This window comes from Mustela nivalis (assembly GCF_964662115.1).
Source record: "Mustela nivalis genome assembly, chromosome: 17".
Lineage (NCBI taxonomy): Eukaryota > Metazoa > Chordata > Mammalia > Carnivora > Mustelidae > Mustela > Mustela nivalis.
In genome coordinates, this window is record NC_139036.1 from 43,517,592 (window position 1) to 43,646,902 (window position 129,311).

Sequence of the window (129,311 nt, forward strand, 5' to 3'; positions counted from 1 at the left end):
ATGTCACACCTTCGAGGCTGCCCTTATAGAAATGCCTTTCTTTGCCAGTTGTTGGGCCTGACAGCCTCGCACCGCACCCACGTGCGAAATCCACAAGAATGAAAGTGGGTTCCTCCAGGCCGCTTGGGGGTGGGGGTGGGGGGCTTTTCCCTGGAGAAAACAGACCTAACCAGAGCAGACCAAAATGCCCCTTATCTCACATGCAGCACCTGGGGGCAGAAATAGATTCTGAAGTCTAACAAAGCAGAGAGGTGAGAGGTGGTTGGTGCTTGCATGCTGGACAAATCTATTATAATCATTACAGCACTTGTTGGGGTGCCTCCACTCCCTCCAGCAAGGGAGGTACGCATCTGGCAGAGGGAGGAGCCTCATGGAGAGGGTGACTGGCTCCTGCCCAGTGGGTGTTGGCCCAGCAGTGTTTCCTCACCGGAACTCTTACTTCCTTGGGAGTTCAGATTAGAAAGCTGGATGAGTCGCTTTCAGGATTCTGTTCCAGGTACAGGAAGATGCGCAAGTGGAAGAACAAAGTGAAAACCTTCCCATCCTCCAAACCCATTCTCAGGACTCCCCTGCCCACCTGTAGTTCTGAGTTTGGAAACTTGTGGACTTTTCCATCCAGTGTCAGTTCCCTCCTGCTTTGCTTCAGCTCCCCTTACCTCTTTTCTGTTCCTGGAAGCTGCCTTCCTGCCTCAGGGCCTTTGCACCTGCTGTTCTTCTGCAAGGTTCTTGGAGAGACTTCCTCTTCAAATCCAAAGTCTCTTCCTTAAAGAGGCTTCTCCTGACCAGTGCTTCTAACATAGGATCCCTCCTTTTATCTCCCACTCTATCCTCTATGAGCTGGAACAGAAGGTCCAGTGGGCAGGGATCTCCATCCGGTTTTGCTCATGGACATATCTCCAGCACCTGGGAATGCCCATCCCATCCCAGATGCTCCTACATCTTGTTCGAATTGAACACTGAAGGAATTTATCCTTGTTTTATATTTCCCCTAGTCCTTATTTCTACCAAATATCATCCTGTTTACTTATTTATCTATTTGCTTGTTTGTTGAGACTGACCTGGGGCTTGATCTCACAACCTTGAGATCATGACCTCAACATGATCCCACTTCACAGATGACAAAGTTGAGGCTCAAAGAAGTTAGGAGGAGAACAGTTGCAACAGCAAAGGAAGCAGCTGGCCTCTGGGTGGGAATGGGGATGTAGACCTATGCCTTTTCTTGGCTCAAAAGATTTTTCAAAATATTTCCTATTTATAATTCTTCTGGAATCTCTGAGGACAAAGCATTTTTTCTAGACCTTTAGTCTGTTCAGATTCAAATTGGAAATCAGGATCAGGACTGAGAGCCAGCCTTCCCCTTTCATTCACCCAACAGATTACTAGCCTGCCCTTAGTAAGCTTCTCTCAAATGCAGAACTTGCCATATGTCCCCAGTTTTCCCAAGTTGGCTGGAGTCAGGCATCTCCTATGTGCTGAGGCCAGGCCATTGGATGTTAACAGTGACAGTTGGGCACACGGGGAAACAATTACCTGCAGCAGGAGCTGTGGGCATGTCTATGCTTCAGCCCCTCTGTTAGGGCCATGGTTTCATTTCAGGCCCCTTGGTTCATTCATTATTCGCCTGTCACCTTCAAGGGCTCCCAATTAATTTTCATCTGCCCCGGTGCTCTACAAGAATGGCTCCCTTCCTGGTGTCCCGCAAAAATCTTTCCTTTTTAAAATAGTGCTCTGTCATAGAGAGAATGGATCTCTTTGGAGCTGAGTGATAGATGATGACATTTTTGTTCTGTTTTGAGGAGAGAGTGGGTCTGATTTGCCAAAATTCCAATGGCTGGCATTGACTCTGTTTTCAGATAGAATGCATTCAAAGGGGGGGCATTTGCTTTTATTTTCTTGTTACCCTGTAAAAAATAAACCGTGATCTAATGGTTGTGTGAGGTGTAATTTAGTAACCTGTGGTACAACACACATGAAATCGACCAACTTAACCATTCTGAAGTATACGGTTCAGCGGCAGTAAGTACGTTCGTTCCTCATTGTGTAACCAGCATCACCAGCCACAAACTCTCTTCATCTTGCAGAACTGAAACTCTCTACCTTTTAAAAAGTTACTCCCCATCCTGCCCCCAACCTTTCTTTTTCTTTTTCCTTTTTTAAGATTTATTTGTTTCAGAGAAAGAGCAGGGGATTTATTTGTTTCAGAGAGAGAGCAGGGGGAGGCGGGGTAGAGGGAGAGAAGCAAACTCCCCGCTAGGCTGGAGACTGACCTGGGGCTTGATCTCACAACCTGAGATCATGACCTCAACATCATGACCTGAGCAGAAATCAATGGTCAGATGCTTCACTGACGGAGCCACCCAGGCACCCACCCTCACTCTTTCTTTTGATAGTATGTTTTAAGATGGTCAGAAAGAGGCTTCACAATACAGATTGGTCCCTCTTAACTGATTCAGGTCTCTATTTGTCACTGTTTCTGGGACGAAATGCTTGTACAACCACACGAATCACCCACCTCTCTGAGGTCAGATGATTGACTCTTTTCCCCTTACTCATGTAGGCAGGGGAGGGACCTTGCAGTCACTATTCACAGAAGCCCTATCAAGTTCAATGGCAAGCTCACTGGGTAATTAATAGTTCAGACAATGGTCAGGTGGGACAGGTGCTGGGCTGACATCATTCTGAAAAAAGATTGAGGAATAGAATTAAAGACACAGAGAGAGTTTAAAAAGATTAAAGATAATGGGATGGGGTAACTAGATGACAGGGGCATTGAGAGTGTGTGATGTGCTGAGCAGCTGGGGAATAATGGAACTCCCCATCTGAAACTAATGATGTACGGTATGTTGGATAATTGAAATGAAATTAAAAAAATTTAAAGATAACACTCCACTGTAAATATTTAAACTGAATATAAGGATGTAGAGAAAATGAATCGTCCTTTCTTAGTTCTCTCTTCTGTCTCTTGTGCTTCTTTCCAGATTAGATATGTATAAAAACATGTTTCTAAGTGTGTTTATATCCATCTGTATCATCTATGCTTTAAGAAAGAAGAAAATAACAGTATCAAGGCACTGTGCCCGTTCACGGCCACTCACCCTATGGCTGTCCTGAAATTCATTTAACCATTTCCCTGGTGACGGGTTAGGGTGATCTTTGCTATTATACGCAGGGGAACAATGAACATCTTTGTGCTCCTGGACACATAGTCTTGCGCGTTTCTGTGCACATGTCTGTAGCATACATTCCTCGAAACAAGATTTAAAAATCAGATGGATGTTGGGGTGCCTGGGTGGCTCAGTCGGTTAAGCGTCTGCCTTCTGCTCAGGTCATGATCCTGCCAAATACTGAAACATACAATTTTTAGGACAGCGGCTGATCTCTTGAGAAGCCTTACTCAGGGCTTCATGACTCTCTAAACCTGAGAGATCCTCCTCCAGTAAGTTCGTTAGGACCGTCCAACTGACAGAAGGGCTGTGTGGTCCAGGCACCTGCATGATTTCAGAGAGAATCTTAGCACTGGGAAGGCGTGTGCTCATTGTCAAAGGTCAATGTGGCCTGATGAAGTCCGTCTCTTGGTGACTTTGACATATTTTTTTTAAAAGATTTTATCTATTTATTTGATAGAGAGAGACACAGTGAGAAAGGGAACACAGGCAGGGGGAGTGGGAGAGGGAGAAGCAGGCTTCCCTGCAGGGAGCCCCATGCAGGGCTCCATCCCAGGACCCTGAGATCATGACCTGAGCCAAAGGCAGTTGCTTAAGGACTGAGCCACCCAATCTTTTAAAAAGATTTTATTTATTTATTTGAGAGAGAGAGAGAGAACAGGAGCTGTGGGGTAGGGTGGGGTGGGGTGGGGAGGGACAGAGGGAGAGGGAGAGGCAGACTCCTCTCTGAGCAGGGAGCCTGATATGGAGCTCCACCCCAGGACCCCGGGATCATGACCTGAGCTGAAGGTAGACGCTTAACCCACTGAGTTCCCCAGGTGTCCCGCCCTACTTTGGTATTAATAAATTCTCTGAATACTGCTCATTAACTTAGCTGAAACACTAAGCACGGATCCTGCCTCGCTCAGGCGCTCTGCTGCATTACTGGCTTGAATTACCAAGTTCCTGGAGCCGTCCTGGGACCTGGGATAAGTCCGAGCGCTCATTTTCTCTGGAGCCCAACAGGATGCTGAGTTGACTGTGGCTGACTGACCCCAAAGAGGCTGCCCTAAGAAACAAACCATCTTCCCTTGGGACTTACTCTATTCATTTCCTCGGGATCAGGTCTGGCTGGAATCTAGCCAGGAGCTCGGATTGTCCAAGAGAGATCTGAGTTGGAGATTCACACCCAGCTGAGTCTGCCTGCCCAGGGAACAGAAGCATCTGTTGGGTGCTGGGGGAGTCAGTGACAGATGGCTCCCAGGGGGTACAGGAAGAGCTTCTGCAACTTCAGCTGGGGGAGATTCCCCAAGTGACAGTAACGCCTTCATCCCCATTTAAATTTTGATCTAATTTCAGCATGTAATTTCTGAACTGATACTCTTCTGGTGACGAGGGAATAAAACAATGACAGGTCTCAATCATCTTCACACCGTCAGTGGGAGAAATCACGTTTTCTGCCACTGGGATTGCCTGATATAGAAGGGCAGGTTTTCCACTTTCCTTTTACACAACTTGGGCAGTGGAATGTCCTGCCTCTTCGAATTAGCTCCGCATGCCACGGAGAGTGGTAAAAAGGGAATTGGGACTGCACGTCCGATCCATAAATCACTCACTAGCTCCTTATAGGAATAATTCTTCTTCTTCTTTTTTTTTTTTTTTTTTTTCCTTGAGCGTTTTTGTGCCGGAGTCCTCGGTTTCTGAAACAGCTTGCTTGGGAAGCAAGACTTTTTAGGGCTAAATGGTTTAATATTGTCTACAGCCGGCAAGCATTTATTTGAAGGACTTGTGTCTGGCAAGCCTGGGAAGTGGCAAAGGGTACTTCCTCTCTCATGTGGTGGAGAATTAAGGTCTCTGAACTTGTCCTCCATGAATTCATGGAGGGGTTAGAAAATGCTCACAGCAGCTCGTAGTTGGGTGCAGAGCAAGGCAACCCAAGTTTCAGTGCCTCCTCTGCCCTTAATCAGTCATGTCACATGGGATAAGTCACTTCATGCCTTTGCCCCACATTTTTCATTCATCCAATGGTCACCAAACATCTGAATATCGGTAATGCAGGAAGTGAAGGGATGAATTTAATGAGCACCTACTATGTTCATTAAACTCTGGCACTGGGGTATATCTTTTCTCAGTCTTCTCTGTAAAATATAGGTTAATACAGCACCTGCTCTCTATCCTTCTTGGGTTGCCATGGGACCCAAAATAAGATGATGCGTGGGAAGGGACTTCGGGAGCAGCAAAGCATATAACCATGGAGAGGCCTGTTATCTTTGCCTTTAGCTCACATTTTCTACTTGTTGTATTTCCCCTTCCCATCCTTCCAAGCCTGCATGAGTTTATCTGGGTGTGGTTTCAGAGGGCTGACTACGCACCAGCCAACCCAAGTCCAGTGCAGACACATAGCTAGGAGTGTAACATTTCCTTCCGAGCCCATGCCCTAAGGTGTGCGTGTCACTTTTAAATATACATCAGTGGGAACATCAGCTTCCCACACACCGTGGGAAACTGAAGCTGAATATGTGTGCGAATCACACGAGGCTGAAGGGCTGGGTTTGGTGCCTTTGTGCTGTTCTTCTCACGTTGTCAGGAACAAGATCTGAGCCATCCTGTGATCTTGATCTACTGGGGCCAAAGGAACTCAGGCTCAGGAATCACCTCCTCCAGTCTGGGCCTTTTTTCTCCCGTTACCAGTTGCATAAAGATCACTTGACTCAGCTTAGGCGAAAAGGGGAATTTAGTGGAAGGATCCCAGAGCATCTAGAATCAGAGATAACTGGAGTCAGGGACTTAAATGCCTCCAGGACACTCTCTTGCAGTGGATTTATTTCCCCCCCTCTCTGTTGTGTTTGGCTTTATTCTTTTAGTTTGCCTTTCTCTCCAGAGAGGGGATCATGCCTTCTGGTAGCTCTTGGGTCTCATGGATCATAACTTTACTATTAGAGAAGGCCTGGTCTCTTTCCTCTATTCCAATACCAAATATCCTAGAAAAGAAGTCTGATTGGCCTGGCATCGGTCTGGTGTGGCTCTAGACCAATAAAATGTGGCAGAGTTAGGGAGGGAGGGTGTCAGGCAGCAGAGACAAAACTATTCCCAGAGATCGGGGAGATTCACGATGAGCTTGGCTGATAACCCAATGATACAGTTACTTCATCTCTGAGACTCACTTTGACTGTATGTAAAATGAAACTGATCCCACCACCTAGTGCCATGGTGACATTTTGACACTTCCATCCTGCCCCTAGATCTAGCTAGTACTGGGGGCTGGAAAATAATGAGACAAACCAGGAAATCTTTAATGTATTAATACAAAGAAATTTGGTGACACGCAGTATTTACTTTCACATACCAAAAGTATGCAAAGCAGTTACTTAAAAAAAAAAAATTATGTCCCAGGCAAGACCTAAATTCTGGAATTCAGTATTTAATTAAATAATACCTTTTAAAATGGTGAATGAAATTGTGTATTAAAAAATGCAAACTGGTGGGGCGCCTGGGTGGCTCAGTGGGTTAAGCTGCTGCCTTCGGCTCAGGTCATGATCCCAGGGTCCTGGGATCGAGTCCCACATCAGGCTCTCTGCTCGGCAGGGAGCCTGCTTCTTCCTCTCTCTCTTTCAGCCTGCCTCTCTGCCTACTTGTGATCTCTGTCTGTCAAATAAATAAATAAAATCTTAAAAAAAAAAAATGCAAACTGGGATGCTTGGGTGGCTCAGTTGGTTAAGCCGCTGCCTTCGGCTTAGGTCATGCTCCCATGATCCTATGATCCTGGGATCAAGTCCCAAATTGGGCTCCTTGCTCCATGGGAAGCCTGCTTCTTCCTCTGCCTTGCCTGCCATTCTGCCTGCCTGTACTCTATCTCTCTGACAAATAAATAAATAAAATCTTTGAAAAAAAATGCAAACTGATCTGAAGCGTATTATTACAGAATGGGCGAAAAGACAAAAAGCATGGTGTAGTAGACTTCAAAGAACATAACTGAATGTGAAGTCTTTCTGTTTTATGTAAACCAGATTTAAAATTAATAAAGGGAAGGGCAAAACATAGAAAATGATAAGGAATAGCTTTTTTTATGAATCAGCAATTTTAAATTATAATAAACAAGTATATTGCTAATACGGATTATTATATTCAAATTTTATAATTTACAAGAGTATGTGTCATTAATCGATCTTTCTATTATATTCACAGAAATAGCTAGGTGAGACCCAAAGAGGATCTTCCCTTGTGCTCTGGAGGAAGAAATTGCCGGAGTGATAGTAACATGAGCCCTGTCTCCTAAGTGGCCAGGGGAAGAGTTTCTTGATCACAAACTCAGATGGAATTTACACATAGCTGTGAATGACTAGTCCAGCCCAAGGCAACGGGGGCAAATGGCTTTTAGAAAGAGTTGGAGGATATAGTTCAAGGCTTAAACCAGCCATGCTCAGATCTGCTTCTGAAAAGCAGAGAAAATTGGAAGCCCCATCATCTGAGGCCTGGCCAAATGGTCCTGTTTCCCATATCTTGCAGTCCCTACTTACCTCCTCGGGCTGTGATGATAAACCACTAGAGCATTTAGCCACATGCTTACATAGATACTCAATGGATATTGATTCTTTTTTTCTATAGCTCAAAAATCTAAAAAAAAAAAAAAAATTATGGGCACATAAACAAGATGGGCTACAGACATTCAATTCTTAATTTCAAAAATATCTCAGTATTCTAAATACTTCCTGGCCCTCCAGTCTGGGCCTTTTTTCTCCAGTTACCAGTTGCATAAAGATCACTTGACTCAGCTTAGGTGAAAAGGCAGGCTTAAGCATGTTGGGGGGAAGAGTCACATCTACTCCATGAAAATACATAAAATGCTCATATTGTATCTTGTATTAGATAGAGACATGGGTATAATTACAGTACACAGTATGCCAAAGGCTCAAAATGGCAGAACACTTATTTAAATTGTAGTTTAGAATTTCTCAAACCACTACCCTTTCCTAAGAAGCCGGTGTCCTCATGACGTTGTCAGCCCCATTAAAAAAAAAACAACAACAGGAAGTTGTCTGTCATCTGAATGTGCAGTCTCCATCATCTAGCAAAACACTTCTAACTAGACGTGTGGCTTTGGGCAAAGCTGCTTGAGCCCTTCAACTTGAGGAACATTTTTGTGCCTACCACAGGGAAGGCTTCGGGATGGATTTCTGTGGGATGACTCAGACGTGCCCTTAAGATTTGGAGCCTGAGTAACTTGGAGAATAGGGATGCCTTTTAAGCCGCACCAGGGAAAATAGCAGGATGGTTAGTGGGGAGCTTAGACATACAAAGTTAAAGATCTTAGTTGGGTCCCCAACTGCCGCTCCCAATAGGTAACTAAAATGTGGGCTCAGAGCTTGGGAAAGTTGCAGCGGCTGGAGACAGAGCTGAGAATTTCTGGAAGTGATAGTTGAACTTGACTGACTCTTTATTTTTTTTTTTTAAAGATTTTATTTATTTATTTGACAGAGAGAAATCACAAGTAGATGGATAGGCAGGCAGAGAGAGAGAGAGGGAAGCAGGCTCCCTGCCGAGCAGAGAGCCTGATGCGGGACTCGATCCCAGGACCCTGAGATCATGACCTGAGCCGAAGGCAGCGGCTTAACCCACTGAGCCACCCAGGTGCCCCAAGACTGACTCTTTATTAATGAGGTTGTAGGTTCAGCTGATTTAATAGTGACACCCACATAATGGTACCTTAAACCAGACAGAAGTGTATTTCAGTTTTTGTTTTTTTGCAAGATTTTATTTTCAAGTAATCTCTATGCCCACCATAGTGTTCCAACTCACAACACTGAGATCAAGAGTTGTATACTCAAGAGTGGCCAGCCGGTCTCCCTGGAAGTATATTTCTTTCTCCGTTACATAACAGTTCAGGAGTAAGCCGTCTTGGGCTTGTATAGTGGCTCTGGGAGGTCAAAGACTTAAGGTCCTTCGGTCATTTTGCTTCAACGACCCCAGAGTCATGACCTTGTTCACATGGTCCAAGATGACTCACTCAATACCACCACATCTGCACATCCAGTCAGTGGGAAGGGGGGAAAGTGGGAAACAGACAGGAGCTGAAAGTACTGGAGGACCAGAGCCCCAGTCTTTAGCGAGACATGGCTGCCACAAGGAAGGTCACATTTCTTGTCTTCCTTGAAGGTAATTGGTTAAGGGGAGGTGAGCAAAAGACTTGTGAGCAACTTCTAGGTCTACTCTGTAAACATGTTTTGAATATGAATATGTCCTTCCCTACTGAGTCAGAGGGCAGTGCTGAGAAGGCCACGGTAAGGAGGGTCTCCTTAAGGAAGGTTTTTACAATGCTACCCACAGGTCAAGGAGGATGGGAACTGAGGACATTAGGGCAGTGGCTCTTAACCAGACTGATTTTGCTCCCCAGGGGATATTTGGCAATTTTTGGAGACTTTTTATTTTTTTTTTAAAAGATTGTATGTATGTATGTATGTATGTATTTATTTTTTAAGATTTTATTTATTTATTTGACAGAGATCACAGGTAGGCAGAGAGGCATGCAGAGAGAGAGGAGGAAGCAGGCTCCCCACAGAGCAGAGATCCCGATGTGGGGCTCGATCCCAGGACTCTGGGATCACGACCTGAGCCAAAGGCAGAGGCTTTAACCCACTGAGCCCCTGTATTTATTTATTTGACAGCAAAAAAGAGAAAGAGAGAGTACAAGCAGGGGGAGAGGGAGAAGCAGGCTCTCCACTGAGCAGGGTGCCCAATGCAGGGTTCAAACTCAGGACCCCAGGATCGTGCTCATCTGAAGGCAGAATCTTAACCGCTGAGCCGCCCTCATGCTCCTTTGGAGACATTTTTGACATTTGTGACTGTTGGGGGCGGGGGATGCTATTGGCATCTACTAGGCAGAGGCCAGGGGTGCTGCCAACCATTCTACAATGCAGAGGAAAACCCCTAAAAACAGGTGATCTGACCCTACATGTCAGTAGTGCTGAGATTGAGAAACCTTGCATTTGGGGATTAGGGGAGTGGTTCCCAAACTTTGCTGCAAAGTAGACTCGTCTGGGACCTTTTCCAAGTCCTGATGCTCCCGTCACACTCAGACCAATTAACTCAGTATCTCAGAGTGAGTTTGATTACATTATTTCTTAAATCCCTTCCAACTCGAACATTTCACGAGTAATACAAATGATTGAATACTGCCTTTTTTTTTTTTTTTTTAAATTATTTATTGGGGTGGGTGGCTCAGTCGGTTAAGCATCTGGCTTCAACTCAGGTCGTGACCCCAGGGTTCTGGGATCCAGCCCTATGTTGAGTCTGCTTCTCTCTCTCTCTCTGTTTTCCTGCGCCTGCTCTCTCACTTGCCCTCTCTTTCTCAAATAAATAAGTAAAATTTTAAAAAATTCTTAAAAAATGATTTTATCTTTTTTGAGAGAGGGAGAGAGAGAGAGCACGAGTGAAGTGAGAGGCAGAAGGAGAAGCAGAGTCTCTGACGAGCAGGGAGACCGATGTGGGGCTCAGTCCCTGGACTCTGGGATTGTGCCCTGAGCTGAACCGAAGGCAGATTAGCTGACTGAGCCACCCAGGTGCCCCTGAATACTGCATTTATGATTTTATTTATTTATTTGACAGAGAGCTAGACAGAGCCAGAGAGCACAAGTGGAGGGAATGGCAGAGGGAGAGGGAGAAGCTGGCTCTGCACTGAGCAGGGAGCCCGACCCAGGGCTTGATCTCACGATGCTGGACTCATGACCTGAGCTGAAGGCAGATGCTTAACCATCTGAGCCACCCAGGCACCCCTGGACTTTTTTTTTTCCCTTAAGTATGCTCCAGACCCAGCATGAAGCCCAACACAGTGCTTGAACTCATGACCCTGAGACCAACACCTGAACTGTGATCAAGAGTCAGACACCCAGGCGTGCCTGGGTGGCTCAGCGGTTTCAGCCTCTGCCTTCTGCTCAGGTCATGGTCTCAGGGTCTTGGGATCGAGACCTGCATCGGGCTCTCTGTCAGTGGGGAGCCTGCTCCCTCCCCACCCCGCTGTCTCTCTGCTGCTCTGCCTACTTGTGATCTCTTTCTCTGTCAAATTAATAAATAAAATTTAAAAAACAACAACAACAGTCAGATGCCCAACTGACTGAGCCGAGCCACCCAGGTGCCCCCTCACACCAATCTTTGAGTGTGGGCTGTGGAAATTAGGGAAGATCAGTCTTCCTGAGTCATGTAAAGGCAAGTATATAACTAGGGAGAAAAAAATGTCTTTGCCTCACACATACCCACGTGATAGAGGTTTATCCTTACTTCCCCACTTCCCTCTCTCAGCCCAGTTTGCAACAAAAGAGGGTAAAATAGCCATCCGGGAACAAAGAACTTGGAAAGGTGGACCCCCAGGCTTGTGTTTACAAGAGGACCAGGGGCACTAAAGAGGCACAGAGGGGATGCTTGTTAGAACCTGTGATCATTATTGGACCAGGCAGGGGCCCCTGAACTTTGCCTCCTTCTGCTGAGCCCTGAAAGCAGGAGCTGGGTTCTCTAATTGCCACATATGCTGGTTTTATTGGGTGGCTCAGCTGGGTGGAGTGAACTCCAGGAAGGGACACATTCATTTTTAGTTACCTCACCAGATTGCTAATTTTCACTCTGGAGGCATAAATCACCATAATTGTTGTAAACCCAAAATGGAGGGGCAGCTCTTCTGGGCATGGGGGGCGGGGCGGGTGCGGGCAGGAGCAGCAGCTCCTGTTACCACCAAAGCTCTGTTCCTTGCAGCTCAGGGCCTGGAGAGCCGGAGAAGACGTCTTGTGTGGCTCTGCGGGGCACTCCAGATTTTGGATGGAGGCCATCCTGGAAACTCATCTTCCTTCTGTTGGGGGAAGAAGCGGAGTTTCCAGAGGACCAGTTCCTTTTGAGTTAGTGGCAAGAAGATGACCCCAGATCTTTGGTCCGCGACTAACTAGATGGCTGTTGACATGCTTGGTTTGCAAATGGAACATTGTCCCTCTTTTATTTCTGGTCTCTTCCCATCAACACTCTTCTTGGTTGGGCTTATTTTTTGCATCTCTCCTGAGGAAAGCCTTAAAAGTTCCCAAAGAATTACCTCGAATAGAAACCAGAGGCTACACAAATCACTAGAGGAAAAAGAAGTCGAATGTATCTTGTCACTTTGTTGCCCATGCTTGCAATATTGACTTCTAAAAAATTTGTTTTTTAAAGAAAACCAGCCTAGGGGCGCCTGGCTGGCTCAGTCGGAAGAGCATGTGACTTTTAATCTCCAGGTCATGAGTTCAAACCCCATGCTGGTCGTAGAGATTACTAAAAAATAAATAAATACACTTAAAAAAGATAAACTTAAATCAAGTTTAAGAAGCAGGGTCATTTAAAGGATGATTAACTCATAAATAAATATGTGAAAATTCCTTACTATTCTCACAGAAGATGAGGAAGTAGAAAGTGGAGATGGGAGAATAATTTTTTTTTTTTAAAGATTTTATTTATTTGTTTGACAGAGAGACAGAGATCACAAGTAGGCAGAAAGGGGGAAGCAGGCTCCCTGGTGAGCAGAGAGCCTGACATGGGGTTTGACCCTGAGATCATGACCAGAGCTGAAGGCAGAGGCTCAACCCTGAAGGCAGAGGCTCAACCCACTGAGCCACCTAGGCACCCCTATTTTTTTTTTTTTAACAAAGTTCATCTTGAAAGCATGTCTGGGGGCGCCTGGGTGGCTCAGTGGGTTAAGCCGCTGCCTTCGGCTCAGGTCATGATCTCAGGGTCCGGGGATCAAGTCCCGCATAGGGCTCTCTGCTCAGCAGGGAGCCTGCTTCCCTCTCTCTCTCTCTCTGCCTGCCTCTCCATCTACTTGTGATTTCTCTCTGTCAAATAAATAAATAAAATCTTTAAAAAAAAAAAAAAAGCATGTCTGGGTGTCTGAATTTTTCCCCCCCTTTTCCTGGTATTTTTAAGATGGCCCTGAAAGTGAGGAAGGAGGAAACTTGATTGTGACCCCAAAAAGAGGCCCTGTTGAGGAGGAATATGTTTTTTAAATTATTTTTTAAAGATTTTATTTTATTTATTTATTTGAGAGAGAAAGAGAGCATGAGAGGGAAGAGGTCAGAGGGAGAAGCAGATTCCCTGCCAAGCAGGGAACCCGATGCAGGCCTCGATCCTGGGACTCCAGGATCATGACCTGAGCCAAAGGCAGTCGCCCAACCAACCGAGCCACCTAGGCGCCCCATGGGAGGAATGTTTTTTGCCTAATACTATAAAGCTTTGGAGAATTTGCAGCCCAAACATCCATTATTACTTATGGTAGGTTGTTGGCCTAACATGAGAGGGAATTTTACATCAGGGACATTTAGGGCAAAATCGAGGCTGTGCCTGGGTTTAAAAAGATAAGGCTGACAAATAATGGATTGCAACTGGAGAAACTGTCCTGTGAGATGGCCTGGCCCTGGTCTGTCCCCTCCCCTCCTCCAGCTGCCCCCAGATGACAGGGGGCAGCCCTGCTTTGTTTTTTGTCTTCCAATCACCTGCCCTCATGTTTAGGAAGCAGAGAGAGCAGAATTAATAAACACAGCTCTGCCTCCAGCCACCAGTGCAGTATTTATAGTTTTCTAATTCTTCCTTGACAGCTTCCCACCACCTCTCAGATCCCTAAGTGTCCTTTTCAGAACTTATCAAAGTGCCCGGGTCCAAAGTAGATGTTCCATAGGAGTTTGATGAATTCATTCAGATTTGGAGAAGAATTGGGGGAAAAGTCAAAGAGGTATTTTTACTGCTTCATTGTCTCTGGGGCCCTGCCCCTATCAGGGAGGACCTCAGATGAAAGGATTTAGGGCATCTTTGTCAACGTCTCTAGGTTGGGTCAGGGCTCCAGTGGAGCAGTGAAGGAGGTCCCATTTTTTCTAAAGTTCCCTGTCATTAATAACAATCATAGCCGAGGGGCGCCTGGGTGGCTCAGTGGATTAAGCCACTGCCTTTGGCTCATGTCATGATCTCAGTGTCCTGGGATCGAGCCCTGCATCGGGCTCTCTGCTCGGCGGGGAGCCTGCTTCCCCTTCTCTCTCTGCCTGGCTCTCTGCCTACTTGTGATCTCTCTCTTCAAATAAATAAATAAAATCTTAAAAAAAAAAAACAAAAAACAATCATAGCCGAGTGGCAGTTATATACTTAGAAGCAAATCTTTCTGATTTTTGTTTCCCCCAGGAGCTGAGATTCCCCCCAACAGAAAAAGCTAGGCCTGTCTTGGCTGCAGCAATTCCTTCTTGTTTCAGTGGCGGGAAGTCTTGTGATTTTTCTCACCAACTTCTCTGAGGATGCCACCTTTTGGCTACACACACTTGGGTGATTTCTGCCACCCCCCATCCAATCTAGGGTTGCAAAGAGCTTCAGTACTTTCTTCTCTGCTTCCTACCTTCCCCAACTTCTTACCAGAATGCCAGCAGCTGTGACTAGTCTCTGAGACAGAATAGAAATAATGAGGGGATTGTGGTTAGGGCCGAACACATATATGAGTCTAGGAATAGGCATCAAAGCGAAGTCCTTGTTACTACAAAGAGGATGGTGGGAAATCATTTCTTACCCATAATGGGTGGTAGTGTGGGTGGTGATGAGGCCTAGGGTATTTGTTTTAATGTATTTTTTGGTGAAGGTAAATTATTTACTGCAAACTGTCAATGGCTGTGTTGTAAGGGCCACATGGAAGCTGTCCAAGGAAAGCAATATAGTTATAATGGGCAATTAGAAGTATCTGATATATTTAATAAAGTATTACAATATTATTATAATATTACTAACATAATATTACATATATATTAACCAAAGGGCAATAGGAATATATTCATTTTTGGATTGCATTTGATTCAGTGTCTCTTAGGGGAGAAGAGGATTTCATGGGCATCTGCATTTGGGCTGTCAAGTTATCCACTATCTTTGCTTTTCTTTCTTTTCCTTTGGCTTAAAAAAATTCCTTGGTGTTACAGGAAATATGTGTATTGTGTAACAAACTTGCACTCTTGAAAACATGTATATGTAAATAAAATTTGGTAAGTTTTGCTGTTAATATTTACTACTGAGATGCGTGTTCAATAATTTCCAAATAATCCTAAGAGCGCTTAAAGTTAAACTTTATTTTTAAAATTTTTTTGAGAGAGAGAGCATGTGGGGGTGCAGGCAGAGGGAGAGAGAGAGAATCTTTTTAAAAATTATTTTATTTTATTTATGTATTTATTATTTATGTATTTGAGAGAGAGAGGGAGAGAGCACGAACAGAGGTAGGGGGAGCAGTAGGCCTCCCACCTAGCAGGAACCCCCCCCCCCCCCAACTAGAGGCTTGATCCCAGGATACTGGGATCAAGACCCAAGGTGAAGGCAGGCACTTAACCAACTGAGCCACCCAGGCTCCCCATCTCTAAGAGATCTTACAGTATTTACTGCTACTACTACTACTACTACCACCAACTACTACCCACTGTGGTTCTATATCCCTTTCCCCCACAGCGCTTTGAAGACAAAACAAACTCCATGTTCCCCCCTCCTTCCAGGTAAATAAAGCAGAATATAAATTTAAAATTTCTAAAGGCAGAGAAAGGAAGTCAAATGGGTTAAGTCCCTAAACTGGCAAGTTGAGCACATTGACTGGAGAGCAGGATCTTCCTTTCCATTCACCAGGAAAAAGAATCCGAGCAGTACTGATTTCTTAGGAACCTGGAAACACGGAGCTTTTGGAGTTAGTGAGAGCTATTGCTCCTGGTTTTCTGTGTCATTTTTTCAGTCCGTGGTGAGATGTTGGAGGGACAGAGTCCAAAGGTGCAGCACTGTAATGTAGCCTGAAGCTAAAAACAAAAGGGTCTGACATCCTCCCTTTTGCTTGATTGGAGGGTCACTCACGCCAGGGTGCCTTCATTTCGTTATGCGTTACACAGAGCAGTGCGGTGTGGGAGAATCCTTACTTCACCTAGGATTGTTGCAAAGGAAAACGGAGACCAGAAATACAAGTTGGGAGACCCGAGCTTATGACCTTAGGTTCACAGCACGGCTGCTATCTGGGGGGCACAAGTTCTGAGGGTACTGGAAGGGGAAAATTCGGAGTTGAGAAGTGGTTTTCACAAGACAGCCGGGTGGCTCTCTGGGGTCTCAGACTGAGGGGACCTGTACCTGACAGATGAATTTGACACTGACCATTATCTCACCCTCAGGCTTAGAGTAACTGACATTCGTAGTGTGTTTACTATGTGTCAGACTCCTTGCACAATTGTCTTAGTTATCACCTGAGCCCATTTACAGCAACATTATCCCATTTTATAGATAAGAAAACGCAATCCCCTAAGATTAATTTGCCCAGTGTCACTTAGATTAGCGGAAGTGTCAGTTTCCTTATCTGTAAAATGAATTAATAACAGAATTAGACTATCGCCTAGTGGTTTGTTACAGAATCGCTCAAGATAGTAGTCACGAGCCATGAAGAGGTAAAGCTCCGGGGATAGAAGGAACAGCTATAAAGCAAGTTTTGCCTTTTCTAGGCTTGAATTCGGGTTCCTTTTTCAAAGCGCAGGCGCAGGCGCGGAGGAGGCGTGAGGGTCGTAACTTCCCGGCGCCCTTTGCGCAGGCTACGGTCGCCCTCTGCCGACGTCAAGTGGGAGAGCGCTGAGAGCGAGCGTTTCTGGGCCTGAGAGCCGCCTGAGAAGCTCGCTGGCCCTGTAGAGGGCGCTGCCGGCGTACAGAGTAACCCACTTGGCCGTCCCTTCCTTAAGCACTTCCTGTCTGATCTCTATGATTCGTAGGCTGCGTCACGGGAAATTTCATTCGTTTTCAATTTACTGTAAACAAAAGGGACGTGCGCCGACCCGGAAGTGAATACTGGAGCAGGCCGGGAGTAGCTCTGAAGGCCGGCTGTAAAGCTGGGCGGCGGCGGCCTTAGCCATGGCGGTGGCTGTGGCCCTGGCGGGAGCCGTAACCACCACAGAACTAGGCCCCGCGGAAGAACTCGCCAAACTCGAGTATCTGTCTTTAGTGTCCAAAGTTTGCACCGAGCTGGACAATCACCTGGGGATTAACGACAAGGATCTGGGTAAGTCGGAGGCGGCCCCCGCGGCCTCTGGGCTTGGGTCGAGGGAAGCGGAAGGAGAAATGGGGTTGATGGGCTGAGTATCTGTGTTCCTGTGAGTCTCTTTCCCTCTCTGTCGCAGATACTTGGGCCCAGGGAAGCAGCGGCCTTATCCCCCGCTTGAGAACCCTCCAGGCTGAGGTGTTAAGGAGACCATTGCCCAGAGCTATCAGTGAAACCCCGAGCGGCTATCGCTCCTGCTCCCTGCTCCCTCCCCAGCCCCAGCCTTAGTTAATTAAACAGCGTTAACAACAGCAGCAGCAGCAGCCGCTTCGTAATGATGATAATGATGGCCGACCTTTATTGACAGGGCAGATATTATGCAAAGGGCTTTACTTACATTATCTTACTTGGTCTTCACACGACCGTGTCAGATAATATTTGTTTTTCCATTAAGAAAACAAGGGTCTTGGGCTCCCGGATGATTCAGTCGGTTAAGCGTCTGCCTTCGGCTCAGGCAGGTCATGTTCCCAGGGACCTGGGATCAAGCCCCTGTGTGGTGCTCCGTGCTCACCTGCGTCTCCCCCTCCCACTACTTGCCGCTCTCCCTGCTTGTGCGCTCTCTTGCTCTGTCAAGTAAATAAATACAAACGTAAAAGAAACCCCAAAAACCTAAGGGTCGAGTAATTAAGTGATCCCCCTCAAAGTTACATATCAAAGGTGAGCCTAATCTGGAATCCCAAGTCTTTCGAAGTCTGCCTTTAATTGTTCTCAACCACTTATTAGGCGTTTACGGATAGAATGTACCAAAAGGTGGAACTGAAAAAGGCCGGGGGCCTAGAGCTAAGGCCACAGGCAGGTGGAGTCCTTATGAAAGCAAAGGGAGGAAGGGATCAAAAGCGTCAGTGGAGGTGTTCACCTTTGATAGGTACAGGGATGCTTGATCCATTTTAATAGGAAGGAGGACAGAGAATGTGGTTGTAGATGCAGATAGGTTTAGGGACTGGTGGTAGGAAGATGAGGGAGAGACTTCCATTTAATTGTTCTCTTTTCTAAATGAAGATGAAACCATCAACTGAAGAGATGGAGGGGAAAGGGCATGTGACAAAAGGGGTCAGGGAGGTTAGATGTGTGATCTTGATTAAGATACCTAATGTCTCTGAAGCTGTTTTCCTCATCTGTGAAATGGGGACAATAAGGTGTTTTTTCCGGGGTTATCATGTGACACCTAGGAAGATGCGTTGCCGCCAGTATGTTTTAGTTCACCTTTTTCTTGCTTCCCAGTCAAGATAAGCTTGTCCTGTATCATTTGTCTTCATTCTCCTTCTCTTTTAGATGGTAATGAGTGACACTCTTGTAGTTTGCAATTTGGGTTGTCTGTTCCTTCAGCAAACATTTAATGAGCCAGTGTTAAATCGTTTTGATGTTAACCTCATTATGTACAAAAATAGAATGAGGTATAAACGCCATAATTTTCTAGCCTATATATGACTGAAGACTCCATTTAATCTGCAGGTAGACTACAAATTTTTTCTGTTTGTAATTCTGACACCATTTTTTTATTTATTAAAAATATTTAAGTAATCTCTGTGGCCAGCATGGGGCTTGGACTCACGAACCTGAGATCAGGGGTCGCACCCTCTTCCAAATGAGCCAGCGAGGGTCCCCTGACGCCATTTGTAATGTGTGTTTTTTCCAGGACTGCTAAGCAGTTCTGTGACACTGGGTGGTAATCCTACATTGAACTGAGTTTTGATGCTGTCTGCCTGGAGATAGCATCAGATCCCACAGGTTATGGACTCAGACCTACAAGACTGCCCCACCCCAAACTTCAAATACCATTTGCAAGGTCAGGTTGTCAACTTGTGCCCACCAAGTCACTATATATAGATCAGAGGTTCCAATGACCCCCCTCCTTGGGTTTGATTAATTTGCTAGGGCGACTCCTAGAGAGAAACATTTTACTTACTAGATTACCCGTTTATTATAAAAGGATATAACTCAGGGATAACCAGATAAAAGAGATGTGTAGAGCATGTATATGGGAAAGGTTGACCAGTGTCCATGCTCTCTAAGTGCCCACTGTCCTCAAATCTCCATGTGTTCACGTTGCCATAAGCTCTCCAAACCCAGTCCTTTTGGGTGTTTGTGGAGGATTTATTATAATAGGCATAATTGAAAAAAAAAAGACATAATTGATTAAATTGTTGGCCATTGGTAAACAACTCAATCTCCAGCCTCTTTCCCCTCTCCAGAGGTCAGGGGTGGGACTGCAAGTTCCAGTCGGTAAACACACGGTTGGTTTCCCAGGCAGCTCCTCACCCTTTTTGAGGAGCTTTCCTAAAGTCATCTCCTTAATGTAACAAAAGACTTGTTTCACTCTCCACACCTCTGAAATTCCAAGGGCTTTTAGGAGTGCTGTGCTGGGAAAGGTGATGGAGACCAAGCATATATTTCTTCTTATAAATCTCAATATCACAGTGTTGTATACAGAATTATAAAACCAGTAACATTAAAGTTACTAAAGTTGGAAAAAATGAGATAGTATTTTTCATTTGAAACTAAATTGCCAGAGTGGGTTTAATATCTAAAAGGTGTATATTTGCTGCTCGTTTTTTTTCTTTTTAAAGATTTTTATTTATGTATTAGAGAGAGAGCGTAAGAGGAGAGAGGTCAGTGGGAGAAGCAGATTCCCTGCTGAGCAGGGACCCCGATGTGGGACTTGATCCTGGGACTCCAGGATCATGACCTGAGCTGAAGGCAGTTGTTTAACCAACTGAGCCACCCAGGCGCCCCTATATTTGCTACTCTTACATTTAAAAAAATTTTTTTTTCTAAAGATTTTATTTATTTGACAGAGATCACAAATAGGCAGAGAGGCAGGCAGAGAGAGAGGAAGGGAAACAGGCTCCCCACTGAGCAGAGAGCCCGAGGGGGCTTGATCCCAGGACCCTGGGATCATGACCTAAGGGGAAAGCAGAGGCTTTAACTCACTGAGCCACCCTATTTGCTACTCTTATGTTTATTTATTGACTTGATTCTTTTGATTTTGGCTTTAATGTTTTTTTTTTTTTTTAAGGGAGATGGTGGGGGAGGGACAGTGGAAGAGGGAGAGAAGTAGGCAGAGAGGCAGGCAGAAAGAGAGAGAGAGGAGCAAGCAGGCTCCCTGCCGAGCAGAGAGCCCGATGTGGGCTCTATCCCCAGGACCCTGGGATCATGACCTGAGAGGAAGGCAGAGGCTTTAACCCACTGAGCCACCCAGGTGCCCCAGGAGAGAGAGAATCTTAAGCGGCCTCCATGTTCAACTGGGAGCCTGATGCAGGGCTTGATCTTACCACCCTGATAGCATGACCTGAGCTGAAAGCTAAGAGTCAGATGGTTAACGGAATGAGCCACCCAAGCACCCTGATGTACTATTACTTAAATCAGTTTCATTATTTTTCCTGTTTTCACCACTTAACTTTTTTTTTTTTAAGATTTTTATTTATTTGACAGAGAGACAGCCAGAGAGGAGCACAAGTAGGGGGAATGGGAGAGGGAGAAACAGGCTTCCTGCAGAGCAGGGAGCTCCACGCGGAGCTTGATTCCAGGACCCCGGGATCATGACCTGAGCTGAAGGCAGATGCTTAATGACTGAGCCCCCCCCAGGCGCTCCAGCACCGACTTGTTTTTAATCACTAATTCATCTTTGAGATGCCTGGCTAAGTCATTTGGTAGAGCATGTGACTCGATCTCCAGGTCGTGAATTTGAGCCCCACATTGGGTGTAGAACTCACTTAAAAAAAAAAAAAAATTCTGGGTGCCTGGGTGGTTCAGTCCTTAAGTGTCAGCCTTCAGCTCAGGTCGTGATCCCAGAGTTCTGGGATCCAGCCCCGAGGGAAGCCTGCTTCTCCCTCTCCCCCTCCCCCTGCTTCTGATCACTCTCTCTCTCTCTCTTTCAAAAATCAATATATCTTGGGGCACCTGGGTGGCTCAGTGGGTTAAGCCTCTGCCTTCAGCTCAGGTCATGATCTCAGGGTCCTGGGATTGAGCCCCACATTGGGCTCTCTGCTCAGCGGGGAGCCTGCTTGCTTCCTCCTGCCTCTCTGCCTACCTATCATCTCTCTCTTTCTCTGTCAAATAAATAAAAAATTAAAAAAAAATCAATATATCTTTAAAAATTCTGACTCACTAGTTCATCTTTGATTGTTGACTTAATTTAATGATGTAATTTTGAAAATTAAGAAAAAGCCCCTGATTAATGACAGCTGCAGTGTGAATGTGCTGCTGATTGCTTCGGAGTAGTCTCTCGAGCACTGCGTGCCCAGCACCACGTGACTGACTTCTCTCTCCACATTTCTCTGCGGAATGTGGACCCAGAAGTCAGGTTGCCTCGGTTCCACTCTGGCTCCACCAGTTATTGTAGGGTAGGTCAGCATCTCAAACCCTTAGCCTCCTCATCTGAAAAAAAAAGGCGGGGGGGGGGGACAATATTGGCATCTGCCGATGGGGGCTGTTGTGAGACATGGGGATAACTCTGGTGAAGCACTTAGCATAGTGCTTGCTGGGCGCAACAGGGCGGTCACAAAGCCTTGACCATTGACATTGTTATGTGTAAGCTCTGTCCCTGTACTCTGATGGCATTTGGCTTTTACTTAATGGCATCAAAAAGGTAAAGGCATAGAAATGCCAGCTCGGAAATGGTATGAGAGCACTAGTTTATGCTAGTTATCCAGATCTCCCATGCTATTATTGTTACGTTTTAGCTTTAAAATCCAGATGAAACCATTACCGCTTTTCTGTGGGGTTCACAGCGTGAATGTTACTATCTCAATCCCTCAAAAAATGCACTTTGCTCCCGAAAGTCTCTTACTTAATAACTATCTCTAATATTAGAAATTTCCAACACTGGGCAGGTTTGTAGAGAAAAATCTGGGGGGCAAGTGAGTCTTTGATCAACTTGGAGATTGTATCACCCAGCAGCCGCCTGGCTGGCGTAGATGGATTGGGTCTGACCTTCCTGAAACTGTAGAAAGCTTCCTACTGTGTGCTTCCATGGGGGGAGATGGGAGGGGGAAGGAGGGCTCTTGCTTTTGGGTACAGTCACCTCTGGAGTCTCTGTGGCAATGTGGTCAGCTACTAGTCTTGTGAGAAGAGTGTGATGATCTGGGGGAGGAGAAATTTTCTCGCTTTGGTGCGTGAAGGGCCTGGCGAGCCATTCTGTAGTAATATCTTTGCATTTCTGAAAATGAACTGGAACATACCTGGATAATCTTGGTACTCTAAATTCTCTTTACTCTCACTGGATGGCGCTCTCTGGTTTTTATGACTCTTGGATAGGCTAATTGGTTTGGCTTTTAATGTACTTGAAAGTGATTTTTTACTGGTCTCCATTCCAGTTTTAATCCCTTTTCTCCTTTGCAGCTGAATTTGTGATCAGTCTCGCTGAGAAGAATACCACCTTTGATACTTTTAAGGCTTCCCTGGTCAAAAATGGCGCTGAATTCACGGTATGTGTATCTAGGGACCCTTGTTTTATTTTAATGTCACTACTGAAATTTTGATAGGATTTCACATAGGATTTCGGTGGAGAAAGGAGATAATTTGTACATACCAATCAAAGAAAGCCGTAAATGTGTAATGTTTTCATACCGCGCGGCAGCGGTGATATAACCGGATTTCCTGCGATGCCTTTCTAGGAAAGTGGGGCAGGATTTCCATCATTAAGTCTTTATGAGTATTTATAGTCTTGTTCTATGAATCCGAAGTCAAAAGCAAAAGAGTCTAGGTTTTGGAAGTAATTCTGAACAGTGGAAAATAAAAATGGTTGAATGGAACTGAATTACTTTTCCCCCCAAAGAGTCCTAAATAATCAGCTTTCTCTGAAGCCACTTTGCTAGGTTCATGCCCATCATATAGATACTCTGTGCTTTGTTTGTTCCAGCTAGCTCCATTCAGGTGTACAACCAGTTTTTCTTTTTTTTTTTAAGATGTGTTTTTTTATTTTTTTATTTTTATTTTTTTTTTAAGATTTTATTTATTAATTTGACAGAGAAAGATCACAAGTAGGCAGAGAGAGAGAGGGAAGCAGGCTCCCTGCTGAGCGGAGAGGCCAATGCGGGACTCCATCCCAGGACCCCAAGATCACGACCTGAGCTGAAGGCAGCGGCTTAACCCACTGAGCCACCCAGGCGCCCCAAGATGTGTTTTTTTTTAGAGAGGGTGAGAGAGAGTGCATGTGTGTGGGGGCGGAGTGGCAGAAGGAGAGAAAATCTTAAGCTCAAGCTGAGCATGGAGCCACACATGGAGCTCAATCTCATAACCTTGAGACCATGACCTACGCTGAAACCAGGAGTCAGACACTCAACTGACAGTTGCCACCTAAGTGCCCCTAAAACTAGTGGTTTTAAGCACTAATTCAGGGGCTGATAATTTTTGTTCTGTTTCTTTTCAAAGGATTCTCTTATTAGTAACTTGCTGCGCCTCATACAAACCATGCGGCCTCCAACAAAGCCTTCTACTAGCAAAGGTGAGTAGAGTGTCTGACTGTGCTTAGCTTCCAGAACGCTGTAGAGCATGAGCATCCTGTAAATTGTGTTCTTTTCCCTTGTGGCAGCTCTTGAGCCAAGTTCACAGTCTAGTAACATTTCCCAGATGACGTAAAATTAAACTCATTAGACATAACTAATCAAATGAATTCTTATGTATCTCTTTCCCCACCCTCACATCCTACCACATGCCCAGATAGTTTGTTGAGGGTTTTGTCATCAGTGTTATTATTAGGAAATCAGATTATGTTTATATTAATGTACATGAGTTACATGTAGAAAGAAAAATGCCATGTTCGGTTTTTAGTTTGATGCAAATCTGATATTGAGGTTCTTTGTTAAAAATATTAAATCTGTCTTTCTTTTTCTTTTTCTATACTTTTAACTCCTCGATGCTCTTTGATGAAACAAGATCCAGTTGTTAAACCCAAAACCGGAAAAGAAAAGCTGAAGGAACTCTTCCCAGTCCTTTGCCAACCAGACAACCCTTCTGTCCGGGTACTGATACTATTTTGAGAATGTCTACTAAACTGTGGTGTTTCCTCCATCCCTGTCCCTTTGCTTTTTGTCTCATTAGTTCCTAGTTTTAAGTTTGTGTTCCTTGTAATATATTTTTCAAATTGAAAGTGTTGGTCAACTCCCTGAATACGCACTATGCCTAGAATAGTGTTCCAGTTCAGAGAATGATGTTTGAGGGAAATGGGATTGACAGTTGTGGGGAGCAGTGATTAGGGATATGAAATAAGTATGGAATAGCTTAAGGTTCTAGAACATATACTGATATGTGAAATTAGATTTTTTTTGCTCTATTACATGTTAGAAGTGTTTTTGTTTTTATTTATTTTTTTGAAGATTTTGTTTATTTCTTTGAAAGAGGTTGAGAGAGAGTGTGCAAGAGTGCACAAGCAGGGGGAGGGGCAGAAGGAGAGGAGAAGCAGACTCTCTAGTGAGCAGGGAGCCTGATTCGATTTGGGGCTTGATCCCAGGACCCTGAGATCGTGACCTGAGCTGAGAAGCAGAGAGTTAACTGACTGAGGCACCCAGGAGCCCCCTTAACATCTATTTTCTATTTATAGTAATACCTTGGATGCTTTTGCAGGAGGGGTGGTAGCTAATTGCCCTCTGTAGGCTAGGCTTGTATGAAAGAGAAAGGGAATTTGCCAAACGTAGCAGTGATTTCTCAAGAGCCTCTGCTCATTCCTTCTGCTGGAAATCACCACCTGCCTCTCCTCTGCTTCCTTTGCATAAAGTGGTCAGTGATGTAGGGGCTGGAGTGATGTAGAGGGATCTGGAGTGCAGATGTTCACGATTTTCTCCCCCTCTCCTCCTAACTTCACCGGCCGCGGCTGTTACAGACCATGCTGGATGAGGATGACGTGAAAGTCGCTGTGGATGTGCTGAAGGAACTAGAGGCCTTAATGCCCAGTGCTGCGGGCCCGGACAAGCAGCGAGATGCCGAGCACCGGTTCGTTCTTAGTGTCTTAGCCTTTGGAGGTTTAGGATATCGTGATAGTTGAATTTCTTGGATCTGCTAAGCAGAATTTTGGGCAAGTTTACAGAATCTAGACCGGCCATGTCCCACATTGTTAGATCTCCTTCATTGCTCCCTACAAAGAGTATTTACACAGCGAATGCTAAGTCGTTCATAAGGTAGAAGTCTGGGTTGAAGGAGGCTGAATATGTTTGTGACCTCCTCTTTTATTGGCCTGCAGGGGTGTCACAGAGAAACTCTAATTCAATTCAGCACTCAGTAGGCACTTGATGTATGCAGCACTGTGCTGGGTGCTTTGGGATGCAGAGACATGAAATTGGGCTGGTCTCTTTTTTCAAACAGGTGTTTGTTGATTTGTTAGGGACAAGACGAAGAAGAAGAAGCGGAGCCGGAGCCGCGACCGGGACCGAGAACGGGACCGAGATCGGGAGCGAGACAGAGACCGTGATAGAGACCACAAAAGGAGACACCGGTCCCGCTCCCGGTCACGTTCCAGGACCCGGGAAAGGAATAAAGGGAAGTCTAGGTATCGGTCCAGGAGCAGAAGTCAGAGTCCCCCCAAAGATAGGAAGGACCGGGACAAGTATGGGGAGAGGAATCTGGACAGATGGCGGGATAAGCATGTGGACCGTCCTCCCCCAGAAGAGCCTGCCATCGGAGACATTTACAATGGCAAAGTCACCAGCATCATGCAGTTTGGATGCTTTGTGCAGCTGGAGGGATTAAGGTAATGGCCGGTACTCTTCTTTTACACCTGTGATGTGCAGAATTTCTCTTATCACTGGGGATTTTCACATTCTAAAAAGTTATGATTAATGTTGCCTTAATGAAGTCAACTATATTAGGTTGTTAGAATTTGACTTTTTTTTTTTTTTTTTTAAGATTTTATTTGTTTATTTGAGAGAGAGTGCATGGGGCTGGCGGGGATAGCAGAGGGAGAGGGACAAACAGACTCCATGCTCAGTGTTGAGCCTGATGTGGGGCTTGATCTCATAACCATAAGATCACAACCCTTAGTGGAATTGAAGAGGTCAGACACTTAAACTGACTGAGCCACCCAGGTGCCCCACTATTTTATTTTTTGACCACCTTCTTGGTATTTTCAAGTTTTGGAGTTTAAGACCATTTCCTTTTGTTGAGTTTCAACAATAAATCTGTTGGGGTAAAGGTATTTTAGGCATTCTCCAGATGTGTGTGACTCTCCCTTAGGAAGCGGTGGGAAGGCCTGGTGCACATCTCTGAGCTCCGGCGAGAAGGCCGTGTGGCCAATGTGGCAGATGTGGTGAGCAAAGGTCAGAGGGTGAAGGTCAAAGTACTGTCCTTCACTGGGACCAAGACCAGTCTGAGCATGAAGGTAGGTGAGATACCCAGTCAGTTTCTACATCTCATGGCCAGGGAAACATAAGAGGACAGAGAATGAGTGAGTTCCCTTTTTTTGTATGTGTTTTAGGATGTGGATCAAGAGACTGGAGAAGATCTAAACCCCAATCGACGACGGAATCTTGTTGGGGAGACCAATGAGGAGACTTCAATGAGGAATCCAGACAGACCAACTCACCTCTCCCTCGTCAGTGCCCCTGAAGTAGAGGATGATTCACTGGAGCGCAAACGCCTTACCCGCATCTCTGACCCGGAGAAGTGGGAGATCAAACAGGTTGGGGCCATTTGCCTTTATGGCCACGGAGTTATTCTGCATGTTACGGTAGTTAGGAGGACGGACCCTGGAGCCCAGTGGCCCAGGGTGACTTCTGGGCACTTACTAACTATGCGATTTTGAGCCAAGCTACTTGACTTCTTTGTGCCTCAGTGCCCTCATCTGTGAAACAGGGTAGTGGTGGCGTTGTGGGGGTTAAATGAGTCTGTAGAAGTGGAGGGCTTAGGTTCTTGTTTTCACCATTTGTCAGTGTATGTCAGCGCCATGGGATGCCAGGCCCTGAGTAGATGCTAGGGCTACAGAGATGGATGTATCATGGTTCCTTACCCTTGAGGAACTCAAAGTCCAGATGGAAACATCATTGTCACAGATGGATGTTATGTAACGGGGAATGTGCACAGGGCTGTGCTGGGAAAAGCAGGGAGGGAGCAGGTTACACTTCCTGGGGGTGAGACTCTTGAGCCCTCCTTAGGCACTGCCCAGGGGTGTGATAGATGGTGTTTGAGGCCCCACAGTCCTGGGTCAGAAGGGACAAAAAAACCCAGGCTTCCTATGGGAACTTCTGTGTTAACTCCTACGAAGGAAGAGTTGTGATCCTAGTGGGTTACAGACGTTGCCTTCTGTCCTTGCATTAGATGATTGCTGCCAATGTGCTTTCCAAAGAAGAGTTTCCGGACTTCGATGAAGAGACTGGCATTCTTCCTAAAGTGGATGATGAAGAAGGTAACTGGCTGCTTGGATTGAGCAGGATCATGGATCTGGAAAGACAGTGGGCAAGTTGAGCCGTTGGATGGGGGGCTTAGATGTTGTTTAACCTTCATCTACGTCTAAGGAGTGACTTAGCTCGTATTTTCCTTAGGTCTTACCACTCCTTATCTCTGAGAACCAGAGTGGTTCTCATCCCTGCATCCCCCCCCAGGATGGAAGCAGAAAATGCATTTTTCTGATAGACATTTATATATTGTACTTTTTGGTGATGATACTTTTTTTTTTTTTTTTTTAAAGATTTAATTTATTTATTTGACAGAGAGATCACAGGTAGGGAGAGAAGCAGGCAGAGAGAGAGGAGGAAGCAGGCTTCCTGCTGAGCAGAGAGCCTGATGCGGGGCTCGATCCCTGGACCCTGGGATCATGACCCGAGCCGAAGGCAGAGGCTTTAACCCACTGAGCCACCCAGGTGCCCCGATGATACTTTTTTAAAAAAAGATTTTATTTATTTTAGAGAGGGAGTGAAGAGCGGATCCGTACCAAGCAAGTTGGGGGAGGGGCAGAGGGAGAGGGAAAGAGAGGATCTAAGGCAGACCTGCTGAGCACAGAGATTGAGACCAACTCGGGGCTCAATCTCATGACCTGAAATCATGACTTGGACCAAAACCAAGAGTTAGACACAACCAATTGAGCTACCCAGCACCCCTGTGACACGTGTTCAGGCTATAAAAAGTTGTATTTTGGGTAGTAAATTTCATCTGATAGTCTTAGTAATTGTTCTGAAAATTGTGGGTCCAATTAGACTACCTCTGAGTTGCCATGGAAATAACTTTCAACTCAGCTTATTAACAGTTTTTTTAAAATTGTGAAATCCATCAGGGGGACATAAATTTATGTAACGGTAATAAGTGAACACTATGTACTTAACTACCCAGGTTACATAGAATTTTACCTGCACCTTTGAAATCCTTACATGTCCCCCACTGATTAGATGCTCTTCTTTGCTCTGCTGGATAACCACCATCCTAAATTTTGTGTTAATTATTTCCCTGCCTTTTTTTTTTTTTTTTTTTTTAAGCATTTTTCTATCTATATATCTGTCCCTAACCACTGCCTTACTTAGTCGGTTTGAACTTCCTTTCTTTTGATTATTCTTTTGATATTTATCTATGATGATTAAAAAAATATATATTTATTTATTTGACAGAGATCACAAGTAGGCAGAGAGGCAGGCAGAGAGAGAGAGGAGGAGGCAGGCTCCATGCGGGGCAGAGAGCCCGATGTGGGACTCAATCCCAGGACCCTGGGATCATGACCTGAGCTGAAGGCAGAGGCTTTTTAACCCACTGAGCCCCTGATTTTTATAGTTGTATTTCATTTTCATTTCTGTAGTGTTTTCTGTATGTAAATTTACCATAATTTTTCCATTTCACTTTCGATGGGTATATGTTTCTGATGGACATGTTTCGGTGTTTTTGCTTTTTATTTTTAATGATTTTATTTATTTTGAGGGCTCCTGGGTAGCTAAATAGGTTAAGCATCTACCTTCGGCTCAGGTCATGATCCCAGGATCCTGGGTTCGTGTCCCATATTAGGCTCCCTGCTCCAGGTCTGCTTCTCCCTCTGCCCTCCCCCGCCCACTCCTGCTCACGCTGTCTCAAATAGGATCTTAAAAAAAAATGTACTTACAGATTTATTTATTTTGAGAGAGAGAATGTGAGTGTGGAGATGGGCAGAGGGAGAATCTCAAGCAGACGCCATGCTGAGCATGGAGCCTGACACGGGATTCAATTTCATGACCCTGAGTAATTCAACTTATTTTTTTTTGCTAATCTTTTGTGGGTTAAGTTACTCCATAATGAAGTTGGGTGGCAAATACCTTAGGACCATTTAGAATGTTATACCACATTTTTCCCTAGGCTTAACTTTTCTTTTTTTTTTAAAGATTTTATTTGACAGAGATCACAAGTAGGCAGAGAGACAGGCAGAAAGAGAGGGGGAAGCAGGCTTCCTGCTGAGCAGAGAGCCCAATGCGGGGCTTGATCCCAGGACCCTGATATCATGACCTGAGCTGAAGGCAGAGGCTTTAACCCACTGAGTCACCCAAGGGCCCCTTAACTTCTTTTGACAGTAGCTTCTCTGATCAGTTCTTCTGTCAGAGTATAAATGCCAGAAGTACCTGGGGGCAGGGGAAACAGCCCTTTCTGTTAGAGTTTCACTTGAATTGCTGTCTTTTTGACCTTGTTAGCTGTCTTTGTTAAAGATCACTGGTGCCCATGGAAATCATCTGTTTTGGTAACAATGATTGATTATTTCTCTCTCTCTCTCTCCCTCCTTTTTTTTTTTTCCTTAATTTTTCTTTTGGGGGGATTTTTAGATGAAGATCTTGAGATCGAACTGGTTGAGGAAGAGCCTCCATTCTTGAGAGGGCACACCAAGCAAAGCATGGACATGAGCCCTATTAAAATCGTTAAGGTAAGAAATGCTGGGCCTCTAACCTGGGTGTGCCGAGCAAATTTCTTTTCTTGATATAACTGTTCAGTTAGTTTCTCAGAGCAGTCTATTACATATGCAAAAGCAGAAGTTAGGCTGAAGGTAATATTGACTGTTGGTCAGGGTCTAGAATGTTTTTGTTTTAAAGGGGGATTGATTTGGCTTTGTTACTTTTGCCTTTTTGCTTCTTTTGCTCTCATTCTGCTCTGTTTTGGGAACAAAGGAGGAAATAGGAGTGGTTGATCTACTATTACTGCCTTTGCCCTTGCAGATTCCAAGGCAGTTTCGAAGGGCCCACGTGACCAGTTGGGACTGGCCCTCAGTAGAAAGCTATAGTGCTGAGTGCTGCGGGTGGCAGGGCTGTGAAGAGAAGAACTCATGGAAAGTTATGATATGTTTTTAGGTTTGGAAAAGGATATTTTAAAGGTCTTTCAGCCCAGCCCAGTAATTCACTCACATAGCCTTTGCAGCAATTTCTCCCCTGTGGTTTTCTGTCTGCTTGACATTTTGGTGACAGGGAGTTTGCCAGCCCTTAAGGAGACCCACTCCCTTCTTTAGAGGGATCTGATCATTAGCTGTTCTTTAGAAGCTGAAATGTCTCTTACCAAGACAGCCATGTTAGTCCTCATTTTAGTTCCACATTCTGTAAATACAGAAGAAGTGTTACCCCCCTCCTGTGTGTCTCATCTCTCTTGGGGTTCTTATCTTCAAGCCAACAGCCCCATTGTAGTCTGGTACATTGAGATGAATGTCCTTCTTAGGTTCAGGGGGCTTAAACTCTACATTTTATTTCCCGGATATTTACTGCATGCTGAGATCTTACTGTGACGCTGCTTGTTCTCTGGTACATTAGAACCCGGATGGTTCCCTCTCCCAAGCAGCAATGATGCAAAGTGCCTTAGCCAAAGAAAGGCGGGAACTCAAGCAGGCCCAGAGGGAAGCGGAGATGGATTCTATTCCCATGGGGCTCAACAAGCACTGGGTTGATCCTCTGCCTGATGGTAAGACCCTGGGGCATGTGGACTGTTCAAAAATAATCCGATCCTTCAGTGGGTTAAGCATCCAACTCTTGATCTCGGCCCCCATTGGGTGTGGAGCTTACTGAAAAAACAAAACAAAACTTTTTTTTTTAAGTATTTTACTTTGTGATTTTATGATTTTTTTTTTTTTAAGATTTTGTTAATTTTTTTTGACAGACACAGCAAGAGAGGGAACACAAGCAGGGGGAGTGGGAGAGGGAGAAGCAGGCTTCCTGCTGAGCAGGGAGCCCAATGCAGGGGCTTGGTCCCAGGACCCTGGGATCATGACCTGGGCTGAAGACAGATGCTTAACGACTGAGCCACCCAGGTGCCCCAAGTATTTTATTTCTAAGCAGTCTCCACACCCAATGTGGGGTTTGAACTCACAAACTTAAAATCAAGAGTCGCACACTTTACCAACTGAGCCAGCCAGGTGCCCCAAGAATTTTCTGTGCTAAAGATAATACAGCTTTGAAGCTTCTTTTTTCACATAATTATTTGTGTAGTCAATGTTAAATAACTGCCAGATAGAGTCTTACTGATGTGAGGCAACTGGGGAGCTTGAGGTACGCTGTGAAGTAAGTAGACATGATCGCTTCTCTCACAAGGCTTACAGTTTAGTGGGGAAAATGAAGATTAATCACAGTTGCCAGGTAACTAACCATATCATCACCGGTGCCGTCTGAAGTACAGGTGATGTGAGTCACTTCCCTGAGAAAGTTGAGACCTGAGTATAAATAGGACTGTGTCCATCAGAGGGGATGAGGTGGGCTTGGGGCGTGTGTCCCAGGCAGAAGAGTAGCCTGGGCTGGGGCTACTCCTGTGAGGTGGGGCGGCTAGGACTTAGGAATTGGGGCTCAATTCTAGAGTCCAGTAGCAGGTGCTGCTGGGGTCTAAACAGGGGAAGGGTATAATCAGAGTTGCATTGCCAAGGGATTGTTGAGTCTGCCCGGCAGAATGGATTAGATGGGGTGAGTGTAGACACCTGAGGTAATCTAGTAGGCTTTTCTAACGGGAGAGGATGGTGGCTTGAACACAGAGGTAGCAGACAGGAGGGATCCACTGGAGAAATGGGATTTGTTGAATGTTGGGAGGGGGGCACCGAGGTAGCTTGAGGATGATACTAAGTTGTGTGCCTTCCCTTGCAGCGGAAGGCAGGCAGATTGCCGCCAATATGAGGGGTATTGGGATGATGCCCAATGACATTCCCGAGTGGAAGAAGCACGCCTTTGGGGGCAACAAAGCTTCTTATGGGAAGAAAACCCAGATGTCAATCATTGAGCAGAGAGAGAGCTTGCCCATCTACAAACTGAAGGAGCAGCTGGTCCAGGTGAGAAGCCCCTTTATGATGTGCGGGAGTAGCAAGGTTTTCTAAAAGAAGGATGACGTGTTTGAATTGAAATTAGTTGGACAGATATGTGTACCTTTGAGGTGGCTTTTCTAAAGAGGATAGGAAAAAACAGAACACACCCAAGTACTCTAAAAAACTACACACACACGCACACACACGTACATATAAAATATTTATTATATATATTATATACATTCTTATATACACATGTATATATACACATATATGTTATATACATATACATACATACATATTATATATATTGCATATATATACACATATGTAATATATATATTTATTAGTCTGTACATTTTTTTAGATTTATTTATGTAATCTCTACACCGGTATGGGCTTGAACTCACAACCCCGAGATCAAGAGTTGCATGTTCTGCTGACTGAGCCAGCCAGGCGCCCCTGCATTTTTCTTTTTCACAATGAGGAAATAAACCTGTTTGAACAAGGGGCCTCTGGAATGGTTCTGAGTGTTGTGTGGCACAGAGCAGTGTCTCCGGCCAGTAAGAGAGATGGGGATGCATAGCCAGGGATCCCATTTGGGCAAGACTTTGCTAGGGGAACTTTTTTCCATTTTTTTGGAGGTTGAATTTGAAGACCAGCAAACTCCCTAGGCAGCCGAGTTTACTGGTTCCTAGTGAATCCTTTCAGTGTTATCTCACACATACACAAGCAAGTACAAATACATAAGTACATGCATGAATGCTCTATGTTTTATGTCTGCTCTCTGTTTCTAGGTGGCAGCATATGGTGCATATGTTCTGCATCTTGCTTTTTCCCCTTCATGGTAATCATGATAAGCTCAGAAAAATTTTCTTTTTTTTTTTTTTTGGTGCTTTTTTTTTGTGGATGTGCTCTGGCTTATTTAGCTTGTCCTGTATTTTTTTTTTTTTTTAAGATTTTTTTTATTTGACAGAGACACAGTGAGATAGGGAACATAAGCAGGGGGAATGGGAGAGGGAGAAGCAGGCTTCCCGCTGATCAGGGAGCCTGATGCAGGGCTCCATCCCAGGACGCTGGGATCATGACCTGAGCGGAAGGCAGACACTGAGCCACTCAGGCGCCCCAACTCATCCTGTATAATAGACATATAGGTTGATGGCCATCCTTTACTGTTACAAATGGTGTAGAAATAAGACTTCTGGGCTAAGGTATTGGAGTTTTGGCAGTGGCAGTGAGTGGGGAGCCCGTTTTGGGGCTCGTTCCCAGAACCCCAGCATCATGACCTGAGTGGAAGGCAGATGCTTAACCCACTAAGCCACCCAGGTGCCCCAGGAACGCTTTATATACCTTTTTTATTTCCTGTTGAATTCTTCAACTGTGTGTGTGTAATACTTAAAAAAAAAAATATGTAAAATCAGGGCTATCTGGGTGGTAGTTTATGGTTTTAGCCTCAACTGTTATGTTCTTATGAATTTAAGAAAACCAATAAAATTTTAAAAAGTAGAGTTGAGGGCACCTGGGTGGCTCAGTGTGGGTTAAGCCGCTGCCTTCGGCTCAGGTCGTGATCTCGGGGTCCTGGGATCGAGTCCCGTATCGGGCTCTCTGCTCAGCGGGGAGCCTGCTTCCCTATCTCTCTCTCTCTGGCTGCCTCTCCGTCTACTTGTGATTTCTCTCTGTCAAGTTAATAAATAAAATCTTTAAAAAAAAAAAAAAATAGAGTTGAGTCAGTTACAAAAAGAATATCCATAAAGTTTCAAGTTTTTTTTTTAAAGATTTTATTTATTAACTTGACAGAGAGAAATCACAAGTAGACGGAGAGGCAGCCAGAGAGAGAGAGATAGGGAAGCAGGCTCCCCGCTGAGCAGAGAGCCCGATACGGGACTCGATCCCAGGACCCCGAGATCACGACCTGAGCCGAAGGCAGCGGCTTAACCCACTGAGCCACCCAGGCGCCCAAGTTTCAAGTTTTTAAGTTATACATGTAGTTCAAGTAAGAAAGAGCATTACCCATAGAAAATCACCATTGATTTTTTTTTTCTATGCATAACTTTAGACTCTGGTTATAATCCTATTGTATGTCTATTATCATATCCCCTTTTTCTTCTTTAGTGTTAGAATGTAAACATTGATTATTTTCCTCCAGAGTAATGTGTGGGAAATTTTAATGACTGTATTTATATTCTGTTGCTTTCAGGCTGTCCATGACAATCAAATCCTGATAGTTATTGGAGAGACAGGATCAGGGAAGACAACACAGATCACCCAGTACCTGGCGGAGGCAGGCTACACGTCCCGGGGCAAGATTGGATGTACCCAGCCCAGAAGAGTAGCGGCCATGTCAGTGGCCAAAAGAGTGTCAGAGGAGTTTGGTTGTTGCTTGGGCCAAGAGGTAAGTGGGTAGTGAAGCTGTTCTGGAAATGCCTGAAGAGAGTGTATAGGCCCAGATCTCTCTCTCTGAAATGGGAATGGTACTGTCTTCCTTCATGTTTCTCTTGTGGGGAAGAGGCTTCTCATGGTCATCATTGATCTGTTCAGGGTCAAATCCAAGGCAGATTTTACTGTGAGGAAGTCACTGCATGTCTTGGTTGAATTCTTACCTATTAAGATTGCAGGGAACATTCTCACCGGGCTGAAGTCTTGCCTGGTGATTGCAGAAAGGAGAGGTTTGTGTCTCAGGTTTTCAGCTTTGTTTCTGCTTTAGGTGGGCTACACCATTCGATTTGAGGACTGCACCAGCCCAGAGACAGTGATCAAGTACATGACAGACGGGATGTTGCTCCGAGAGTGCCTGATTGACCCTGACCTCACACAGTACGCGATCATCATGTTGGACGAGGCGCACGAGAGAACCATTCACACGGACGTGCTCTTCGGGTTGTTGAAGAAGGTAGCTAGGTGCTCTTTGGTGACCCTTCCACCTGTCAGGAACTCAGTTCTGGGAATCGGGTTTGAGTCCCTGTGCCTTTTTGCTTTAGTCCTTCTGAGCCACGTCGTGTTTCCCTTTAGACGGTTCAGAAACGGCAGGACATGAAGCTGATTGTCACCTCAGCCACGCTGGATGCAGTGAAGTTTTCTCAGTACTTCTACGAAGCGCCCATCTTCACCATCCCTGGTCGAACATACCCAGTGGAGATACTGTACACGAAGGAACCGGAGACAGATTATCTGGACGCCAGCTTGATCACTGTCATGCAGATCCACTTAACAGAACCACCAGGTGGGAGGAAAGAGAATTTTCCCCTCTTAGGCCAGAAGTCCCGACGTGGGTCGATTTTCTCTCATCTTATAAAACAGTGCCTTTTAAATATCAGTCTCTCTCTAAGCCAATGACTTATATGTTTGAAGGGGCGGTAGAGGTATAAATAATGGCCCTCAGGGTTTATTTATTTATTTGTTTTTTTAATTTTAATTTTTTTTAAAAGATTTTATTTATTTACTTGACACACAGAGAGAGAAATCACAAGTAGGCAGAGAGGCAGGCAGAGAGAGGGGGAAGCAAGCTCTCCACTGAGCAGAGAGCCCGATGAGGAACTCGATCCCAGGACCCTGAGATCATGACCCGAGCTGAAGGCAGAGGCTTAACCCTCTGAGCCACCCAGGCGCCCGGCCCGCAGGGTTTAAATGCATCTGTTTAAACATAGACATACACACACACACACACACACACACACAAATAAATGTAGACACAAAATTTTTAAAAAAATAAATATTAAAAACAAGAACACACTAAAAATGAAAAACCAGAATCAACATGGACAGATGAAAACCTCTTGGTTTGTTAGAGGTCAGAATAGGAGTGTATCTTCTATCATTTGGTGTTCTTTTCATGTCTGTCTTTTCTGTGGAGCACACACACAGGAAGTCAATGGTTTCTTCTTAGGTGATATCCTGGTCTTCCTGACTGGTCAGGAGGAGATCGACACCGCATGCGAGATCCTCTATGAAAGAATGAAGTCCCTGGGACCGGATGTTCCAGAGCTGATCATCCTGCCAGTGTATTCTGCTCTTCCCAGTGAGATGCAGACCCGAATCTTTGACCCGGCTCCACCTGGCAGCAGAAAGGTAACAGTGGGCAGAGGTGAAGCTCCTGTGTGCCCTGGAACCACGTAGCCTATGCACCTGGCCCTAATGGGGATTGCCTAAGGTGCACGCAAGCTTTGGTTTTTTTATGTCTTAGAAAACAGTCGGACCAGTTTGTTAAGGAATAAGGATCTTGTATGTGGCCTTAAGCTCCTCATCTTCTGCTGTATTCGACAGATATTTTTTGAGCGTCTGCCAGGCCTTAGGGTGTGCACCAGGGCTGCGGTGTGAGGCCAGGCCTCTCTGCTGTGGGGCACCCAGCTGTAGACAGGCCTTGAACGTATGGTGTGAAAGAGCTGCTGGGGCTGTGGATACCCCGAGGGGGAGGCCCTCGCCCAGAATTCTTAGAGGAAGTAAAGACCTAGGCTCATCCTGAAGAGCGCATGGCTGTTCCTCTAGCCGGGAAGGGTAGGAGGACAAGCATTCTGAGAGGACAGTCTGTTATAGCCTTGGGACAAGAAAGTGTGGCCATCTCAGGGGGCTGCGTCCTTCTAGCAGCTAGAACTCACTGTGTGGGTGTGCATAGGAGACAGTGAGAGAGGAGACAGATGGGTTTTTTAAAATAACAGCCTTCCTGAGATGTAATTTACATACCATACAATTCAAGCTTTTAAAACATACAATTTAGTGGCTTTTAGTATATTCATAGAATCGTTTGATCGTTAATTGCCATTACTGATGGTAATTAATCATAACTGTTGATCACTAGAGTTAATTTTAGAATAATTTCATGACTCTAAATGAAACCCGGTACCCCTTAACAATCACCCCCCCTTCACCCCTCTGCTTAGCCCCTGGAAACCACTAATCTGCTTTCTGTATTTCCGGATTTGATTATTCTGTACAGTTCATAGAATGGGGTCATATAATAAGAGGTTTCTGGTCACTGGGTTTCTTTCACTTAGTATGTTTCCAAGTTTCATCCACATTTGTAGTATGTGTCCAGTACTCATTTTTTTTAATTGCTGCACAATATCCTGTTGTAGAGTGATAGTCTACATCCAGAATGTGGATGTACCGCATTTTTATTTTTCCATTCACCAGTTTTTGGATATTCAGGTTGTCTCCCCATTTTAGCTATTATGAATAATGCTGCCGTGAGCATTTGTTTACAAGTTTCTGTGCGGACATATGTTTTCATTTCTCTTGAGTACATATCTAGGAATGGAAGACAGATGGATTCGAATCACACTGAAACATTAGAATGGATGCATCATTAGGGTGCATGGAGGTGTGGGGAGGAAGGGCAGAGAGAAGTCAGGAATGACTGACTCCTAGCTTTCTGGCTTGGACAGCTAGATGGAAGAAGGTGCCTGGGGAGGGGAAAGGTAGTGATTCCTCCTCTGTTCTGTTCCTGATGATTAGATTTACTCTTATATAAAAAAAAATTTTTTTTAAGATTTTTATTTATTTACTTATTTGACCACAAGTCAGAGACCACAGTAGGCAGAGAGGCAGGCAGAGAGAGAGAGGGAGAGAGGGAAGCATGCTCCCTGCTGAGCAGAGAGCCTGACTTAGGGCTTGATCCCAGGACCCTGAGATCATGAATTGAGTGGAAGGCAGAGGCTTAACCCACTGAGCCACTCAGGTGCCCCTTTTTAAAATAATTTTTAAAGATACGTTTGAGAGAAAGAGAAGAGTGCTTGGAGGGAGAGTGGGAGGGAGAAGCAGACTCCTTGCTGAGCAGAGAGCCTGATGTGGGGCTTGATCCCAGGACCACCAGAGATCGTGACCTGAGCTGAAGGCAGACACTCAACCAACTGAGCCACCTGGGCGCCCCATGGACTTCTTTTTAGGAGGGCTCTGCAGCTCAGTGGCAGGTGGAAGCCTTTCAGGGCCAGTGAGATCCTGGCACAATGTGGGATGTTGTGGTGCTTCCTCGCAATGATTTTTCCAAGCAATTGTGTTTTATTAGCTGAACCTCTGGGTGGAAGAACAGTGGCAGTGCCAAGCCGAGACCAATAATCTTCCAGATCACACATACGGCTGCACACACACAAACCATGAAATTCCTCTGCCGCCTCGTTCATTTTATGATCAGAAGAAAAAAAAATCTCTCTCTTGTTCCACATACACAAACAGCCCATTTTGTAGTCCAGATGTCCCCATGGGGGAAGAAAAATCTCATTTTGCACTGGCACATGTGATGCCAGGAAATCTCTGCTTTCCCAGGGTGTGAGAAAATTAAAATTGTAGTAATCAACATTGGATCTAGAAAATGAGATATGTAGCCATTTGCATCAAATGAAATTGGCTTTGATTGGCCTTTGCTTTTTCGTGTTCCACTTCTCCTTTCAGGTACCACCCCGTCCCCAACTTGACCTTTAAGATGAAGGCACTTCCCCTTCCACCCATTTGAGGCCAAACAGATTAAGTGCTGTGTAATCACATAGAGAGGCAGAGAGTGGCATATTCCTTCAGGAAAGTGTCTGAGGTCCGATGTCCTGATTCACACCTCAGGGCTGTGCCTGGGCAGCCTAATCCAGCGGTGTCCCTCTTATCTGCAGGTCGTGATTGCCACCAACATTGCAGAGACCTCACTGACTATTGACGGCATCTACTACGTGGTGGACCCTGGATTTGTGAAGCAGAAAGTTTACAATTCCAAGACCGGCATCGACCAGCTCGTGGTCACTCCGATTTCTCAGGTATAGCAGCTTCTACCCACAACAGTTCTGAAAATCCTCACTAGGGCTTGGTTTTATATTTTGAACTTTCCTTTTTTTTTTTTTTTTTTAAAGAGATACTCTTTTTTTTTTAAGATTTTATTTATTTTAGAGAGAGTGCACGCACCTGTGTACACACAAGCAGGAGGAAGGGGAAGGGATGGAGGGAGAGGGAGAAGCAGAAGCAGACTCCCTGCTGAGCAGAGAGCCCGACAGGGGTCTGATCCCAAGACTCTGGGATCGTGACCTGAGCTGAAGGCAGACGTTTAACCTGCTGTGCCACCCAGGCACCCATAAAGACATATTTTTAAAAAATACTGTACTTAGCCACAGACATCTGAGATAGTAGTAATTCATGAGATGTTATTGTGTTTCTTTGGTAATTGTGGAATAATTTCCTGTCCAAATTATATTTAAAAATGAAAAACCTGATCAGCTGTTTTTGGCTACAAGGCATCAAACATTTAAAAGGTCATTTTTTGGGGTGCCTGGGTTGCTCAGTGGGTTAAAGCCCCTGCCTTCGGCTCAGGTCACGATCCTAGGGTCCTGGGATTGAGCCCCACATTGGGCTCTGTGCTCAGCAGGGAGCCTGCTTCCCTTCCTCTCTCTCTGCCTACTTGTGATCTCTGTCTGTCAAATAAATAAAAAAAACTTAAAAAAAAAAAAAGTAAATAAAAGGTCATCTTTTGACTGGAATGGTTCCACTTGCAGGAATACATCTGAAAGTTTATAGTAAGCACACATCTGAAGGTAAGGGAAAAAGGATGTTCACCGAAGCATTATTTATATGAAAGGAAACCTGGGAAAATTCTAAATGAACTCCAAAAGGGAAGCTATTTAATAAAATATGGCATATCCCTGCCGTAAAATGTCTTGTGGTGTTAATGTGGTGGTGCGCATCTATGTTTAATGACATCAGCATATAATTATGATATATTATTTGAAAAAAGTGAGCTGAAACATAGCATGTAGACTCCAACTTTTGTTTAAAAATAAATGGTGTGCGCTTGTGTATGGGGTGTAGTAGCATTGGGCTTATTTGTTGGTGGAGCTGCTGGTTCCTGTGTTGGGTTTAAAGTGCATTTTTCCTCCTTATGCTTTTACATATTATCTTGATGTTCTATAAGAGGGATGTGTGACTTTCATCATGCATAGAAATCCAAAGGCTGTTGTCATTTTGACCCTTAAGGAATGCTAGCTACCGTCTGCAGAGTGCTTACTAAGTGCCAGGCACGAGGTACTTGCAGGTACACGAGCTCACTGCATCGTCGCATCTGTCCTTAGTGATAGATGTTGTTTGTACTGTCATTGCACAGATGAGAAGGAGGCACAGAGGGGTTAAGTGACTTGCCTAAGGTCACACAGCGGGTGGAGCCAGGATTTGAACGGGGGTGTTCTGCCCCCTGCACGTATGCTCTGTGCCGTGTCTTGGGGTGGTGCGTACAGCCTGCAGTGGTTGAGAAGTTAGCTACATGTGTCCTCTCTGTAGAATGCTGTACAATACGCGATTTCTTCCTGTCTTTCAGTGCTTCGTGACTTTTCATACTCTATCCTTTGCTTTGGGGCTAGAATAGGAATTTGTAAAATCCTGGTGCCATTTGTAAGACAGATGGTTTTGTCACCAAATGGCCCTCTTCAGATTGCCAGTCACTGTTGCCTAGCAACCTATGGCTAAACCACGTATATTTTTTTAACTTAAAAATTAGTGCCCCTCAGGGCACCTGGCTGGCCCAGTTGGATGTGACTCGTGCTCTCAAGGCCATGAGCTCGAGCCCGACACTGAGTGTAGCGATTACTTAGAAAAACACATACATGCTTTTTATTATTGATTAGTTATTATTTTTTAAAATTTTTATTTAATTTTTTTAAGATTTTATTTATGACAGAGAGAGAGAGAGGGAACACAAGCATGGGAGAGCTGGAGAGAGAGGAGCAGGCTCCCCACTGAGCAGGGAGCCCGATATATGGCTCAATCCCAGGATGCTGGGATCATGACCCAAGCCAAAGGCAGACGTTAACAACTGAGCTACCCAGGCACCCCCCAAAACCACTTTTTAAAAAAAAGATCTTATTTTTTTATTTGACAGATCACAAGTAGGCAGAGAGGCAGACTACAGAGAGGCAGTAGGGGGAGAGAGGGGGAAGCAGGCTCCCCGCTGAGCAGAGAGCCCGATGTGGGGTTCGATCCCAGGACCCTGAGATCATGACCTGAGCTGAAGGCAGAGGCTTAACCCACTGAGCCACCCAGGGGACCCCCCAAAAAAATACTTTAAAAATTAATGCCCCTCTCCCTTAAGTAGTGCAGAGAAGTATTACATTATTTTGGAGAAAGAGGAGAAAAAATTTTAAATTGCTCATAATCCTCGTACCAGAGCTGTCATCATTTTGATGCTTTTCCTGCCCATCATTTTTTGTTTCTTGTTTGCAAGTCTAGTCGTCTAAGTGTATGATTTTGTGTTTTTTTTTTTGTTTAAATATTTATTTTCTTGATTATTAATGTATAATAATGTTCAACATCAGATCTTTGATAAAAATCAGTAGAACTGGTCTGCAAGCCTACCATCAGAGTTATCCACAGTTTTAGGGCATTTTGTCCTAATTTTTCCTTCTGGTAGTATTTTTGTTTTGTTTACAAAATTAGTATTGTTCTATAACTTGCTTTTTCATGTGTGTGCATGAACATTTCCTTCTGTTATTGAGAGTCTCAAACCTGATTTGGGAGGGACTCCTGGCTGGCTTAGTGGGTTAAGCGTCCAACTCTTGGTCTCTGATCAGGTCTTGATCTCAGGGTCATGAGTTCAATCCCTGCGTTAGGCTCCATGCTGGGCCATGAAGTGGAGCTCAGAATTCTTTTGCAAGCGGAGCCTACACATATGCCTGAGCGTGTGCACGTGCACACACACACAGACACACCACACGCGTGCTGCAGAGTCATCACTGGTATGATTAATGTAACGTTTCTTTAGTTCACTTACATTTTTGGTCACGACTGTGGGGATGGTATTTTTCAGATTGTGTTATGCCTTTTCTTTTCTGTTGTGGCACACTATTTGGAACGTACATTTCTACAAACATAATCTACAATTATGATATTTCTTCCATTCATGTTGCTAATATTTGCCTCATTTGAACAAACTTTCCTGGCATGCCGAGTTTTAGAGAGGGGATGAGGAGAGCGTTGATAGTCTTGGAAATGGTCCTAAAGGAAGTGAAATAAACCCCATTTCAGGTTTTGCCAGCTGCTCAGTGCCCCCCTTTTAGCAGATTTCCTGGGTAAAACTGTTGAGCAACGTTTAACAGATATGTTACTTTTATATGCCCTCCCCTCTAGGCTCAGGCAAAGCAGCGAGCTGGCAGAGCTGGGAGAACAGGCCCAGGGAAATGTTACAGGCTGTACACCGAACGTGCCTACAGGGATGAAATGCTGACCACCAATGTGCCGGAAATCCAGAGGACCAACCTAGCAAGCACAGTGCTCTCACTCAAGGTAGAAATCACTGTCCTGTTAGAATGGGCTGGTGGAACAGTCCAGTCCTGTGTCCATCGTAAATGAATGTCGGTTTCACCAACCTTGTTAAATACTTCAGTAATTTCGGGGAACCAGTCCCTTTGAATGGAATGTAAATGGCTGTGATAACAGCCGCTCCACTGCCTTCTGAGGCTAAGTTGGCATGATGGCTGTGAGCGTGTGTTTTTATCTTACCATAATAACCAGCAGGATATTTGGTTATAAGAGATTTTAGTTTAGGAGCATTTTCTAAAAGGATATTAGAAAAATCTAATTGGTGCCAAACCATGGACAGACACACTTCCTTCAACCCTGATCCAATTCTCTTCTTTTAGAATGGAAGTGAAACTCCCAGTCTAAAAACTTTGTAAGGGAACTATCAGTACAGGTTTCACCATGACCCTGGGGGCTGGGTTTTCATTCTGAATCACTGCTCTTCCTTTGTCAGTCCCCAGTGAGGACCCTCATTCTCTTTTGGCAGGGAGAGCTGCATGAATAATTTCCCAGCTGATGGCATCCCCACCCCTGACACGGATGCTGCCCTGGGGCGCTGGCATTCTGCTGGTGTGGAGTGCTCTGTTGTAATTTATTATTCATCTGCTGTAAGAGGGGCTAAAACAGAGCTTCAGACAAAAAAAAAAAACCCTGCCCCAGTCCCTGGAGTGAGAACAGAGAGGCATATGTGGCTCAAACTTCAGCTCTGAGCTCTCTGTCCTTGGCAAATTTATTTGTTCAGCCCTCTGTTCTATATTCTCCTTTCCAGAAGTGGGCTATTAATAGTATCTGTTGTGAAAATAAATGAGATAATACAGGTAAAGGCCCTTGCCACAGTGCTTGCTGATTGCTAACATAATTTCTTGTAGTTATTCATACAATAAGCATTTATTGGACACCTGCTGTGTTTATGGTCACAGTCACTTTAGGGGAAAGAAACAGAAGGCTTAGGTCCCACCACATCTCCCTTATACTTACTTGGATAGTGCATCACTCTTCTGTTTCTTTGATTAATCAGTTTAGCTAACAGACACATCAAAGCCTGCTCTGCGCAGCACGCGGATTGTGCTGTGTTACTGTGGTTTTGTATCTATGAGTCTCACCATTGTGAACTCTGTGAGGGCCATGACGATATCTTAGTCATCTGCACAGCCCTGCCACAAGGCGCTTCCTTGATGCATAGCAGAAATTATGTATGCAAGAGACAGGACAAGCTGGTGTGTTATCCTTTTTTAAAAATTTTGGTAAAATATGCAATATACTACTCTTACAACCTTTTAAAGATGTACAGTTCAGTGGCATTAAGTGGCATTAACTTTCCCAAGTATGCAGCCATCACCACCGTCCTTTTCTGGAACTTTGTCATTATTCCAAACAGCAACTCTGTCCCCTTTACAACGAACCATCTCTTTTTTTCCTCTCCTCCAGCCCATGGTGACCATCAGGAGCATTTTCTAAAAGGACCATTAGTCCACTTTCTGGTCTCTGTGAACTTAATTTCCATGTAAATGGAATCATGCAGCATTTGTCCTTTTGTGTCTGGCTTCTTTTGCTTTGCATCATGTTTTCATGGTTCATTGTGTTATAGCCTGTGTTAGAATTTCCTTTTTAAGGGTCAGTAATACTCCTGGCGTACATACACTGTGTTTTGTTTGTTCCTTCATCTGTTGGTGGATAATCGGGTGGTTTCTGTCTTTTGGCTGGTGTGAAGAATAATGCTGCTATGAAAATGAGTGCAAAGGTATCTGCTTGTGTTCTCCTCTTGGTTCTTTTGGGCATATCTAGAAGTGGAATTGCTGGATCATAGTGTGATTGTATGTTTAACTCACTGAGAAATCACCTGTTTACATTGCCACTGGCAACACAAGCGTCCCTGTTTCTCCACATCTTTGCCAACCCTCCTTAGTGTGGCTGTCGTAGCAGGTGTGAAGTGGCATCTTCTTGTGCTTTTTTATTTTAAAGATTTTATATATTATTTGACAGAGACATAGCAAGAGAGGGAATACAAGCAGGGGGAGTGGGAGAGAGAGAAGCAGGAAACCCGCTGAGCAGGGAGCCTGACGCAGGGCTCGATCCCAGTACCCTGGAATCCTGACCTGAGCTGAAGGCAGATGCTCAACGACTGAGCCACCCAGTTGCCCTTCTTGTGCTTTTGATGTGCATTTCCCTAATTACCAGATCTGCTGAGCATATTTTCATGAGGTTTTTTGCCATCTTTATAACATATTCTTTGGAGAAATGTCTCTTCGTGTCCTCTGCCCATTTTTATTTGTATTTATTTATTTTTTAAATATATTTATTTGTTTATTTAAGTAATCTCCACACCCAGCGTGGGGCTTGAACTCACCACCGTGAGATCAAGAGTTGCAAGCTCTTCTGACTGAGCCTGCCAGGCACCTCCTTTTGCCCATATTTAAATTGTCATCTTTTTGGTGTTGAGTTGTATTTACATTTACAACAAACAGCAGTTTTTCAAGTTTCCAGAGAAAGTAGATGCTTCCTACTAGTCTGAGTGTTGTGTGTGGCCCAGCCTTGGAGATGACTGCTAAGTTTACTGAAGACTTTGTACCTGCAGCAGAAGAAATAGGAAAGAAGTGGACAAGGACTGTCCCTCCCCATTAACGCTGGTGGTACTGACCCTTTTGTCACACACTTTCTTCCTTTCTCTTCTAGGCCATGGGCATCAATGACCTGCTGTCCTTTGATTTCATGGATGCGCCTCCAATGGAAACCTTGATCACAGCCATGGAGCAGCTGTATACGCTGGGGGCCTTGGACGACGAGGGCCTGCTCACTCGCCTGGGCCGCAGGGTAGGAGCCAGACTGAACTTAACGGTGCCAGCCTTCTAGACGCTATGTTCTGTGCGAAATCAAACTCTGAGGCCCTGGGTCAACTTTGAGTAGAATTTTAGATGCCTGTTTTTAAACTGGATTTCCCCCTATCACTTAAAAATTCTTTTTCTTGGGACGCCTGGGTGGCTCAGTTGGTTAAGCAGCTGTCTTCGGCTCGGGTCATGATCCCAGGGTACTGGGATCGAGTCCCACATCGGGCTCCTTGCTCAGCGGGGAGCCTGCTTCTCCCTCTGCCTCTGCTGCCTCTCTGCCTGCCTGTGCTCGCTCTCTCCCTCTCTTTCTCTGATAAATAAATAAAATAAAAAAAAAAAAAGAAAAAATAATTCTTTTTTTTTTTTTTTTTTAAGATTTTATTTATTTGACAGAGAGATCACAGGTAGGCAGAGAGGCAGGCAGAGAGAGAGAGGGAAGCAGGCTTCCTGCTGAGAAGAGAGCCCGATGCGGGGCCTGATCCCAGGATCCTGGGATCATGACCTGAGCCGAAGGCAGAGGCTTAACCTGCTGAGCCACCCAAATGCCCCTAATAAATTATTTCTTTACCGCAAAAGGAATTCCGTCCATAGTCAGTTTTACTTCGGGATACATGATTAAGTCTAGACTTAATTTTGAAAGATGTCTGCAAAGTTTCCATCTACCCCAACAAGAGTTATGTTCTCGGTCACATGCATTTCGTTGAGGTTTATTTGGGAAATTTGAAAACAACATGCCCAGCTAACATCATGCCCAGGTAAAGGTCCTGTGGTCTGTTGCCCAGTGGGCTCTCTCAGGGTCTGCCACTGGCCAGTACAGATAGATGGGTCTTCTGCTTAGCAGCAGCTGTAGTCTCCACTTCTCCCTCTAGATGGCAGAATTCCCTCTGGAGCCAATGCTGTGCAAAATGCTGATCATGTCCGTGCATCTGGGCTGCAGTGAGGAGATGCTGACCATCGTGTCCATGCTGTCGGTGCAGAACGTCTTCTACAGGCCCAAGGTAGGGAGTTCAGACTCACGTTCAGGTACAGGGTGTGGTGATATTGGGTTACATCGGCCTGTTGCCACCGTAGTGCTTGATATGGACACTTGATGGGGCCGGGTAGGGCTCTGCAATTGCTGAGTGCTCACTTAGTAGCTGTTGGATGGAAACTGATCCTCTGTCCCACTTCTTGGCAGGATAAACAAGCCCTTGCCGACCAGAAGAAAGCCAAGTTCCACCAGACCGAAGGGGACCACCTTACCCTGCTGGCTGTGTACAACTCCTGGAAGAACAACAAGTTCTCCAACCCGTGGTGCTATGAGAACTTCATCCAGGCTCGCTCTCTGCGCCGGGCCCAGGATATTCGCAAGCAGATGTTAGGCATAATGGACAGGTGACGTCTGGGGACTTGCCCCGTGTCTGTGTGGACTAACCTATCTGTTCGTGTCTCCGTGCACCTGAGAGGTTACAGGCTTCTCACATATGCCTTTTCCTCCAGCTTTTCCATCTTTGTTGTACCCCTCCCCAGGTGGGTGCAGCTGAGAATCACTTCAGAAAGTTCCTAAGAAGCTTACTTCTCAGTAATGAAAAATGCTTTGTTTATAAGCATGTGGAACATTGTAGATTGAATCAAGTAGAATCTCTGGCTCTTCCTGCATCCATCTTGCCCACTGTAGAGCTGCCCCTTTGGTGCACTTAGGGCTGAAAGAGGGGAGCCGCCGACTCTGGGGGCCCACGGTGGGTGGGGGGGGTGTTTGACCCCTTCACTAGAATATAGAACCTCTGACCGCAGAGTAGTTATGCGTCTTTATCCTCTCTTGATCTCTTCTCCTGCTAGACACAAGCTGGATGTGGTCTCCTGTGGCAAGTCCACCGTGCGAGTGCAGAAGGCCATTTGCAGTGGATTCTTCCGGAACGCTGCCAAGAAAGACCCACAGGAGGGCTACCGGACACTGATCGATCAGCAGGTGGTCTACATCCACCCTTCCAGCGCTCTCTTCAACAGACAGCCCGAATGGTAGGTGGGCGGGACCCGGGTCTGGGGGGCAGTCGTGGGCAGAAAGGACCTGCAGTTCTCCTAGCACTGTGCATTTGGCTCTTTACCCAACCCAGCACTACCTCCTCTAGCATCGCTTCCATTTCTAAAGCGGCGGAAGCCAGAGGTGGGCACAGTGTCCGGCACATTTGAGAAATAAAGTCATCGGAGTGAGAACCAAAGAGGACCTTAGAGATTGTCTAGTGCGGCAGTTTAAGCAAGTTTTTTAAAGTAGCACTTAAAAATTGGACTCTTACCCACCCTAATACCAAACTACGATAAAACCACGGATTGTCGTGCTAGGAGGGGTTAGAGATGCAGAGCCTTGCTGCTCGGCCTTCCCTGGCCCTGTAGCAGTCCCCGGGACGCTGCCTCGAGGCCCCAGAATTCTGTGGAGACAGCCAGAAAAACCACCCTACCATCCCATAGAGCAGGAAACCCAGGTCCAGAGAAGGGGTGTGCTTGGCTTCATGTCACTTACCTAGTTAGAGCCAGGACTAGAACACCTCCCGACAGCACAGCTTTCTTACAGTGAGAGGCGTGCAGCAGCTCGGTATTGGAGCGTGGCTGTCATCCTCCCGAGGGGCCCCTCAGGGGAGGTAAGGGGGTGAAAGGTAAGCTCAGCTGAGGCCTGCCGGGGACCACGGGGACTGTGGAGCGGGGGCCTGCGTGGGAGGCTGCAGCCTTCTCTCTGTGTCCACTCAGGGTGGTGTACCATGAGCTGGTGCTGACCACAAAGGAGTACATGCGTGAGGTCACCACTATCGACCCCAGGTGGCTTGTGGAGTTTGCTCCAGCCTTTTTCAAGGTCTCCGACCCGACCAAGCTGAGCAAGCAGAAGAAGCAGCAGCGTCTTGAGCCCTTGTACAACCGCTATGAGGAGCCCAACGCGTGGAGAATATCCCGGGCCTTCCGCCGGCGCTGAGAGGCGAGACTGGTTCGTCTGTCTGGCCTGCAGCAGTGGCCCAGGGCTTGGACACACGTTACGGAGGAAGGGCTGGTCCTGAGGATACAGCCGTCCGGTGACCGAATGTCTTCCCTGGGCCTTTTCTAAACTTGACTCTTACTTCTTCCCTGGTGGTAAAATATGAACAGGGATTTCCGCCGGCTTTGACCAGAGCTTCCAGCCCCTGCCACGTTGAGGCACTGTGGCCAGCGGGGGCTCACTGCTGGCGTGGGAGCACAGGGCATCATCTCCACGAAGTGGGCAACTCCTCTCACTCCAGGATGGGAAAGGGAGTCGTGAGCACCTGACCCCAGACACGGTGAGGGCCTGATGCCCTAGCTGGGACTCTGGAGGAGGGAGCCACGCAGCTCACTGTCCATGTTGCCTTGTCTTCCTGCCCCTGTCCAGCCCTTGTACTTTGGCTTAATCTCCTAGAAATATTTATTTTCTTAAGAAAACAAACGGTTTTCCGTGGGTGTTTCTTCTGGCTGGAAGGTTAGGATACTGGCCCAGGGTCAGGGTGGGGAGATGGGCGACTTTGGTGTCCATGGTGGAGAGTCCCCTGTAACCAGAGCTCTGGGCCGCTTTGGGCTAGGAGGTGATGCATCGCCCAGGCCTGCAGTCGACACCCGAGTGAGCCTGGCTCTGCCGCCTGGCCCCAGGATTAACCACATCCCCTTGCCCTGGTCTGGGTGCCCGGGTGGTCACAGCCGCAGTGCGCTGGGTATGGAACGTGTCCTTTCTCCTTCGGAAACATGCAGGCGACGTCACAGATTTGATTTTATTTTGTTTTAATTTTTTTTCCCTGGGGTCCTCCATGGGCTTTAACAAAGGGTTTTTCTGGTCAAAACCTCTCATCCCCCACCACAAACAAAACCCACAGAACCCCTCTCAGAGCCAGTTTGTGCCGCTGTTGCTGAGTGGGTTTCTCGTAGCATTTAGTTGGGGAATAACCACTTCCCAGTGCCCCCCTCATGGTGCCTGAGGAAGCTCAGCTGGGAAGAACATCAGAAAGATGCTGCCAGGCTGGGTGGTGGAGCTTCTGGAAAGCAGGTCTAGGTGAGGAGCTGGTAGAAAAGCCCCTGGGGGACTGGGCCTGCACTGCCTCTCATCCCTATTCTAGTAAGTTCTGAAATGATGTGAATACTAGAACTGCTGAGTTGTATACCAGGTGGATGTGAAAGAATGTAGGCTTTGGGCAACAAACTGACCACCCTGAAGACAGTTCAGAGAGAATCCAGCAGGCCAGGGCGTCTGCCGGCGGAGGTCCCTGCCCCGTCCTGAGTGCTCCTCAGGAAGCCCCGGACCAGTCATGGGCGAGGCAGGGGTGGAATATGTGTGTTTACCTTTAAGGCCTTGTGGGGAGAGACAGGGAGGCGCCTGCAGAGGAAGCCACATGTGAAGCAGGGGCTGGGCACCCAGCTCCCTAGTCCCCACTGAGTGACCAGCCCCGGAGGCATTGGCACCTAGGAGATCCTTAAGCCCCTGGGGGGCATGTGGGGAGGTTTGGGATTTAAGCTGAGGTTGAGAAGGACATGTTTAAAAGGCCAAGGTGAGAGACAGCAGGCTAGTCATCTGTGGGTTAGGTGAGCAAAAAGGACCCTAGCTCTGTGGGTGTTTGAACATCTACTCCGAGAGCTACAGTTATTTCTCTGCTCTGTCTTTATGGCTAGGGGTCTGACCTTCAGACTGTCCGTCAGAAAACAACATGGAAGCAGCATTGTTGGGCCTGCTCAGAGGGAGAAAGGGGCCAGATTGGGAAGGAGGACTTGACGGCTGCTCCCACACAATGGGGCCCTTGTTTCTCTTCTTTGAAACAATATTTCCCCAAGATTGAGTGACAGGCCAGGAGAGGTTGTGGGTCTCCTACAGGGAGCTGGAATCTTCTAGGCCATTCACCCCACCCCTGCAGGAGCCTGACTCAGGGGTTCCCTGTCCCGGTGCACGTGCCATGTGTGTGCTTGTTTATGTGGCGGACAATACCAGTGCTGATCGTGTAAACTCAACTCCTCGGTCCAGAGTTCACCTTCATCCAGTCCAGAGCTTGCCTGCCTCCTCTGAGTAGTGGCCCTCCAAGTTGAGGGATTTGAACAAAGAGCTGCGAGGAGTGGCGTGTTAATAAACAATTAACAGGTAGAGGGTAGAGGTCACAGGTCTGGGGATGGGGGGGTGGATATCACTCCTCACCCAAATCTTGGTTACTCCTTTACGCACACTCAGGACTTCAGGGTTTCCACCGACGTCTAGTTTCCCACCCAGATGGTCAGGCTTTAATGTGGAGTTAAATTATGTATTTTTAAGAAAACGTGTATTCTTTAAAAATTATATTTTAAAATGTCCTGTTCCTTGCTCTCAATTATAAAAGTTAACTTGATGTTTTCAGTTTCTAGGAAAACAATAACGTTGCTTTTCATCTGTGGGTAGTGGTTGACAAGCATCCGTTCCTTTGAGGGCTTGGGCTGGGGACCCAAGCTGCTCCAGTCTTAATAAGGGCTGAGCCTGTGTAGGCTCCGACGGCAGCAATTCTGGTTTAACTGGAGAGTGCATGTTCACCAGAGCCTGAATCTAGAACCTTCCACTCTGCCCCTCCCACCTGCACTGCTACCCCTTGTCAGGTCTCTTCCCTCCCTAGGTGTTACCACTTTCTCAGCTTTGCCTTTCCCATCTACCCATAGAAAACAGCCCCAGCATTCTGGTCTCCCCTAAATCTGGGGAAGGAGCCAGTATTTCCTATTCCCCTCTCCCTGTAGACCCAGAAGACCAAGTGTCCTTCATCTTCACTGATGAGAACACAGAGCTCTTCCTGCACCCTCTTGCCCCGGGGGCCTTTTTTCTCTCCCCATTCTCCAGATCCTCTCCATATAAACTCTTGTCCCCAGCTTTAGCAAAAACAAACCTGGAGCCACAGCAGGAGGGTGGACACACAGCTAGGGAATAGACACAGACAGTGTGGTCATGGGAAGAGCATCATGGAAACCGCAGGCCAAACTCTGCCTGAGGAAGCCCCAGGAGGGCCTCCAAGCCAGCCCTGTCTGGCCCCTGCCTGGCTGGAACAGCCAGTGGCCTGGGGGCACCAGGCCAGATTATAAAGTACCCATCAAACATTATTTCCGGATCCTGACACAATAATCCTGGAGTGGGGATAGAACAGGGGAAAGAACAGGTATCACTGAGTCCATTTTTCAGAGGAAAAGTCAGAGATCAACGGTCTTTTCCCAAATCCATCTGGGAAGCTAAGCATCAAGGCCAGGCCCCAGACTCTGGTCATCACCCCAAGGCCAAGGCTCTTTCCAACCCCAGGTCCTTCCTTCTCCCACGGCAGCAAAGTAGACATGGGACAACTAACAGGAGAAGCAGGGGCCTTTATTGGGGTCTGGCAGATGTGATGGAGGTTGGAGGTAGAGGTGGAATCCCAGGCCTGGGCCTAGGAAAAGGCAGAGAAGAGGCAAAGGGCCCTAGGAGCAGGAACCCAGCCCTCCCTGCCTCCACTCTGCAGCCCCTCCCCCACCCCAGGTTCCTTACTCCAGCCTCCCCCTGCCTCTGGGAACACAGAGCACCAAGAATGGACAAGCAGGACCCTCCAGGGCCACAGCTTGGAGTGGGATGCAGGATCCAGGATTCTGTCTGCCTCTTCTGCCCACAGGGGGAGATCTGGGGAGCTCAATGCACCCCTCTCCACCAGGACAAAGTGAGAACGCTCCTTCTCTGTCCCCAGAACAGACCAAACTTTTGTTCCCTGTGTGGAGGGAGAGTAGTGTGGCTTGGGCCTCTAAGCAGGACCTGGAAAGAGGCTGAAGGTGACACCCCCGGAGGAGCTTCTAGAGCCCACCTTGACACTTGCAGTGTTCTCCATTTTTCCTTCCCATCAACTCTGGTGAGCAGCTCAGAGTCTGGGCAGGGGCGACCGATGGACCAGTGGGGATCTGCTCCAAAGACATCTGTGGGTTTCAGAGTGAGGGTTTCCCCAACACCAAATTCCTCTATATGTACACAGGGAAGCCCCCACCGGCGGCAGGGCTAGTAAGAGTAGCCACCCTTGGGGCCAAAGGGCTGGGTAGGGCCAGCTAGCTCTGGGAGGTAGGCAGGGCTTTCGTCCAAGTGGGACAAAGGGACTGTGTCCTCCTCACTGACCGGCCGGTCAAACTCAGCCTTGAGGGCTGGACGCTGATTGTCCGGGAAGGCCAGAGAGAAGAGGGCCTCAGGCTCGCACACAAACTTGTACACGTAGCGCTCGCCGGCCACCTGGGGGAAGAGAGGGGCTGGGTGGACCTAGCGCTCCCTCCAGGAGGGTTAGAGACACAGCCCAGCGTGTTTCTCTCCCGTGCTGGTCCCTTCCACAGGCCAGCTCCCCACACACTTCCTGTTCTCCAAACTTCAGGCTTTTCAGTTTCTATATGGCACTTTTCTGGGAGAGGGAAAATTGTCTGCAATTTCTCCTTTCCTCTGGTTCATTATCTGCTCTCATACACCTGTTGAGAAGTGCTCCGCTGCCCCCACCATCTTCCCCCAGCTGCTGCCCCTTCCCCTCCCATTCCTGGGCCCTTGGTCCCCCACCTTCTGCATGATGCCTTTCTCGTAGTAGTAGCGGAGCGAGCGGCTCAGTTTGTCGTAATTCATGGCCGGCCGGTTCTTCTGGATGCCCCAGAGCCTGGCAACCTGAACAAAGGACAGAGTTCTGGAATGGGGGTGCTAGCTCAGCACACAAAAAATGGTGGGGGGCAGGTCAGAAAGAGCACCCGAGATTCTCCGTACAAAATGGTAAGCTGGTCCTACAGGCTATGCAGCAGTCTGCAGACCCAGGTCTGACGAGAATTCAGCTCAGGTAAACTAACTGATGGGGGAGGCATCTGCTATGTTCCCACGTCCCAGTATCTCCAGGCCCCAAAGACACAGGGAGGAGAGGCACAGACTCTGACAGGCCCACCTCCTCAGGCTCTATGAGTTTGAATTCCATCCCCCGGCCGGTCCAGGCAATGAAGTGGGCGTTCGTCGGGTCATCCAGCAGGGCCACCAGGAACTGCCACAGCTGCAAGGCCCCCCGGCGCTGGTAGGGTGGTCCCTCTCGGAACACGCCCACCCCTTCCTGCTTGATGTCTCCTGGGGACACCGGAAGCAGGGCCCATTAGGTTTGTGCCTTCTGGTCCCCCAAGCAACCCCTTCTCCTCTCCCCAGGGGTAATGGGATTCCTGGGTTGGGGTGGGTAGAGAGGTGGGGACACAGAGGGCACAGCGAGGACCCTGACCCTCTCATGAACAGTCACTTCTCTGACCTTCAAATTTCTCAGGGACAACGCAGACATCATCTGGGAATGGTCGCAGAGGTTTCTCATAGCCATAACCTTGGGGAGGAATTGCGGGTCATTCAGATCTAGAGGGGATTCACCGCTAAGCCCCCAGCACCCGGAGGGACTCCTGGCCAGAGGACCCTACCCGACCTCAGGACTCCCCCCACCTCCAACGTGGGGAGCTTGGCAGAGAGGAGGGGGCTGCCTTACCCATGGTCCCATCACCTGGAGAGTGCCCAGAAAAACCCTCTGTGTGAAGGTACATGGACGCACACCCCGGGACATCTGGGAGGGGAAGAAAGGAAGGGGGATGTTACAGGTGGCTGCAGGGGGAGAGGGGTGGCAATCCTGTCCACATCCAAGAACGTCTTCCTGCCAGCCTGCATTCCGGTTCTTTCCCCGGCTGCCTGCCAACCACCAAATCCCAAGGCAAGTTCACCCAGAGGGAGCGCAAGGCTTGAACCTCTCAGCTTGAAGTCTGGGCCAGAGGGCATGGGCGGCAGCAGCTGGGCCAGGCAAAGCTGTTGCACAAGGCCCAGGATTCCAGGCAACAGCTGTTTCCTGTGAGTTCAGGAGGAGGAGGGAGGGGAGGGATGAACCTCCGGGGAAAGGGTTCAGTGTCCATGCCTAAGACTCCCTTGGAATGGGCTAACCTCCGGTCAGCAGGTCAGGTTCCTAGCCCCGAGAGGGAGAGGGGGAGAGAGAAAACGTGTAACAGTGAGTGTGTGTGTGTGTAGAAAGGGAGGAAACGGAGGAGGATGGGCGCTGCGGGAAGACCCATAGGGAGAGAGGTGGGAGGGAGTGCGAGAGCACACTAGAACTGGAACGTATCTGTGTCTGGGGAAGAGGCGGTGGGCACTGGGCCGTATTTTTTCAGGTCTGACAGCAAAGCCCATTTGCTCCCTTTCCCTTCCATTCCTTAGGATTGAAATAGCCCTACTCCACCTGGAGGAGGCGGGTTGTGTGAAGCCACCCATTCAAGCTCCAGCCCCTTCTCGCCCTACCCCCTCCACTCCCACCTATGAATGAGATGGTGAAACCCGACACCTCCGGGAGGAGGCGGGAGGGTGGGCTCATTCATGCCTCCATTTTGTGAATGGAATTCCTGACTCCATTGAGAGGAAGCCGAAGGGGGAGGGGCAGGAGTTCAAGGGCATGTAACAAGATCTCCTCCGGTCTACATCCTTTGAAGGTCAGCAGCAAGAGCGTTTCCCTCCTCCCTCCTCCACCTCACTGCCAGGCGCGGCTCAGCGTCTGCCCCACGTTGGAGGACAGGCACACCCTTGTGGTTCTCACTTGGGCAGCCTGGGGGTTTGTGGTTCATCCCCCTGCCCCTACAAGATGGCACATTAGGAAATGGGAAATCCGAAAGCTCTAGCCTGTCCTGAGCCTACTCTAACCTCAGTATTTCTTTTTCTCACACAAGCTTGCAGATAAACTCAAATTTGGGGATGGTGACAATGTAACAGAAGCCAAGGTTTTCCGGGTCTCTCCTAAAAGCCTGGGCAACAGAGGCTTTACATTCTTGCTGGCCAAGAATCTGGCTGAGTGCCCCTCACTCTTGTCAACGGTCAGGTGGAACTAGAGTTTGAAGCAGCCCTACTTCGTACTGGAGGCTGGGACAGAGGGTGGAAACCACTCAGTAATCCTGCGTTCCCGCTGGGAACGCGTTTCTCTTCATTCAAATCCGTTTACACATATATTAAGATTTTATTTGTTTGTCAGAGAATGAGAGAACACAAGCAGGGGGAGCCCAATGCGGGGCTCAATGCCAGGACTCTGGGTTCATGACCTGAACTGAAGGCAGATGCTTAACCAACTGAGCCACCCAGGTGCCCCCAAATTCATTAATATGTGTGAGTTTCTGTGGGGACTGGGCCCAGTGACTCATCCTACTCATCTTTGTGTCCTGCAGCTCCACACAACTCATGGTCCCGCCCAGCACTTGGGTCTCAGTAGGTAACCCCTATAACCACTTGCTGAGAGAAAAAAGACGCAATGCCTCAACTTTCCTATTAAACCACAAGCCATCCGAGGGCAAGGAGCTGCACACCCTCATCTTTCCTCTGAGTAGAAGTTTGCTGACTGAAAAATGACAATTCTTTGGAATCTATGACAAAAAGGGAGCGTCTGGGTGGGCTGGATGTAGGAAGCGGTATCCGGGTGGGAAGGTAAAAAACTTGTAGGGAGACCTCCTGGGTTTAATGGAATCTATGCCACCTTCCCCAGCAATCCCAGCAAAACTCCTCCAGCCCCCTTTCCCAGGAGCATCTCTTACCTGAGTCGTAGGCGAAGTCCGTCTGCTCCTGTTTGATCACCACCCCCGCCCCTGGGTACCTGTGCCCATTGACTCCACCCTGGCCCACCGCGGGCTGGCCCGCCTGTTCATACAGGGGGTCGAGGTATTCCTGCTTGAAGCTCTGGGGGGGATAGGGCGGGCAGGGCTCCGACAGCTGGTGTGGGTAGGGGGCCTGGAGGGGTTCCCGGCCCCCTCCCTGGGAGGAGGTGAAGGAGTGGCAAATATCCAAGGGCTGCTGGAAGACAGAGCTGGATGTGGTTGGAAGGAGAAAGAAGATTAATTTAAGCTGTCCCTGTGTCCCCCCCCCACTCCCCCCAGCCCCACGCCAGGTCTCTTAGGGGCCGCTGGAGAACACTCAGGGACTGAGGAAGAACTGGCCCACAGATCTGCGGGTCTCCTTACCTCTGCTCCCCGAGGTACCCGTGGCCAGGGTGGGGCTGGGAGGCGCCAGAGGATCTCAGGAAATTCCGTGGTTCTCCCCGGGGGAAGGGCTGCAGGGGCGACTGTCCGGGCGCACCGGGGGCGGGGGACTTGATAGCGATTTGTCTAGGGGGGTCATAGGCACTGGAGTTGAGGGGGAGACAGGGGTGAGGGGGCAGAGAAGCTGGGCGAGCATCTTTGAACGCTTTATCCCCAGAGGACGAGGAGCAGAGGGTGCTGGGAAAGGAATGGCCTGAGTGAACTATTTCTCCCTTCTCCTAAATCCTGAAAATGGGTGTAATCTTGAGAATGCCTCTCCGTAGCCAGAGCAAGTGGGCTGCGCGAGCAGATGGCTTCCTCCAGTGGAAAGGCTTTGCCCTCCCGTGGAAAGATGCCCTGCTGTCCCCCTCCTAACCACTCAGAGGAAATCCTGAGCCTGTGCGGCTCCCTTATAGGGGCTCAGAAATCCTTTTGTTGTCTTGTCTAACTTGCATCCCACTGTTGCCCAACTGCTCCCTCCTCTCCCCTCCCCCCTTCCCTGGGCCGGTCTGGGGCTCACCTGGAATAAAGGCACTGCTCGCCATGGTGGTAGGGGAGTGGCAGCTTCCTGCCGCAGGACAGGGCCGGCTCTGTGCGGGGACTCTGGGGTTCCTTCTTGATCCTGGTGGTGGGGCTGTGGAAAGCTACTGCAGGAGGGGGAGCAGGCAGAGCGAGGCCAGAGTGGGTCACAGAGGAGGCAAGGGGAGCTCCTGACACCTTCTGCTTTTTGACACCTTCTGGTCTTTGCGGACCAGCAGGGTGATTCCCTGGGGCTCCATTTTCAGAGACTCCCAGTCAGACACTTTTAAGGGCAGTTTGGCTATTTACACTATGTCTGGTTTTATACGTCGGGCTAATGTCCAATCCTAACCGAAGAGACTGTCTAAAATTCAACACTTAATGCAACCCCAAACCCCCAAAAACACCTTTGGAGGCGTGAGCACCTCCAACCTAGGGCCTGTGGTTTTCCTGCATGCCCTGGAAAATTCCAAGGGAGAGACATGTTTTCTTCTTTGGTGCTATAAAGGATCTTTCTTTCTCTGGCGCGGGTTGGATATGCGCCCGCTTGCATGTCAGCTGACTACCATTAAGCACATGCTCCTAATTATCTGTGAAGAACATTGGTCTTTCCTGTGGCCCCTTGCTGGGTCCGAAAACTCCAGCCACCGGACTGAGGCGGAGCTGGTTCTGAGCAAGCGTGAGGTCCTGTCCTACTGTGCTGAGTCCAACGCCAGTGATGGACTGTTCAGTTATGGGCTGTTTCCCATTATTTGTGCCCTAGTTCATTTCAACGACGAAGACGCTTGAGAACGGGGTATGTGACATTAAAGTGGGGTTTCTCAACAGTGCACCGAGAACCTTTGGGACAGATAATTTTTCTTGGGGGGGGGGGCTGTCCTGAGCATTATAGGGTGTTTGCAGCATCTCTCGTCTCTACCCCCTAAAAGCCTGTTGCACCCCGCCCTCAGTCGCAACCACCAAAAATGTCTACAGACGTTGCCACACGGTCTCCTGCGGGGCAAGATTGCTCCCGCACCCCCAAGTTGCACAAAAGTGACTTAAAAGGGTAGAACTGGGCCCTGCTCAACTGGTCCAAACCCCTCATTTCAGAAATCAGGAAATGGGGGAGCAAGGGGAGGAATGTCCACGCGGAGGGCACACAGCAAGGATGGTGCAAACCCTGATTTGAACCAAGGTCTCCAGTTCCCAGTTACTGCCTAGGTCTTGGCATCCAAATCCAAGAATGGGGAGCCCTGTTCTTCCCCTTTTCTTTAGGAGAGAACAAGTTGATCTTTTGTGATTCTCTATCCCTGTGACTCATTTCCTGCCCTCCCCCACTCCCTAGTCCCTCAATCCAGGGCCCTCCACTCACAGTTTTCTGAATGGAAATCAGGAACAAACTGCTCATCACTGTCGGGTACCTGGGCTGCAGAGAGAGGTCAGAGATGAGTCTGGGTGGGCCCCTCCCCCACGGCAGCCCCCCAGAGACACCATTAAGGCAGCCTTGCAGATTAGTACTGGCCCGAAGGGGGAAAACAGCCTTCCTAGGACTGAAAGCAGCCCCACCCCAGGTCCTAGTGCCCTCCATGTCTGGGCTCCACTAAGACCCTGGAGGCAACGCTGTAAGTTCCCAGAACCTGTCTGAGCAGATTCCAGAGTCTTTTCCTAGAGGCTTTGTCTTTATTCCCTCCATTTTTTGGAAGTGAAGGCAGCCCTGCCCCGCAGAGTTCACAAAGCTCCCGCTCTCAGCTCTCAGCAGAGTCACATCTGGGATGTCTAGGCATTACACGGACATCCTACGAAACCTAGAATAACCTGCTGGAGATTCTGAATCGGGCTGGGCCCAGGAACCGGCGTTTTACACAACCTCCTGGGTGAACTCTGGAAGTGGAGAACTTGGGAAAGAAGGGATGGAGAAAAGGGGGTGGCTCAGGAGAGGTGAATAGGACAGTGGGAGAGGAAAGTGGCTGGGGACATGGGCAGATCACCGTGCCTCATGTCTTCAGCGTTTAGCTAGGAGAAAGGGCAAGGTCTGAGAAACATTCCCAGGGTGCCAGTGTGGGCAGAGCTGGGTTTGGGGCTGAGGCAGCCATAGGACCTTCGGACTTTGATTTCTAGTTCTTACCCTGATTCTCCAACTCCTTCAGGTGGGCATACACACTCCTGACCTCAGAATCTTTGGCCCCTCTCTCCAGAATAGATCAAAGTAGGAAGGGGAAGGGTAGACACCAAGAAGGACTTCCTGAGAGTCCAGGAAGAGAGTGGCTTGAAGGTGAGGGGTGGAAGACAAGGGGAACACTCTTAGAGCGAACAGCGATGGAGAAACTGATGGCTAAAACAACCAGAGTTGAGAAAGGCCGGTAAGGATGAAGGACGCCATGCCTAGCTCTACCCAAACACACCCCAGCCTCTACGGCTTCCCCCATCAGCAGAGGCTCCAGTTTCTTCCTGGGATTTCAGCCAGAGCCTCTGTTGGAACTCCTTCCTTCCCTGCTCACCTCCTTCAGCAGGTGGTTCTCCACAGAGCTTTCTGCAAGGAGTCTACTCCCTTCTCTCCTTGCTCGAACCCCAACCTCTTCCTCTTGGTCAGCCACTGAAGCCCCCACATTGTCTGACCAGGTCACATCTCCTACTTGCCTCTCCAGAGCTCATCATTCCTCCTCCCCAGACCTTTGTCTGCCTGGGTTTTTTTTTTTGTTTTGTTTTGTTTTCTGGCCACTGAAGTCTTAGCTCACTTTGTCACTTCCTCAGACAACTCTAGCCACCCACACCAAAGCAGTCCCTCTCGGCTGCTATCTTTGCCCTAGCGTGTACCGCACCGCTACCTGGATGCCTCTTCCTAACTCATTTATGCATCTTCTTCTTTCTTTTAAAAATGATTTTATTTATTTATTTGACAGAGAGACAGCAAGAGAAGGACTACAAGCAGTGGGAGTAGGAGAGGGAGAAGCAGGTGTCCCAGGACCCTGGTATCATGACCTGAGCTGAAGGTAGAGGTTTAATGACCGAGCCACCCAGGCGCCCTATTTACATATCTTCTTGTTTATTTTTGCCCGAGCATATACTGCTACCTACGCATCTTCTTCATTTACTTACATTTATGTGTTTCTTGTCTACCTTCTCTGCATGAAAGTTAAGCTCCCTGAGGGCAGGGGCTTTATCTTCCCAGCACAGGGAAAACAGGTCTGGCTAAGAATAGCTGCTTTATTTGTTGGCTACGAGAATAAACATACAATGACCACAATGACCCGGTCCTCAGGCAGGTGGGTGTCCTCTCTGCACACCTGGGAGCAGGAGTGGAAGGGATCCTAACCAACCAGCTCTTCCCTCTCCCTGGGGGCTTCCCTGTCTCCCCCCCCCCCACACGGTAATTGTAGGGGCAGGTCCTCCCTCCAGAGAAATCACATCTCACAAGAGATACATTGGGCTGTGATCAGTTGCTTGGCAGGAACTCTTCCTCAACTTGCTTTGACTATCAGAAGGGCCAAGAGCTTTAAAATACACATTTAGGGGCGCCTGGGTGGTTCAGTGGGTTAAGCCTCTGCCTTCGGCTCAGGTCATGATTCCAGGGTCCTGGGATCAAGCCCCACATCTGGCTCTCTGCTCAGCAGGGAGCCTGCTTCCCTTCCTCTCTCTCTGCCTGCCTCTCTGCCGACTTGTGATCTCTGTCTGTCAAATAAATAAATAAAATCTTTTAAAAAATAAAATAAAATACACATTTAGAGAGAGTAGACTTCTTGACAGAGGGATGGGACTGAGGGGTTTAAGAATCAGAAGCCACTAGCAGCTAAAGAAGAACTCGAGAAAAACCAGCAGAAAACTATTCTAAAGTGATGGAATGAATGAGCAGGACACGAAGTCCCCGGGCAAAAACAGGCAGCGTGTTTTCTGTTCAGGAGCACAGCTGAGGCACAAAGGCAACCATCCCCAAACGGACCCAAATCCAGAATCCCCAAGATACCGTTAAAAATACACATTCCTGGGGTGCCTGGCTGGCTCTCAGACTATAGGTACAGCATATGTGACTCTTGATCTCAGGGTGATGAGTTCGAGCATCAAAGTTCCTTAAAAAGAACGCAGGCTTTCGCAGTCCCCACCCCTGCAGAGCCTCAGTCCATAAGCATGGGTTGGGCTCCAGGCCGAGGTATTCTTAACAAGTATCCCCAGTGGCCCTTCAGAATAGGCAGGTTTGGGAAACACTAGATAAGGAGGGGGGACACTCTTGGGGCACAAGGGCCAAGCTCATCCCTGATGTGCCCTCTGGTCCAGCCACAGGCAATACCCCTAAAGCTGGCAGGATGAACAACATTTCTATCCCTGCGACCTAGACAAGGAGGGTCCCGAGGGCAGGGGAGGTGGAGAACATGGGGGAGGCTGACGCATTCCGGGCCCCCTTTGGGGCTTCATTAACTGCCGGTTTCCACTGAGGTAATGGGCTGGGGGCATCTCCTGCTGGCGTCACAGGCCAGTCATCGGCTACAGAGCCCTAGGGGTCATCTTCCCTTTCCTCCTACCTCACACCTGAAGGTCTGACCTGAACCCCCACACCTCCAGTGGTCCCAGGGGAGGCTACCCCGGCACACAGACCATACCCCATAAGAGGCGCCATCTTCTTCCCAGGGCCAGGAGAAGGCAGTTAAGACAAAACCGGGCTGTGGTGTGAATCCCAGTCTCTGCTTGGCCCCTCCCCAGAATACTGGCTTCTCAAACCAAAGGGACAGGATAGGGCCTGGCTCAGAAACTGCCAACAAGAACAGAAACAGGAACAGTGACACTGAGCCCCGAGTTCCTGGAGAGCAGGAGAATTTCTAATTACCATGTTCCATCTTAAGAACACGCCACTCTACTTATTTGTGGACTTTGGCTGCCAAGCTTGTGTGCCAGGGGCTGCCCCCCAACTCCATCCGGGCATGAAGGTGGATTTTATCTGCCTAGGGACATGGTATGTGATGAAGGAGGAGATGAGAAAAGTGCCACGCCAGCATCGTGCCAGAGAGGAATTTTAGGGAAAGTCCCTCCAACAGGGGGTGGTCAGTAGAAGAGAAGGGGCTTGGGAGCCTCCCAAGTTGGGCTCCGAGAGAATTGGGAGGTTAAAGCAGCCAAGCAGTTAACTCCCGCCCCCCCGGGTTGGCCATCTACCTACACCCTCTGTGCCCCATCACACCTTCTCCCCTTCCTGGGGTCCGATCCCAGGGTGAAGGGGCCTCTTGAGGAGTTCCAGTGGAGGCAGGGGAGACATTCTCTGGAGTTTCTGCTCCATTGTGTCACCACTAGCCTTGTCTCTCACCCTAACCCTGCCCCACCCAGGCAGCCTCTTGTACTGGAAGGAACCAGTTCTCTATCTATGGAGGGACATTTGTCCCCAAGAGCCTTCTGGAAGGGGAGGAGACAGAAAGATGTAGAAGGAGGCATTGTAGCTAGGAGAAACTGGGGGAGGGGATTAACCCCATCTCGTCCCACAGACACACCGAGGCACCAGCATGCATACACACGGATTCACACATTCTACTTCCTTTTTATTACATGGCAGCACACGGGTAAAACGTATCCTCCATGCACAACCTTCACACACTGGCTTTCTTTCTGGACTTGCAAATGTGATGGTTAGTGGGGGAACCAAAGGGCAAAGGGACTGAAGACCATAGAGGAATATTTGAGAGCAGTAAACCTTTTGAAAAGGGGAGCACAGACCCACCCCTTTAAGAATCCCGTAAAACCTATGGACCTTCTCTTCCTAGAAAAATCCACATTCCTTTGTGCATGGTGCACCCCTAACAATTTTGCACAGGATATCGGAGGGCGTAAGGACCCCTGCAACGTACCGAGAGGCTCTGTGAATCCAGACTCTCCATTATAGACCCCAGCCTCATACAAAGGACATACGTGGCCCAGACTCAATGTTCCTTGCTACCAATTACACCCAAATCATTGTCCCTGAGAGCTCCCGAGGGCTCCCAACAAGCCCAGAAAGAAACCTTCGATCAGAAGCAGCACATTTTTGACCCTAGCCAGACACATCCCGAGCCCAGCCTGCCTGAGCCCGGGTCTCCCTACAGCAGACTGATTCTTTCTGTAGCAACTCAACAGATCCCAGGCACCCGAAACAGACAACCCCCCACCGCGACACACACACTATCTAGAAAAACCTTAAATTCAAAGATGTCTAAGCTGTCTCTACAGAGCCCCACTTATACCCATAAATAAGCCCAGACATCAGACTGACCCACAACCCCATCCTTGCAGACCTAACCTGGCATCCCCCAAATTCTTCACAGCCCCACCCACACTACAAGGAGCCACTGCTTCTCTCCAAATTGGGCCTTTAAAAAAAAAAAAATCAAACTTGTGGTGGGGAGGTTGGGTTCCAGCCCCCATTCCTCCTGATGTACCTACCCCACCACTGGCAAGTTTCCAAAGAAGCTAGTCCCCTCCCTACCACCCCAAAGCTCCCTCTGGGCTGTTGGGGTCACTGACCTGGTGGGAAGAGGCAGGAGAGGAGGCTGGGGTGCTGCTGGGATGGTGCAGGGGGACAGGGCCCCGGCAGCTGCATCTGTCTCCGCAGAGAGAATGAGAAGGAGCGAGTGGGCTCAGCATCCCCCTCTCAGGCCTGGCCATCCATCGCCAGCTGGGAACCTGAGCTGCTCCCTCAGAAGGAAGGAGAGGGAACCAAGGAGATCCCCACCCCCACCTCCCCACCCACTGGATTTAAATGTACAGGGACTCCCAGCACACACTCGTCCTCACACTGACACATGCGGATAGACACCCGTACTGTCTCCAGACCCCCACCGCCTAGGGGTGGGGCTTCCAAGGTTGAGAGAGCATTTTTTCCTCCCCTTCCCCTTCTAGACCCAGGCACAAATGGACCAGCTGCTGCCAAAATGCCAACCTCTGAGCCTACCCCCTATAACACAGCCCTGGGAGCTGCCCGCTGAGGGGAGCAGAGGGACCCTCCGCTGACAGGCGAAAAGGCTGGCAAGCCAGACAGAAATCGGGCGTTGGGAAAGGAAGTCTTGGAGAGACCGTGGAAACTGACACCCCTGCGTTCTTCAGCTCCAGCCCAGCTCCGGAACCTCGAGAGGAGGATGGGCAGACTGGGCATATGTTCTGCCCAGAACTCAGAGCTGGGCACACAGGGCTTACAGAGTCTGGGCAGATGTGATCGTTCCCTCCCCAGGAACCCCAGATCCCTCCAGCACCCATACAGCCCTTCGGTCACGGATTCCAGGATTCCACAAAGTGTCTCGAGTGTTTGCTATATGCTAAATAGCCGTTTTGCTAATACACATATTTTGGGGGATACCACGGTAGTCAAGGCAGACAGTTTCACTCCAAGGATCTCAGGGGTTTTTCCCTTCTACCTCAAGCTTTTAAAGATGGTTCAGAGGAGCTGGGCATGGGCTTTAAAAAAAAAAAAATCACCTAAGATACCCGGGTGAAGGGATGGGGAAATTCTGAAGAAAAGCCCTTAGTAAGGGGTTCCTAGTGTGTGGTTTCTTGATTTTCAGAATGTTCAAATAAAGGGACCTTAAGATGGGGGTATTAACCCTTCCCTCTCAGACTGTCTAAACACCATAAGCCTTCTACCTACCACCTCCCAGCGACACCCTGAGGCCCCACCAAAACGCACTGAGAGATCCAACCAGAAGAGCCTGAGAACACAGCTCCCAACCCAGAGGAGGCCCAGCTCCTGACCCCACACCAGCCGGCTGGAAGTTAACCCACCAGCAAACACCCTAGCCAAAGTAGGGGGAATTTGCCTGGGGCAGAAGTATTCCGGAGAGAAGGGGGAGGGAGGGTCGATTGCCATCAGAATTACAATCAGGGCTATTTGGGGGAGAAGCCTTGGGCCCTCTCTGCCAAAGTGCTGAAAAAATAATTATTTAAACTTCTGTTGTGTTTTTGGCTCAGAAGGAAATTGTTTAGCACTGGGGGGTTGGGAAGAAGCGAAACCAAAGGGGTGAAATAATCAATGTTTTGGCAACTCCTGAAGACAGGTTACAAATTAATTGCTCTTTCCCCGCATCCTCCAGTCCCTTACTCTGCACCCCCCTCAACACACAAACACAACACACACCTCGGCCGGGAGGTTGCTGCCAAACAAACTTTGCAAATGAAAATTTCTACCAGGAAAACGGGCTTGGGGCCAAGTTCCATTCAAATAAGCAAATACCCCACACAATGGTCTGATTCATCCCCAGGCCTAGTTACACAAGCCTGGCTCAGGGCAGAGAAAATAAATATCAATATAAGTGTCCACACTGGGCGCTGGGGAGAGCTAGGAGTAAGGGGACTGGGGGCAGGGGGTGTCTTTGGAGAGTTCCTTGAGGCTGGGAGAGAGAAGTGGGGTTGGAATACCAGGAGTAGAGAGCATCCCCCACCCCATAATAGAAAAGGTCACAAAACTACTCACCTTCAGCGAGCCACGTCTCTTGGAAGTGGCTGAGATCCTGGAAGAGATCTGCGGAGTGAATAATGGAATTGGAGGTGAGGTGGGGGCGACGGTAAGACCCAGGGAGCCCTAACGATCCGGGTGGTGACCCCCCCACCGCCTTGGTGTTAGGGGCTCAAGAATGATCAGAGTCCCTTGGAGTGGAGTCTTTTGGAGAACAGGGAGGTGGCTCCAGGATCGGCCCTCGGGGTGTGGGAGGTGAGGAGGGTCACGGTTTGACTCTCCGGCTCTTTACCTTCGGAGTCGGGGGGCGGCAGGGAGCCCGGGTCCATGAGCTTCCCCTGCGGGACCATCAGCGCTTCGCGCAAGCTCCCATTTCCGGGCGATTTCTTAGAGGAAGGGAGGGAATGCCCCCGAGTCACCCTGAGGCCGCCGGGTCTGGGGTCCCGGGGTGACACAGGGGCGGGGCTGTGCTGGACCCCGTGGGGGCAGCGGGGAAGGGGCCGTGGGGCGGGGTGCAGGGCGGGGGCGAGCGTGGAGGCCGGCGCGCCGCTCACGCTGCAGAAGGTGTAGGGCACTTGCTGGTCCAAGTATCCGCCTTTCATCCTCCGCTCCATCCGGCCGCTCCCTCTGGCCGCACTGCCTGGGCCCCGCGCGGGGGCAGAGACCTGGTGAGGGGGGGGCGGGCTGCGTTCGCACACCGTCCAGGGAAGGCAGCGGGGTGGGGGTGGGTAAGAAGGGCAGCAGGGAGGGGCAGTCCCGAGGCTCTGGGTCCGACAGCAAAACTTCTCCGACTCACTCGCGATGGGAAGGTTTCCGCCTGCTGAGCTGAGCGCCGCCACCACTCCCCTCCCGCCAAAGGAGGTCCCACCTGCTCCTGGGAGCCGGGCTCGCCGTTTCGGCTGCTTTCTGCAGCCCTGCTCTGCCCAAGCTCGGTTACATAAGACGTGTGTGTGTGTGTGTGTGTGTGTGTGTGTGTGTGTGTGCGCTCGTGCGCGGAGGAGCGGGCGAGGCGCGCACAGTTCGCACGCCCACAACTCCCGCGCCCCCTCCAACCCGGACTCCCAGCGCCTCCCACCACCCCCCTCCGCCCTAGGATCTGCGGAGGCGGCGGTTAGAGAGTGCAGAGTGTGTTGGAGGCGAGGCGAGGAGTCGCAGAGGCTCTCCCTCCCTCCCCCTCCCGCGCCTCACCTGAGGCCGGGGCGTCGGAGCTGGAGCCGCCGGGGGTCGCGAGCTTGCCCCGGGGCCGCACCGAGGGCCGCGGGGCTAGGCCGGAGCGAGGCGGCCCCGGCCCCGGGTCCCCCGCGCACCCGCTTGTTTTCCGGGCGCCGCCGACAGTTGTGAGCCCGGGGGAGCCGTTGATTGGTGCATTTCCTCCGCCTCAGCCTCGGCTCTCTTACCCCCCCCCCCCCGCCCCAACCCCTTTCCCTTTGTTTCATTGACTTTTGTGAATGAAACCCCAGGGCCGGGCACGCCCGCCAATCCGGAGACTCGCCCGGCAGAGCCGTGGGGGGCGGAGTTTCCCAGACGCGGGGGCCAATCAGAACGTAGGGGGTGGCTCCCGGCTTCATTCACGGCTCGGGCTCCCATTCATAAAAAAATAAACTCCTCAGCGGCCTGAGTTCATTCATAAAGAGCTGAGAGAAAAGGAGCGAAGCTGAGAACCCGACGGCTTCATGGCGGGGCTCCGCGGTGTCCCTGGGTGTGAGGCTCGGCGAGCTCCTCAGGCTGACCCGACTGGCGCCTGCACACGTCTCTGCATCTGCGTGTACGTGGGAGTGTGAACATGTCTCTGTGTGCGCCCTGCGGGGAGGCGAGCGGACTTGTGCCCAGAGGAACAATAATAACTAGCGTTTATGAAGCGCTCCGCTTCCACGTGCTCATTTCATTCCCATAACCTGGCGAAGTGATTCTATTGTTTCCATTTTACAGAGATTGAGAATGAAAGCTTAGTAAGGGGTGGTGACTTGGCTGCCCTTACTCAGGCAGCTGGGTTTACAGCCCCCAATCTCCCACCTTCTTCTGTGCAGCCCTTTGAGGCCACAGTTAAATGAATTAAGGCTTTGTGACAACAACTGGTACACAGTAGGCCCTCAACAAATGTAAGTTAGCACGGAATCCAGGCTTTTCTTCCAGGGTCCGCTCAGCAGAGCTGTTCTGTGACCCACTTTCTGTTGATTGCAGCAGAAACCAGAGCCGCCCCCCCCCCCTCGGCCCACATGGACCTCGGAAAGTGCAGTTCCCTCTCAGCCATCTTTCCTCTTAATCCTGAGAGCAAACACAGGGTTTTAGGGAGAAAAGCCCTAAGGCATTTGATGACCTGGGAGGTAGGATTGGTTTCAGTGTAGCCAAAAAGCTGGTCATAGTCTCTAGTCGCTCAATCATTCAGCAATTCGTTGGATGAACATTTTTTGTGTGTGTGCCAGACAAAGTGCTGGGTGCCAGGCAGAAAGCTGTGACCAAGACAGACCCCTTCAATAAGAGCTGGGCTGTTTAGGCCGTAGCCTTGGAGGGCACACAGGACATGAAGTCCCCCAGGCCCTCTTTCTGAGACAATCTCTGCGTCTACAGTCCATACACTCCCTTGAAGAGAGCCCGATTTTGCCCCCTGCCTACTTGCGATACACACTAGAGAGTAGCTGAACTGCAGGTCAGTTGGGGCTGCTTTCAAAATTCATCTAACCTGGGGCACCAGGCTGGCTCGGTCTTTAGAGCACGAGACTCTTGATCTCGGGGTTGTAAATTTGGACCCCATGTTGGCTGGAGAGTTTATGTAATAAACCACAAAATTTGTCCAATCTAACACCTTCACTTTACAACAAGGCAGTGGCATTTCAGAGAAGGAAATGATACTGGTAAGCTCTTTAGGCTGCTCAGTGTTAGAACTGGGACTTGAACACCAAACCTCTAGTATCTAGGGCTATCTATTTTACTTAGTGTTCATTCCAGGAGATCATCGTGGACACATGCAAATAAACTTCTCTCTCTTCTCTGAGGAACTATTCTTTGAGGTTCATGTCTATTGGCTCTCTCCTCCAGGAAGCCTTCCAGGTAACCAGAGTCAGTTTCTTAACGATCCCACACAACATTCTCGCCTGTATCTCTGTTGTCAATGTCTTCCATTCTGCCTCATGATCATCCCGAAGTATGGTGAGCTCTCCAGGTCCTGAGGAGGTCTCTTTTGTCTCTTAAAATTTTCCCCTAGCTGTTTCATGCTTAGGAGAGTCCCTTGAAATACTAGTTCAGTGAATATGTGCAATAAAGACCAAATTAATCGAGCTTAGCAGGAAGCTTGCCCAAAGCAGGAGAGACAAGCCCCAGCAAATCCCAGCTTTGGGCTGGATGGAACCAGTTCAGGGAGGAGCTTGTGTTTCAGGGCCAAAAGAAGTGGGGGAGGAGGACAGAGGATTCTTCTAGGAAAGCAGCTCCAAAGTAGTAGTCTCCATGACAATGAAGAAGATTCCAGTGGATCCCAGAGGGGGCGCTCGAGGTGGGGGCCCTCGGTGGTTCTGAGCCTTTGCATTTCTCTGGAAGTCCCCGGCTCTCCTGAGAGTGTTTCCTTTCTACTCCCCATCCGGGGTCCCAGCTGAGAGCCACCCTCTCCTCCGGCTCTTCCTCCGGCTCTGGCTCAGCAGGCTGGCTGAGTGAGGCAAAATGCCATTCGCTGCTATTGCCCCTACTGTCACCTGGCCTCAGATTCAACACCCAGACTCCGAACAGCTACATCTCCAGGGGGAACAGTCGAGCCTTTTCCAGGGCTTGGGATAGCTGGGGGAAAGGAAGGAATAGACCCCTGTAAGGGGTCTTTTCCACTTTACAAATGGGGAAACTGAGGCCTTGCAAACACACATCCATTCCAAGGGTCCACTCAACAGGCCGAGAGCACCCCAAACTGACTTTTTGTGTCACAGGGACTATACATTGAGGGAACACACAACAGGTTGGCTGGGGGACTCTCCCAAGCCAGGACGTGGACATGTGAACTTCTCCAGATTAGGGATGTTCGAAGTCCCCTCTTGGACACCTGGCTTCATGGATGAAGCCCAACATAACCCTGGTATACCCACCCCCCAAAACACCTTGGAAAGAGGTCGCCTGGGTAAAAGCTTCTTTGTAGTATATTGGGGCTGGACTCTGACCTGTTTCCCAGGAGCCTAAGTTACAAAGTGTCAATGTGGGTTTTAGATATGCAAATATTCATATAAAAGCAGCCTGGGGCTTGCTCAGAGGGCTGGGCAGAATGCAGTAGCAATGACACTATGAGAAGGGAGAGGCACCTGGGTCAGACCAGAAGACCAAGAGCCAAGGAGGTCAGAAGCCAGCTCTCCCAGGCCCCCTTCAGAGAGTGTAGTGGCAGGGGGTGAGTGATCTGTTCAGTCTACCTGTGAGGGGGGACAGAAATGTCTTCAAAGGCCTGGCTTCCCCAGTGTCTGGAAGAGCTCAGAGTCCCAGTGGCATAAAGGGTGGAATTCAGGAGGTAACCCAAGGAGACAGCTCCATAAGGCCAGATGAATGAGATAAACAGGGTCAAGTGGTGTCCTATGCCCCTTCAGTGGCTCCCAGACTAGATCTGTCACCAGGGGGAATGAACGAGAGAACAGGGTCAGGCAGTAGGGATGGGATACGATGGGATCTTCTTCCCCGTGGACTGGTGGGTCAGGACCACCGAAAACAAAGTGCCACTTGTGGGCTTTCTTTGGTCCTTGGCTCCCAGTCCCACTTTCACATCACTCCCTCCAAAGCGTAGGGTATCGAAGCCTGGATTCATGGATGTGCCGCCCACTGAGGCCAGCTTGCTGCTCTGGCTTCCGGCCATATGGCCATACTGGTGCACTCTGCTGTCTGGAAGGGCTGTGACTTTCATCAGGGGCATCACACGGCAGATCTGAGACCAACCCCTGCCACCTTCTCCACCTCCTGGTTAAGAACCACTGGGCTATGGGGCACCTGGGTGGCTCAGTGGGTTAAGCCTCTGCCTTCAGCTCAGGTCATGATCCCAGGGTCCTGGGATCGAGCCCTGCATCGGGCTTTCTGCTCTGCAGGTAGCCTGCTTCCTCCTCTCTCTCTGCCTGCCTCTCTGCCTACTTGTGATCTCTGTCAGATAAATAAAGAAAAAATCTTAAAAAAAAAAAAAAAAAAAAAAGAACCACTGGGCTAATGGCATTGTAAATGTCTTTTTTAAAAAAATGTATTCATTTATTTGACAGAGAGAGAGACAGCTGAAGAGGGAAAACAAGCAGGAGGTGTGGGAGAGGGAGAAGCAGGCTTCCCTCTGAGCAAGGAGCCCAATGTGGGGCTCAATCTGAGGACGCCAGGACCATGACCCGAGCCGAAGGCCGATGTCTAATGACTGAGCCACCCAATGCACTGCTCATCACAGATGTCTTTACATGTATCTTGCCAATATATATGACCTTAAAATGTGGTTGGAAAGGCACCATTTCTGGAGGATGTGCTTGAGTGGGGGTGGTGTGTAACAGCTTCCCTTGCCCATGTCCACCTTCCACTTAGCCTGAGTGGAAGCCTTGACACTCCACAGAAAAGAGAGCCCTTCTAGCCAGCTTGGCTGGGAGCGTGTCAGGCTTAAGAGGAAAAGTACAGATAAAACTGATGTCTTGTTCAATTCCAGAGGGCACCCTGTAGAGGAGAGCTGTCTTAGGAGAAAAGTCCTAAAGATGAGGTCTTAGAAGGGGCCTCTGGGTGAATCGGTTGAGTGTCTGGCTCTTGGTTTTAGCTTAGGTCATGATTTCTGGGTGGTAAGATCGAGCCCCACATCCAGGCATCCAGCTATCCAACTCCGTGCTCAGTGTGGAGCCTGCTTAGGATTCTTGCTCCCTCTGCCCCTCTCCCTGCTCTTAACCTGTCTCTGAAGTAAATAAATAGGGGCTCCTCGCTGGCTCAGTCCTTCAGCGTCTGCCTTCAGCTCCGGTCATGGTCCCAGGGTCCTGGGATCGAGCCCAGCATCGGGCTTCTTGCTCAGCAGGGAGCCTGCTTCTCCCTCTCCTACTCCCCCTGCTTGTGTTCCCTCTCTCACTCTGTCTCTCTCTCTCTCAAATAAATAAATAAAATCTTTAAAAAAATAAATAAACAAAATATTTTTTAAAATGATGAATCCTTGAAGACCGGGCTTCTCTTTCTCTTGGGTATTGTGGTGGGTTATACTCAAGAACTTTGGGAGAAATCGAAGGTGATCGTGTCACCCTGACTCTCATGGTATGAGGACAGGGTGGCTCTCCCATAGCGGGTGGAGTTGGCAGTCAGGAATCTGGGGGGAGAAACTCCAGTTCCTGGGAGAGACCTTCGTCTCGGTGTGGCAGCTGTGATAGTCTCAGGAGGAGAGGGACGGACACAGTGACCTCCGTGGGGCCAAGCCAATCCCCAGGAGAAGCTGATTTTAGGATTCCTCCTGAGGAGACATCTTTTGGGGGAGCTGTATAAGAACTTGTCAGAAACCCCGTCAAGGGGCACCTGGGTGGCTCAGTGGGTTAAGCCACTGCCTTCGGCTCAGGTCATGATCTCAGGGTCCTGGGATCGAGTCCCACATCAGGCTCTCTGCTCGGCAGGGAGCCTGCTTCCCTCTCTCTCTCTCTGCCTGCCTCTCCATCACCTTGTGATCTCTATCAAATAAATAAATAAAATCTTTAAAAAAAAAAAAAAAGAAACCCCGTCAAGAGCCTTTAAATATTTTTTTTTTTTTAAGATTTTATTTATTTATTTGACAGAGAGAGAGATCACAAGTAGGTGGAGAGTCAGGCAGAGAGAGAGAGAGAAGCAGGCTCCCGCTGAGCAAAGAGCCCGATGCGGGGCTCGATCCCAGGACACCGAGATCATGACCTGAGCCGAAGGCAGCGGCTTAATCCACTGAGCCACCCAGGCGCCCCGCCTTTAAATATTTTTTTAAAGATTTTTTTTTTTTAAATGTAATCGCTACACCCAGTGTGGGGCTCGAACTCAAAACCCTGAGATCAAGAACTGTGTGCTCTACTGAATGAACCAGCCTGGCTCCCCAATAGATATATTTTATTCTGTTTTGTTTTTTATATATGTTTAAGTAAACTCTGCACTCTACACCCAATGTGGGGCTCAAACTCATGACCCTGAGAACAAGAGTCACACGCTCTGCTGACTGAGCCAGCTGGGAGCCCCTACCTAGCCTTTCAGTGTTTTTAAACCATGTGGAATACACGTGTCCTCCTTTCATCTGGAATATTGTCCCAGGGAGAATGGTTGAGCCTAATGCTGGCAAGAGTCTGGAAGGCCAAAGAGACCAACTGGCCCCCGAGGAGAGTCATTTTTATTTTTAGAAGGTGTTGGTGACTTCAGCTTTTCATACGTGCCGCCTGCCGCCATTTGGGACTCCCCCTAAAATGCAAAACCTTCCTTGTCCTGTTCTGTCTCTTCCCCTATTAATTTGGCTTTCAACCGTCTACTTAGAGACCAAGTGCCCCAGCTCAGCAAGATCTGTCTGAAAGCTGCAGGATGGAAGATCCTTTTTCTCTTTTGATTCGCCCCTCCCCCACTTTTTGTCAAAGAGAGACCAACAGACAAACATCAGCGGCCTGAAGGATTAGAATGGAATTGGGGCCAGTTGGGCAGAGTCCAGAACGCTCCCCTTTTTAACTGAGTGCAGACTTGAATGATGAGGGGCCGCAGCTCCTGCTGGGGTCGGGGGTGGGAGGGAGTGTCTACTCAGCAAAGGCCATTTCTCTGTCTTTAAAGACGAAACACCGTTCATGTCACTTAGTCTCTCCTTGTTTTCTAAGCATCTATATTTGCTCTTCTCATCATGAGAAGTGGGCAACTGAGGGGATACCCCGCGTTGCTAAGGCTGTGGCAGAGAACGCCACAGCAGGCAGAAGCCTTGCACTTGACTCATTCTGGACTGTTTTGGGGGGAAGAGTGGTTGGCGTGGGGATTCTCAGTTTTGTTTCCAAGTGTTTTTGTTTTTCACAACAGAAAGTCCTCTGTTACCACTCCCAGCCCCTGACTGACCCTGAGCCATGTTGGGGCTCCCCTGTGACTCAGGGAGCCCCCCGCAGCTGTAGATTTATCTCTCCTGTTGATTCTGGTCCATCCCACTGGTGACCCCAGCCCAGAGTCATCTGGTAATTTACAACCACATTTGTTAATTTACGGGCTGGGGACGTGGAGCCCAGAGCCCAGGAAATGACACACCCTTCGGGGTGAATCTGCTTTCTTCTGTCTCTGTGGGGACCGAGTGCCTGAGTGGAGAAAGTGTGTGGCTGGGAGAAAGGACTAGCAGAGGGGAAGGACTAGCATGCTGAGATGACATAGTAGCTAATCAGAGGGGACCAGGCATTCTGGATCCCAGTTCGAGTTTCCAAAATACAGCGTTTGCACACACGCTTTACACTTCCTAAATGTTCTCAGATACGTTCTCTTACACTGGCCTAGCTCTCCTTGAAGCTGGTGTTTTTAGGTCCATTTTATAGTGGATTGCTCTAAAGTTCAGGGAACAATTTGCTTTATGTCATGGGGGTGGGGACCCAGCTCCTAGCTCCTGGGTCCCATCCAGCTTCACCCAGTTTCAGGGCTACCTAGGCTTCTAGAGGGAAGAGAAGAGACGAAAGCAAGTTGTTCTCAGTACCCTGACCCCACCTGACCCTCCCCTCCCTGACATTTCCTATTTATGTCCTTCCCCCTCTCCCCAACAATTCCCACTTTCCTGATAAGAAATACCTGGTAGGGTCTTGTTAATTGTGGGTCCTCTTAGGGGGCGGTTCGGCATTTTCTGAAATTGCGCATCAGGCATGAATGTCTCCCACGAAGGGAAAACTGATGGGGGGGGGCTAGCATTTGGCTCCCTAGAAATTGAGAGTGTAAAGTATATTTAATTAAAATGATAAATCTGATTTTCAGCTTCGTTTTTACTACTGCTTAAAACTAATCTATTTTATGCACGTTTGCCGAAGGCTGCAGCTGTCAAATCAGAGAATATTAGAGCTGGGAGGCACCTGGAGATCTTTCTGGGCCAAATCCTTCATTTTATAGACAAGGAAACCGAGTCTCAGATGGGTGACGGGTCCCCGAAGTTCTAGTGGTGTGTGAGGGGCTGGTTCTCCGTGGCTTCCGCTATTTTGACTTCCCGGGTATCTCAAGGGCTCGAATCACCGGCTGGGCTCCTCTCTCTTTAAAGGTCTCCTCCTGGGTGCCTGGGTGGCTCAGTGGGTTAAGCCTCTGCCTTTAGCTCAGGTCATGATCTTGGGGTCCTGGGATGGAGTCCTGCATCGGTCTCTCTGCTTGGCAGGGAGCCTGCTTCCTCTTCTCTCTCTGCCTGCCTCTCTGCCTACTTGTGATCTCTCTCTGTCAAATAAATAAATAAAATCTTTAAAAAATATAATAATAAAATAAAGGTCTCCTCCTTGCCCTCACCCCACCCTCAATGCAAACTCACGCTGGGAAAGCCTTGGCCTCTTTCCCCACCTCCTAGTTGGTACCAGATCCCTTCTCTGCCCAGTTTCCTCCCTTTTGCTTTCCTGACTTCCCGGGCTGCTTCCTTATTCCTCATGAATCCCATTTGGTAAGATTTTAGATCTCATTTGGTTCGCTGTAGTTGTCTCTCTGCTTTGCTCCAAGGCAGTAACCAGACCTTTGTTTTTTGGCTGCGTTGAAAACAAGTCACAGAATGCACTTTTCTTTTCTTTTTCTTTTTCTTTTTTTTTTTAAAGATTTTATTTACTTATTTGGCAGAGAAACAGAGAGAGAGCACAAGCAGGGAGAGTGGAAGAGGGAGTATTGGATCCCAGGACCCAGAGATCACCACCTGAGCCTAAGGCAGTCGCCCAACCAACGGAGCCACCCAGGCACCCCCAAAATGCACATTTTATGTTGTTTTTGCTTAAACTGAGGTTGTAACCATTGTAGAGCACTTACTGATTTATTCGAATAGGTAAGGCACTCACATGGTCCAAAATTCCGAAGTCCTATAATATTCTCCAGTGGGATGTCGTAATCTCTCCCCTGGCAACCCATTTGTCTAACCCAGACCTTCAGTTTCTTGTATGCTCTTGGTGACACGGAGCCTGCGTATCTCCATACGACAAACAGAGACCTCACAACACTGAAAGGAATCTCCTCTCCTATGTTTACTTACACACACACCGTGCAACGGTGAGCACCGAGGCCTGACTGTATCCCGAGCCAAAGACATTTCATCCCAGTAGAGGCTGGCTCAACCAGAGAACAGGTAGTTCAAGAAGCAATTCCTCCAGCTGGACTAGAACTTCTGGAGGCTGTTCTCTGTATTGTTGCGACAGCTGTGCCTATTGTCCCACCTGCTGTGCAATTAAAATACAAACAATAGAAACCATAGAATAACTTAGAGGAGGTGCAGAAAGGTTTGATTTTTACCTTACCAATGCCACAGTATGTAGGTAGGTATGTATGTATTGATTTATTTGTAAAGATGTTATTTTTTTATTTACTTGAGAAGGAGAGACAGAGCACGAGAGGGGGGAGGGTCAGAAGGTCAGAGGCAGAGGGAAAAGCAGACTCCCCCGCTGAGCAGGGAGCCCAATGTGGGGCTTGATCCCGGGACCCTGAGATTATGACCTGAGCCGAAGGCAGACACTTAACCTACTGAGTCAACCAGATGCCTCCTATTTATTTATTTTTTAAAGGTTTACTTAAGAGAGAGAGAGAGGGAGCGTGCATGTGTGTGAGTGCCAGTGGGGGAAGGGACAGAAAGAGAGAGAAAGAGTGAGAGAGAACCTCAAGCCAACTCCTAGCTGAGTGCCCGGGCTGGATCCTGGGACCCTGGGATCCTGACCCCAGCTGAAACCAAGAGTCGGCCGCCCAACCGATTGAGCCACCAGGTGCGTGGATACTCTTAAGTATTTAAAAGAAAAAAAAAAATGTGGTGCTTCTGCTTTGCTGGAGCCGTAGGCACAGTCTTAGACTGACTCTGGTGTTACTGGCATGAGTTTTGAGATAGGCCCGGATCCAAATCCTGGTTGTGCCTCCGACTGGCTTCCTGATCTGGGTGAGTCATGCAATCTCTCTGAAGATCAGTTTCTTCCTCTGTACCGTGGGGATAATAAGATCCCCCTTGGCTCTGGATTTCAATGACCTCATAGGAGTGAGAGGGCTAGAGATAATGTGTAGTCGATGCCAAGTTCAGAAGAGCAAGCGATTTTCTGGTCTCTCTCTGTATGTCTGGGCACATACAGGCAGGTGCAAGGTCCCTGTGGCTGTTCCCTTTTCCTGGTGCAACTTCACTTCACTGACTCCTCCACCTCGGGCTCCCTGTGTGCAGGCTGACGTTTGGATAGGCAGCAGGGCCTGTGGGCAGTGGTGGGGTAGCTTCAGGGTCAAGGGCACCCATGGTGGGAAAAGCTGAGTCTCAGTCACCAGAGAACTCTTCTCAGAGAGGTCAGTCAGCCCTGATGGCCAGGGTGAGAAGGAAAAAGCAAGAGGTGTCGGGGTGGGTGGGGGGCTCTTTTCAGTCCATCCAGATTATTCCTCCTGCTTCTCCTCATGCTGTTTGGGCACACATCCGTAGCTGTTCAGCCAAGGTTCTAGTTTGCCAATTTCGAGGGAGGGACCTATCTCATTCCCTGGGTGTTGGTGGTCAGGTTCATTTGGATTCTAGGGGAGTTGGCTTTGAGGCCCCCAGAGCCCAGTCTGCTGTGGCCATTGGGATGTCTAAGGGACACCGCCTTTTTGGGCAGAGAAGTGGGGGGTCCAGTTAAGAGGCAGGAAGTGGGGCGCCTGGGTGGCTCAGTGGTTTAAAGCCTCTGCCTTTGGCTCAGGTCATGATCCCAGGGTCCTGGGATGGCCCTGCATCAGGCTCTCTGCTCAGCAGGGAGCCTGTTCCTCCTCTCTCTCTGCCTGCTTCTCTGCATCCTTGTGATCTCTGTCTGTGAAATAAATAAATAAACTCTTAAAAAAAAAAAAAGAGGCAGGAAGTGGCTGTCAGAGATGGGAGGATTGTGGGTTCATTTTTAGGAAGACAGAAGGCTGCAGTAATTCTTCCAGAATAAGGAGTCTCCTCTGAGACTCTTAGGTTGTGCCCAAGTCATGTCCTGTGCTCAGGACAGCTGGTGTGTTCCCTCGAAGTGCCTTTCTGGGGCCTGGGGAGCTGGAGGAAATTAGAGGGAACAATACAACCTGGTTGGTTCAATTTCCATTAAAGCTTTGTCATCCTTGGGGCTCCTGGGTGGCTCCGTTGATTGTGTCTGACTCTTGATTTGGCTCATGATCCTGGGGGTCCCTGTTCATCAGGGAGTCTGTTTGAGGATTCTTTTCCTCACCTTCTCCCTCTGACTGCCCCCTGCCACTTGTGAGGATGAGCTCTCTCTCTCTCTGTCAAATAAATAACTCTTAGAAAAAACAAATCTGGGGCATCTGGGTGGCAGAGTCGGTTAAGTATCCGACTTTTTTTATTTTAGGTTGTGAGATCGAGCCCCAGGTCCAGTTCCTCTGAAGTTTGCTTGGGATTCTCTTCCCCCTCTCCCTCTGCCCCTCTCCAACACACACACACACACACTCTCTCTCTCTCTCTCAAATAAATAAAATCTTTCTCTTAAAAATATTTTATTGGGGTGCCTGGGTGGCTCAGTGGGTTAAAGCCTCTGCCTTCAGCTCAGGTCATGGTCCCAGGGTTCTGGGATCGAGCCCCACATCGGGCTCTCTGTTCGGCAGGGAGCCTGCTTCCTCCTCTCTCTCTCTCTCTCTCTTTCTCTGCCTGCCTCTCTGCTTACTTGTGATCTCTGTCTGTCAAATAAATAAATAAAATATTAAAAAAATATATTATTTATTTATTTATTTATTTGAGAGAGCGAGAGAATGAGAGAGAGAGTATGAGAGGGGAGAGTTCAGAGGGAGAAGCAGACTCCCTGCTGAGCAGGGAGCCTGCTGTGGGACTTGATCCTGGGTCTCCAAGATCATGACCTAAGCTGAAGGCTGTTGCTTAACCAACTGAGCCACCTAGATGCCCCCTAAAATAAATAAAATCTTTTCTTTTTTTAAAAAAAGATTTTATTTATTTATTTGACAGATCACAAGTTGGCAGAGAGGCAGACAGAGAAAGAGGAGGAAGCAGGCTCCCTTCTGAGCCGAGAGTCCAATGCTGGACTCGGTCCTAGGGCCCTGGGATCATGACCTGAGCCGAAGGCAGAAGTTTTAACCCACTGAGCCACCCAGGCACCCATCAAATAAATAAAATCTTAAAAAAATACTTTGTCATCCTCTCTCTCAACCCCAACCCAAGTTCAACCTCAACAAACATTTACCAAAATATACTTTGTGCCAGAAACATGTTCTTGGGGGCCGGAGGCTTAGAAATGAGTTAGGTCCTTACCCCTGCCCCAGAAGCCCACCATCTGGTGATAGCATTATGGGTATGAAGCCAGGGGAATAGCTAATGGGTTACAATATTTTTGTGTAAAAGCCAGAGGTCACCCTTTGTGTGGAAGAAGGAAGATTAGGATGAAAAATTCTTTCCTAGAGTTCCTGTTCCCGTAGTTCATCTCCAATGTAATTTCCTCCATGAAGTCTTTCTTGGTACATTTCTTCCCCCAGCAAGCTGGTTACTCTCCTCAAACTTTGCCAAGCACATTGTCAGACCTTATTCACTGAACAAGGTAAGGTCTCTCTTATGACAATGACCTTCCTCCACCTTGTATTAGTCTCCCCCGTGGACTTGTCTTGGACACCCCTGTTGGGGTCAAAGCTCCTCGAGGGCAGTCTGGGGGCCCCATTCCTTTTCTATACCCCCTTGTGGTGCCCAGTCCAGCTCCCTGGAAGAGTCGGGGCTTTGCAAATGGCCTGCTGAAGCTGAATTGAAGAGGAGTTTGTGCAAGAGAGTTTGTGGCCAGGGAATGATCGTGGGGCAGATGCGGAAGGACTGGAGTCTTTGAAGCAAGGCTTGGGAAACTGTGGCCTGTGGCCCAAGTCGGGCCCAGTGCCCGTTTTTGTATGGCCTGTAAGCTGCGAAGGGTTCTTACCTTTTTCAGTGATTGGAGAATATCAAAAGAAAAACAACGTTAAGGACATAGGAGAAATATAAGAAATTCAACTTCTAGTGGCTATAAATAGCTTTATTAGGACGCAGTCATGTTTACGGGTTTCCATATTGTCCGGTTGCTTTTTTGTGCTACAACAGAAGAGTGGAGCAGCTGGAGGAGAGACAGTATGTGTGACTCTGAAAGGCCACATTATTTACTCTCTGTCCCTTGACAGGAAAAGATCACCGAGCTTTCCTTTAAGGTGTAGATGGAGGACCTAAACTGGAGAGTAGGAGTTGGGCAGTCCAAGGGAGAGGGCCAAGTATCTCTGGGCAAGTCAGGGGCAAAGGCATCCCATGATCTATCTGGTTCCAGCAGGAACCCTGCCCAGGGGGCCAAGAAAGACCTTTGCAGGTGTATCTTCCCCAGGTCAGGAGGGCTGAGCGGAGCAGGTGTGGTGAGGTGACTTCCCAGAGCCCCCTGGAGTATGGAGGAATGGGGAACCCAAAGGAGGGGAAGAAAGTGCTCCAAGTTACACCATGCTCTTACCTTCCTGAAGCCTGACTTACGGATGAGATGGAGACGCAAATTTTTTTGAATCCTCACGGAAGAGCCCTGCCTGTCACCACAAACTGGATCCTGAGGCCACAGGATGAGAAGTGACAGCTTCTCCCAGAGCAGGGCTCAGCCACCGTGTCACCAGAGTCCATTCTGGCCTGTCCTCCGCCACCTACAAAGAAGGGGTTCGGGCTGGTGCTCCCCTCCTCCTGTCTGCACCCCCATGGGGGAGGCCAGGCAGCTGGAGACACTTGAGAAACTTGCCTGAAAGAACAGCCAAGAGCCAGACAGATGAGCAGAAGACCCTGTGCCCGAGTGGTTCTTCCTCCGGACCAAGCCGGGAACTGGTCAGTGTGGGAGTCAACCCCAGGAGACCCATCTTGAGCAGCACTGGCAATGACTCTTATGAAAGTTCACGCCTTGTAGTGCCAGAATCATCCTTCCTCATTTGCTCGCCCAACACGGACTCACTGAGTTCCTTCTGTGGCTTGAGTTTACCCTCTGGCCGGGAAGATTAACATTCCCCGCTCTTGGGGGGACTGTTAGAAGTAAAATAGAAATAGCTCACATGTCCCGGGAGCTTACTAGGTGCCAGACATTATTCTAAGACTGCAGAGAATAATATAATCCTCTCGAAAATTCATGTGTGGGTGGGGAGGGGGTGGGGAGGAGGGTCTGTCGTTATCCCCATATTATGGAGGGGAACACACAGGCTCAGGGAGGAGAGGGAATGGGCCTGAGGTCGCCCAGCTGGAAAGGGGCAGAGCCAACCTATTAACCCAGCCTTGTCTGATTTCAGAGGCCAATAAATATTTGTGAACGAAGGAAGAAGTGAGTGGGGGCAGGGGGAAGGGGCTTGTCCACAGAGATGTAAAACAGGCCTCTACCTGCCAGAGGCTTCCTGTCTAGCCGGGGAGGTGGGCGGGGAGTAACAACGTAATGTTATAATAATAACATTTTTCATAACTCAAATTCGAGGCACCAAGGGCAACCCAGCCAAGTGGATGTCAACATGAAGGGGGAGGGGAGCTACGCTCAGAGGGGGCTTCCCCAAAGCTTAGCCCCTACTCTGCTCAACAGTGGTTTCTCCTGGAGGTCCTTCTACGCTGGGCCCCTCACACCCGTACGTTGAGGTGTCAGGCCCTCATTTGGTCTCTGCTGCTCTAGCTGAGATTGGAATAACTTTAGAGCCACACCCATCTGTGTGTCTGTCCTTTTAGGGAGGAAGGAGGAGACCTTGAGACTTTGGGTCTCCCCTGTTCCTTCTCTGGGAGTTGCAGAGCATGCTTTCTCTGCTCAGACGGTGTTGGGGAAGCAAGTTGTGTGTTTGTGCAAACCCAGTTCCTGCAAACACACTTATGGTGCCTGGTCACTTGGGTGCCTTTGGTAGGAGGGTGTCTGTCCTTGCCTTCCAAGTCACCCACCATCCCACAGCCAGGGTAATGGTGGTGGCTCTCTATCCCACCCCTCTTCCCTGGTCCCCTCTGGATCTCAAACTCTGGAGACCCCAAGGCATTTAGTTCTGACCCCACCCTAGCCAGTCACCCAGGGCAGGCAGTTGTCACAGGGAAGGGAGGCCATCAGAATAAGCTCTGTGTGGCTTTATGATGCTGAATGTCACATATCCCTCTACCGTAACACTGCAATCTGGGGATTCAGAGAGGGTAAGTGACTTGCCCAAGGTCACACAGCCAGGAATGATAGTTGGAGCCTGAAGCTCTCTGATTCTGTCTAGTGCTCTTTCCCTTGTGTGAATGGACTCAACAGACTGAGAATAGGAGATACACAGCTCGTCCCTGAGGAGCAGGGCGAGGAGGCAGAGTCCTTATTAAGGACTCCGTTGGTTTCAGATAATAGAAATCATAACCAGAGCCAGAGAAAGGAAAGTGAACAGGAGAGGGATGGCTTGTGGAAAAGCCCTAGAGTCTCCAAATCTGGAGGCAGGACATCTGGGACAGTGGTTCCCATCTGTGACTCCTGGTTCAGGATGCCCTCTGCTGCCTGCTTTACGGAGTGGAGGGGAAGTGGGGGACATGGTATTCATTTGTGTGGAACCCTGGAAGTCCTGCCCATCCAGAGGAAATACCAAGCTAATGGAAACAGAAGAGATGTTACATTTGGGGTCCCAAACTGGGACACACAGCAACGTTTCTGGGGCTGGAGGGGTAATGAATTAATTAGATATTTTACCTGTTTTATTTATCTACGAAGCAGCTCTTTCATGTGAGCTAGTGTGCCAGGAGATGGGAATGCATGGATCCCGACAGCAAAGCTTTCTTTCGGGGCTCACCCGAAACGCCCCCATGCTCACCCACGCTCACCCCCAACCAGACACGTGGGACTCAGAGAAATGAGTTCCCTGAAGTCACAGAGCTAGTAAGTAGCTGGGGAGGGAACTGAGTAAGCTCATGCCAACAGTGCAGCCGACCAGGTTTTCTTCCGGGAGAGGTATGCTCGCGGTGTCCTGGCAGGTTTCTGGAAGCGGGGAGGCAACATTGGAGCCGGACCTTGTGAAATTTCATCCTTAGGGGAGGGGAAATGGTTCCGGGTCAAAGAAACATCATTTACAAAGTTTCAACAGTCCCCAAGGAAATATGGGTCTCAGAGTAGTGGAGCTGAGGGCATTAACGATGGGGCTGGGGGTTTCCAATGTTCTGGAGACCTTGTTAAGGACCTCATAGCCTACAGACAATGTGGAGTCATGGGGCTGGGGTGTGTGGCAGTGTGGGGGTTGTCAAAGTGATTCTGAGGATCAGACCTTGGGCAAGAGGGAGGGAGGGAGAGTGGGGGCTCGGCACTGGCCTTGGAACCTTCAAGAGTAGCTCATCCCTGATGCTGGCTTCTGAGTCCTCTTCCTCCCTCATCTTGCTCCCTAAATGGTGATGTCATCACTCAGGTCCGAAGGTGGAGGCATCACGTGTCGAGCGAAAGCTAGACTTTGGAGGTTGACTCTTACTCTGTCACCGGAGCTATGAGGACATGAGCAAACAAACGTCTCTTTGCCTCGGTTTCCTCATCTGTCAAAGAGTGGTTAATAATAGTACTGACCTCAGAGCGTTGGGTGTGAAGACAAAATGTGATGACCTAGGGGAAGAGAGTTGTCAGGCTGTCAGGAAGGGTTAGATAAATGCTAGTTCTTTTTTTTTTTTTTAAGATTTATTTTATTTATTTATTTGACAGACAGAGTCTGTCATAAGTCTGCAAGAGGCAGGCAGAGAGAGAGGAGGAAGCAGGCTCCCCACAGAGCAGAGGGGCTCGATCCCAGGACCCTGGGATCATGACCTAAGCTGAAGGCAGCGGCTTAATCCACTGAGCCACCCAGGCGCCCCAATGCTAGTTCTTTTTAGCAGCTGTCCCCTCCCCACCCTGCCCTGGTCCAGTCAGCGCCTCTCCTTGGGGTCCTGACTGTCAGGAATGTGATGGATCTGATGGAAATCCTTCCTGCTGGAGATGGATCCCAGCTTCCCTGACAGCCCTTCAGAACCTGGAAAGTTCTGTGTGCAGTGCTCCCTTACCTCATCCCGCCCCTCTAATCTCAGCTCTTCCCCTCTTCCCTCCCCTGTGATTATCACAAACCCCCTGGAGCTAGCTAGCAGGCAGGCTTGGCTGGGCCCCATGCCCCTTTGAAGTCCCAAGCCAGGTTCTCAGTCCCACACACTGACTTCTGAGAAAGCTGCTTCCCATCAAATCCTGCCGCCAAAAAGACTCCCCTCTTAGGTATTCCTGCCAACTCCGTTTTATAATCTCAGTGCTGGGGAGGGAGGACAGCAGAGGCACTTTGTGTGCAGGAAGGAAGCAATTAAATTATTAGCACTTTGAGAAATTAAACGACATAACTTATGGCGGAATAAGTTTAGCAAAAAAAAAAAAAAAAAGAAGAAGAAGAAGAAGAAGAAACCCTTGTAATGTGAGAAAACAATTAAAAAGAATTATATAAGGTTGGGCTCGCTCCTTTATTGCAATAGAGTTAGCAGGTTCATTGATTATCGTCTTGTTCTAATGCAGGAGGATGGCGCGGGCTGCCACAGAGGCAGTGACAGTCAGGAAGCAGGGCGTTTAACTGGGCCCTGCAAGAGGACACAGAGGAGGAGCTGAAAGGTTTTCTAGAAAGGAAGGGGGAGGGGACGATGGGGTCAGGGGAAGACCAGCAGAGCAGCTCTTCCTTCTCCCAGCTCCTGCTTTGGTAGAACCCACCTGATTCTGCCTGCCCAGACCCTGCGCGTCAGCAATTCAGCTCTGAGCATTTCTTCCCGGTGAAATGTACATGCAGCCTGGTCCGGGGAGGTGAGTGAGCACGGTTGTTGAGGCATCCCCCGTGCTCCTCGCTGGCAGAGTGTGAAGGTAAAATGGGTCGATGTGTCATGGAGCAGCGGTGAGAAGCAACAGACTGGACGTGGCTAGATCTGAAAACCTTAGTGTCACAGGGCCATTCACACCAGAGATCTAGAAGCGCCTGGGAGGCTCAATGGGTTAAAGCCTCTGCCTTCGGCTCAGGTTGTGATCTCAGGGTCCTGGGATCGAGCCCCACCCTGGGCTCTCTGCTCAGAGGGGAGCCTGCTTCCCTCCCCACTTCTGCCTGCCTCTCTGACTACTTGTGATCTCTGATCTCTGTCTGTCAAATATATAAATAAATAAAATCTTAAAACAAAAACAAAAACAAAAACAAAACCAACAGTGATCTATGGCTACCCACACCGCACAGGGGAATCTCCCAGACAAGGTGAGGACATGGAAGAGGACCCATGGCAGGATTCGTGTAGGTGAAGTTCAAGAAGGGGCGCCTGGGTGGCTCAGTCTGTTCAGCACCTGCCTTCAGCTCAGGTCATGGTCCGAGGGTCCTGGGATCAAGCCCAGCAGTGGGCTCCTTGCTCAGCGGGGAGTCTGCTTCTCTCTCTGCCTCTGCTGTACCCCTGCTTGTGTGGTCTCTCTCTCTCTCTCTTTGATAAATAAATAAAAAAAATCATTTATTAAAAAGGAGGAAGTTCAAAAACAAGCTAAACTAATGGGTGGGGACAGAAGTTGGGAGGAGCGGTTATCTCTGGCAGCAGATGGGGGAAGGGAATAGTTTATGGACCGGGAGGGGGTCCCAGGGAAACTTTTAGGGTGCTGGAAATATGTCTTCTTTTGATTTAGATGGTTATGAGACAGGTATATTCACAGATTTTTTAAAAATCGAGTTTTATACTTAAGACCAGTGCACATAACACATTTTACTGTATATTTGTTGCACCTCGGTAGGAGAGTAGAGAGCAAAAATGTTGCTAAGGGAAAAAGAGGACACAAGAAGAAATGACACAATTCCATTTAAATAAGTAAAAAAAACACATGCATATGAAATAACACTACCCATTCTGTAAGAACTCAGCAAACAGAATGATAGACACTATCATAGGGACTTGGGCTACGCGGATGAAAGAGAATGAATGAAAGAATGGATGGAGCCAAGAGCATGGTCCTGCAAAGACTAGTTATGATAACGGGCCATGAACAGAGTATGGTTAACATAAATCAGAAGGTCTTTGGGCTGGATGCGGTGTGTGTAGGGTGTTGGGTCATTTCCTTCTGAGAGCTGTGTTTAGAATCAGTCACTGATGACTGCCACGAGGTCAGGGAGGCATCTATCCCGTGTTTCTATACTTCTCTGCTGTTTGCCAAGCACTGCCATCATGCCCACTGCCTTAGAGGACCTCACATATGGCGGGCAGCTCCCTGGAGTGGGTGGATTGGAGCCAGGTGTCCCCACTTAGCTCAGACCTCCCACTACCAGCTGCCCACCACCCCCCCGGTTGTCTTAACCTCTCTGGATCTCAGCTTTTTAATCTGTTCCATAGGGATGATTAAAAAGAGTGCCCAAGGTGAGGGGGTTTGGAGTAGGGGTCAGCAAACGTGGAGTGTAGAGAGTCAGATTGTAAATATTTTCAACTCTGTGGGCCATAAGGTCTTTGTTGCTGCTGCTTGGAAACAGTCACAGATGTAAAGACATGTGCAAGGCTGTTTCTTTTTTTTTTTTTTTTTTTTTTTTAAATATTTTACTTATTTATTTGACAGTGAGAGATCACAAGTAGGCAGAGAGGCGGGCAGAGAGAGAGGACGGGAAGCAGGCTACCCGCTGAGCAGAAAGCCCGATGTGGGGCTCGATCCCAGGACCCTGAGATCATGACCTGAACCGAAGGCAGCGGCCCAACACACTGAGCCACCCAGGCGCCCCGCAAGGCTGTTTCAATAAAACTTTATTTATGGACACTGAAATTTGAATATCATAGTTTTCATGTGTCACGAAATATCCTTCTGATTTTTTTCAAAGCACTTAAAAGTGTGAGGATGGTTCTTAGCGTGTGATAGGTGGGGGACCAGATTTGGCCCACAGGCCACAGTTTGCTGATCTAGAAAATGAAGTAAGTTGGAGCCGTGCTTGGCATACGGCAAGTGCTCATGGATGGAAGTGTAATTATGATTATTCTCACCCCCTACTGTACAGGTGAGAAAGCAGAGGTGCAGAGAGACGAAGTAACCCAGGTCAGCAGAGAGTCAGCGGCAGAGCTGGGACTCTGACTCAGATTTTCTGGGTTCGAATTCAGTGTGGTGGTTTCAACCCACTTTGAAAAATGTTGAAGGAGGGATAGGTCTGGTTGTACCTCACGTCCTTTGTTCTAGGGCCTGTGCCTTACAGCAAGTCTGACTTTACTCTGGGCAGCTAGTTTCGCCTGATGGATCAGAGAACACCTCGCATCAGTGGACTGCATTTTTACTCTTCAAAGCCTTTCCTTATTCTTTGTCTAAATGGCTTGACAAATGCTGCTCTGTACTCCTGTTTCCTGGTCTTCTTTTGTCCTACAGTGTCGGTGTTATGAATTTCTTTCTTTTTTTTTTTTTTTTTAAAGATTTTATTTATTTATTTATTCATTCATTTGACAGAGAGAGATCACAAGTAGGCAGAGAGGCAGGCAGAGAGAGAGGGGGAAGCAGGCTTCTTGCTGAGCAGAGAGCTGGATGTGGGGCTCGATCCCAGGACCCTGGGATCATTACCTGAGCCAAAAGCAGAAGCTTAACCCGCTGAGCCACCCAGGCGCCCCAAGAATTTTTTTTTTTTTTAATTTTTAAATTTTCTTTCTTTCTTTTTTTTTTTTTAAGATTTTATTGTTCTATTTGACAGAGGGAGACACAGTGAGAGAGGGGACACAAGCAAGGGAGCAGCAGAGGGAGAGGGAGAAGCAGGCTTCCCGCTGACCTGGGGCCCCCTGAGTCTCTTGATGTGGATGTCATTATGAGGTATCAAAGTGAACTGATTGCATTTGTATAAAGTTCAAAACCAGAAAGAAAAAGTTTAAAACCTGACAAAGTTAATCTAAGCTGTTAGGATTTGGAAGAGGGGTTGGGTCGGGAAGGAGGCATATGGGGGCCTCTGGGATCAAGAAATGTTCTGTCTCTCTTTTTCTTTTAAAGTGTTTTATTTATTTATTTGAGAGAGAGAGAGAGAGAGAGGGTGCACACAAAGTGGGGAGGGGTAGAGGTAGAGGGAGAAGCAGACTCCCGCGGAGCAGGGAGCTCGACACCGAGCCTGACGCAGGGCTTGATCCCAGAACCCCGGGATCATGACCTGAGCTGAAGGCAGACACTTAAGAGACTGAGCCACCAGGCACCCCTGTTCTGCCTCTTAATCCAAGAATGGTCTTTGGGGAAAGACACTGAACCTACACTTAACGGTCTGGGCACATTTCTGTGTAGCTGTTCTACTCCAATGTACTGTAGGTAAAATAGCTCCAAAGGCATCTTGGGACAAACAGTGGAGCTTTTGGTGAGTCTAGCTGTGGGAACAGGGAAGCAATGCTGATGTCACCCAAGCCCTATTGTTCTGCGGGACAGCAAAGGACACGACTGGGGAGACTGCAAGTTCACCAGCCCATACATACACCTTTCCTCCTGACGTGTGACACGCTAGTCTTGCTTCCCTGAGCACAGACAATGTGTGAGTGTATGTGTGCGAGTGCATATGTGTGAGTGTGTGTGGCTGTGTGTACGTGTGAGTGGGTGTGATGGTGCTTGTGAGCATGTATATGAGGGTCTGTGTGGTATGAGATGTGTGTGTATGTGCAAGGCATTGTGTTTTTGAGTGCACAAGTGGGAGGTGTGAGTGTGTGAGACATTTGTGTGTGTGAGCGCACATACGGTGTGAGATGTGTGTATGTACAAATGTGATTGTGTATGAGCAAGTATGTATGTGTGAGTATGTGTCATTTGTGTGAGGGATGTGTGTGAGTGTGTGTACCCATGCACGGGTGTAATTGGGGGTATGCGTGGATGATAGATGTGCAAGAAGCGTGTACATGTGCAAGTGAGTATGATTTCAAGTGTCCGTGTGTGAGATGTCTGTATGGGAATGTGTGAATACCACCGGGAAACAGGGTCTGGAAGTTTTCCTCTCTGGAGTGCGGGTGTGGGACGTAGCAGGGGCCCGTGGGGACACACGCATGTCCCCGGCGTCATTCGTGGAGGTGCCGGAACGCATCTCTCTGGCGGGAGCCCCAGAGACACCCGCAGCTGCTGCTCTGGTGAACGGCCCTCACGTGGGTTGGGGATGCACGTCCCTCGATTGTTGCAGATCTATGCGGACAAAAACAGCGGCAGGTTTCAGCCGCTGCTCATTTGGGCGGATCTCAGCCTCTCTATTTGTTTCTGGAGGGTTTGCTGGAATTCTTTCTGAGATGTGCCAAGCTTCCTGCCCAGGAGCTGAAATTCATTTAATTTATGAAATTCAGTTGACTTAATCCTTTCATTCGCAGAGAGCAAAACACAGATTCTGCATCACAGGGGACTGAAGGAGAGAGAGAGGGAGAGAGTGGGACGAAGAAGATGGAACACGGTAATTCCAGCTAAAGCTGGAGGAGAACTTCTCTCCATTGGAAGGAGTTTCACACATGGACGAAAGGATAAGGGCCTGTCTTCGGGGTCTTTCTGTGAAAAAGAGCTCATCTTGTTGGCCAGATTTGAGGAAGAACATTCCTGTCCTTCTGTCCAATGTCCCGCCCCTGGTCCCCCTGCTAACCGGCTTCCCTGGCCCCAGACTCCATTGCAGTCCCCGCTCGCCGCCATCCACCCCTGCCTACTTCTCTCCCTCCCTTGAACTTGACTGTTCTAGTTCCAAGAGCACACCATGCCCCTGCATGTTTCTCTCTACCACCTGGAACCTGCTCCTTCCCTCTGCCCACTCTGCAAATGCTGATTTGTCCTGAGATCTGCTCCGACATCATTGTGTTTGACCAGATGCTTTCCTGTCTCCTCTCCCTTGCAACTATCTTGACCGTCGGGCTCCCCATGTGCAGCTGTAATTCTTTGTACATGTGTTTTTCTCCCACATTCTGCCATGCGTTTTTCCTGGGTAGAGACCATGCTTGTTCATCTCTGAATCACAGATCCCAGTGCAAGGCTCGCCACAGAAAAGATGCTGGGTGAATAGAAGCTTCCTGAATGATTGAATGAGGATGCAAGTAGGGGAATGCACAGGAGTAACTCCACAAGCCTCAGACGCAGACACACAGACACGTTCACGGTCCCTCACCCTTGTGCCCCTCAAGGGCTCAGGCCACCTCCCCCCACCTAACTCATGGCTGTGGAATTGGGTCCCATTGATTCTTGCTCTGCACATCTTGGCCCTTTGTTTTCAGAAAGGTTCTGGGTAGCAGCGACTGTCTTTCCAGGCAGGGTCTATTTGATTCTAGAACAGAACAAGCTAAGAGTGAAAGATGGCACTAGAGGGGCATTTTAATGGGAACCGAGACCAAGTCAGGGGACTCAGTGCTTTGGGGTCCTGGCCGGAGATGGGCTGCTCTGAAAGTGGTCACAGGCTGGGATGAAAAACCTACGGAGGGAAAGAGGTTAGGCCAGTGACCCAGAAAGGAGATGGATCAAAGGCTGCCTGGACAGATGCCATCTCGACATGAATGAACGTGCCCACAGGCGAGTGGCTCTTCTCCGCACTCAAGTACTTGCTCACCATAGAAGCTCTCGCGAGAACACATCCCAGCACCTGGCACGGAAAATGAATGAATGAATGAATGAAAGAACAAATAAATGGAAGTCTTCATTGTATGAATTGGGCATGATCTTCTATCCTTGGGACTTATTTTTCTTCACCCGTAAGTTGAAGGGGCTGAACAGGATGCCTTCTGGAGCCTTCCCAGTCCTCCTCCTTTCTGCCTCAGCCCCTACTTTGTCTATTAATGATGCACGCCTGCACACACATAAATAAACATTAAATATTAACTTTGCCTCATACCCCTTGGTACCCCCCAGGGCTCTTAGCACAGAAGAAGGGAGACTCTGGAGTCAGACAACAAAGGCTTAGTTCTGACTTGGCCACGAGCAAATTGAGTGATTTAGGGCAGGTTTCTTTGGCCTGAAGTAGGGATAGTAATCATCCTACTTATGGCTCAGATCTGTGAATAGGAGGTAAGATAATAAATCCAAAAAAGTTTTGCGACCTGTGTCTGTGTGTGTGTGTGCGCACGCGCGTGCCTGCACACGCGAATGGGCTTTACCCTCATGCCATTGAGAGCTTGAGACAGTGCTGTCAGAACTTCCCTGCCCCTGCCTAAAGCCCAGCACCCAGGTGCTCCAACTTTGTCCCTCCCCGTAAGTCAACAGAAAAAGTGGGGGCTGGGAGGGGGAAACAAAGGAGCTGTTAGCAGGTAGGAGCAAGCGGGCTCATCTCTGTGCAAGTCACCACCAATAAAACCTAATCAATGCAACCCCTTTTAAGTTGGTTGGATCAGTGACCCAGAAGATAGCTCCCCTGCAGAAAAGGAAGTGATAGTCAATAAAGTGAGCCGTCAATGGGAAAAATCTATTAAAGTGAGTGAGATATCAGGAGACCTCTGGTGTTAACGGAGACCCTTTGGAACAGAGCCATGGAGGAGAGTGAGTTTTTAACCCTCTGGGGGCTGGAGTGGCCTCTGCCCCAGCTCAGGCAGCTGCAGAACCTGGGGCTTGGGCGGCTCAGCCCGGCCCTGGGTCTCCCCAAATGGTGTTGAGGAGCCCATCCTGCACTGAGTTCCTTGTGCTGCTGGCCCTTTGGGGGCCTGTGTTCCCTGCTAGGTGGTCAACGGGAGGGGCGGTCCAAGGCTCTGCCTGGCAGGCTGCTTTTCGAGATGACACCTTGCTGGCCTACAGGGGAAGGAGCTGGGGTTCTCTGCGCCCTGAATTATGACAGCTGCTCCAACCGGGGCATGGGAAGCCAGAGGGCAGCCCTTCACCCCGACACCATCACCCCCTTGCCTGTTAATCAAAGCTTCGGGCCAGCTGAGGCCACCCCACCAACCAGCGGGGCTTTGCTCCTTTGAGTTTACAAGGCAAAGAAAGCTGTGCCCAAGAAAGCGATCGGTGATAAGGTCAAGCCTTCCCCTGGCTGGTGCACAGTCCTCGGTGGCTCTTCAAGCTGCCTGTGATCAAGGAGGGCAGGAGAGGAGGGACACGGCCGGCCTTGGGATGGCTTGGTTTTGGGGCTAAACTATGTTGAACCCAGAAAGAGGTGGGAGCACACAGGCAGGAGGGGAAGCTCTCAGAACGGCACGTGCTGGTTCCGGGGAGGCTGTACAGCCTACCCATGTCCCCGATGTGTCCACACCGCTAGCGCTAAGCTGCATAGACCGTGTCGTGTGCAGCCGCTGGGCATGTCTCGTGGAGTGATAGCTGCTGTCAAGGAATGTCACTGTTGTATCATGCTCAACAGACAAAGACAACATCTCAGATAAAGGACATTTGGATATGCTGATGTATTGTGGACACACGTGAAAGTGATAGAGTAACTTTAAAGGAGGGGGGAATGTTTATGCGGAACTGGGGTGAACTAGACCGGACGGCTTAGGGCCAGAGGGTCGCAGGGAGCGACACCTTGGTTATACTCCATTCCCCATCTGTCTTCAGACAGAGCCTTTTCCTGGTTGGCTCTGCATCCAGTGACGACCTGCATCCTTTCTGTTCTCATTATTCTTACTGCTATTGTTTAATCTTTGAGTCTTAGAGCCTCCTTCGGAAGGGGTAGAGTCCTGCAGTCATAGCGTTTATGGCATCCTGGTGTTGGTGAGCCCTAGTGGCGGAGACTGGCGGCGTTTCGGTCCATTCGGGACATTTCCAGGACCCGTGGGAGGGTGCTAACGCCCAGAAGAATGAGAGGAGATTAGGGGATGAGATAGTACAGACAAACATCTAAAGCCCGAGGGGTAAAGGTCATCGCTGCAGCACTCACTGCATTCACATTGTTTGGGGGGTGTCGCCTGTTAGGCGCGTGGGGGTTGGGGGGGACGTTGGTGGCGATTGTGCAAGCCGTTCTGAGATGTTTGAGGAGGTAACCGATCAGCAACTGTGAAAATATGAATGTTGGAGTTGGGCTGGTCTTGTTTGCAGAAAATGGGTCAGGAAGAGAATCGCTTTTCCTGAGACTATGAGGACCCCATGACTCTGTCTTCATTCTCCACCTCAGGTTGGTAGAGGCCTTTGGGATATGGGGGGGGGGGGTTCCACGAGTGGTGACAGAATAAATTCATGAACAAGCCGCGGACACAGAAGCTGAGTTTCTGGTTCCTCTGAGTCATGGGTTCATGTCTTTAGGATGCGAAGGTTTCTTTCTGGCGTTGCCGGGAAATGTTCTGAAAGCTTCCGATGTGCTGCAAGTCAGCCTGGTGAGCTGAGAGCCTTGGGTTTCCATGAATTTCCATTCCAAGAGCAGGGCAGGGGTGTTCCTTGGAGACCTTGCTCTTTTGTCCCCCTCAACTCTCCAGCTTAAAAGGTCTGTGGAGGTGGATTCTGAGGGACCTGAGGAAAAAACAGCGAGCATTCCTAGGGAGGTGGCCTGAGCTTTGGAATCTGATGATCTTTCTCTCTGAGTTTCAGGGTCATCTTTTTCTAGCTGTGTGACTTTGGATAAGTCACTTTACCTCTCTAAGCCCTAGTCTCATCTGTACGACGAAGGCCAAAAGTATCTTCCTCCCAGCTTTGTTTTCAGGATCGAACAAGAGAATATGTGTATAACGTATTCACCATTGTAACTGGCACATAGTAGGAACTTCTCCTCTTCTAAGACAGGAACAAATTTACGACAATGAGTATCCTATGTTACAAACTCCAAGAGACAGATTTTTTCAAAACACCTACTGTTTTGTTTCATTTTTTTTTTTAGTGAACTCTGTGCCCATTGTCAAGTCTCATGATCTACTGACTGAGCCAGCCGGGTGCCCCCAAACAGAGCCACTTGATAAGAATGAGTATCTGAGGGGCACCTGGGTGGCTCAATTTTTAAGCTTTTGCCTTCGTTCTGCTCAGGTCATGATCTCAGAGATGCTCGGCAGAAAGCCTGCTTCTCCCTCTCCCACTCCCCCTGCCTGTGTTCTCTCCCGCTGTCTCTCTCTCTCTGTCAAATAAAATAAAATAAATCTTAAAAAAAAAAAAAAAAGATGAGTATCTGCTCTGGGATGGGGAGGCGTGCTGGGGTGCGAGGACCCCACCCGCCTTGGTAATATTGACCTGGGTGAGGAATGGAGGCTTCAAGAGAGAGTTGTGTGTTCCTGCCACAAGGTGGCAGTGTTGGCAAACACACCACATCCCATGCACACTGATGAGGCCCAAATCCAAATTTTACCTCCAATTTAAATTATTTTTAGGAAAAAAAAAAAAAAAAGTATTAGAATGAGAATGCTCTTAGAGCGCACCTAATCCCATGTGTCTTGGGAAATGGAGGCTCAGAGATGCTCACAGAGGCGAAGACATTTCCCCAAGACCACAGAGCAAGTCAGTGGCAGAGCTGGGTTTCCCACTGATCTAGGGTTTCTGACTTGATTCATTCAGTGAAAAGCCCTTTTCTCTCTGCACTTCCCATCACAGGACTGGGGGACAGGGGGATTTATGTGGCTTGAGAGCCCTTGGTTTCAGTCTTAGCTTCCTGTGCTCAGAGGTACCCAGCGTCCTCGAGATCTTAATTCCATATTCTGCAGCTCACTTATTGATAATAAGTATCTCAGTGAGAAGCAGTGAGAAAACCATTTTTTCTCCTTCTCCCCGTGCAATAATCTGCTATTTTCTGAAATCCAGAGTGAATGGGTGGCCCGGCCCTGGTTTACCTGTTCTTTTATGGGAAGAGAAGAACGCCGGTCTAGCTGTCTGTGTTAAGGCTTGGCCTACAGATCATTGGGCTTCTGCTCTGTTAGGAGCTAGGTCAGTGCTAATGTCTGGCCTTCCTCCGGTGATCCTGAGAGATGACGATGACAAGGCAACTCACAGCTGGGGAAGCTGAGGCCCAGGGGCTCAGAAAGGGATAGTGACTCACCCAGGTAACACAGGATTTCCAGATTCTGAGCCCCGGCTCTTTCTGGGCTGGCTCAGGAGGGCAAGGGAGAACCGAGATGGCCCACCTTCATGATTTGTGTCCCTGGGGCTGGGTGCTTGGTCCTGCCCTGGCAAGTCCCTGAGCAGAATGTTCTTTGTGCAGACTCCTTCCCTCCTCCCACTTTGCCCCCTCCCCACTGCTGCTTCCCCAGGAGCTCCTTTCCAGAGCAGTCACTTGCTGAATCGGTTGCTAGTGGAAATGTGGTTTTCAAATTTGGGAAATCTCCATTAAGTCCTTTTATTTAAGGAGGATGTCATTATCGCGCCTCCCCGAGGACTATTACTGTTCTATTAGGCAAGGCCGCAGACTTCCTAGGTACTGTCTGGGGTCTGATTCCTGGGCAGGAAAATGTGAGACAGGAAGAAGGGGAGGAGGGAGGAGAGAGAGCTCCCGGGATCGGGGAGAAGGAAGAAAGGTGGAGAAAGAAGGGAAGAACAGGAGGGAAAGAGAAAGGAGTGTGGAGAGGCAGAGGGCACAAACCCTTTGCTCCCACATGGGGGCGAGAGGGCAGAGGCCCTGGACCCATGGCCGCCTGCTAGTCCAGACCCTAGATTAAACTGGAGGGAGAAGCCTGCCCTTCCTTCACCCTTCTGAGCAGATCGTGGCCATAGCAGAGTCCAGCTGACCCAGCCTTCATGCCCTCCAGCTGCTAGGCCGGTCTCAGGTCTCCAGGTTCAGATTTGGGTGGGTGGGGGGGGCTTTCTGAGGGACAGAGGAAGAGGATGCCTGGAGGAGATGCCGTTCTGGAAACTGGGTCTGGGCTCAGGACGCTGGCCTTCCTGACCATTTCGGTGAACAGCCTGTTTTCCTATTCTCGGCCACTCTCTCTAGAAGATGCGTTGCAGGAAAACAGGCTTGTCCGCTCTCCCTCTGCTGTCTCCCCAACTCCCGAGTGTTAGATGCCCGCTAAGGGTTTGTGGAATGCACCATGAACAGAAACTGCGCTTGCTCCCCCATCCTCTCCCGGCTCGAATTCCAAAGAATCTTCTGGTTCGAATGGATCTTCGCTCCGTCCTCAGCAAAGGCTGGTGACTCTTGATGGTTTCAGATAATACACGCGCGCGCGCCCACACACGCACACACATACACACACACACTGGACAGGGTTTAGGGAGGGTCAGGAACTGCATGGCAGGCAGCTGACACGGGCTCGGCCAAATGAGAAAGAAAAAATATATATATGCTTCTCCTGGGACCTGCATGTTTCAGGGGGTTACCAGCCGCAGACTAAGCTCCGGGCAGGAAGGCTGCTGTTCTTGGGACAAACATCCTGGCTGGGAAATCCCCTGGCCTGGGGCGTCCTTGAGGCCTGGCAGCTTCCGTACGTGCCATCCTGGCCTCTTCAGGCCTTCCCTGGGCTCTGGGCAAGAGGCCAGCTCCCCCCGCCCACAGGGTTAGAGCTAGCCCCTGCCTCCTGGGGTGCCCCTCCCTCGGGGTCCTGCGCCAGTGATTAATGAGGCAGAGGGAGCCTCTCTTCCCCAGCTGTGTCAACAGGCCCCCGCCAGCTGCAGGTATGGGAAACAGCCGGGACCTAGGGCTGTGGTCTCCTCTACGCCTGTTGTCCCCCCACCAGGGGCTCCCTTTGCGGCCCTGGGCCTCCCACTGGGCCAGCAGATTCTGATGGTGACAACAATGATGAGTTTATGGTGCCCACAGCACTTGGTGTTTGCAAAGAGAGAGGCCCTCCTGTTTCTCAGCTCCTTCCTGCGGGCTTGAGCCAGAGGAAGGGCTGTGGTTATCTTTGGGACACGGGGAGCAACCAGGCTGCATAGTTGCTAGAGCTTATACCGCCTCCTCTGTGAAGCCTTCCTTGATTACCCCAGCAGGCACATCTCCACACTCCGGTCCCTGCCAGGTATTGTCGCTGTGTGGGGAGACCATCTGCTTCCCTCACTGCTTCCTCAAGGGAGGAGACTGTATTTCTCTGGATCTTACTCATCTTTGTCCCCATGGGCCCCTTCCCCACCACGTTCTCCTTCTCAGAGCAGCCGAGTACGGCCCTTGGCACGTGCTAGGATAAATACTTACTAAGTGAACAAATGACCTGAAGATCTGGAACGATCTGGAATTCCAGGGCTTGGGTCTGTCTGTGATTTTGCAGATTGATTCCCCTGTGCTCAAGCTGGCTCAGACCTGCCCATGACCACACATCCTGCCTCTGGTCCCAGCTTATCCTTGTGGGGCTCCTCGCGGTTGTTACCCAAGGCTCTCCGAGCCAATAGTGAACCTCTGCTGCTGGGGCGACCGGGGGTGAGGTGAGCCAGAAACAGCCCTTTTTTTTTTTTTTTTCTTAAACTGAACTTTTTTGGGGCGCCTGGGTGGCTCAGTCATTAAGCGTCTGCCTTCGGCTCAGGTCATGATCCCAGGTTCCTGGGATGGAGTCCCACATCTGGCTCCCTGCTCAGCAGGAAGCCTTCTTCTCCCTCTCCCACTCCCCCTGCTTGTGTTCCCTCTCTCGCTATGTCTCTCTCTGTGAAAAAAAAAATAAATAAAATAAATAACATCTTAAAAAAAAAAAAGAAACTTTCTGTTTTGGAATACTTTTAGATTTATAGAAAAGTTGCAATGATAGGACAGTGTTCCCGTGTTAACACCCTACAGGACCTTGATGCTTTCGTCAAAACTGGGGTGCCTTACCAGCAGTGAAACCCCAGTGTTTATTTGTATTTCTCTAGTGTTTCCACTCCTGTCCTTTTTCTGGATCGAGTTGTGAATCCCACATTTAGCCCACATGAATTCGAGGACGGTGTTTTACTTAAACCTTCATGCAAATCTTGCTTGCTTCCTCATCCTCTGTCTGGGTTGATAGTATGTGAGAACAAAGGTTCTCCCTGTCACGTATTCCTGTAAATGACTGTCGCCACATTTGTGTCTTGCGGCTTCCCAGGCTATTCCACACCCGGCCGCATGCCTGTGGAGAGCAGAGCGCCATGCAGCGAGGACAGTCTCCGTCATCTTCTGGGATCACACCGTTCAAATCTGCTGACTGCGAGTCTGCTTTGAGCAAGAAACAGGGACCCCCGGGCCCCTGTCGGACTGGGGAGAACTATGGGGTGGCAGGGAAAGGATGTATGTGTGTTTGGGGAAGGCCTGGAGGGAGGTGGGCTCTCCGGGTCTCAGTGTGAAGGCTTCTGGGAGGCAGAGACAAAGTGCCCGGGCTTCGAGTAGGAGAAATATCCAGGGTTCCCCTGGTTCCTCTATCCGCAGCCTTTGCCTCTCTCTCGCTCCTGTCTTTTCACATGTGGATCTATTTGCTGCCTTGCAGTTGGCCTTGGCTTTGCTTGCATTCCTGGTCAGCAGGTGGAATAATTAGAGTTAAGTTTTCAATTAAAATGTTACCGGATGTTCTGTTAATAGCAGAGGCGAACATTCCACCTGCTTGAACGAAGACAGGATCTTCCTGTCCAGCTAAGGCTCTGGAGGCCCAAAGGGCTGAGGAGAAAAAAGCCGGAATGCACGCAGGGCCCTGGGTCAGTTAAGGTCCCTGCTCTTCGGCCCCCTCCGCAGACCAGCTCCCCTTCCGGTGTGCAGGTCTCTAACCAACATCCGCTGATGTCATTTTCTGTGCTTGCTGGTTTCTGTCTTTGCTCCAACAGGGACAGGCTGGTGGGGCTGTGGGAGGATGGGGAGGTAAAGCCTTTGCAGTTGGCTTTGGGGATTGTTCCTCCTTTTGAAGGGCTAGCCAGTGACTCCGTGGAGAGACCCCTGCAGGCTGTGTGTTTGGTCAGGGGCTGGATGGGGTGGGAGATGGGGAGGGAGGAGGAGGCTGAGGATGGAGAGAAACTTCAGTGACCTTGCCACCCTGCTGGGGACAGGGCACCCTGCGGGGCGGGCTGAAGGCCAGTGGCCCAGGACACACCCTCAGGCCTCCACCCCAGCTCTCCCAGGGCCTTACCCTTATTGGAAGGAAGCGGCCTCCAGAAGGGCAGTGCCAAGGCAGCAGGCAGGAGAGGGCTGGGCACAGGGATCCCCAGAGCCCACAGACACGAGTGCATTAAAGGGGCAACTCCTCTCCTCTCTAGGTGGAGGGAGCCACAATGCGTGGTGGGGGAACAAGGGGCCCTTTTGGGACAAGAACCTTGTCTTAGTCTATTCAGGCTACTAGAACAAAAATACCACGGGCTGGGTGGCTTATAAATAACAAGAATTAATTTCACTGTTCTGGGTGGTGGGACGTTCAAGATCAAGGAGCCAATAGTGTTGGTGTCTGGTGAGAGGCGACTTCCTGGTTCATAAACGTCCGTCTTTTTTACCAGGTCCTTACACGGCAGAGCGGGGAGGGAGCTCTCTGGGTCTCATTTTATGAGGACACTGATCTCATTCATGAGAGCTCTGCCCTCATGACCTAATTATCTCCCAAAGGCCCCACCCCTACATTTAAATATTTGACAGAGAGACAAAGAGAGAGACAGCATGAGCCAGGGGAAGGGGCAGAGGGAGAGGGAGAAGCAGACTCCTCGCTAAGTCGGAAGCCCAGCCTGATGCAAGGCTTGATTCCGGAACCCTGGGATCTCTTGACCGACTAAGCCACCCAGGTGCCCCTATTTTTTTTTTTTCCCCTAAGATTTGATTTTTAAGTCATCTCTACACCCAATCTGGGGCTTGAACTTAAAACCCTGAAATCAAGAGTCACAGGCTCCACCAACTGAGCCAGCTAAGCAGCCCTGGAAATTAGGATTTTAACCTGAATTCTGGCGGGGACAGAAAGATAGCAGATCTGCAGGTACCATGGCAGAGTGGGAAAGAAGCAGTGTGAATCGAGATTCGAGACTGGGGGAACCACGCAATCATCAAAGCCGGCAGGAGGAATGGTGGTGGGGGGGGGAGGGGGGGTAAGGCCAGCTCAGCAGAGATCATGAAAGACCCTGTGTGCTAAAATAAAAATCTGGATTTTATTCTATTGACGTTGGGGAGCTCAGGTCATGATTTCAGGGTCCTGGGATCAAGCCCTGGTGTAGTCCTGTAGTCAGGCTCCCTGCTCAGTGGGAGGGGTCTGCTTCTTCCTCTCCCTCTGCCCTTCCCCCCACCTCATGCTCTCTCCCAAATAAATAAAATAAAATCTTAAAAGAAAAGAAAAGAAAGTTTGCACAAGCCTTCTTCCCAGGTGCACCGTAGCATGGGATTTCCCAAATGACAGCGTGCCCGGAACTGATAGACCTTTTGGTGGCATTTGCTTGTTGGAGTTGCGGGTCAGCTCAGAGCCCTTGGCGCCCATGAACTCAGACGGCTCTCAAGCAGAATTCAAGTGGGAAAGTCATTCTCTGTGGGCTGGAGGGTCCCCTCACTGGGGCTTGTATTTCCAGTAGGGGCTCTCTTTGGCCACCCCAGGGCTAGGGTGAGGGGAGCAAGGCTCAAAATGCAGTGGGGCACCAAAAAATTTCAGTCATCCAGAGCAATTCAGTGTGACACATTATTTTAAAAAACCAGGCCGGCATCCTGTTTTTTATTTTTTACTTTTTTTTTTTTTAAAGATTTTATTTATTTATTTGACAGACAGAGATCACAGTAGGCAGAGAGGCAGGCAGAGAGAAAGGAAGGAAGCAGGCTCCCCGCTGAGCAGAGAGCCCGATGTGGGGCTGGATCCCAGGACCCTGGGATCATGACCTGAGCCGAAGGCAGAGGCTTTAACCCACTGAGCCACCCAGGCTCCCCTATTTTTTACTTTTAAAAAATATTTACTGATTTATTTTTTTTAAGTAAGCTCTAACCCCGGGTGGGGCTCAAACTCCAAGATCGAGCATCGGAAGCTCTATTGACTGAGCCAGCCAGGCACCTCTGGCTGCCTGTTTTTTAAAATTTAGGTTTTTTGGGAACCAGAGTTGGAATTAGGGTGAGGTGGAAGAGGCAGAAGACTGGATAAGAGGTCGGATCTTTATTTAAATTTTTCTTTTTTTTTTTTTTTTTTAAAGATTTTACTTATTCATTTGACAGAGATCACAAGTAGGAACAGAGACAGGCAGAGAGAGGGGGAAGCAGGCTCCCCACTGAGCAGAGAGCCTGATGAGGGGCTCGATCCCAGGACCCTGAGACCATGACCCGAGCCGAAGGCAGAGGCTTAACCCACTGAGCCACCCAGGCGCCCCCAAAATTTTCATATTTTTTAATCATAAATTTCTGCATTAATTTTGGTTTTAAAAGTACTGCATTCAAATATTGTCTGTCTTGATTTCTGAGTTTTGAGCCTTACAAATGTCCTGCCCCAGACGAGTGTTTTACTGGAAACCCTGGGTTCCAAGACAGGTCAGGGTCAGGTCACTGAGATTCACCTCCCCTGGGTCCCTGGCTGCCTGTACGAAGCAGGCTCAGGCCTAGATGCTTTCTGTCTTTTGGACGCTATGGCCTGAAGTTTTGCTCTGGATCCTCTAGGAAGTTAGGTCTCCCCTGCCAGACACTGTGAATATTCTAAATGGGATTGCAAATGTCCTCTAAACCCAGCCCTTCCCCCATCTTTGCTGTCTTATCAGCCCCCAGGCCCTCTACCTCCAGCCTGGCCCCTTTACGCCCCAGCTTCCACAGTGCCCCCAAGGTCACCTGGACAAAGCGCCCATCTGACCTCAGTGTTCCCCAGCTAAACTCTCCAGCCCCTTTGGCGTAAGTCCCAGCAGCCTGAACAAACCCCCTTCCTGAGCCAGCCCGGCTCTCAGATCCTATCTCTGTCCCAGGCACACCAAACTCCTCGGGATGTGGGCGTAGGTCTGTCCCCTTTCTTTCCTGCGTCTCTGTCTTTGCACACGTGGTTCCTTCCCCTTCGATCTACTTGTCCCCTTCATCTTGTCCCCTTGCATCTACTTTCAGAGCCAACCCGAGGGGCTTCTCCTCTGTGCTTTGTGACTCTCCTGTTTACCTGGGTGCTCCCATCGGCTTTATCTATTGGGCTATGCCCCTCCCCTCAACTGTGAACGCCTCCAGGGCAGGTCATGCCCATTTTGCATCTCCCCTACCCCATACCACACCTCATGCCCAGGGCCTGGCATAAGATAGACTCTCAGGGAATGAAGGAATGCACGTGAGCAAAGGACGTAATTTTGTTCGGCCCTTTAAGACTTGCCACACAGCAAGACTTCGAGCAGAGCCCTAATCCCTGCCTTTCTTCTAGGGCTCATAGCACCAGATTTGGGGCCCCAGCACCAGGGAGGACCAATGAAGATCCTGCTTTGGGCAGCTGGGCCATTTCAGGGGAGGAAATTAAAACTAAATTGAATTAATTAGTGTTCGTATTGAGCCCTACTTCTTGAGTGTGCTACATCTGATTAAACAAACAACAAAAAAGATAGAATCACTTTGCTAACTTTGCTATCTTTTTTTTTTTTTTTTTTTGGTAAGAGAAAAGGAAAAAACAAAACAAAACCCAATAACAACAAAGATGTTGATTTAAGATATGGCCCAGGGCTGGGGGCCAGGGGAACCTGGTGAAGGCTCCTGTTGTTTGGGGTCGGAGGTTGCAGGAGCAGCCGCTGCCTGGGGATCAAGCTCAAGGTTCTGGAGTGATGGAAAAACCTGGCCTGACGCTTTTCCTCAGCGGACCCTTAACTCGCTAACAGGAGCCAGCTGAGCGAGCGCAAACAGAGGCGCTGGAACGGGCGCAGATCCCAGCTTCCTCTGAAATTTCCAGGCCTCTTTTTTCCTGTCGGATTCCAGACAGATGAAATTTTCCTGGCCCCAGCCCTGTTCCTGGCAGCATCTCCCCTCTGAATCACCATAAATCAGGGCTAGGGGTGAGCAGAGGGATTTTCCTGATTGACAAGCGGCTGCCCCCGGGGTAAAATGGGGGCTCCCTTACCTAGGCTAAAAATAGCTCTGGGGTGCTTGCCCAAAGCCCTCTTCATCCCAAGGTCCTGTAGGTATCTGCTTTGGATTGGAAATGTTCGTGTCTGCCTGTGATTACTGTTTCCTTGAGAAGGGCTGTGGACGTGCGGATGGGAACCTCCGGGGGCCTCGGTGGTCTTAAGCGACACCATTGTTCGTGGGATCACAAGGGGGGCTGTGCATTCCTCAAAGCCTTCATCATCCGTGGAGCCCCCAATTAATTTCAATACAAACACCGGACTTGGCTTCCCCTACGCCTTTGCAGCCATAACACATGAGGTCATGCCGTATTCGTTAAGTTTTGGGGAGACAGGTGGGGGAAGCATCCATGGTCCCAGAGGGTATGTGTCCTGCGTGGCTCAGGCTGGAGTGTTTACTGAAGGGGGTCCACCTGCCCATCTCAGTTCCCTTTCTCACCTTCCTTCCATCAGAAGTCCTGAAATCTTTTACTCTTTCTTTATTCTCAGTTCTTCCAGTTTCATCAGCAGTCGCTTGGCTGTTCACCCAAAACTCCCGTAAATTCTTCAAAGACCCCCAGAGCCCCTACCCTTCTGTGAATTATGCATGCACAGCTTCTTCTACCTGGGACAGCTTTTTTTTTTTTTAATTTTTAATTTTTATTTTTTAAAAATTTATTTATTTGACAGACAGAGATCACAAGTAGGCAGAGAGAGAGGAGGAAGCAGGCTCCCTGCTGATCAGAGAGCAGGATGTGGGCTCGATCCCAGGACCCTGAGATCATGACTTGAACCGAAGGCAGAGGCTTAACCCATTGAGCTACCCAGGCACCCCTGGGATAGCTTTTTAACCCCTTCACCTGGCACCCTGTTCTGGAAGGTTCCACTGAAGGAATTTCTTCTTTCAGGAAGCCTCCCCATCACCCCATTCAGGGCAAAGTACCACTCTCTCTTCTGTATTCCCATAGCTCCTTGATTCTCGAACACTGTAGCCCACATCGGAATCACCCAGAGGGCTTGTTAAACCACAGATTGCTAGGCTCACCCCCAGTTTCTGAATCAATAGATTTGGAGCGGGCCCTGCAAATTGGCATTTCCAAAGAGATCCCTGGAGATAGCCACGCTGCTGTCCAGCCCCCCTCCCCACCGAGACCACCTCTACCGATAGAACCCAGAACCGCTGGGTTGCAATGACCTGTTTGTCCTTTCCTTCCCCAAGGGGGGCTAGAGCTGTCTTTTTCGCCTCTCCATCCCGATGCTCAGCACAGCCCCTGTGCCACAGTGAAGTTGCCCACCAGAGGTTTGTTGATTGAATGAACTGTGCAGATGTTTGTGTGTAAGAACGACTTGCTGGGCTGCAGAGCTCAGCGGATGGAAGGAAGGCAGCAGACAGAGCCTTCCCTTTCAAGGACTCGGTTCCTGTCTTCCAGTGGGACATTGCTGGGCAAGAGGGCCGGTTACTGGGGCTCTCGGGCTCATGAGTGGGAATCACCAGTCAAGGTGAACAAGTGCAACCCCCTTCACCCAGAGAGCGGGAAACAGGCGAGCCACTGATTTAGCTTCGAGCCAGAGATGCCAGAAGGAGGGATGGGGAGTCAGGACGATCCATTTCACTTTCTCCGTCTGGGCATGCCCGAATGCAGAAGGATGCCGGGGACTATGTCCCTTCCCCTTGAGCTGGGTCAGAATCCCAGCAGTCTTTCCTGTTACTTTATGTTCCAGCCACACAGTGGGCCGAGATCTCACCCTTTCCCCGAGACTCTGAGGACACATCCTATGTCTCAGTCATTTCTGTAGCTATCCCTTCCCCTTCTGCCCTTAGAACTGTGTTTTGTGCAATTTCTTTAACGCACTATTTATTTATCCACTTATTTATTTATCCATTTGAGAGAGAGAGAGAGAGCCAGCGAGAGCATGGGCAGGAGGAAGGGTCAGAGGGAGGAGGGAGAAGCAGACTTCCGGCTGAGCAGAGCCCGGAGAGCCCAATACGGGACTCGATCCCAGGACCCCTGGATCAGGACCTGAGCCGAAGTCAGACACTTAACCGACAGCCACCCAGGTGTACCTTGAATGTACCCTTTCTTTCCAATGCCTACACCTTTGCTCATGCTGTCACCCCGCTCAGTGCTCCCTTTGTTTCTTCTTTGCTAGGGGACATCCAATGCAGTCAAGGCTAAATCCAAACGTGGCCACCTGTGTGCAGGTCAGAAGCTCACTGTCTCCCCTGGGCTTGCACACGGCAGCAACCTGCTGCCTCTTGTGCTAGTTCAGATGGGTTTGGTTCCAGCCCCACGTGGGGAGTCTTGCCGGTGCCTCTGCCTCTGTCCTCCCGCCTGGGGTTCCAGCGGGTGCTCAGGGCACATTGAATCAGATCGCATCTGCTCATCTTGGAGAAGATGGGGGGGGGTGCAGGGGATCAGCTTGGGGCATCACTCACGCTTTCACTGCCAGGGCCGCTTGGCTGACCAAGGCGTCTCCATTCCATTCCACGAGCATCCCTGTCTAGACACGTGCTCAGCTGAAAGGGATTGCAGGTTGGGATGGAGGGCGAGCTAGGGTCCCGTAGCTGGTGTGGCTCAGAGAGCAGGCGTGCCGAGTCCAATGGGAGAGGGTTGGAAGCTTGGTTCTGCTTCTTACCACCTCTGTCAACTTGAACATGTTGCTTGTCGTTGAGCCTCAGTTTCTCCTTCTGTAAAATGGGGACAACGACCCTCACTTCCAAGGCTGTGGCAAGGAATAAAGAGGATAACGTACGCCAGGTTTCAGGCATAGGCCTTGGCATGGGTGCCTTTCCCCTTCTTGAGGATAGGGTCCCTAAGCTTTCTCTTGGTACGTCCCAGAAGGGGGCAGCTTTCCTCAGACCCCTTCCTTCATTTTCATGTGGTAATAGAGGACAGCAGTCTGAGAAGGGCTGGGAGCAAGCAGTTTCACCCAGCTGATTTCAGCTGGAAAACCAGCCCTCAGACAGGAGGGAGGAAAAATTATTAAAGGATTAAATCCCAAATAATCCTATAAGCCCCAGGAGGCTCAGAAAGCAATAAGCCACAGACTTAAAATCTGATCTGTGAAGTCACGGGGGCGGAATCAGCATCCGAAGGCTGGGAGTGGGTTTCAAGCGTGCAACGTGCGCGGTCAGACCTCTTCTAAAAAGCGGCCTCATTTTCGTTGCTCGGACAGCATTTTTCTTTTTCTTTTTTTTTTTTTTTCTCATCTTGTTATGGTTTTTAATAACAATGGGTGAGCTGTAGGTGGAGGGGAACTTTAGCGAAAATTGCATAAAAATAAAAATTTAATTAAAATACACAAGTCGTGAAATTCCATCCTTGTAAAGTGAGATGTCTTGGGACTCTGCCCCAGCAGATCTTGCTCCCCGGGCCCCAGGTTCACACTGGCTCCTCCTCGACCCCTGCGAGGAGGAGAGGCTGAGAGACCAAGAGGCCAGCAGCCTGGCCTCCCACAGCCAGAGGAACTGGAGGAGCTTCCGGTCCCTCCTCCCCCACTGTCTCCCAGGTGAAGGAGATCTCACTGGCCAGAGAGGCTGGGGGGTGAGTGGGTGGGAGGTGGGCGCTGCAGTGGGGGCCATTTTTCGGGACTGAAGCAGTCCGCTGTGTGTGGGCTGTGGGAGGGACTGACCACCCTGACCTTTTGGGGCAGAACGTATGTTTTTCATATTTTCCCAGGCAGACAGAAGAGCACAGATCCAGCCCCTGGAGCCCAGGTGTCATACAATCTAGTCCCAGTGATGTCCTAACTCGGTGGACCACTTGAGCAACTCACTTCTTTGTGGGCCTCAGTTTCCCCATCTGTAAAATGAATTGATTAGGCTAGACCAGGGATTTTCCAAAGTGCAGGCTGAGAAGTCTTCAGGATTTCACAAAACCTCTCTGGGGTCTTGGAGGATTTCCCTCGATGGCTTCCCTGCCCACTTTTGTCTGTTTCACAAACTGGGTTTTTTTTCTTTCTCTCTCCCTCCCTCCCTTCTTTTCTTTTTTATTAATATCTTTTAAAGGTTTTATTTATTTATGACAGAGAGATGGAGAGCACAAGAAGGCAGAGCAGCTGGCAGAGGTGGAAGCAGGCTCCCCACTGAGCAGGGAGCCCAATGTGGGACTTGATCCCAGGACCCTGGGATCATGACCTGACCTGAAGACAGACACTTAACCTACTGAGCCACCTAGGCATCCCTCTTTCTAAGATTTTCATTTATTTATTTTAGAAGGAGAGAAGGCGCATGTGTGAGAAGGGGGGCAGAGGGAGAGAGAGAATCTCAAGCAGACTCCCTGCAGAGTGCAGAGCCCACACGGGGCTCGATCTCACGACTCTGAGATCATAACCTGAGCTGAAACTGAGAGTTGGAAGCTTAACTGACTGAGCCACCCAGTGCCCCACGGATTAGGTTTTCTTGTTCAGATTTAGTTTGAACAAAGAGTGCTGAGCCTGAAAATGTTGAAACATGTCTGTCTTAGGGCTCTTCTGATTAGAACTGCCTGTGATGTGCCCATTAGGGCCTGGGCCCAGCTTTCTTTGCCTGGCCTTGTGCTCCTCCCTCCTGTGCCTGTGCGTGAGGCCCCCCGATCCCCCGCTTCCTACTCCCATCTCCTTTTTTCTCCCACCATCTTGTTTTCTGAGTTATGGGATTCTTTGAGAATTGAATGGAAACTACCAATGCTCCCCACCAGAAAAATACACATAGAAAAAATATATATGTGCTATGAAAATATAACTATTTTACATCCAGACTCCTTTTTTTTCTTTTTTTAATTTTCTTTTTCTTTTTAAAGATTTTATTCATTTATTTGACAGACAGAGACCACAAGTAGGCAGAGAGGCAGGCAGAGAGAGAGGAGAGAGGAGGAAGCAGGCTCCCTGCCGAGCAGAAAGTCTGATGCGGGCTCGATCCTAGGACCCTGGGACCATGATCTGAGCTGAAGGCAGAGGCTTTAATCCACTGAGCCACCCAGGCGCCCCGAGGCTCCTTTTTTTCTTTAAGATTTTATTTATTTCTTTGTCAGAGAGAGAGAAAGAGCACAAGCAGGGGGGCGTCATGCAGAGGGAGAAGCAGGCTCCCTGCTGAGCAAGGAACCCGATGTGGGTCTTGATCCCAGGACCCTGGGATTTCAGACCTGAGCTGGGAGCAGATGCCCGATGAACTGAGCCACGCAGGCATCTTCAGGTTCCTTTAGAGAGAGAAAACACCTTCATTCAAGATTAGCTGATGGGGTTGTAGGCCCCAGGTCAGGGTATGAAAGGTGGGAGCAGAGTAAAGAATCAACTATCTTGCATGAGAGAATGACTCAGTCTGTGAACCTCTCACCATCCGGCAGGTACCTCCCTCTTTCTGCTCTGGTTGGCCTAGACATGGAATCAGCCCTTCCCCATGACCTCAGTACCAAAAAATGTGTTGCAGACTTGGCTAAAAGTTTGAGGACCAGCAAAGTAGAGTAGACGGAAACCCTTTCTGTACTCAGCCTTTTGGTAGCAAGTGATGAAACATCAACTCAAATTTCTCTAGGGAAAAAACCCCCAAACCCAGGAGAAATGAAATATATTGGCTCACTTGACTGGGAAGTTGGCAGTGGAACCCATGTCCCACTGAGTTACAAAACTCCAGGGAACACCATTAACCCCGTGGCTGTTCTCACATTGGCTCAAGGGGATCCAGGACACATAGCTTCTCATTTCCTGATCTCTCTTGGCTTGGCTTCTCTTGGAATTGGCTTCATTCTCTTTCCTGGAAAAAGGCCTCTTCCATACAGTTGGGAAGATGGTCCTGGTATTCCCAGGCCTACCTCACACCAGCTAAGGCGCCTCAGTATCTGGGGATGGATGCCTTAATTGGATTGGGCTGGGCCTGGGTCAGGGGCTTACCCCTGGCTGATGGCTGGGACACTAAGCGACATTTCCAGAAACATGGAATTAGGGGAAAGTAGTTCTCTGGGGGTTTTTTGTTTGTTTGTTTGTTTGTTTTGGATTTTTTTTTTTAGATTTTATTTATGTATTTGACAGATAGAGATCACAAGTAGGCAGAGAGGCAGGCAGAGAGAGAGAGAGAGACGAGGAAGCAGGCTCCCTGCTGAGCAGAGAGCCCGATGTGGGGCTCCATCCTAGGAGCCTGAGATCATGACCTGAGCTGAAGGCAGAGGCTTTAACCCACTGAGCCACCCAGGTGCCCCAGGATTCTATTTTTGTATGTAATCTCTGCACCCCATGTGGGGCTTGAACCCACAACTCTGAGATTAAGAGTTGCATGCTCCACTGGCTGGGCCAGCCAGGCGTCCCAGGAGTTTCTTGTTTTTACTGGGTGGTGGAAGGGACACTGAGCAGATAAAACAGACACACACACACACACACACACTTACACACACACAAATACACACATACAACAACATCAAAACAAAACAAATGTCTCATCTACCTTTCTGGTCCTTGAAACTTTACCCATATAACATCCTTCGTATGGGGGCACCTGGGTGGCTCAGTTGGTTAACCATCTGCCTTCGGCTCACGTCATGATCCCAGGGTCCTGGGATCGAGTCCCGAATTGGGCTCCTTGTTCAGCAGGGAGCCTGCCTCTCCCTCTCCTGCCGCTTCCTGCTGCTTGGGCTCTCTCTCTCCCTAATAAATAAAATCTTAAAAATCCCAACCACGCTGTGTATGAATGATTCCATATGTGTACTGAAGTCATGGAAGGAGGCTGATTTCAACCTCTGGGTGAGTCCAGTTCCAGCAGGGTGATGAGATGATCCAGAAACCGAACTAATTTGGAAGAGGGAAGATCTTTGGGAAAGTCATAGGCAACATCCCAGTGTTCCTGGTGGGGCTGGGAGGAGTGCATGTGGGAGGAGCAGATCCTGACTTTAGTCAAACTCAGGGGACTGGGGGTCTTAGCTGGAGACACCGGGATCACACACACTAAATACTGCCTACAGTCCTGGGGACTCGGGATGCCTTGAAACCCATCCAGTGGTGAGCCCCCATCTTGGACCCTGCTTCCTTCTGGCTGTTATCTTTTTTCTTCATGCTCATTCACTCACTTAAAAAAAAAAAAAAAGATTTATTTATCCATTTGATCAATAAGAGGGAGCATGTTCCTCCAAGCACCAGTGGAAGGAAGGGCAGGGGGAGAGAAGCTTCAAGCAGACACCCCTGCTGACATCTGGGCCAGACTCAGACAGAGCATGACCTGAGCGGAAACCAGGAGTCGGATGCTCGACCCGCTGAGCTACGCAGGTGCCCCATCCATGCGCCTTTTCTTAAGCAGCAGATCCGAGTCTATAGCCCCAACCTCACTTGGTTGCCTCTAACTCCGCACTGAGTTGTGATACCGATACTCCCATGAGAATTTTCTGGGAGGTTCTCAGCAAGCCCACCTGCTGCATTTGTATCAGATTTCCTGGGGCTCAGGATGAAGTACTAGTCCCAGGAGATTAAAAACATCCCGCTATCCCATTCCTCCCACCCCCACGGCTGTGAACCTGTGCTTCCCAATGATGTCTTCTCGGGACCCCCGAGGAGCCAGCTGGAATGAGCAGATACGGGTGACCTGTGACAGGCAGCACCAGGCAGGAGAGCTGCCACAACGTGGTCTGGGACCTCGGGGTTTACTGCTACCTGTTTTCTTTGGGACCAGACAACTGGTCCCAAAGGATTAGAGACAAGACTTTGCGTTTGTCACAAGGAAATAATTCAAAAGACACAGGCAAGAAGGGGTCCACTGGTATGGTAGTGACATTGACGAGTGGCGTGCTGAAGGTCCAGTAACGAGGGGAGCAGAATTTTGCCCTGCCGGTCACATTTCTCCACCTGCCCTCCCAGTTATGTCACGTGCTAGGTAGGCACTCGGCCCAGGCTTCTACAGTGAGTGAGAAGCAGAGCTAGACTTTAAGCCTGAGCTCTTTCAGCTACCTGTGATGTGGGAATCAAAGACAAAAGAAAAATTAAATTTCTGTACTATTCACAGCCCATCAACAGGTCCTTGAGACAGACAGACTGGTCTTCCCTTGGGAACTCAGGGCAAAAGGCAATCTTAGCCCATCCCCCCAGGATCCTGTAAGTCTACTTTAACATGTAAAAATTCCTTTGGAAACTCCCTTTATCTCTACCTCCCATAAGATACATGTTGGCAATCATCCTCCAAGCATATGACCCACCGATACACATCAGAAGGGTCTCATGACTACGGTTTTATTGGACACTAATAAATGACCTTTTCCTAACAATAGCTAGCCCTCTCAAGGTCCTGGAAACCTTGATCCCAAATTTCCTTAGAGACTTATGCTCTCCCTGACCCCCTCCCAATAATGGGCCTTTCCAGCTCTTTCTGCCCACAGGTTCTGTCCCCAAACTTTCATAAACCCACCTTTTCCCACCAAAGACCTCTCAAGAATTCTTCCTTGGTCGTCGGCTCTGAACCTCCCCATCTTTCCTACATCACCTGCTCCAATTAGATTCCCTCTGTCTGGTTTTACCACTTGCCTTGCACAGTTCAGGTGAGCTAAGAATGTCTTCGATTTTTAAAAGTTTTGTTTTTTTAAATTTTTAAAAGATTTTATTTATTTATTTCTCAGAAAGAGAGAGAGAGGCTGTACAAGCAGGGGGAGCAGCAGGAGAGGGAGAAGCAGGCTCCCCGCTGAGCAAGGAGTCTGAGGCAGGGCTCCATCCCAGGACCCTGGGATCATGACCTGAGTCAAAGGCAAACACTTAACCGACTGAGCCACCCAAGCATTCCAGGAATGCCTTCGATAGATCGTGTTTTACTTGGTACTAGACACTGTACCAGACACACTGCATTATGTGCTCCCATCACATCTTCTCCAGACCTTGTGGGGTGGATGCTATTTTAAAGATGATGAAACAGGCTCAGAGTGGGTAAGTCATTTGCCCAGCAGCAGAGCTGTCTCTGAGGCACTTTCCGGAATCTAGCACTCACTCTGAGCCAGGCCTCAAGTTTCTGGTTGTCTTGGAGGGCTGTGGGTAGAGGCTGAAAGCACAAGGAAACGGGGAAAGCTGATCTGGTTCTCCTGGTCTGCAGAGCCCTGTGCTGAGCTGCCCCTCGCCCAGCTACAGCCGCCGGCATAGACTGACTACGATGTAATGCTTACTGTAGGGGCCAATTTAGCCCGAGCGATTCCATCTGGTTAAGCAGTGATTTTGGTGTTTATACAGTAAAACTTAAACTGTCCCTGCGCCCCTCCCTCCCAGGGGACTTACTTAAAAAGAAGTCCCGAAAACCAGTCCCAGGTAACCCAAATACAAGGGTGGGTCAGGCCAGGTGGAGGTATCCAATCAGAGGGGTGCATACTGTCTCCCTAGTTACCAAGGAGTATGGGCCCCGCCCTTTGGGCGCCTTTTGGGTGCCACCTCTGACCAAGGTGATAGGCTAGTTTAAATATCTACTATAGGGTGAATTGTAATTCAATTGGTCATTTATGTGTGACCTAGCATGACTGTGCAGCTTTCTCTGTGTGTTACAACCTCATTGGCCACCTGTGTGTGGCCAGGCCCATCCACGTGGCCTTTGCTCTATAAAAGTTAGTCTGTAAGGCAGGGAGAGGTTCCCTTTTTGTAAGGAGCAGCCCCGGCCGGTCGGTTTGATTCTTGATGCTTGGTGTGAAATAAAGCTTTGGTTGACCTTCGCTTTGTATCAGTCTCGCTCCTTTGATTACCGACCCAACACTTACCATTCCGTTACACTGCCACACCTCTCAACAACTCAGTTCTCCACGGGCACAGAGCGGGCGTCCCACGGATAAGCCTCAGTTCTGACACTGTGCATCTGGAGATAGCATCAGATCCCAAGGGTAAGGGCCCAGTCCCGTGAGACGGTGGCTCCCACGCCCACCCCCATGTCAGACCCCAACAGCAAGTCCTCCTGCGCTTCTGACTTAATAGATCAGAGGTTCCAGTCACTCCCTACTTGGGTTCAATTAATCTGCTAGAGCGGCTCCCGGAACTCAGGGAAACATTTTACTTACTAGATTACTGGTTTATTATAAAAGGATATATCATGTAGGAACAGCCAGCTGGGAGAGGTGCATAGGGCTCAGTATGGGGGAGGGACTGTAGACCTTCCCTGCCTTCTGAGTGAGCCAGTTTCCCTGAATGCTTCAATCATTGGCTTTTGGTGACTAAATTAAATCTCCTGCCCCTCTCTCAAATCCTCCCCAGATGTCAAGAGAGGAGGGACTGAAACTTCCCCTCTAATCCCGTGGTTGGTTCCTCTGGTGACTGGTGACAGTCCCCAGTCCTCAGGTGGCCCAAGTGTTTCCTCAAAGCAGCTCATTAACATCACAAAAAACATGCTGATCACCCTGGGAGCTTAAGAAATTCTCAAGGTTTTAGGAGCTCTGAGTCAGGAAGGGGACAGAGACCCTGTATGTTTCTTCTTAGAAATCACAGTATCATACCATGTCATAGTGTCGTCATTTATTTATGTATCTGTCCCCCTCCTTAGACTGGAAGTGCCTCGAGGTTTCTGGAGCCCAGCACTTGGAGCAGCGCCTGGCACATGACAGGTGGCTAGTAAATGACTATTGATTAAATAAATGAGTTAATCGGAGGAAGTGTGGGTAAGAGGAAGGATGGGGACAGGATCACAGATGAGAGGGAACCAGAACCTCTGGGCTCGTTGGTTTTGCTGCAATAACACCCAGAATAAGCCAACCCCACACAGCCAGTGTTCGCATATTTCCCGGCTCACAGCGGTACTCAATCCAGGCTGAGGGTCATCTTCTTGGGCAAGCTGCTATTTGGGACATGCCCTTTTTGTAGCGAACAGCAGGAGAAGTAGCGCCTGGAAGCAGTTGCTTGGCACTGGCCCCTTGTCACTTCTGCTCATATTCCACTGGCCCAGACTGGTCGTACGTCCAAACCCAACATTACCACGGTGGAGAAATATATATACATATATTTTTAAAGACTTTATTTATTTATTTGACAGACAGAAATCACAAGTAGGCAGAGAAGCAGGCAGAGAGAGAGGAAAGGAAGCAGACTCCCCGCTGAGCAGAGAGCAGGACGCAGGGCTCCATCCCAGGACCCTGGGATCATGACCTGAGCCGAAGGCAGAGGCTTAACCCACTGAGCCACCCAGGCACCCCGGAGAAATATATTCTGCCTACAGGTCACAAGGAGGGTGAGAGCAGAGCTGAGAACAGTCTACTGCACCCTCCCTTCAAACCAAACCCAGAACCTTCTTTATGCCTTCAACGAGAATCTAGAAGCGTGCCCGCTAATACTAGAGTTCCACTTGAGTTCCATGTAATGCGCCCCCTACCCGCCCCATTTCTCTTCAGGTTAATGGCAGAAAGTGACAATTGTCCCCATCATCCATCGCCCCTTTCTTGTTTTTAGTGATAGAACACCCAGATTTTATGTAGTTGAGCACACGGTGCCCACTGGAGGCCATGCTTCCCAGCCTTCTTTGCAGCTAAATGTGGCCACGTAAAGGTGTGGCCAATGGGTGAGCAGAGAAGCTGCAGGCACCTTCTGTCGCCACTGGTGTGAGGAGGCTGCCTGTCCTCCCCTCTTCTCTCCCCCATGCCTTGGTGAATCACAGATGGAAAATCAACATCAGCTGGCGAGTATTCCAAGCCTTTGCCCGTGGCAGTGCCAGTTGGAGCTCTGTCCTACCATAGGTGACTCACCCCATGCGCCCCGCATCTTTTCACCCTCACCTTTCAGACTTTCCAACTGGTACAGCTCAGTGGCCACTTTGTGGAATTTCTTGCTCTCCGCTGTCAGCCTGCTTCTAGCCAAGCAGCACCATCTTGCTTCCTGCCCTCTCAGGCCTGGGGTCCTGGCCACACTGCTCTTTCTTTCTTGGCCAAGACGGGGGAGGTTCCTTCTACCCCCCTGAACCCTTCTTCTTCTTCTTCTTCTAATTTTTTAAAGATTTTATTTATTTATTTGACGGAGAGGTAGAGATCACAAGTAGGCAGAGAGGCAGGCAGAGAGAGGCGGGTAAGCAGGCTCCCTGCTGAGCAGAGAGCCTGATACGGGACTCGATCCCAGGACCCTGAGATCATGACCTGAGCTGAAGGCAGAGGCTTAACCCACTGAGCCACCCAGATGTCCCGCTGAACCCCTCTTCTAAATTCCGGCTTCAGTTCACAGTGACTTTTGTCAGCCCTGGGCCATGTCAAGACTTTGATGATGAAGACAGGGGGTAAGCTGTGACCCAGAGTCCTGTGCAAATTTGACATTTGGAAATCCCAGGATCTCACAATTCCTTCAGCACACAATAGCCTTTGCTTCCACTAGAAGGAAGGGAGAAAGGAAATACCGAACGAGCATCTACTCTGCCCTAGGCATTTCCCGATTTGCTTTCTCCTCTAACTGCCAGATAATATGGAGACCGCAGAGGCCCAGAGAGTTGAAGGCGCTTGGCCAACACCACCCAACCAGTAACTGGAAGGGCTGGGATTTGAACTGAGGTCTCTCAGACTCCAGAGTGTGGGCTCTTCCTCGGTGCAATCCCCAAACAAGAATGTGCCCAGACCCTCAGGGGTGCGGAGGGGGAGTGTTTGGCCAGAGATGCAAGAAGCTAGAGGGATCAAATGGGACCTGGGGAGCCAGATAATGGAGGGCCGAGATGATGGAGAAGGAAGGTGACAGACAAATGGGGGAGCGAGGTGACGGGAGGGTCAAAGTTCTGCTTTGACAAGGGACTTAGGATTCAAAGCATGAAGGCTTTATCCACGCTTGCCTTGCTGGAAACTCCTCCTCTCCACATGCGATGAGCTCACCCTGCTGCTGGCACCGACCCGCCTCTCTTCCTGGCCCCGGCGCGGACACACCAACATTTCTGCAGGAGGGATAACGCAATAACAGGAATCTCATTTTTCTCCCTAAAATAATACTTCTCTGTTCTGCCAGCAAGCCGGGAGCCGCTCCTGCCAGCAGTCCTGTGGGAAGCCCATTCCCAGTCCTGCGGGCTTATTCCGCTGCTGGCTTCCCAGAGGCCCTCAGCAGGCGAGGCAGCCCTCGGGCCTCCTGAGCTCCTGGTGACACATCCCTGCCACCTTCCTTAGCCCTGGAGGATCACTCACCTCTGTGACCCTGGGCCAGGTTCTCCAGGGCCAAGGGACATGGCTTTCACGAGCGTGGGCCTCAGGCTCCAGTAGCTAGCTGGTGGTTTCTTCGGCATCTCTTTAGGATCTAAGCAATTTCCTACAAGGAAAGGATCATTGGAAAAACCATTTTGAACAGGAAGAATTTAATTTTTCTGCAACAGGCTTTTTTTCCTCTTAAAAAAAAAAAAAAAAAAAAGTCCTCATTTACCTAAAGGTCTGAATGCCTGGAAATTTCTTCCCTATGTGCACATTATCCACTTCCTGGCTTCAGGGATGGAAGGACTCGCAGAATTTGGAGGATATTAAACAGATTCATAATGGGCCCGGCAGTATAAACATGTCTCAAGTGCAGACAGAAATGCCACAAGCTCCTAGTCGGTTTAATGTAAAACATACACCAGTTGTGTCTGCGTTCCCATTTTACTAATAAACAAGGTGAGGAGATGGACTCGAAATTGTCCCCAGGGATCCAGGTGCCTCCATTCCTTGCAATTTCCAGGCTGCTTCTGCCCACAAACAGCTCAGAAAAGAACTGCTTAATGTAGCCTGGGGCACCACCGCCAAAAGGCAGAGCAAATGGGAGGGGCCCAGCCAAATGGTCTACAACCCTTCCTATCCTTTGCAGGGATACCCCAGTGGCTGGGGGGCTCCGAGCCCCTGAAAGCCTGTTACCAGCAGGATGGGCCGAGCGGCCGGTAAGGAGCAGGTGCATCGGGAGACCTGGGTTCAAATGTCGTCTCTGTCCCCACCGCCAGCCGGCTGCGAGATCCCAGGCAGGGGACTGTCCCCCTCCACTTCCCCCTGTGAAATGGGGGAACAGTCCCCCACCTGTGTACCTCACTTAGCAATGGTGAGTGCCGCCTGAGAAAAAGTGGGTCAAAGTCCTGAGTCAAGAGGTAAATGATCCTGGCCATTTTCCCATTTTATTATTTTTTTTTAAATAAAGATTTTTATTTATTTATTTGACAGAGAGAGAGATCACAAGTAGGCAGAGAGGCAGGCAGAGAGGGAGGAAGGGAAGCAGGCTCCCTGCTGAGCAGAGATCCTGATGTGGGGCTCGATCCCAGGACCCCAGGATCATGACCTGAGCCGAAGGCAGAGGCTTAACCCCCTGAGCCACCCAGGTGCCTCCATTTTCCCATTTTAATTCAAAAGCAGTATTTCCTACCACTGATTCTTTCAAACCCAGAGGTGGAGGGATGTGTCATTGTCAGGAAGTCTAAACACATCGAGGCAGGATCTTTGACTCAGGGGCCAAAATGACTAATTTGGCTCTGTGACTAGCTCGGCGTGGGGAAGAAGAGCCAAACCAATGAGCCGGCTGGATTGACCAGAGGTTCTGTCAGATCGTGCTGCCCCGTGGCTCCTGCGGGGGCCTGGCCCACATCTGGACAGGGAAAGACAGTAGATGAGACATTGGAATGATGGACTGCGGAGCCAGGCTGCCTGGGTCTTGCTGGGTGGCACAGGGCAAAGTCCCTAACCCTCCTAGGTCCCGGGTTCCTCATCTGCCGAATGAAGAATAATCAAAGGGCCCTAAAAGGCCCCCGAAGGAGAGGATGGGACAATGTGGAGTGGTGGCTGAAGTGTTTCAGAGGGCGCTGGGCCTCCAGCAGGTGCTCTGCAAACATTAGCGATGACTTGTGTCAGGGGAATTCTGGACATTAATAGTGAGACGTATCTTTTTTTTTATTTTTTAAGATTTTATTTATTTACTGGACAGAGATCACAAGTAGGCAGAGAGAAAGACAGGAGGAAGCGCTGAGCAGAGAGCCCGATGCGGGGCTCCAACCCAGGACCCGAGATCATGACCCGAGCCGAAGGCAGAGGCTTCAACCCACTGAGCCACCCAGGCGCCACCCCCCCCTTGTTAAAGGTATTATTTATTTATCTGACAGAGAGATGGATTGAGATCACAAGTAGGCAGCACGGCAGGCAGAGGGAAAGGGATAAGCAGGCTCCCCAGTGAGCAGGGAGTCCATCGCGAGCCTCCATCCCAAGACCTTGGGATCATGACTTGAGCCAAAGGCAGACGCTCAGCCAACTGAGCCACCCAGCCATCCCTGCTTTTAGAGAGTAAAATAAATTCAGGTGAGGAAACCAAGGCGTCTCAACGGGACATGACCTGTTGAAAGTCATACAAGGTCAACCACCATGTGACGGACATTTCCCAGGCCTGGTGATCATGGTAACAAGCACGTGGTTAACCTTTATTGATCCTTCGCTCCATTGCAGGCACACCAGCATTCTGTGCGGAATTCATCACTATCTCATTTTATAGATGAAGAAATTGAGGCTCAGAGAGGGATAGGACTTTGCCTGAGTTTGAACAGCTGGTAGCTGGGATTAGGAGAGCTGGGTGTAGATCTGGGGCCTCAGAGTCCATGTTCTTCCTCTTCTTTAAAATTTTTTTTTAAAAAATTTAGTTGAGAGAGAGAGAGAGAGAGGGCGTGCAAGCAGGGGAAAAGGGCAGAGGGGGAGAGAGAAAGAATCCTTGAGCAGACTCCCCCTGAGCACAGAGCCCAACATGGGGTTCAATTTCACAACCCCGAGACCATGACCTGAGCCGAAATCAAAGGCCTGCTGCCTAACTGATGGAGCCACCCAGGCACCCAGAGTCCGTGTTCCTCTTCCCCAGAAGGCTCACCAGCCCTTCAGCCAGATCCAGGCACGTGGTTCTTGAGTCTTGATGCAGACTGTGGTCCTCTCTGCATTGCCCCTGTGACCTCTTCTTATCTCACCTAATGGAGGGGCGTGGGACAGGAAGGCTTCCTGCCCAGCCTTAGGCCTGGATCTCCTCTCTGGGGTGGGGGAGGACATGTGTCACCATGTCCCCAAGTGTCCTTGTCCAGCACTGCATTTTCCACTGTGCTCTGAGAGTGCTTGGAGTAACTCTCTCCCTCCAGGTTTTGCTCTGCTCTTATCTAAGGCTCTAAAGATTCTCTGTTTTCAGACAATCCATTAGAAGCCTTAAAGCCTTTCAGAGATGTGGGACGGGAGATGTTAGCAGCTCTGAGGACTGAGGAAGGCCTTAGACCTCACCCAAGAGTTCCTGGCCTTCTGGTTCATACATCCCCAAGGACGTCTGATCTCCCACTTCTCTGACTGGGTCGTGTGTGAATTATCCTCAAATTAGTCCCGAGGAAAATAGAAGAGAAAGGAGCAGAGAATGAGAGCGAGAAAGTGAGGTGAGAAATCTCAAAATCTTGGGAAGAGAAGAGGGATCCATCCTCCTTACTATCACTTTGGAGCAGTACCTTCTGCCTTCATTGGGGAAAGGGGCCCTCGACGTGAACACCGATTCCTCCAACCACACCTGGATCCATGGGGTGAGCCGTGGGCAGGGTCAAGCGAAGGTGTCCGCCTCGAGCCAACAGCCCTTTCCTCCACCACACTGGATGTCCCTGGGGCCTGGGAGCCTCTTCCAGGAGCTGCATGAGGTTCTTCCCAGAATCCATTGTTGCAGATATGCCCTCGTGTGTATACTTCTAGCTCTACAGTCATTTGGGTGTGTGTGCGTGTGCACGTGAGTGTGCATGCTTGCATGTGCATGGGTTAGATCTGACAGCTGGGCTATGTTCATGGGTCTGCATGAAGCCCTTACACGGTGGTGGAAGAGGAGGGGGCTCTGGGCTGTGGGCCAAGAGGGGCAGGAGGCCGCCTTTCCCATGCCATGGTGTTTCCTGTGGAACTCCAAGGAGTCTAGGAGCCCCAAAGCCAGACCGGGCCTTCCAGGTTCTTACGACAGAATATATATTTTTAAAATTTTATTTATTTATTTGACCAAGAGAGAGATCACAAGTAGGCAGAGAGGCAGGCAGAGAGAGGGGAGGAAGCCTGCTCCCTGCTGAGCAGAGAACCAGATACGGGGGCTCTCTCCTGGGACCCTGAGACCATGACCTGAAGGCAGAGGCTTAACCACTGAGCCACCCAGGTGTCCCTTACGACAGAATATGTATCAAAGTTGGAGGCTACGAGGTACTTCATCTAAGAGTCCATTAGTGTTGAGCTCCCCAGGATTCAGACACATGCAAGTGATCCTCCCTCTGTACTCTGGCTCCAGGCCCTGCAGTGCTGGGGTGGCCCTGGTTTCCAGAGCCCCTCTCATGCCTCTTCCCACCTCTTTCGTCACCACAGCAAACCCTGGAGCTGGGTCCGATCATCTTCACTTCCGAGTGAAGACTCTGGAGGCACGGAGGTCTGGGACATTTGAGAGCACCCCCAAGGCTGGGCAGCGGCCCCTCCAGCTCTACATCTGGCTCTTCCTCCTCCCTGGACCCCCTTCCCGCATGGGGACCGGAGCCACGCTCCTCTGTGGGTGCGCAGGCCCCGTGGTCAGCCGGGCGGAAGGGGGCACCCGCAGGCTGCATGGCCATCTCACAGGACAGACGCCCCCGCGGCAGGGGAGGCTCTAACCTGGGGTCAGCCAAGAAGAGCGCCTACTTCGAAGACAGAAAAACGGAGCCTCGTCGTCCTTCAGACTGGCAGTTCCTGACAGCAACTATTTCAAAACCATAACCTCATCAGATTTCCCCCCGATCGGCCGCCCTCAAGGCCCCCCTCTCCCAACTTAGAGTTTTCCATTGTAGAGAAGGGAAGAAATGCGGCTCTAATCCTCTGTGTTCCATGATTTCATCTCCTTCTCTGTCTTCCCAGGGGAGTCCCGGCAAACAGTCAGGGGAGGGAAGGTGGGGCAGGGAGGGTAGCCAGCACTCTTTTCATGGTCTGGGGGTGTTCTCCCAGACCTGCGGGGTGGGGGTTTGGGAAGCAGAAGGGATAATCTACCTTGCCCCCAACAGCCAAATGGGAGCTGGAAACCTAGGAGGCTTCCTTGGGCCACCCTCCCCGTCCCTCTGCCCCAATTCACACACCGCTGATTTCACCTCCTTGACTCTGTCCCCAATGATCCATCACGAATACGCTTGCTGCCTGAGTGCAGGCGTCATCATTTCTCACCGGATTTTGCAACAGCTGCCTAAGTGGTCTCCCAGACTCCAGTGTTGTCTGCCTTGGGCCCCTCCTCTACCCAGCTGCCCAAATGAGCCACCAGGCCACCGCTCAACCGTGGGATAAAGTCCAAGCTCCCTGTGTGGCGCTCCCGGTCCTCCTGTCCTCTCCTCTCGCCTGCTCCCCAACCGCAGCTATCCCAGCATCCTCTTGGCTCTGGGCTAGTCAGCAACCCTGCAACCCTTATGGTGCTGTCCTTCCCCTCTGAAATGTGGCTCCTGCTGCTTTTCCTCCTCCAGGATGCCCCCCCCCACACACATGCATGCATAGACACACACACTCACTCACTCACTCTGGCTGCACCGACCCATTTACAGGGGCTCCTGTAACCCTGTGCTTGTCTCTATCATGTACACTAACCACTTAACAAAAACTCATGCACTTATCTCTCACCCACTAAGCACCTTGAGGGGAGGATCTTCTCCAGGTTTGTACATATTTGGCTTTCCCAGCCCTTAGCAGAGCTCTTGGTCAATCAGCCCGCACCCCCCCGCCACCCCCACTCGTGCTTCAGGGAAACCAGGCAAGTGACCAGCTCCCTAACCGTCCGCTGCCTCTCATTTACCTCCAACCAGTCTCTCCTGCTGCCTGATACAACACCACCCTAAAGCCCTTCTTTTCTCCCTTTGAAAGAGGGCAGATGAGGGGGTCCTGGCTGGTTCAGTTGGTGGAGCATGCGACTCTTGATTGGGTGGTTTTAAGTTCGAACCTTATGTTGGGTATAGAGATTACATTAAAAAAATAATAATAAAAGAAGGCAGATGAATGTGTACCCATCAACTTTTGCTCCCTCCCAAACCAAAATCACACTAAAACAACAACAACAACAATTTTTTAAAAGGCATGAGCCCACAAGAACAAAGAGACCAAGAGATCAGGAGAGGAAACAAGCCACAGCAGAAGAAAACTCAGTCTTACATCAGCCACAGGGAAAGCTGAGAACCAATCTGATTTTCACTGCCTGGATTTTAGCGCGGGGAACCGTGACACTGAGAACCCCCCGGAAGCTCTGCGGAATATGAGTGTGTGCTCAACTAAAGGAGATTGGTTGGCCATCTGAGAAACAGTGTCAGATTCCTGCCACACTCTGAACAACTGGTGGCGCAGGACTTCTCAGGGCCTTTAATAAGCTGCCATGCAGTGTATGTTGAGACTGTCCTGAAAGGTGATTCACTAGGTAGCATATTATAAACATTCTGATCCTTGAAATATTTTGTTTTCCACCTTTTAATGTCTTGAGGGACACAGCTCGGGCAATGTTGTAAAAATTAGCTCATGGCTGGGAAGGGGTGGGGACACCTGTCAGAGGTTAGTCCAAGTCACCATTTGAGAAACCTCAAGACTCAGGTCAGCTATGTCCAGTAATTCATTCCTTCTTTTTCCCCTTCCTACCTTCCTTCCTTCCTCCATCAAGTTTATTAAATGCCAGATTGGGCACGCTGTGGAAACAACGATGAATAAGACATTGTTTCCACCCTCAGGGGGCTGACTTCCTGGTGGAGAAGTCATTCTGTGCTCCCATAGGGACCCATCCAGATAACAGAAAGATCCAGCCTTTTCCCTTCCCCTCCCGAGAACCACCTTCTAGAATATTCAGAGGCATGTTGCCTCTGTGGGTTCCCAGATCATAGCCCTCTGTGTGCCTTCCCTCCTCCCTGGCTCCCCCTCTCAGAACCTGCCCAGTTTAGTCTGGGGCCTCCTCCCCCAGCTGCTGGTTCTCCTGAGCTCCATTAACAGAGCTGGAGGCTCTTACAATCTTTCACTCAAGGCTTGAGCTAATATGAGGTTTTCAGACAGAAAGCCACTCAAGATTGAAAATCACCCATTGCTACACCAGGGTCAGCACACTTTTTCTATAAAGGCCCAAATAGTGAACATGTCCGGCTTTGCGGACCAAGAGGCAAAAGCAAGCATATTAGGTGTGCCCTTATATACCAATAGAGAGAGCGTATTTTCCACAAAATTTTAATTAATGAAATGCAAAGCATAGTGATTTCTTTGTAATACAGGTCTACTAATGAGAGGAATGGAATCTTCTTTGGGGGGGTAGTAAAACATTTTGTTTAATCAGTGCTCAAATTCAGCGTTTCCTATCAAACTAATTGCAAATGATCACCTGTAAAACCCATTTTTAACACAGGCCTTACGAAAACAGGTGGCAGGTGGGTTTGGCCTGTGGACCATGGGTTGCGAGCTCTGGCTGAGACATTCATCAGCCATTCCCTGCCTCCCTCACTAGCTCTCAAGCTGGGCTGTCATCCAATTGTCGTCTTCTGGCCTTTCTTCGCATCTTTTCTCCATCTACCCCTCCCCCACCCCACATCATTTCTTTATTATGGGAAGCATTTAAATCTGGTTAGGCAAAATGTTTCCTCTCTAGGCCGGGGGTCAGTAAGCTACTGTCTGTTCGATGGGCTAAGAATAGTTTCTTTTTTTTTTAAAGAGTTTATTTATTTATTTGAGACAGAGAGAGAAAATGACTGAGTGGGGAGGGACAGAGGGAGAAGCAGTCTCTCCGCAGAGCAGGGAGCCTGATGCAGAGTGATCCCAGGACCCTGGAATCATGACCTAAGCCAAAGGCAGGTGCTTAACCCACTGAGCCACCCAGGCACCCCAGAATATTTTCTTCTAAAACAGTTTTATTGGGGCACCTGGGTGGCTCAGTGGGGTAAAGTCTCTGCCTTCAGCTCAGGTCATGATCTCAGGGTCCTGGGATTGAGCCCCACATAGGGCTCTCTGCTCCGCAGGGAGCCGCGTCCTCCTCTCTCTCTGCCTGCCTCTCTGCCTACTTGTGCTCTCTGTCTGTCAAGTAAATAAATAAAATCTTTAAAAAAATTTAAAAAAATTTTTAAACAGCTTTATTGAGATACCATTCACACACCATATAATTAAAGTGTACATTTCAATGGTTGTTAATATTTACACAGATATGTGCAACCATCACCACAATCAATTTTAGGATATTTTCATCACTCCAAAAAGAAACTCCGTACCTTTTATCAGACATCTCCCTACTTCCCTAGTCCCCCAGTCTTAAACCGTTACTAGTCTACTTTCTGTGTCTATTAAGAATAGTTTTTATATTATTAAGTGTTTTTTAATTTTTTATTCCACTTTTTATTTTTTTATTTTTTTTATTAAAGATTTTATTTATTTATTTGACAGAGAGAAATCACAAGTAGATAGAGAAGCAGGCAGAGAGAGAGGGGGAAGCAGGCTCCCTGCTGAGCAGAGAGCCTGATGCGGGACTCGATCCCAGGACCCTGAGATCATGACCTGAGCCGAAGGCAGCGGCTTAACCCACTGAACCACCCAGGCGCCCTCACTTTTTATTTTTATTTAAAGATTTTACTTATTTATTTATTTGAGAGAGAGCATAAGAGAGATCACGAGCAGAGAGGAGGAGTAGAAGGAGAGGCAGACTCCCTACTGAGCATGGAGCCCGAAACAGGGCTCTATTCCACGACCCAGGGATCGTGACCTGAGTCAAAATCAAGACTTGGATCCCGACTGTGCCACTTAGGTGCCCCTCTAATGCCCGTTTTTTAAAACAACAACTTCTTGACAGTGTGGCAGGTGCAAAAGGTTGAGCCCCAGGCAGAAGGCTGGCTGTTGTAGGTAGACTGGGAAGCCCATGGACACAGAGATGAGAGATCCCAGGACCCCAGACTGCCTTGGGCACAGCAGGGACTAGAGAATGGGCCTCCCATCAAGTCCCCGGGAAGACCGAGCACTTGAAATCCACATACACCCCCCGCCCCCCCATATCTCTGGGTAAGAAACTGACTCTGGGGCACAAACCCTGGGCACATGGGGAAGAAAACAGAAACACTGAAGTTACCATTCTCTGCAGCCCGTCAGGATCAAGTCTGAAGAGAGACAGTTGAGTTCTAGAAAACACAGCTTTCGTTCTACGCTTCTGAAGTTTGTGGTCTGACACTTATGCCTCCTGCAAAGGTAGATGGTGGAATTGGGACTGGAAGCCAGGTGTTTCGACTCCCAAAGCACAGCTGTTCTCCCGCACCTGCTGTCACTTGTGTTAGAGATCTCTGCCCTGTGTCTCCTTCCTCCGTAGCTGGGAAGCCTCCAAGGGCAGGGTCTGGGCTGTGTTCAGCTTCAGGGGCTAAAGTCTGGCACACGGCAGATGTTTTATAAAAGTGTATTGATTTGGTCCAAAAGGGACTGGGTGGGGAGGGGGCTCTTGATGAGTTTTGGTCTTCAGGCAGCATGGTGGCCCCTTGGTTACTGATCCGCTGATGTTCTTTAGGGAGATTACAACAGCTGACTTGGGAGCCAAGGTGGGAAGGCTGGGTTGGTCTCTGCTTGGCCGCTGTGCTGTGTGTGGCCTCTGCTCATGTTTGGGTCTCTGTTCCCCAGAAGTGACATCTCAGGGCTTTTGTCTCCAACACCTTAAATCGGTGGGGGCGCTGTGGGGCTTGTGGAGTTGGGGTGAGGGGCTTAGGAACAGCCTTCTCACTTCCCTTTGCACTCCTGGATTGAGGAGTGTTACCCCAAGGAGGAAGAGGGGGAAGAGGAGGAGGGGAAGGAATTGGGTAAGGACTGTGGGGGGGTCATCCTTGCAGGCTTATGGAGCCAGGGGGAAGGGACCTGATTTTATAGAGAAGTCAGAGAGAACCAGAAAGGTGAGGTTACTGGACCCAAGATCACGGAGCTCAAGTTGGCCAGCCAGCTTCAAAGAAGATCTAGTGACTCTCAGGGATCAATCAGCAACACCTCACAGTTCCACTGGGCTCCGACTCTATTCCTGGAATTTGGTGGCTGTAAGATTAACCCCAGGATGGCAATGGGAGTGTCCACTGATGACCACATAGTCACCCCAGGAAACCGGCCTCCAAGCCTCAGCTAAGGGAAGGCAGGTGAAGGGAAGGATGTTGCATTTCTCTGAGCATTTTTGTTGCCTACATACTGCTTTCTAGGAACACCCGCCTCTTTTCTTTCAGACCTCACATCTTCGGGTCTGGCCACAGAAAATCTCCGGCAGTAGAACACGGATGTGATGCTTTCAGAATCCTGGGTTCTTTTTTTTTTTTTTTTTTTTAAGATTTTATTTATTTATTTGACAGAGATTACAAGTAGGCAGAGAGGCAGGCAGAGAGAGAGAGGGAAGCAGGCTCCCTGCTGAGCGGAGAGCCCGATGCGGGGCTGGATCCCAGGATCCTGGGATCATGACCTGAGCGGAAGGCAGAGGCTTTGACCCACTGAGCCACCCAGGTGCCCCAGAATCCTGGGTTCTTAAACATACCCCAGCACTTCGTTTCATGAAAGGTATGAGCCTCGTGGCCCCAGTCACTCTGGGGCTAGGGTCCATGTGTGTTGGGGTGGCCTAGTACAACTGTCCCGAGCTGGGGTCTCATACAGCTGGCTTTGATGCCCACCCCACCCCTTGGGTGCCACGTGTCCATCCCTTGTCACCCTGTGCCTCGGTATACTGATCTGCAAAATGGGAATCATGGTTACATCTTTTTCGTGGTGTTACTGTGACAATTAAGTGAAACGAGGCACAGCACCTGACCCAGAGGGAGCATCTGATGAATGTTGATGTTCTTTTTTTAATCTTTCTGTTTTATTGAGATATAATTGACCCCCAGCACTGTTTAACGTGTACAACATAATAGCTCGACTTACATATATTGCGAAATGATTGCCACAAGAAATTTAGTTAATGCCCAGCATCTTGTATAAAAAAAAAAAGAAAGAAAAAATATTTTGGGGATGCCTAGGTGGCCTAGTTGGTTAAGCATCAACTATTGGTGTTGGCTCAGGTCATGAACTCAGCGTCCTGGGATTGAGCCCCGCATGGGGCTTTGTGCTCAGCAGGGAGCCTGCTTGTCCCTCTCCCTCTGCCCCTCCCCCTGCTCACACTCTGTCTCTCTCTTATAAAGAAATCTTTAAGATTTTATTATTTTTTTAAAGATTTTATTTATTTATTTGAGAGAGAGATCACAAGTAGGCAGAGAGGCAGGCAGAGAGAGAGGAGGAAGCAGGCTCCCTGCTGAGCAGAGAGCCTGATGTGGGGCTCGATCCCAGGATCCTGGGATCATGACCTGAGCTGAAGGCAGAGGCTTAACCGACTGAGCCACTCAGGTGCCCCAAGATTTTATTTATTATTATTATTATTTTTTAATGTATTTGACAGACAGAGATCACAAGTAGGCAGAGAGGCAGGCAGAGAGAGAGGAGGAAGCAGACTCCCCGCTGAGCAGAGAGCCCGATGCGGGCCTCGATCCCAGGACCCTGGGATCATGACCTGAGCCGAAGGCAGAGGCTTTAACCCACTGAGCCACCCAGGTGCCCTAAGAAATCTTTTAAAAAACCTTTTTTTTCCTTGTGACGAGAACTTCTAGGACCTACTCTCTTCGCACCTTTCAAATACACCACACAATAGTGTTAACTACAGTTATCATATGCGTTTTGACATTCTTCTTATTAGATTTATTACTATTTTTAGAAACAGCTCTGAATGGGAGTTCATGGGGGATAGCCCCGTGGTGTGGTCTGTACCAGCTCTGAGCACCAGAAGTAGAGCCATGCATAATTCTAAACCATCTAGTAGTCATGTCAAAAAAAGGCAAAGCTGAACTGGTAAAATTAACTTTCATAATTTATTTTATTGAACCCAATATATCTAAAATATTATCGTTTTGATGTGTAAACAGTAAAACAGACTCAGTGATATATTAGGTATTGTTTTCTTTTTTCTTTTAAATTTATTTGACAGAGAGAAATCACAAGTAGACGTAGAGGCAGGCAGAGAGAGAGAGAGAGGGAAGCAGTCTCCCTGCCGAGCAGAAAGCCCGATGCGGGACTCGATCCCAGGACCCTGAGAGCATGACCTGAGCCGAAGGCAGTGGCTTAACCCACTGAGCCACCCAGGCGCCCCAAGGTATTGTTTTCATATTAAATCTTTTTTCCTTGTTTTCATATTAAATCCTCGTTCCTGTTTTCATATTAAATCTTTGAGTAAGTGTGTATTTCACACAGCTGTTCTTTCTTTCTTTTTTTTTTTTTTTAAGATTTTATTTATTTATTTGACAGAGAGAGACACAGCGAAGAGAAGAAACACAAGCAGGGGGAGTGGGAGAGGGAGAAACAGGCTTCCTGCCAAACAGGGATCCCGATGTGGGGCTCGATCCCAGGACCCTGGGACCATGACCCAAGCTGAAGGCAGACGCTTAACCAACTGAGCCACCCAGGCCCCCAACACACAGTGAGTGCATCCTGATGCAGACTTAGGCACGGTTCAAACACCCAGGAGTCACCACGTGGCCAACGGGACCACACTGGACCGCGTTGTGTGTCTTCTAGCTCCCTATGTCCTGATTGCCCAGCGCAGGTAACTAGCTATGACAGCCCCTTCACTGACCTCTTTTCCTTCCCTGCCCCAGTCCCCACGTCCCTACTGGCGTTTCCTGGCCATTTCCTCCCCTCAATAAACCACGTGCCCTTGAAGACTTGTTCCAGGGACTGCTTCTGCAAGGATGTGGCCCTAAACAGGGGGTGTGGAGGCTCTTTTATCCTCCCGCTGCTTCAGGGAAGCCGGGAAGAAAAGTCTCTTTTTCTTTTAGAAGGAGTGCTGGGGTGCACAGAGGGCCTGAGAGTTGCTGACTGTCCCCCAGCAGGCTTGTGGCCCAACCACGTGCAGAAGGTAAGTGTTCTCTCTTCCTGCTTGCACCTACACCGGACAAAATATTTTCTAAACCAGGAAAACAGTGTTTGTTTGCTGCCTGTGCCCCACGAAGGTAGCTTGCCTTGTAGACAGTCCTGTCTGGCTGGCAGTGAGATCCCATGGAGGCTGTGGACACAGCCTGAGACATCCGTGAGGGCCAGTGGCAGCTGGAGGGGACTTGGGCTCCCTCGAAGGGCATGATGGGAAGATTGCCCTTGGTTCCCCTAACCTCATATATCCAGCAAGGACAGCAGACAAGATCTCCTGGAGGGGGGTGGGGCAGGGAAGGAAGGAAAAAAAAAAAAAAATCTCCCATCTGTTGAATATTAACCTCTGAACCATTTAACCAAACATTGGCTTCTTCTGTCATTTGATAAGGTGTATCCAGCGAAGGGAGATGAGAAAATTGGGGGGTTATTCTTTTAAATGACATCAGCAGGGAGTTTGTTTCTGCCACAGAGCTCGGAGGGTCCCATCTGAGCCATCACATCACCGCCAGCACACTCAAGGACAGATCTGAGTGCTTTCCTCTGCCTGGGCGTTCAGGCATTTGCTGGGATATTAAAAAAAAAAGAAAGAAAGAAAAAAGAGAAAAGAAAGAGCAAGAGGGATTTGAAAATAAAGCCCATGCACGGCAGGCTGTCTGCCCTGGGCCAGCGCTGCAGGAAGGGTGATTATGGAGGAAGGAATGGTTTGTGTCACCGTCACATGGAAATGTCCGACGGCTTTTCTGCAGAGACAACACCTCTCAGTCTTCCAGAGACTCTGTGTGCAGACTTCCGGAGCTGTCGGGGACCTCCGAGGCCATCTTGCCCGTCCCGGCCCCCTTGAGTGGAGTTTCTTGGTGGGATGGGCCAACAAGCAGTCTAGACAGATAGGGACCTCCAGGGCTGGCCAGCTGGCTTCTGCTGGCAGATCTGACCTGTCGAGAGGACATCGGGTCCTGGACTGAAGCGGGGGGAGCCCAGGCTTTGGCTGCTGTCTCCGGTCCAGCTCTCCCTCTCCTGACCTCCAACTGATGGGAGCCGGTCATCTCCCCAGGCCGCACCCAGGCCTCCTGGGAGGTGAACTGAGTCCTGGAGGGAGTCAGGAGTCTGTTATAAGTGCCTTGTTTGACCCTAAACTAGCTCCTTCTCTGTGGGCCTCAGTTTCCCCGTGGGTCAAAGGAGCTGAATGAGGTGGTCTCCGCGATCTTGTCTCTGCTGCTTGGCGGGTTTGTTCATAGCCTTCCTTCAATGGGGAGGAAGCTGCACTCTCTGCTTCTGCCGGTGGCCCGCAGCTGGGTGTCGGACGTCTTTTCCGCCCTCTTTTCTAGACCTGTCTCCCTGAAGCTTTACTCTGTTTCTCAGGCCCTCCCTCCCCGGTTGCCAGAACTGACAGGGTCTCACTTTTCACCTGTCTCCTCTCCCGGACTCCCTAGTCTTGTACGTTCTACGTCACTTCTCTGGGGGAAGAGGAGGGCAATCTGCTCTCCCTAAGCCCTGACGAGCCCCAGGCTCCGGTCTGAGCTCTTTCGTACATGTTAACTCATTTAACCTTCCCAGCCCTTCAGAGTCAAG

General features: G+C 49.2%; 2 protein-coding genes and 1 long non-coding RNA gene across 8 annotated transcripts; 2 read left to right on the forward strand and 1 right to left on the reverse strand.

The window, feature by feature from the left end:
- Nucleotides 1-16,862: 16,862 nt before the first annotated feature.
- DHX8 (DEAH-box helicase 8) lies at nt 16,863-48,850 on the forward strand. Its single transcript, XM_082706216.1, has 23 exons — nt 16,863-17,178; nt 22,558-22,643; nt 23,590-23,662; nt 24,094-24,179; nt 25,037-25,146; nt 25,535-25,900; nt 26,383-26,527; nt 26,624-26,827; nt 27,463-27,550; nt 29,913-30,010; nt 30,882-31,029; nt 32,196-32,377; nt 34,548-34,742; nt 35,055-35,240; nt 35,360-35,570; nt 36,234-36,415; nt 38,941-39,081; nt 42,431-42,586; nt 45,275-45,412; nt 46,296-46,424; nt 46,604-46,800; nt 47,245-47,424; nt 48,148-48,850. The coding sequence occupies exons 1-23, from the start codon at nt 17,031-17,033 to the stop codon at nt 48,365-48,367; spliced, it is 3,669 nt and encodes a 1,222-aa protein (XP_082562342.1). The 5' UTR covers nt 16,863-17,030; the 3' UTR covers nt 48,368-48,850.
- Nucleotides 48,851-50,384: 1,534 nt separating this feature from the next.
- Nucleotides 50,385-66,719, reverse strand: ETV4 (ETS variant transcription factor 4). Of its 6 annotated transcripts, none has more exons than XM_082706262.1 (13): nt 66,515-66,719; nt 65,881-65,991; nt 65,619-65,712; nt 65,345-65,392; nt 58,304-58,357; nt 56,951-57,074; nt 56,374-56,535; nt 55,951-56,219; nt 53,883-53,957; nt 53,658-53,726; nt 53,313-53,485; nt 52,943-53,044; nt 50,385-52,630 (listed from the first exon to the last, which is right to left on the reverse strand). In XM_082706262.1, exons 2-13 carry the CDS (start codon nt 65,938-65,940, stop codon nt 52,406-52,408), a joined length of 1,455 nt encoding a protein of 484 aa, XP_082562388.1. In that variant the 5' UTR covers nt 65,941-65,991; nt 66,515-66,719; the 3' UTR covers nt 50,385-52,405. The 6 variants fall into 6 exon arrangements, with proteins under 6 accessions (XP_082562388.1, XP_082562390.1, XP_082562389.1 ...); XM_082706264.1 differs by having other exon boundaries at nt 56,374-56,517; nt 56,951-57,077; XM_082706263.1 differs by having other exon boundaries at nt 53,898-53,957; nt 56,951-57,077.
- LOC309851285 lies at nt 65,174-78,521 on the forward strand. The gene is made up of 2 exons (XR_014304713.1): nt 65,174-65,418; nt 78,342-78,521. It is a non-coding gene; the product is annotated as an uncharacterized lncRNA (long non-coding RNA).
- The last annotated feature ends 50,790 nt before the right edge of the window (nt 78,522-129,311 follow it).

Bases quoted from the DNA above. Each gene is read 5' to 3' on its own strand.
- DHX8 (XM_082706216.1), top strand. From the start codon at position 17,031: ATGGCGGTGGCTGTGGCCCTGGCGGGAGCCGTAACCACCACAGAACTA. The intron at 26,828-27,462 runs GTTGGGGCCATT...TCCTTGCATTAG, and splicing joins AGAAGTGGGAGATCAAACAG to ATGATTGCTGCCAATGTGCT. The intron at 47,425-48,147 runs GTAGGTGGGCGG...GTGTCCACTCAG, and splicing joins TTCAACAGACAGCCCGAATG to GGTGGTGTACCATGAGCTGG.
- ETV4 (XM_082706260.1), bottom strand. From the start codon at position 65,940: ATGGAGCGGAGGATGAAAGGCGGATACTTGGACCAGCAAGTGCCCTAC. The intron at 53,486-53,657 runs GTCAGAGAAGTG...CGGTGTCCCCAG, and splicing joins TGTCCCTGAGAAATTTGAAG to GAGACATCAAGCAGGAAGGG. The intron at 53,045-53,312 runs GTGGGCCTGTCA...TCCTTTGTTCAG, and splicing joins AACTCATAGAGCCTGAGGAG to GTTGCCAGGCTCTGGGGCAT.